Source organism: Electrona antarctica (genome assembly GCF_951216825.1).
Source record: "Electrona antarctica genome assembly, chromosome: 3".
NCBI lineage: Eukaryota > Metazoa > Chordata > Actinopteri > Myctophiformes > Myctophidae > Electrona > Electrona antarctica.
This window is the reverse complement of record NC_136808.1, coordinates 26031945-26176123: the sequence shown is the minus strand read 5'-3', so window position 1 is coordinate 26176123 and position 144179 is coordinate 26031945. Positions and strand designations below refer to the sequence as shown.

The 144179-nt window shown below is 44.5% G+C and overlaps 4 protein-coding genes across 4 annotated transcripts in view; 2 read left to right on the top strand and 2 right to left on the bottom strand.

Moving 5' to 3' along the window:
* Positions 1-26478, top strand: part of LOC306920810 (disintegrin and metalloproteinase domain-containing protein 10-like) — a 132498-nt gene extending 106020 nt beyond the window's left edge. Inside the window, 6 exon segments of the mRNA XM_079497722.1 lie at positions 595-745; positions 1213-1396; positions 5557-5668; positions 15997-16217; positions 17630-17756; positions 20843-26478. Of these exon segments, the coding sequence (XP_079353848.1) occupies positions 595-745; positions 1213-1396; positions 5557-5668; positions 15997-16217; positions 17630-17756; positions 20843-20967 (920 nt within the window). The 3' untranslated portion in view covers positions 20968-26478.
* Positions 26479-30051: 3573 nt separating this feature from the next.
* On the bottom strand, positions 30052-53547 carry lipca (lipase, hepatic a; the record flags this gene model as incomplete). The annotated part of the gene is made up of 10 exons (XM_079496273.1): positions 30052-30175; positions 30318-30491; positions 31505-31723; positions 39908-40022; positions 40964-41215; positions 45267-45503; positions 47332-47446; positions 48648-48827; positions 49719-49891; positions 53460-53547. 10 exons carry the CDS (start codon positions 53545-53547, stop codon positions 30052-30054), a joined length of 1677 nt encoding a protein of 558 aa, XP_079352399.1.
* Positions 53548-63540: 9993 nt separating this feature from the next.
* Positions 63541-92422, bottom strand: aqp9b (aquaporin 9b; the record flags this gene model as incomplete). Its single annotated transcript, XM_079497192.1, has 6 exons — positions 92273-92422; positions 85855-85981; positions 74066-74203; positions 73421-73539; positions 70034-70251; positions 63541-63712 (listed from the first exon to the last, which is right to left on the bottom strand). Exons 1-6 carry the CDS (start codon positions 92372-92374, stop codon positions 63541-63543), a joined length of 876 nt encoding a protein of 291 aa, XP_079353318.1. The 5' UTR covers positions 92375-92422.
* An 8410-nt stretch (positions 92423-100832) lies between these two features.
* Positions 100833-143761, top strand: aldh1a2 (aldehyde dehydrogenase 1 family, member A2). Its single transcript, XM_079497726.1, has 13 exons — positions 100833-101049; positions 118592-118696; positions 120669-120809; positions 121431-121560; positions 124126-124187; positions 126232-126360; positions 127579-127692; positions 133525-133627; positions 136901-137085; positions 137976-138140; positions 139107-139264; positions 139915-139989; positions 142961-143761. The coding sequence occupies exons 1-13, from the start codon at positions 100933-100935 to the stop codon at positions 143031-143033; spliced, it is 1557 nt and encodes a 518-aa protein (XP_079353852.1). The 5' UTR covers positions 100833-100932; the 3' UTR covers positions 143034-143761.
* Positions 143762-144179: the final 418 nt, after the last annotated feature.

The following is a 144179-nucleotide window of genomic DNA, read 5'->3' as shown; positions in this document are numbered from 1 at the left end:
ATAGACATATATAAAGGCTAGATGGCTCAAGGCGAAGTCTCTGATGTAGTTCACCCGGCGGCCATCTTGCTGAGGGGATGCAGTACAGTATGTTCTATGGCAGCTCAAAGAAAAATAGTCATAACTCGCTCAAATCTTGACGTATTTACAAACGGGTTGGTTTATTACAAACGTTGTCAACGTGGCTATGATTCAGGACACTTATTTGCTTAATTTTGTTTTTTATTTGAACGTCGTATAAAATCATATAAGTATGCGGACGTCTCTGACGTTTATAACAAACCAAACCGTTTGAAAATCGGATGACAATTGAGCAAGTTATGGTTATTTAAAAGTACATGCCCCATAGACACAATGTTATGCTGCCCCTCGGTAAGATGGCCGCCACGTAGCAACGTCGCTCTCCATTGGCCAGAGCGCGGGTGAGCCATCTAGCTTGACATGCACTCAAAGGAGCACAATGAAAATGAGCTCTTGGGATTTTGGGGGGTGTTTTAACCTTTTGACGGATAAGTACGTAAGTATGTTGTTGCTGTCGGGCAACAAGAAGCCTCTTTTCTCCATGTTTTGACCTTTTGTGTATTTATTATACAGAGTCTGGCCAGCCTATCTGTGGCAACGGGCTGGTGGAGGTGGGGGAACAGTGTGACTGTGGCTACAGCGACCAGTGCAAAGACCCCTGCTGCTACGACGCCAATGAGGTCGACGGCAGGAAGTGCAAACTGAAGCCCGACAAGATCTGCAGGTCAGTTTAAACCCATTTAGACCTGAGCTAGATTCTAACAAAATCATCTGAAAAACCCTCTGTTTCTATGTCAGTGGGTTCTCAACCATTTTCATGTCAAGGACCCCCAGAATTATCTGTATTTGGCCCGCCGACCCCCATCTGATTTGAGTTAAAAACGTTCGCTTTGAAAGAATATATATTCAAAGATTTGTGCCACGTTCTTACGATTTAAAAGAAAATTACTACAAGCTCGTAGCGTGGCACCGAGTGCCGCGCTACGAGCTTGTAGATCTGCTATTTTTCAATAGCTAAAGTATAACGTAATGCTTAAAACATCAAATGGAGTTCCCGCCCCCAAAATGGGTTAATGACCATGCATGTTAATGACCATGCATGTTAATGATGCAGCCAAACTACAAGATCTGCAGGTTAGTTAAACATGATGCATGTTGTATAATAACATGTGTTCATCCATCTCCCAACAGTCCCAGCCAGGGTCCCTGCTGCACACCGGAGTGCAACTACAAGGGCACCAACGAGAGGTGCCGAGTGGAGTCGGAGTGTGCTCACGAGGGCATGTGCAACGGCCTGACCCCCGGGTGTCCGTCGTCGGAACCCAAGGCCAACTTCACCGCCTGCCATGGGGAGACCCAAGTCTGCCTCAACGGGGTAACGCAGCACGCTGGGATTCACATCAGTGTTGATTCTGTCGACTAAAGCCCTAACCACACCAAAGGGTCAAGACTAAAGCCCTAACCACACCAAAGGGTCAAGACTAAAGCCCTAACCACACCAAAGGGTCAAGACTAAAGCCCAAACCACACCAAAGGCTCAAGACGGTTTTAGCGTTAACTCCTTGCAACCGTTTGAACCCAATGAGTTGCATGGTGACCCTTTGTGGTGGTTAGAGGCAGAGCTAAACTAAGCTAAACTATGACGGAAAATGTTGGCGACTACCTTTTTTTCACTGACGAAAACTACATAGAAACGAAATAAAAACTAAGCCATGATGACTAAAACGATGACTAAATATACTGACAATTTCATCAACGGATAAAAGCTGGACTAAAATGTTGATGAACTAGTGGAGAAACGATCGTTTTATGCTTGGTTGCGCTCTGAAAATAGCCGATCTCCAAGCACACATCGCGTCGCAGCACAACGCGATGTGTGCTTCCACATTTTGGTGGCATAGGAGCGAAATGAGTTTAGTCCCTTGTTTGTGCCGAATCTGGGTTGCACATGGTTTGTTGAATTCCCTCTGGTGTTGTGGATGTGGACTTTGTTGATTTGTATTAGACAGGTAGTATTAGTATTAGTATTTAGACAGGTATGGGTATCTTGGTGGTGTAGCCAATCTTGTGGACCAGACCTTTTGCAAGATGCTGTACTCTGTCGTCAACCCTGAGCCATTCCAGCCTGTCAAAATGGGCAGGGGACAGAGGTGAGGTAGGTTCGGGGAGTGAGGCCAAGTAGTCGCCTGACCAGTTTGTTTTGGGAAGTCTGGAGCCTTGTTTTAAGGGCCATTGAGATGCTGTGGTACCAAGAGGTGCATGCATAGTCGAAGAAACCTTGTACAAGGGCTCCTATTACGGTCTTCAAGGTGTTTTTGTTGACCAGTGAGGAGATCCTGTATAGAAATCGTGTTCTTTGGTTGAATTTTGATTACGTTGGTGGCCATTTTATCATCGGAAAGATTAGCCTCCAGGATGGAACCTAGGTAGGTAATTTCATCTTTTCGTGTGTATGTCACACACTCTAACCAAGAACCCATCTGTCTTGCTGAGATTATTTGATCCAAAGAGAATGGATTCAGTTTTTCCCAGGTGTAATGATAGTTTGTTATCAGCGAGCCAGATTCTACCGAGATCGGAACTGAGGGCCTTTTCAACCTGCAGTTTGTTCCTGTCCGAGACCAGCAGTGCTGAATCATCTGCGAACAGGAACAAGTTACAGTCACAAGCTGATGTCATGTCGTTTACATATTATTAGGAACAGGTCAAATAACCTATAGGTGTAACGGGTCTAAAAATGGGTTAAACCAAGGCAGATATTGATTGCATAAGCGTTTGGTTACCTTAAGTGCATTTTTCATAGCAACTTCCTTGTTTTTGCAGGCAATCGCAGCGTCTAGTTTCTTGTGTAAATTATTCTTGAAGTTGTTCGTTTTAATTGGTTATGTCTATGATTTTACCGTGATTTGAGAAGAGCTACGAGGGTTGTAGCTTTAATAATGCCCCTTTAGCTGCTCTATAATCACTGTAAAGCACAGCCTCTTGAGGCGTGTTGCTTTACTAAGTTCTGCGTGTAGTGTAAGAGTGTTTGAACAGCTGTAGGTGCACTTGGCACCACAGATCATTGAATAATGATAATCAGAGGCTGGTTGTGGGGAGTTAACAGCAGTGGTGTAAAGTACATTTACTTCTACTCCACTACATCTCTGAAGCAAATATTGTACTTTTACTCCACTATTTATTTTGAAGTTACTAGTTACTTTGTAGATTTCGCTTATTATGACAAAACATAGGCTACAGTAACCACTTCAGCCCTATATACATTTCGGCAATTTAAAAATAGCCGATCTGCAAGCTCACAATGCGTCACATTGTGATGCATTGTGAGCTTGTTGTGTATCTGCTATTTTCTTTTTTTGTGTCTCCACCAGGCCGAAGGCATGGGGAGAGAGTATGTTTTGCACTCCGTCCGTCCGTGTGTGTGTGTCCGTCCGTCCGTTACCAGCTAATCTCCGGCACCGTTAACCCGGTCGATGCCAAATTTTGCACACACACTCCCTGGATGCCAACGATGAACCTCTGCCCCAAATTCTCCAGAACGGCCTGTTATAGTGCCACCAGGAAGCCGACTTTTATAAAACACATTTTTTGCTATTACTCCTCCAGATTCTGTCCAAAAATCCCGCAAATCGTTACACAGTATCTCTATAGTCATGCGTTCAAGACGGATTTGTCCGATATTTAATATTCCGTCCTAATTGGCTAACATTGGCTTTCAAAGTTTGCAGGATTGGCCCATTTGGAAAAAAAGCCTCAAATCATGAATGTAGCATGCAATTTACGTGAAATCTTTCACGCGCTTTCCTTCTAGGCTGAGGAATATATCCCACCCTTTTCACATTGGCCTGTTATAGCGCCACCAACAGGTGGCCCATTTTTGGAACCCATTTTTGGAACAAAATGCCTCAAATCATCCAATTGCCATCCAAGGCGTAAGAACAAATGGCACCCTTTTCACATTGGCCTATTATAGCGCCACCAGGAGGCCACAACCTGACCTGCCCTGGTGGAGACCTGTGCCCAGAGGGGCACTTTTTCTAGTTTAACTTTGTTTTTATTATTTTTGGGAGAACAGACATGGGTCATGTTGGGCATCACAGTACAATACATAGTTGTTACACATCAATTGTTACATTTATAATGTGTACACTCATTATGTTACAGCTCGTACAGTCCCAAAAGAGGACCTCATATTAGGGTGGTTTCAGTCCTTCGTAGTCTGTTCACTCCTAATGGGAGAGTCCATGGTAGATCTGCAATTTTCAAAAGAAGTTTAAACATTTGAAAACTTGAAATGGGACTTAAATTCTGCACAATGAGTACTTTCTACTTTTGGTACAAGTATTGATTGATTGATTGAAATATTTATTAACAGTTTAAAGAATTACAGTACATTTCAAGCACAAACTCAATACAAAGACTGTTAACTGTGAGTGGAAGACCCAATAAAGCATTACACTTGTTTACAAGAGGGTCCACCTTGTTCAATTCATCAAAACATTTAAAGACGTACAAATAGACACTTCTATAGCCAAAAAGAACAAAACAGGAATTCATCATAAAGGAGGTAAAAAGGGAAAGGAAACATATACGTACAGTGATGGGAAAAGGGTGTGTGTGGGGGGGGGGGCAGATTTTACGTGGGCCAGTTTCGAATTGCAGCCGTCCGTAGGTGCCCTTTGAGAGCGGTTTTGAAGGAGTGAAGGGATTTGCATGTCTTAATGACTGTTGGTAGGGCATTCCACATTTTGGTGGCATAGGAGCGAAATTAATTTAGTCCCTTCTTTATGCCGAATCTGGGTTGCACATGGTTCGTTGCACTCCCTCTGGTGTTGTGGGTGTGGACTTCGTTAACATTAAGGAAGTATCTAGACAGGTACATGGGTATCTTGGTGGTGTAGCCAATCTTGTGGACCAGACCCATTGCAAGATGCTGTACTCTGTTATCAACCCTAAGCCATTCCAGCCTGTCAAAGTGGGCAGGGGTGAGGTGGGTTCGGGGGGTGAGGCCAAGTAGGAGCCTGACCAGTTTGTTTTGGGAAGTCTGGAGCCTAGTTTTACGGGCCTTTGAGGTGCTGTGGTACCAGGAGGTGCATGCATAGTCAAAGAAGCCTTGTACGAGGGCTCCTGTTAAGGTCTTCAAGGTGTTTTTGTTTACCAGTGAGGAGATCCTGTAAAGGAATCTTGTTCTTTGGTTGACTTTTTTGATTACGTTGGTGGCCATTTTATCACCGGAAAGATTAGCCTCCAGGATGGAATCTAGGTAGGTAATTTCATCTTTACGTGTGATAACCTTTGTCACCCACTCACATTTTGATGCCAATACTGTTGTACTTTTACTCAAGTAGCCTACATTTTGAATTCCGGGACATTTACTTGCAACAGAGTATATCTACATTGCAGCATTTTTACTTTTTTTTACTTAAGCAAAACATGTGAGTACTTTAGCCACGACTGGCACTAGGCGTCGCGGATGTTTGAATAATCCGAGGCTGGTTGTGACTTGCTGGTTGTTGTGGTTGTGTTTCTAAACAGGGTTGCTCGGGTTCCATCTGTGAGAAGTACGGCCTGGAGGTGTGCACCTGTGCCACCCAAGATGGCAAGGACGAGGCTGCCGAGCTCTGCCACGTCTGCTGCATGGAGAAAAGTGAGTGGCGGAGAACTCCAAAAACAAGGAAAACGCGCTGTGGACATCACACAGCCTTCAGTCGCTAGCCTGGCTCCAGCCCTGAATCGCTATAGCCACGCCAATTAAGAAAATATGTTCTGGCGATTCAGGTCTGGAGTCTCTGTCTACGGCGGCGTTAGTGTCGTTTGGAAATCCAATCACAGCAGCTGTTTGGCCATCAGCCCTGTCACTCAACAGCGTCAGACAACAAACATGGCTGCCCCCACTGCAGTGACTCACGACCGTATCAATCTGGTTATTAAATCGGCGTATGATAAATAGGTTCTTTACAGAAACTTTACAGAAACTTTTATAATCATCATCATCCAACATATTTTACCGCTTTTGTTCACATGCTAGTAGCGCTCGTTGGCTGTGTTTGTTTGGTTAGCAAATGGGTTTGCAATAGCCTCATGATTGACAACAACGTCATCTGCTTTCCTACTATTCTGATTGGTTGGTATGAACCAATCACCGAAGACTGCCGCTTTTACAACTCCCATCCCATAAACTGCTGCCGTGCATGGGGAGGGCTTTCAGTCTGAATAATGAAGTGAAACGAAATGAAAATTCAGACTGAGTGTCAGGCTATTCAGTCGCAGCTAGAGAGAGAGAGCTACAGGCTCTTTGGAACTGTATCTGAGAGCTGGGCACCATTCTAACTGTTGCCACAACCAGTGTTGATTTAGTTTTTGGAAAACTAAGCTATGATGACTAAAACTAAGACTAAATATACTGACAATTTCGTCAACAAATAAAAACTAGACTAAAATGTTAGGAAGGGACTATAGTGGACAAGAGATCCAGTATAAGTCATTTTAAGGCCCGCCAAAATACATTGTAGTCGACTAAATCACCTGCAGATGTAGTCGACTAAAATCTTATGATTTAGACTAGACTAAGACTAGACTAACACTAAAACATTCCAGGTGACAAAAATGTGACTAAAACTAAATGAAAACTATTCAAGAGATTGCTGTCAAAAACAACATCACACAGCCTTCAGTCACAGAGAGAGAGAGAGAGAGAGAGAGCTACAGGCTCTTTGGAACTGTGTCTGAGAGCTGGGCACGATCTAGCTCAACTGTTGCCACAACACAAGCTTTCCCGCATTGCAGTATATCAAACTTCCAGACTAAACAGGAAAGAAATTCATTTTGTATTTGTATTCATTTTGTATAATCGCCAAGTCAAGCAATGGGCTTCTCTATGCACACAGAATAACTCGTCCTACTTCCGGGGCTGCTTCCCAACTTCCTTCACAGGTGTTACCGATGATACTAATAGGCTCTGTTTCCATTTAGTGTCCAGTCAGTGTTCTCAATCCTTTTAAATTTCACGGACCCACATAACTCTTGAGAGTGTACAAATGGAACCATATGGACCCTTACGGGTCCAGAGTTATACAGACGTCTGCGGGGCCATTTGGAACCCACTCAAGAATACTTTTGAGACCCACTGGTGTTTCCAGTGAGACAGCATGCACAATTGCAGCACCCTGACTCAGAAATGGAACAGAGCCTTCTTTACGATCAGCGGTAACACCTGTGAAGGAAGTAGAGAAGGGGGTCCAAGTTATTTTCCAGAATGGCGTGTGCAGCAGTGCATAGAGCTCATTATACAAACAAACTACTAGCCGCTCCTGTTTTGCACTCTTGTGTGATTTTGAATGCCTCAGTCTAAAATGGACCAACAGAGGTGTGTCTCGGCCGTATAAGCCCATGAACCACCTGCCGTAATTCCAACACACTTTGCTAGTCTGGGGGATGGCTCAGGGTAGAACATGGGCTTAAGCAAATGAAAATGGGATTGGTATTTAAGATGGTCAAAGGGGGGCAGTGCCCTCAGTGCCCTCATGCCTGTCTAGCTACTTCGCCAGAGTGAGTGAACACCCACGGCCACAACACTAGAGGGAGTCAAGTGACAACAACGATCTGGTATCACCCAAATTTGGAACAAACAAGGGGGACATTCTACTTCTTTGTCACCAAAACGTGGAATGCCCTGACACCATGCATTAAAAAAGGATGTGTAAACTAATTACTGATTTATTTTCAAAATTGGCCTGAAAAAAACATCCCTCTCACTAGCTGGAGAGGTAGATGTAAAACCACCCCTCTCACTAGCTGGAGAGGTAGATGTAAAACCATCCCTCTCACTAGCCAGAGAGGTAGATGTAAAAACATCCCTCTCACTAGCTGGAGAGGTAGATGTAAAACCATCCCTCTCACTAGCCAGAGAGGTAGATGTAAAAACATCCCTTTCACTAGCCAGAGAGGTAGATGTAAAACCACCCCTCTCACTAGCTGGAGAGGTAGATGTAAAACCATCCCTCTCACTAGCCAGAGAGGTACTGTAGATGTAAAACCATCCCTCTCACTAGCCAGAGAGGTACTGTAGATGTAAAACCATCCCTCTCACTAGCCAGAGAGGTACTGTAGATGTAAAACCATCCCTCTCACTAGCCAGAGAGGTAGATGTAAAACCACCCCTCTCACTAGCCAGAGAGGTAGATGTAAAACCACCCCTCTCACTAGCCAGAGAGGTAGATGTAAAACCATCCCTCTCACTAGCCGGAGAGGTAGATGTAAAACCACCCCTCTCACTAGCCAGAGAGGTAGATGTAAAACCACCCCTCTCACTAGCTGGAGAGCTAGATGTAAAACCATCCCTCTCACTAGCTGGAGAGGTAGATGTAAAACCATCCCTCTCACTAGCCGGAGAGGTAGATGTAAAACCATCCCTCTCACTAGCTGGAGAGGTAGATGTAAAACCATCCCTCTCACTAGCCGGAGAGGTAGATGTAAAACCATCCCTCTCACTAGCCAGAGAGGTAGATGTAAAACCATCCCTCTCACTAGCCGGAGAGGTAGATGTAAAACCATCCCTCTCACTAGCCAGAGAGGTAGATGTAAAACCATCCCTCTCACTAGCCAGAGAGGTAGATGTAAAACCATCCCTCTCACTAGCCAGAGAGGTAGATGTAAAACCACCCCTCTCACTAGCCAGAGAGGTAGATGTAAAACCATCCCTCTCACTAACCAGAGAGGTAGATGTAAAACCATCCCTCTCACTAGCCAGAGAGGTAGATGTAAAACCACCCCTCTCACTAGCTGGAGAGGTAGATGTAAAACCATCCCTCTCACTAGCCGGAGAGGTAGATGTAAAACCATCCCTCTCACTAGCTGGAGAGGTAGATGTAAAACCATCCCTCTCACTAGCCGGAGAGGTAGATGTAAAACCATCCCTCTCACTAGCCAGAGAGGTAGATGTAAAACCATCCCTCTCACTAGCCGGAGAGGTAGATGTAAAACCATCCCTCTCACTAGCCAGAGAGGTAGATGTAAAACCATCCCTCTCACTAGCCAGAGAGGTAGATGTAAAACGTAAGTTACGTATGTAACTATGGTTCTATGAGTCCCGAATGACCGCCAGAGGCGGTGCTTAAGCACTGAATACGTCCCTTCGCGCATGCGCAGTCGAGTATTTTATACCAACAATGTCAATTTTGACCCCGTGATGACCCGGAGTCGTCTATATCTTCCGGCAGTCACCAGGGGCTCAGTCCCTACAGAATCTTCTCGCGAGCACACGAGGATTCTGAGTGACAAGAGTGCTCTGGCGGTCATTCGGGACTCATAGAACCATAGTTACATACGTAACTTACGTTCTATTTCGTCCCTGCTGACCGCCAGAGGCGGTGCTTAAGCACTGAATGACTTATACCAGCAAAGTCACGAGGAATCCTGATTACAAACCTCAAAGAGTAGAACCGGAGGATTCGGGGAAGAGGACCACGTCCAATGGGTGTGGAGTGGCAACATTCACCCTGTAGTACCTTGAGAAAGTGCCTGCCGAAGCCCATGAGGCGGCGGCACAAATGTCCTCCAAGGGCACCCCTCTCATGGCAGCCCATGATGTGGAAATGCTCCTTGTAGAGTGGCACCGTACACCCGATGGTACGGGGAGGTTACTTACCTCATAGGCGTGGCTGATTGTGTCCACAATCCAGTGGGACAGGCGCTGCTTGGAGAGAGCTCCGCCTTTGTTCACACCACTATGGCAAAGGAATAGCTGCTCTGTCCGCCTGATGCGTGCAGTAGCACCAATGTAGGCTCTCAGGGCCCGGACTGGGCACAGCAGCTCCAGTTTGTCTGTCACCTCCCCAGGTGGGGGGTTGAATCGGGCCAGCCTGATGGGCTGGTTTGGGTGAGGCTGCGACAGCACCTTTGGGAGGAATGCTATGTTTGGCCACAGCGTGACCCCTGAGCCGTCTGCGTTCCACCTCAGACATGTCTCACTCACTGACAGGGCGTGCAGCTCACTGACACGCTTTGCCGATGTAATGGCCAGGAGAAAAGATGTCTTGCACGACGCCCACTTCAACTCCGCCTGTGCCAAGGGTTCGAAGGGAGGCCCGCACAGGGCGTCCAATACCCGGTTAAGGTCCCATGACGGAGCTCTCGGAGTTCTCGGGGGGTGCAACCTCTGAGCACCTCTCAGGAAGAGGGACACCAGGTTGTGGCTCCCTACTGTGCGGTCATTGATTTTAACGTGGCGGCAGGATATTGCTGCCACGTAGACTTTCAAGGTAGAGGGAGATCGGCCCTTACCTAGTAGGTATTGCAGGAACTCCAGGATTGCGGGTACTGCGCAGTGTACTGGGTCTTCACCCAGATCCCTGCACCAGCTGGAAAACAGCTTCCACCTGTTGTCATACTGTAGCCTGGTGGACGGCGCTCTGGCGTTCAGTATTGTGTGCCTCACCGGGCTGCTCAGCGGTGGCTCCGGCCTCTGAGCAGCCAGACGCACAGCTGGAGGCGTTGTGGGCATGGGTGCCAGATCTGGCCTCCCAGCTGTGACAATAGGTCCCTCCTGTCGGGAAGGGGCCAAGGCGCTCCGTGGCAGAGGCTGTGGAGCAGGGGGAACCATGTCCTCCCTGGCCAAAAGGGGGCCACCAGCAGGATGGTGTGACCCTCCTGAACGACCCTCTGGAGGACGGCACGTACCAGAGGAAGTGGTGGAAATGCATATAGCAGCTCCTGTGGCCAAGGGTGCGCCAGTGCGTCCAGGCCCAGCGGACTGTCGGTTTCCACTAGGGAGAACCAGCGGGGGCAGTGGGTTGACTCCTCTGAGGCGAGGAGGTCCACCTGTGCTCTCCCGAAGCGGGCCCAGATGGTGTGCACCACATCCGGGTGGAGGCGCCATTCCCCTGACGGGGGCTTCTGGCGGGAGAGGAAGTCTGCAAGGTGGTTCCGTTCCCCTGGTATGTGCACCGCCCGTAGGCTGGTGAGACGGGGGGCCGCCCACGTCAGCAGGTCTGTGGACACCTCTAGCAGTCGTGCAGACTTGGTTCCGCCCTGATGGTTGATGTGGTATACGGCTGATGTGTTGTCTGACCGTATGAGGATGTGCCTGCCTCTCAGATATGGCAGGAAGTGTTGTAGGGCCAGGTGCACCGCCCGCAGCTCCAGCACGTTTATGTGGTCTAGGCGGTCTTCCGCAGACCACTGGTCGCGAGCTGTCCTGCTCTGCCACACCGCACCCCAGCCCAGGGGGCAGGCGTCGGTGGTGACGATCTCCCTGCGAGAGGGAATGGACCGCATAGGGACCCCCCTCGACAGGTACGCCCTGTCTCTCCATGGGGCTAGGGCGAGTAGACACTGTCGTGACACTGTTATTTTCCTGTGTCTGTGCCGCTCGGCATCCAAATGAAAGCTGTTCAGCCACCTCTGCAGGGGGCGCAACCGCAGCAAACCCAGGGGGACAACGGCCACCACGGACGTCAGTTTTCCCAAGAGGCAGAGGAATGTGACAAACGACAGCCGACTGCCTCTCCGAAACATGGGAAGAAACTTTAAAATGTCGTCCACCCGGCGGGAGGACGGACATGCTTTCATCGTTATGGTGTGTAAAGCCAGACCAATAAACGTTGTGGTTTGGGATGGGGTCAGGCAACTCTTTTCCACATTTACCTTGAGACCCAGCCGGGCTGCGTGGGACAGGAGACGTGCTGTGTCCTCGGCTACCTGCGCCTGGGATGGCGCGCAAATCAGCCAGTCGTCGAGATATGGGAGGATCTTGACGCCCTGCGACTGGAGAGGCGCCAGCGCCGCTGCCACAAACCTTGTGAATACTCTCGGGGAGAGGGAGAGCCCGAACGGCAGGACTCTGAACTGCCAGTGGCGGTCTCGATAGGCAAACCGCAGGAACTGGCGGTGTTGCCGAGCAATGGGGACATGAAAGTATGCGTCCTCTAGGTCCACTGATGTGAACCATTCCCCGTGGGCGATGGATTGCAGGACTTCTATTGTGGTCAGCATATGGAACGGAATGACCTTCATAAATGTGTTCAGTACCCTTAGGTCTTTTTTTCCACTAGAAAGTATGTCGAGTAGAACCCCCTGGGGTGCTCCCGGGGGTCTACTGCTTCGATGGCGCCCTTGGCCAGGAGGGTGGACAGCTCCTGGTCTAGGGCAAGGGCCTTTGCCGGGTCGGCTATGGTGGTCATTCTGACCCGGCCGGCTGTGGGGGGCCGGCGTCGGAACTGGAGCTTGTACCCGTGGGTTAAGGTGGCAACCACCCACGGGTCCGAAGCTTGAGCAGCCCAGTACCTGAGCTGCTGAGGTGTAAAGTATCCGACGGCCGGCCCCGTGGTCTCAGCGTCTGCCCCCCCGGCCCCTAGGGGCCCTGGAGGGGGGTCCGCCACGGCCCGGGGCTCGAAACTGCCTAACGGAGGACCGGCCAGGGTTATGGCCCTGCCTCTGTTCGGTACGCTGAGCCGTGCGCTGGCCCCAGGTGGGGGCCTGTGGCAGGCGAGCTCGGGTGGCGGCCGAGGGGCCTCTGCTCCTGTTAGGAGGCCCATTTGGGGGAGGCATGTGCTGTCGCCGTAGGCTTGACAGCTGCTCCTTGTCCTCCCTGGCCCGGATTGTGCGGTCTAGCGCTTCCCGCGCAGCTGGGCCAAATATCGTTCCCGGCACCACTGGGAGACCACGCAGGGTTGCCCTGGTTTTCTCGGTCAGGTTGGCCTGCGAGAGCCAGACTTGGCGCCGCGCCTGAACCAGGGTGGACATCATCCGTCCAAGCTCTCGTGACATGAGGCCGAATGCCTCCAGTGATGCGTCACAGAGGGTGTTGGAGTCTGCGAGCTCTGCGGGCTCTGCACTTTCGTTGTCCGCCTGCAGAGAAGCCGAGAGGGCAAGCATGAGGTGTGACAGGGAGTTAGAGATCCTCCCGGCACGGGCTCCTGCGTCATAAGCCCTTATGAGGAGGTCATCGGTGTTCCTGCACTGGGGTCGGGGGCACCTGGCATCCTGCTTTAGCACCTCGTCGGAGTCGATGACTAGGGATGCAATACAAGGCTCTACAGCCGGCATGCGATGCAGGCCGACTCCTTCCGCGTCGTCCATGGCCGCGAGAGTACGCCCATCAGTAGAGAGACGAGAGCAAGCCTTTGAGTCTCTCCAGCATGTATGTAGCTCCTTCAGAAAGTCCTCTGAGTGAGGAACGGCGAAGTTAGTGGGGGCTGGCTTGTGCTTGAAGAAGCGGCTTGACGGGGCTGACCCCGCCTGCTGCGGTCCAGCCAGGCCCTGACGTTCAAGAGCCAAGTACAGGACGGCTCTCATGGAGCTGTCCCCCGTCTCAGTCAGGCAGGTCTGGGCTGACGAGTATGAGCCATGCGCCGAGGCCTCGGAAGCCCCATCTGTCCCATCCACCTCACCTTCCTCATTGTCGTGGAAGTCAGTGGCTGAAGCCGCCAGGGACAGAGTGTCATGGTCCCGATCCTCAGGGACCAGGTGTGGCATCGGAGGAGTAGGTACTTCTGCGTCCTCCGGAGGAATCTCGGGCTGACGGGCCATGAGTATGGCCCTCATTCGGGCCAGGTCGGCAGACAGCTGGTCGACCTTAGATGATAACCTCTGGTCAGGCCCCGCCCTTCTCTTGGAAGCGAGGGTCGAGGTAGCAAGTGTGGTGGACTGACGCTTGGTAGCCCTGGTCTGGCGTCGAGACAGCCGGCCCGATGGGGGGAGCTCGCCTTCGGCCATTTCCACCTGTGCCAATCTGGCTGCCCTCACCTCCCGGGGCATGATGGTGCAGTTCATGCACGGGTTGTCACCGAGTGCCTCCCTCAGATGTTGGGGGCCAAGGCACCCAGGGCAGAGGTCATGCCCATCCTCTGGCCGCAGAGGAGCCTGGCAGGAGGTGCAGAGGTGGTGGTGGGATTCATCCATGGTAACCCGCACCAGTCGTATCTAGCCCAGGGCGCGGACGCTACTGGTCGCTAGGGGTGGAGCCGTATGCTGGAGGGAGGGAGCGCGGACGCTGCCTGTGCCAGCAGAGGCTTGTTGGCTGTGCTGTAGGCCGCTTAAGCTGGGGGAGGGGGCGCGCACGCCGCCTATGCCAGCTAAAACAGAGGCTAACAGAGGCTAGCACTGTAAATGCACTATGCAAAGCCCTTGCTAGAAGGTTGTATATATATATATAAGAAACAATAACCTATAAAGGGGCAACCAGTCCGGGTAAGCCGAAATTAAAGCACTATTGAAACCAATGCGGACTGAATCAGTCAGTTAAATTATAAGAACCTTGGTTACGGAAGTAACCTCGAGGTTACGCCGTGGCGAGAAACAAAAAACGGCTATGGTCCGATGATACCAGTCGGCGCTGCTATATAGCCGGACAGCATAGACTCATTAGAGAGGGGAAAAAGCTGCCCTATTATAGAGAGAATATAATATACAAAGGTATAATATAGAAAGTAAGTATTAAGTAAGTACACTACACAGAATGAGTGTCAAACTGAGTTGCACCGTGCTGGAGCGTGTCGCGTCGCAGACACGGGCTAATAAACAGAAAAATAAACAAATAGCGTCGACTGACGATTGTGTCACAGTGTTGGGAGCGGGCAGCGCTAACGCTAGCCGTCACTAACACTGCAGCATAGCATTCATGAGAATCAGAAGTTGAACATCGTAAGCAAGCAAAGAGGAACGACTATCCGTTCAGCTTTAACCTGTGCTGAACGGGACGCTCAGGTCACCGTTCATAGCACGCAACCGTGTGTATGGCAGGGAAGCGGCGCGCACGCAGCCTATGCTAAACAGAGGTTGTTTGCTTACCTTTGTTCCCACGGTGAAAAGAAGAAGTGTGAAGTCAAGCTCCACTCGAAAACGTAGTATTAGGTCACAGTTCCTGGAGGGCGAACACGCGTCGCTACTCCGACCAATCTAATGGTCACGAAACTACTAGCGACCTAGAAATAGTTCTGTAATAGTGCAGTTCAATTCTGCTGTAGAACTTTGTCGGACTTGCGCGAGCGAGAAGAAATTAGGGACTGAGCCCCTGGTGACTGCCGGAAGATATAGACGACTCCGGGTCATCACGGGGTCAAAATTGACATTGTTGGTATAAAATACTCGACTGCGCATGCGCGAAGGGACGTATTCAGTGCTTAAGCACCGCCTCTGGCGGTCAGCAGGGACGAAATAGAACCACCCCTCTCACTAGCCAGAGAGGTAGATGTAAAACCATCCCTCTCACTAACCAGAGAGGTAGATGTAAAACCATCCCTCTCACTAGCCAGAGAGGTAGATGTAAAACCACCCCTCTCACTAGCCAGAGGGGTAGATGTAAATTCACATCGAAACGCCAACGTTTATATCTTGCCTTTACCCATATCCCTAAACTTCTTTGCCATTTTTAACTTTAAAAAAAATAAAAATAACTTTTTTTAAATATTTCAAATAGCCGATCTACAAGCTCACAACGTGAGGGAGAGCGAGTGCATTAGCCGCGGAGTCTCCGCCAATTGCCGACAAAACACCCGCGGCAGTGTTTCTCGGCGCCATCAGTCCGACACCCAGCGCCGTTGCTACGTATACGTGCAGTATGCATGTAGGGCAACAACACGCCGAGGGGGGGGGGGGGGCAACAAAATGAGACAAAAAGTCCCAAGCCGACCCTCATAATAATTTTTCTCCGAGGCTCTGCCACGTAATAATAATAATAATAATAATGAAAGTAACTGATCTGCATGAGATCGTCGAGAGGAGCACAAATAATATGCGAGTAGGGCAACCAAATCGTCAGTGACGTCCCTGCCGAGTGTCTTTCCTGTGAATTTTAACCGCCAATGCATGTCTTGCTAGTTGCGGCGTCGGCCGCCGAACGGACCGACACTGCCGCAGAACAGAGCGGCAGTGTCATAATCCCACGTGCTGTTGTGACATTTCTGACTAAAGCATTCAATCAATCAATCAATCAATCAACCAATCAATGCCATGTCCCTCTGCTTCCTCCCTCTGCAGTGAAGCCCAACACCTGCTCCAGCACCGGCTCGGAGAAGTTGGCCAGTTTCTTCCAGAAGAAGATCACCACGCTGCAGCCCGGCTCGCCCTGCAACGACTTCAAGGGCTACTGCGACGTGTTCATGAAGTGTCGCCTGGTGGATGCTGACGGGCCGCTGGCCCGCCTGAAGAAGGCCATCTTCAACGCCGAGCTGTACGAGAACATTGCCGAGTGGATAGTGGTGAGTGTACGAGAACATCGCTGAGTGGATAGTGGTGAGTGTGAGAACATCGCTGAGTGGATAGTGGTGAGTGTGAGAACATCGCTGACTGGATAGTGGTGAATGTACGAGAACATGAACATCGCTGAGTGGATAGTGGTGAGTGTGAGAGAACATCGCTGAGTGGATAGTGGTGAGTGTGAGAGAACATCGCTGAGTGGATAGTGGTGAGTGTGAGAGAACATCGCTGAGTGGATAGTGGTGAGTGTGAGAGAACATCGCTGAGTGGATAGTGGTGAGTGTGAGAGAACATCGCTGAGTGGATAGTGGTGAGTGTGAGAGAACATCGCTGAGTGGATAGTGGTGAGTGTGAGAGAACATCGCTGAGTGGATAGTGGTGAGTGTGAGAGAACATCGCTGAGTGGATAGTGGTGAGTGTGAGAACATCGCTGAGTGGATAGTGGTGAGTGTGAGAACATCGCTGAGTGGACAGTGGTGAGTGTGCGCGCGCAGCACGGAAAATCTGCCAAGGAAAAGTATGTCAGGAGTGGCTTTTTGTCGGTATCAGCCGGTAACACGCGGGAGTCTGTTCCCGTTGCAATGCGCTAGACCCCTGGGAGATGGAGTCTGTCCCCGTTACAATGCCCTAGAGACCCCTGGGAGATGGAGTCTGTCCCTGTTACAATGCCCTAGAGACCCCTGGGAGATGGAGTCTGTCCCCGTTACAATGCCCTAGAGACCCCTGGGAGATGGAGTCTGTCCCCGTTACAATGCCCTAGAGACCCCTGGGAGATGGAGTCTGTCCCCGTTACAATGCCCTAGAGACCCCTGGGAGATGGAGTCTGTCCCCGTTGCAATGCGCTAGACCCCTGGGAGATGGAGTCTGTCCCCGTTACAATGCCCTAGAGACCCCTGGGAGATGGAGTCTGTCCCCGTTACAATGCCCTAGAGACCCCTGGGAGATGGAGTCTGTCTCCGTTACAATGCCCTAGAGACCCCTGGGAGATGGAGTCTGTCCCCGTTACAATGCCCTAGAGACCCCTGGGAGATGGAGTCTGTCCCCGTTACAATGCGCTATAGACCCCTGGGAGATGGAGTCTATCGCCGTTACAATGCACTAGAAGAAAAATAATAATGCTGTCATTGTCATGACCGGACAAAGATGCACAGTAATAGACATGGAAACATTGCGGTATTCAAATGTTTTTTTTGACACAGAATGGAATGTTTTATTGGTCATGATGATTCACCAGGAGCTACTGCTAACATTCTGTAAGCATGTTGGACCCGTGATCAGCGTTTTCCATCATTCGTCGAATCGCTCTGAAAGTGATGCCAGCGATATTGTTTGTCGTTGTCGTCACAGTTTTTACAGACGTTATGAAGAAGTTGGTTTAATGTGCGTGTGTGTGTCCGTCCGTGCGTGTGTGCAGGCTCACTGGTGGGCGGTGCTGTTGATGGGCATTGCTCTCATCATGTTGATGGCCGGCTTCATCAAGATCTGCAGCGTCCACACGCCCAGCTCCAACCCCAAGCTGCCTCCACCCAAACCACTGCCAGGTACCCTACACTACCACACACCCAGCTCCACCCAAACCACTGCCAGGTACCCTACACTACCACACACCCAGCTCCACCCAAACCACTGCCAGGTACCCTACACTACCACACACCCAGCTCCACCCAAACCACTGTCAGGTACCCTACACTACCACACACCCAGCTCCACCCAAACCACTGCCAGGTACCCTACACTACCACACACCCAGCTCCACCCAAACCACCGCCAGGTACCCTACACTATCACACACCCAGCTCCACCCAAACCACTGCCAGGTACCCTACACTATCACACACCCAGCTCCACCCAAACCACCGCCAGGTACCCTACACTACCACACACCCAGCTCCACCCAAACCACTGCCAGGTACAGTACACTATACGTACTGAGGTCGATTCTACAAATGTCTCCTAAATCATGACGTCCCCCCCCCCCCCCCAGAAGCAAAGATTGGAGTTAAAAACGTTCGCTCTGAAAGAATATATATTCAAAGATTTGCGCCACATTTTCACGATTTTTCAAAAATAGCAGACCTACAAGCTCGTAGATGCTACAAGCCTATGAGCTTGTAGATCTGCTATTTTTCAATAGCTAAAGTATAACAAAATGGCTAATGGCTCACATTGTTTGTATGATCTTCAGCAATTTATCTTATCTTCTATTAGAAGACCTGAGGCCAATTCTACAAATGCCTTCTAGTTCTCAAACTTTTTGTATTTGGCCAAGGATCCCCATCTAAAAACAAATGACAACCCCCAGAAGATTTATTTATTCATTGTTTTTCCCTGTCCAGAAATAGCAGATGACGTAGGCCTACTGTACAGTACAAGTTCATGACGCATTGCGAGCTTGGACCCCCACTTTGAGAAGCGCTGCCCTAGAGCAGGGGGTTTCTCAACGTTTTTTGGCTGCTGGGGACCCCCGGAAATGCTTTGGCCATGTCTTGCGAAGGAGTGTTTTTTGTGCAAAACTAATGCTTGCAATGGATTCAGAATCATGAGAACCCCCTAGTTTGACATGTCACATGCTACTTAAAGTATAATGACATTTGGAAAATGTTGCCTTATATTGGTTGTTCAATGGTACCCCAACTTTCAGCAGCTGTCACAAAGTTTCCCATGGGAGTTGGGTTGGAACAAATTTATATGTGATTGTAGACACCTTTATGAACACATCTGTGAAGAAAGCTAGTGGTAAGCATCTTTTTTGCAGATTTGCAACACATTTAGCTAATTCTCCCTTATTATGCTTACAAACATAGCAATATTAATTAACATCATAAAACTGCCTAATTCACAAAAGTACCGGTAGTTACACGTTGCGCCCCACCAGAGACAGCCACTTCCTTGTTTACTCAGCCGGTCCAGCCATACAAACGCATAGAGAAAAACAACTTATGTGTTAGGTCAGTCTCATGGTACCCAACATATTCGATAGAATAGCCACCCATATTCAGTCCTATGATGAGCGCGGACGGTGCTTTGACACCCCCGCAAGGGCAGGGTTTGTAAATAAATCAAGCGCTCCCCTTCCCTAGTTCAGCTACAGAGATCACTGTAACCCACCTGGGATTGATATGAACTGATTTAACCCATTCAGAACGGGAACCCCTTTTGGAACACCTTGTAGGTCTGCTATTTTTGAAAAACCGTGAAAATGTAAATATATTCTTACGTTTTTAACTCAAATCTTTGCTTCTGGGGGGTCCCTGGAACAACATGTTTTCAGATGGGGGTCGGTGGCCAATTACATATAGTTTTTGGGGTCCTTGACGTGAAATATTGAGCACCACTGATATAGAGACATTTTTTTAAATGTCAACGTCAGGCCTAAACGGGTTAAGGTGTGGATTATCGTGAGATTTATAGTACTAATCAGAAACCAGCCAATCAGAATCAAGTATTATTGGGACTAAGCGTTTTCGAAGTGCCCACGAGGCAGGCTAGATGTCAGCTCTCATTCCCGTGGCTCTGACCTTTACTTTGTGGACGGTGATTGAGGAAAGACAGTCATGACAGAGTCTCTGCACTCTACGACCGTCTGGGCTGGTAAAGGTCCCAGGCTAGTGATGTATGTGGTGAAGTTTTAATGGCCTTCAGCCGTGACTTGTGAGTGGTGCATCCTCCATAACAAGCAGTGAGCCATCATTGTCTCACCACCTTAAAAGACATGAACAATAAGTTGGTATTTTTTCTGCTAATTATTTTAGCACTACCAAAAAATGGTAGTGCACCATTTTATAGATAGTTCCATATATAGTCTAGGTGTAGCAGGGTTTTTTTAAGATTTGTTTTGGGCTTTTCTGCCTTTATTGATAGTATCAAGTGAAGACTGACAGGAAAGGGGGAGAGAGAGAGAAGGGGAGAGACATGCAGCTAAAGGTCGTCATGAACGGGACTCGAAGGAACACGCGACGCGCTGCCTATATGTGGCATGCGCCTGGACCGCTAGGCCAGCGGGCGCCATGGGTTAGGGTTAATTGCAATACATATAATTTTGGGGCCTCTTTGGCACAAAGAACTACTGGTTTAGAAGGCATTTTGTAGAATGTACATTCAGGTCTTAACAGTTCTACTGCGTAACCCGTGTTACCCGCTATTTAATCCAATATTCTACGCTGCCTAGATTGTCTTATTACCTTTGGAGCATACACCGAAGTATTTGCAGCTTTGATCGGCAGAAATCCGTCGGAAAATGGTCAGATGGTTTGTTGTTGAAGAAAAACATGCCGCCATTACGATGCGAAACGGCAACAGCCTCCACAGCATGTTGTAGTCCAAACAAACGGCCCGTCCACTTGCATTGACCTCATTTTCCCAGAAGCCCTAGCAGCCCAGAGGATGGCTTGATTTCCGGTTTCGTCATCATAAGGCGTCGGCCTCGTCACCAGGTCCGCGACAAATCCGCTCTTTCTTTTTAATTATTAAACGGCAAAGATTAAACAAATAGCGGGTTTAGCGTACTATTAAGCAGGGGGGAACGCTGGATAAAAAAATGTAAAGCCCTCAAAGTGTTAATGGGTTAGTTAGTAGGGGGAGAAAAAGAAGACATAGTGAGAGCTGTGGTTTCCCCCCCTCCCCACAGGTACACTGAAGAGGAGGAGAGCCCAGCAGGCCGCCAACGCCAACCCACAGCCCCACCAAGGCGGCCACCGCCAGCACCAGCGTCAGCCCAGAGAGAACTATCAGATGGGGCAGATGAGACGCTGAGGCATAGCCTGGGGTATGAGGGGGAGAGGTGTTCCCCTCTCTCTTTGCCTTGGTTGGTATGAGGGGGAGAGGTGTTCCCCTCTCTCTTTGCCTTGGTTGGTTCGTCCTCCTAGTGCCTAAAACGTATTGGGGGAGCACTTCACTCCAAAGAGTTACCTTTATTACCACTCCACAACCTATTGCAAAACTCTTAAAAAACAAAACACTGACTCTGTGGCAACAACAGAACTTTTGATCTCTCCACTGGACCCGGACAGCAGCACCTTTTCACTTTGTTCTCTTCTCTGGCCTCCCCTCCCTCCCGACGACAGAACATGACGACGCAGCAGCAGCTCCTCTTCTCTGCCTCCAGAGGCCAGGTTCAAGCGGAGGTTCACACACAGCTTTGACGGGATTATATATAAAGGAAAAAGAAAAAAGCATTACAACAGTCTTAAAAAGGAGGGACGGGAGGAGGAAATGACTTCTATTGTGTAGTCTTTATTTAAACAAATTGTTCTTTTTGTTTTTTTTTTTTTTACCAGAATGCAGGAGGACGGGAGCAGCTCCACCGAGGTATAGAAAACACTTTCACTTTATCCACTTATAACACCGTTTCCTTTTGTTTGTCTCCTCTCCTGTTTCTCTGAGGTGCTGCCACCATGAGCACGCTAACGGAACTGCTATTTTTTTGTTTTCCTGCCAATCAAACCCAGGAAAAGGAGATATTAACCGGAAAGACTCTTTTTTTGCCAATGTAATTAGATTGTTTTAAGACAAGATATATAAAACAAAAGCTTTTATTTCTAAAAAAGCATACATGTCCTTTCTGTGTGCAATTGTACAGGTTTTGCAATATAGTTTCTTTTTCTTTTTTCAGTTTCATATGGAATTGATTCTGCTGTCTGATAATATTATTGAGGACTATTTACCATTTTAATTCACTTTCTCAGGATTAATTAAGCAGTAAACAAGTGTACGGGGGGTGGAGCTGAACATGTGTGTGTGTGTGTGTGTGTGTGTGTGTGTGTGTGTGTGTGTGTGTGTCATTATAGGCCCAAAAGGTTTGCGGGAAAATAGCCAATCTACAAGCTCACGACGTGCCACGGTGCATGTGTGTGTGTGAACTTGTAGATTGGATATTTTTTGTTTTAGAAAGGCCCTAAGTAATTTACTGGTGGAAGGGGCATCATGCGGCTCCTTTTTTTCCGTAAAGTTCGGGGCTGCGATCGATGGTAAAAGATGAACCCCACGCACACACACACATAACACATGTTTGTGTTATGTTACAGCTATTTTCCCTGACTCATTGCTTTCATGGCACTGATTTGTGACACATATATACCGGTGTGTAAAACAAACAACCAACCACTACAATGCTCCAGATGTTAGTTTTAGTCTGTTCATTCCAAGTGAAAGATCGAAGAGACGAGACAAGACGAGAATCTTGTGTGTATGTTGTTGTATAGGAAAGGAGGCCGTGTGCAAAACACACCCAAGTGTTGTAGGTTGTTCCTGGCCAGGGGTCGGACTCGGGAGGGACAAACGCTGGCCAACGCCTTTTGAGAACAGGCTAATCGTTCAAAACAGAACACAGGCACAGACCGTCACAGTGTCATTCTTCATCAACATATCTTACTCTATCTAACGTCCCCCTGTTTTTATTATTACAACCATTTTACCGGATGATGATCTTACGAAACCACTCTTTGAGCCAGTTTGTGTCATCTTTCTATGCTCGGGCTGTGCATTACAATCTACTGTTCAAAAGAGACAGTGGGCTGGCTTTAATGTGATTGTGGATTTTACTGTTAATGATTTTTACTGCCTATTATTTTTTGTGTATGTATGTGTGGAGGAATTTGCGTCGACTGATTGAAAACTGTTAAATGTTAGTTGTGGCTTCATTGCGGTGAGTCCAGAGTTGAGTTGAGCTGGTGGGTGTTCTAGTTCGCTGAAACGTTCTCAGCGATCACGTGTTGGGTCAATCATTCCTGTCATTTCTCTCTTTTTGTTTCTTCCTATAAATGGTCGCTTTGCACACGCCAGCCGTGTGACGAATGAACCCATATTGCACGGAAATCGCCCGGCGAGTTTTTTTTTCTTTTTTTTTGATCCACGTATAGTCGGTGCCTCATTCATACATGGTTGATGCCTTTTTATTCAGCGTGAATAATCGACCACCTTATTCGGGAATAAAGATTGCGCCGCTTTATCACCGCCGTAATGTTTTGTCTGCCGGGTTAGGGAACCTCACATGTCTTAAACGGGAGAGCTGGAGACGCTTTGGATTTGCTCTAGTAGGACGATCAAGTTTCATATATGGAGATAAGAGGTGTCTGCCCGGCGGCAACCATTTGTTCTGTGTGGATGTACTCATGATACTAAAACTAGAAATAAAAAATATATATATTTCCGTGCAAAAATAACCACATAAAAGACAAACACACAAACCAATAAAATGCTCCCTTGGTGGTGGTATGTACAGTGAGGTTCATGCCGTGATTCTAATGTGGGGAACATTATTCCCCAACAGAGACCTATATAAGTTACTGCCCCATTAGTCTTATGTAAATACGTTAAAAAAATAAGAATATAATGTGCCTATTATGGAACATGCATCAGTGTGGCATCGGCGGGGACTGACCTTGACCGATCATCGGGGCAGTTTGAAAAAGGACAAAGACTCTTGTAGTGAGTGACGTGGCGAGTCGACTCTGGTGGCGACCTCTCTCTCCTATTTACTATTCAGCCACCCGCAACCGCCCCCCCGATCCCCCCCCCCCCTTCCAACCTGCATGAAATTAACCCGCTTTTAAAAACCCAGCGACCGACCAGACAGAACATGGGGAACTACAGTATATGCCAACTGCAGTGAAAGGCTATACGAGGTTACATGTAAAGGTATTGTTAATTAATGCTCCTCTGTCCACATGTGTGCAAGCATTCACAAAGTCATGTTCATATACTGACCGCTATATGTTGGGTGTTTTTACACACATGGAACTTGCAGGTCAACAATAAACAGGGGGGGGTCAGCGGTCGCCACACACATGTCACTATAGGCCAACCTGACATTTTCGGTTTTAAGGAGGAACCAAATGAACAGAAAATGCTTCAGCCTGATGTCCATTTTCAGTTACTGTACCTCCAACCAAAATGGTTTTCAGGTCAACTTTGGCCGCCGTTTGGGTGAGAACACGTGATGCTTTTTACATGGCTTCTTTTTTTCTTTTTCTTTAACGGGGAGAGACACTATAGGGCGAGCTGCGTACCCGCTTGGATCTGTGGCGCGTGGACTTGACGCTGCTATATATCCTCATGCGAATAGATGCATTTGTACGAGGAGTTGCGTATAGGAAAATAAAACTCTTGACGCGGGCGGGAGCGCGCAGGAGACGAGAGCGAACGCGTCCATTTCACGGGACAGGCCTAATTAACCCGCTACCGAGCTCACCGGTTCCCAAATGCTGGGTCGGGACCCATTTATGGGTCTCTTCTTGATTTCTTTTTTTTTGTTTCCTACATTTTGTTTTATATTTTTCAAAAAAAACATCCCCACAAAAAAAAGAATTAAAAACAAAATGCAATGTTTTTTTGTTTTTTTTCAGTGATTTCATGAAGAAATCAAAAAAAGAATCTGAGAAATTCCATAAATTAGAAAACAAATGTTTAGAAATACTGCTATTTTCAGTATGTGCCCCGGGGCGAATGTCTAATTTCTCTTTGGGGTTACGGGCTAAAGCGTTTGGGAACTGCCCTAGAGCTGAACTCTCTCATTGAAGATGAATTACTAGGCGCGTCATTCATGTGAAAAGCCATCAAGTCTGTATTTTTTATATAGTTGCACGCCGGTATCGCCCCAAAAGAAATTGCCGATCTGCGAACTTGTAGATCTGCAATTTGTTTTGGCCGCGACAACCGGTACACAACAAAATAAATCATTCCTTACTATTTCAGTTGCATTATTGGCAAAACAAACACACAAACAAACACATATTTAGTTTCATACTGATTTCTGAGAGTACATATAAAACTAATGAGCATAGCCAGAAGGAATGCAATATTTTTTCTACTCCTCGGAAACGACACGCGTAACCAGATTAGCTGCCATTTATTTATCTGCTGTATACATTGCTAGTTTATGAGGATGAGGAGAAAACCTCTCCATCAGGTAGATTCTATGCAGAGTCTCACAAACACCCTCACAGAGGACATGCCTTCATTGTTTCTGCCCGAATGGGTAACATGGGAAAAAAATGCTGTTTTCGTTATAACCCATTAAAGGGACACTTCACCCTTTTTGCAAAAACAATATATGTTGATGACGTTTAGAAGATTTAGAACACTTTCCTGCGGGTCTAATGTGTGTAATATCTAATGTGTGGTTTTAGATCTTTTTGATGTTGTCTCAATAAGACAGCCCTCCCCCTATCCACAAGGAGCAGTGCACCAAAGCATTATGGGAATTGTAGTCCAGGAAGTAAGTGAGCCCAGTGTCCATGACATCAGAGACACTGAGCTCACTGCTAAAAATCTAAAATATCTAAAACCACATATTACACACATAGAGACAGGAAAGTGTTCTAGATCTTCTAAACGTCATTAACATATATATTTTTTGTAAAAAGTGTGAAGTGTCATTTTAAGACCTGAGGCCGTTTAACATAACGCCTTCTAAGTTAGTAGTTCTCACACTTTTGAGATTTTCAAGAGCTTGTTGATTGATCTGCTATTTATGTTTTATTTTTTGAATGGCCCAACGTATGAAAATCGAAAATGACGCAAAATGCTTTTCAGGTTTCAATGTGTTAATGACAAAAATAGCTATCCATAAATCCATGTGAAACATAGACAACTTAAGCTTCTAAATAAAAAGAGAAAAATGGGATTTGTTTTACAACATTTTGTTTTTTGTTTTGTTTTGTTGCTCTGTCTGGTGCTAATGGTAACATTTATTTTTGTTTTGTTTTGTTTTGTTCCTAAATGGGAATATAAAGAATGTTTCTCATTATCTTTGACAGGCTGTTCAAGATTTGATTTTGGTGTGAATTCCTTGGCCACAGTTAAACTTTCTCTCTCTCTCTCTCTCTCTCTCTCTCTCTCTCTCTCTCTCTCGATATTTTATTATTTTTGTTTTCTTGTTATTATGGTATATTATGTTCGGGGTTATATAGATGGGTGTTTTGGGGACGGGATTTATTTTTCTTTCTGTCTTTCACACTTCTTGCGATGAGTCATTGAGAAAATGTGCACTGAGATCCAAGCGAGATGTGAACACACACAGAGAGAGAACTCTGAATGGAATAGGTTTAATATTACTGTCTGATTTTAATGTCTGCTGTGTTTTATACAGTCACTTCAGTGATGTTTTATTATTTTCGTTCATAATTTTCTTTTTTTTTCCTTTTTTTTCTTCATTCTGCTCACTTTGAAACTTTTTACTAAAAAAAAGAAATCGCAAAAAGTATTGTGCAAAGATGTAATTTCCTTTTTGAAGTACTTGAAATGCATTAATAAAAATAGACTTGATCAAAAGTGGCTGTTACCTATGCATTGGATTGCACAGAATGAGCTGGTTTGGTCAACAGTTACACAAGATGCACACATTTCGACGGCAGAGAAGATGTCTCGAATGCTTTTTCTTTTCAACATGATTTTTATCCCACGATTTTTGCAACTCATTTTTTTCACCCAGTGTCAATTATCTAATGTAATCCTGGACGCTACATTTCTTCTGCCAACCTGGGGGGGCAGCGGACTGACCTCATGCTTCCTTCTATGCATGAGGAGTCCAAGCTGCTTCTTTTCACCTGACGGAGGAGAGTTTCCCCAGCCGGACGTAGTGCGTGGAAGGAACACGTTATTCCGACCAGTTCCTTTCCCCTCCATCAGGCGCCCCGGCTGGCCAGGGGGAGGTAGTTTAGAGACCAGGATTACTACATGTTTTTTTGTGAGGGTACCTACCCTAGGGGACACAGGGAGAACATGCAAACTCCACACAGAAAGGCCCTTTCGCCAACCCCGCCTCAGGTATGGGCGCTGATGACGCGGAGGAGAGAACACACCCCCAGTGTCTCCAGCGGGAATCGAACCCAGGACCTTCAAGCTGTGAGGTGACAGCACTACCGACTGTGCCACCGTGCCCCTTGTCTCGAATGCTTAATATTAAAGCACGACAACAGAATTATGAAAATGCAGTTTATTCCAAGTCACTTAGAAAATAAATCACAATAATTGAAACTGAGGACTAGTGAAATATCTCTGAACTCAGTTAACAGTGTCATTTATCAAGGTCTCTTTTTTTTCTTCTTTTTTTTTTACACTAACGCCAACAAATGTCTGATCTACAAGCTGTAGATCAGCTATTTTCGGCGCACGACACTAATTATACAAGGATGACTGTAAGCTTTGCAATAGGATGCAGGATCACGCCACCTTCTCATGCTATTTCTTCACTCCCGAGGTTACCATCAGGGTTGTCCCGATCCCATCACGTGAATCGGAAATCGGGGGAAGATAACGTCATTTTCAAAATGATCGGAAATCGGATCGGGAGCAAAAAACAAAAGCGTCATTGGGACATCCTTGTATCAATAGTATATCCATACCATGATACCAGACTGTATATTGCCTGTGATTTTGGATATATTGTACTATTTGTGATATATGGTATAAATTGTGTTCTATAAAAAATATAAATATCGGATCTGGAAAAAAAACTCAGTCGGCAGATACTCAAAATCAAAATGATCGGAATCGGATCGGGAGCCAAATACCGTGATCGGGACATCCCTAGTTACCATAGTAACCTACTGTAGTATCATAGTAGGCAGTTCAAGGACAACCTATTCAAATCCACACCATGAGGCATGAAAGAGAGACGAATGAAAAAAGATGTGTCGCCAATTACTGTCCAGTGTCCACCCAGCATTCTGATGCTTTCTGTGAAATCTCCTTCTCAGTTTCAGCAAGGTTCTCCACCTGCGGTCCAGGGCCACACAGGGGGTACTTGAGGGACGTCTAAGGGGTCCCTCCAGGGCCACACAGGGGGTCCTTGAGGGACGTCGAAGGGGTCCAAGCCAGTGGTGAAAAGTAACTACCGTAAGTATATTTACTCAAGTAAATGTGCTTAATCCATTCAGGACGGGAACCCCTTTTGGTGTTTTGAACATTATGTTATAGCTATTGAAAAATAGCAGATCTGCAAGCTCGTAGCGCGGCACTCAGTGCCGCGCTACGAGCTTGCAGGTCTGCTATTTTCTTTTTTTTCATCATGAAAATGTGGTGCAAATCTTTGAATATATATATTCTTTCAACGTTTTTAACTCAAATCTTTGCTTCTGGGGGAGGTCCCTGGAACAACATGTTGTCAGATGGCGGTCGGCGGCCAATTACGTATCATTTTGGGGGTCCTTGACATGAAAATGTTAGAGAACCACTGATATAGAAACAGGTTTTTCAGAAAACTATCAGGATTTAGAAGACATTTGTAGAATCGTCCTCAGGTCTAAATGGGTTAAGGGTTTGAGGTTGTTTTGTTTTACTTTACTGGAGTATTTCCACATTTATTTTACTTCTGCTCCACTATCTCAGAGGAAAATATTGTACATTTACTCCACTGCAATTATGTGAATACTTAGTTAAAACTTTACTTTGCAGATTGTCATTATATATATATACACACACACACACACACACACATCGGCTATTTGAAAATCGCAGATAGCAGATTTTCAATACAATAAAAAAAGAAAAAACTTGAAATGGGATACGTTTCTGCATGATGAGTGTAGTATTACTTTTGGTACTTTTAAGTACCAATTGATGCCAATACATGTGTACTTTTTCCTCGAGTCAATTTTGGGTATCAAACTTTTACTTGTAAACAGAGTATTCTTTTACATTTTACATTGTGATATTGATATTATTACTTGAATACAAAATGTGAGTATAGGCTACTTCGATCTTCACTGTCCCCGCAGCTAAATAATGAACTATTATTTCACTGGGTAGAATGTGTAAGAACGATGTTCGGCTTCACTAGGTTTTCACTGCCTGATACAGTTGGAGGCCATCGATATTGTCCTTTTCTTTTTGCTGAGGTTTGCGTGATCTGCGCAAAAGGACAGTTAACCCATTTTGGGTGGGAACCCCTTTTGGTGTTTTAAACATTGTTATAATTTAGCTATTGAAAAATAGCAGATCTACAAGCTCATAGCGCGCCACCGAGTGGCGCGCTACGAGCTTGTAGGTCTGCTATTTTTGAAAAATCGTGAAAATATTTATTTCAGAAAACTGGAGGATTTAGAAGGATTTTTTTAAATTTTGAGGTCAGGCCTAAATGGGTCAAATGATAAGGGACAATATCGGTGGCACCCAACTGTATGTATATCAACGTCGGGATCCTTGTCATAAAAACAGTTTGAGAACCACTGCCTTAATCTATACCAGCAGATCTTTGACTCATGTATTATTTTGCAGTGATATCTATCTTTTAATGAGGTACAATGACGACTGTTTAACAGTCAGGTCTGCCCAGTAGTCCCACGGCCCGTTATCTCCACATCCTAGAATAGCCTGAACAATGTTTTAAAGGACAACTTTAGTTTTTTTCAACCAAGGTTCATGTTTTAGGTTGTTATTAGAGAAAGTAAAAGATGAGCATACATTTTGTTTAATTTGCTGCTTTCTTTCGTTTTAGCGATTTTAGTTATTTTTGACAGGTGGGCGGGGGCATTCAAGCATAGTAAATAATAAAAAAAAGAAATTGCCATAATATTTTGTAAAAAAAAAATACATATTTAGCCCCATGCTCGAAAACAGCTAAAATCAATCAGTCAAAAACAGCTAAAATCCCTAAAACGAAAGAAAGCAGCAAATGAAGAAAAATTAACACTCATCTTCTACTTTCTCTAATAACAACCTAAAACATGAACCTTGGTTGAAAAAACTAAAGTTGTCCTTTAAGTTTAGGCTTAGTTATATCCGTCGGAACAATATTTGGTACTTTGGAAAACAATGGGCCATCTGACTAATGACATGGCTTCTTTTTGGGTTGAATTGCGGGCTGTTGTGGGTGATTGTGATGATGATGATGATGATTTAGGGCCTGTGTTGGGGGCTGAGTTGGACCCTGAGTTGGGGGATTTGTTGGATGTTGAGTGGGGGTCTGTGCGGGGCCTTGAGTGGGGGTCTGTGCGGGGCCTTCAGTGGGGGTCTGTGCGGGCTGTTTTGGGTGATGGTGGTGATGATGGTTATGATGCTGATTTAGGGCCTGGGTTGTGGGCTGAGTTGGACCCTGAGTTGGGGGATTTGTAGGACGTTGAGTGGGGGTCTGTGTGGGGCCTTGAGTTGGGCCCTGTTTTGACCGTTGAGCCGGAGCTTGTTTTGATCGTTGAGGTGGGGGATTCTTTGGCTTTTGCGGTCTCCTGAGTAGCTGCTTCCGGCTGTCTTTTCTGCCGTCTTCTTGACAGCGCACAAACACTTTCTCTTGCGATGCCTCGATGTGCTGTCCTTCATCTGTCATGGCACAAAAGCTTGTTCTGAAATAGAGAAATCATCATGTCAGTTAGTTGTATGATCATGTTCTATGTATTGCAGCCTGAGTACTACCTGGCAGTGTGTTTTGTCAGTAGGCTACAGTTAGCCCCATGTATCATAGTTTTAAACACTGGGGTTGGAACAGGAGCCATTTTGTCCAGTAGATGGCGATAAAAGTCTTCCTTTGTTGTATAAGGCTTATCCTTGAAACAAGGTGTGATACTTGTGTGTGTGATACTTGTATTAGTTTGTATATCATGATATATTAAAACACTGTGCTTTATATGAATACCTTGTAATAACTGGATCTAGACACATGTAATATTTTTATTACGTTGCAAATAATGTTCAGTACAGCAGCTGCTTGAGATTTTCAAATTTCTAGCTATGCTACAGAAAAGGCAGCTCTCTGTTTTCCTGCGCCACCGTGCTCCCAGCTGAGTAGCACAAATGTAATAAAACAAATACAAATTACAACTTGTTTTGTTGGACATAGGAGGTTTCTGCCCAACAGAGACGTTGGTCAGAGCCAGTGTTGATTTTGACGACTAATACTATGACAAAAAATGTTCGTCGACTACCTACAACTAAATGAAAACTAAGCTATGATGACTAAAACTATAAGACTAAATATATTGACAATATATGAATATATTGAGGCACTAGTGGACACGAGATCCAGTATTTGTAAAAGACACAAGTCATTTTACACTTGGTTGCGACATGTTGTGAGCTTGTAGATCTGCTATTTTCAGCAAGTGTAAAATCAGTCATTACGACGGGCTCGAGGCCCGACAAAATACATTTTAGTCGACTAAAATCAACTGTAGATTTAGTCGACTAAAATCGTATGATATTTAGTCAATGAAAATGTAGACTAACACTAAAACATTCCAAGTGACTAAAATGTGACAAAATGAAAACTATTCAAGAGAATAAGATGACTAAAATCAAAATGTTTTGCTGACAAAAACAACACTCCTGGTCGGAGGAGGAGGCGTTTAACCCAACCCACCTCTCCTGCGTGTCGCCTGCCTTGACGCTGATCTTGCCCACGGTGAGCTGTGGCGTGGAGCGCGCCCCGCCCCAGGGGTTCATGGAGTTGACCCTGCTCCACACGCTCTTCAACATGCCCTGGCCCTCCCACTTGAACTTGAGCATCATCAGGTTCCCGATGTCCGTGTCCAGCGTGATCAGGAAGGTGTACGTCTTGTTACCCGAAATCTCCTCGATGCTGATTGACGACAAGAAGACACACACACACCGAGAGAGAATGAATGAACACACACAGTACAATTTAACCTCAGTGGTGGGAAAAGTACTCACATTTATTACTTAACCCATTTAGACCTGAGGACGATTCGACAAAAATGTCTTCTAAAATCCTGACAGTTTTCTGAAAAACCCATGTTTCTATGTCAGTGGTTCTCAAACTATTTCATGTCAAGGACCCCTAGAATTATATGTAGGGCTCGTGCTTTGTTACAAGTAAAAGCCTGATGTTCAAAATGTACTTGAGTGAAAGTAGCCTATACAAAAGTATTGGCCTCAAAATGTACTTAAAGTACCAACGGTAGAAAGCGCTCTTTATGCAGAATGTCTCGTTTCAAGTTTTCAAATGTATACAGTAATTAAAAAATAGCAGATCTCCAAGCTTGTGAGCTTGTAGATCGGCTAATACACTGTATGTCTCTCAGTTCTAAAACGTTATGCAGTGTAACGATGCAGAACTGGCAAAAGGACATTTTGAAAAGCCCCAAATTCAACCGGCCGGCTTATGAAGCATCTATGTCTAAAGTAATGACTAATGTCAAATGTACGCCAACAGCAAGCTTCTAAAGGTGTGAAGATCAGAAGATAATACCTCCATACCAGACCGTTTACAGCCTACTGGTAAAAAACACCCACATGCAACTCAGCCCAAAACTGACTGTTGAAACATCCTGTGGTTTACTAGTTTCCAGCAGTGTTGATGTCATTAATAGGCTACTATGACAAAAAGTGTTTTTCACTGACAAGAACTAAATGGAAACTAAGCTATGATGACTAAAAGTAAGACTGAATATATTGATAATTTCGTCAACAAATAAAAACTAGACTAAAATGTTAGGAAGGGACTAGTGGACAAGAGATCCAGTATAAGTCATTTTACACTTGGTTGCATGCTGAAAATAGCCGGTCTACAAGCTCACAACGCGTAGCAGCGCGACGTATAGCTTGCTATTTTGTGCGTGCGTGCATGCACCCCAAACGCGAGGTTCACATGTCCACGCCGCCCAACAGTGCCACCCCAGGTCAAGCACCTGTCTTGAGTAGTCCGACAGTACTTGATTTATTTATTTTTTTATTTAACCTTTATTTAACCAGTAAAAACCACATTGAGACTGAAGTCTCTTTTACAAGTGTAAACTGGCCAAGACAAGAGGCAAAATAAGTGACACAGCTCTGCCAGTAACAAAACAATACACAACAAAAAAACAGGACAGACATACAATGCTCATAAATACAGTACCCACTACTAAGAAGCTCAAAGGGAGAACAGGAACGTTTAGTAACGCGACCAATAAGGACTAATAAATAAAAACTAAGCATTGCTTAGTAGACTAAAAACAAGCAGACATTTGCTATACGTCAAAGCAGGAGCAGTGCATGGGAAGTGTGCCCATGGCAATCCTTTTAAAGCTCACTAGGGGAATCACAGCAGCCAGTTTGAGTCTGGTCTGTAGGTCATTCCAAGACCAGGGTCCAAAATAAGCAATGCTTTTTTTTCCAGCCTCAGATTTTGTTGGGGGCACGACATAGCGTAACCAAGCATTTGATCTGAGGTTGAGAGAGTTTTGGACAAGTTCAAATTTAGAACCAATGTAACGTGGGAGATTACCAAGAATGGCTTTATAAATGAGAATATACCAATGTAACAACCTGCGAGACGTTAAGGAATACCAACCCACTAGGGCGTACAGAGTACAGTGATGAGTCCTATAGGGGGAATTGGTTATATGAACCTCAATGCAGCATGAAACAGGGGGTCAAGTTTGCTCAGAGTTGAGGAACTAGCAAAGCGGTAGACACTATCGCCATAATCAAGCTGCGACAGGAAGAGGCCTGTAACCAGCTTTTTGCGAGAAGGATTCGAAAAGCAGGACTTCATTTTATAGAAGAAACTCAGCGTGAAGTTAAGCTTTTTTGCCAAGGCGTCAATGTGGTGTTTGAAGTTTAACTTGTTGTCCAACCAGATCCCAAGATAATTATACAACTCAACCCATTCGATGGATACTCCATCCAGAGTGGTGGGGGGGGATTCAGATTTTACGGGGGCCAGTTTCGTATTGCAGCCATCCGTAGGTGCCCTTTGAGAGCGGTTTTGAAGGAGTCAAGGGATTTGCATGTCTTAATGACTGTTGGTAGGGCGTTCCACATTTTGGTGGCATAGGAGCGAAAATAATTTAGTCCCTTGTTTGTGCCGAATCTGGGTTGAACATGGTTCGTTGCACTCCCTTTGGTGTTGTGGGTGTGGACTTCGTTAACATTAAGGAAGTATTTACACAGGTACATGGGTATCTTGGTGGAGTATCGAATCTTGTGGACCAGACCCATTGCAAGATGCTGTACTCTGTCGCCGACCCTAAGCCATGCCAGTCTGTGAAAGTGGGCAGGGGTGAGGTGGGTTCGGGGGGTGAGGCCAAGTAGGAGCCTGACCAGTTTGTTTTGGGAGGTCTGGAGCCTGGTTTTAAGGGCCTTTGAGGTGCTGTGGTACCAGGAGGTGCATGCAAATAAGTAGCTTTTGAACCAGCCTAGCACATTGTGGCGAAAACCAGTATTCGAGAGGACATTTAGCAAGACATGGTGGTCCACGGTGTCAAATTCCTTGCTAAGGTCAATGAATAAGGCTGCACAGAACGATTTGGAACCCAGGGCATCCCTGATGTCATCAATAACATTGAGGCATGCTGTCACAGTACTATGTTTTGCCCTGAAGCCAGACTGCATTGGGGTTAGAATCTTATGTGCATCAAGAAAGAGTTTAACCTGAGTCGATACTTGGCCCTCCAGAATCTTAGCCAAGGCTGAGAGATTAGAGATAGGCCTGTAATTATTGACGTCACAGGGGTCGCCAGCCATGAGAAGTGGTGAAACATGAGCCTGTTTCCACACTTCTGGTAAACTGAGTAGATAAAGAAAGATTTAAAATGTCAGTGATCGGTTGTGCAATCACCAAGGCCGAAATTCTTAGAAAATAAGGGTCGAGACCATCTGGACCAGAGGACTTTTTTGGGTCAAGTGTAGACAGGGCACGCAACACATCTGGTACTAGAATAGGAGAGAAGTCAAAATCAACAGGTGAGCCAGTATTCTCGTGGACGCCTTGCTGAGGGGCTCTGGCATTTTGCTCGTCAAAAAGATGACCAGCCCTTTTAAAATGAGCGTTAAATGCATTTGACATAGATTTTTTGTCAGAAATGAGTGAGTCTCCAACCCGAACTTTTGGCGGGGGGCCAGCAGCACCTTTCTGCTGAAGTGTTTTGACTACTCTCCAGAAGCTGGAGTGGTTACTCGCAGTATCTACGGTGAGAGATAGATAGTGTTCGGATTTGGATTTTCTAATAAGGGCCTTACATTTGTTTCTCAGCACCCGAAATAAAAGCCAGTCATTTGCAGACTTTGATTTTCTGGCAAGTGACCATTGTTTATTTCGAGTGTGCAACAAGTCAGCTAGTTCTCTAGAAAACCAGGGATTTGCTCTATTCTTGATTCTTATTTTTTTGAGAGGTGCATGCTTGTTAATCAGCCGGAGAAGATGGTCGTGAAAAAAACAAAAAGCCTCATCCACAGTGGGAATTGAGGAGATACGAAACCAATCGACTGATGCCAAGTCATGGAGGAAGGCTTGTTCCGAGTGTTTAAGGCACCGCCGGAGGATAGTTAAGCCATTACCTTTGGGTAGCTTAGTGCTCCTAACACAAGAAATTGCACAATGGTCACTTAGATCATTTGCAAATACACCGACAGCAACGTATTTATGTACAGCATTTGTTAAGATAATGTCGATTAAGGTGTCACCACCAGTAGCTGGATTGTACCTGGTGGGACAGCGAATGATCTGGACTAGGTTTAGGGTGTCACATTGCTGCTTAAAGCTAGTGTAACGTGTGACCTGCGTTGTGTTGTGGAATAATGTCCGGACGACTTCTCTCTTTGTTGACACTGCAGTTTAATCTGGTAAATACACAGACGTATCTGGTCAGTTTCTGTCTGTGTAACACACCCAATCCTCAGCACGTCATGGGCATGTCTCATGTTAGACTGACCAAATCAATAAACATACCGCACAGTTTTCAATGAAATAACAACACAATGTACCTGGTAAATACACAGACGTATCTGGTCAGTTTCTGTCTGTGTAACACACCCAATCCTCAGCACGTCTATAACAGAATTAACAGTGTGACCACGAGCATATTTTTAGAACAACTAGTATTCATCACAGTATCACAGTAAACATACAGACTCTTGTTGAAAATATAGTGTGCTGAGGAACACATCTTACCATGGGCATGTCTCATGTTAGACTGACACCACTCTAAACGTGGACACCAGTGTTATTCAATGAGGCGCCGCCCACTAACCAATAAGAAACGTCATTACTGATGGAGCAAGTGGAACCCACTAAACTCTGTTACACTAGCAGCTTTGTCGCTAGCCCAGTCCCAGTTCATATCGCCGAGACATAGAAGTTCGGTGCTAGCACACTTGGATAGCAGGTCTGTTAGATTACCCAAGGCTTCCGATAAAGCAGACGGAGGTCTGTAGCAGCAGATGATGGTCAAGGGTGAGTTTGCCACCATTATCTGAACTGCTAAGAACTCGAATTGTCTGGGAAGTGATACTGAGTAAAGTACGGACCCCTGAAACCTATCAGAAATGTACAGGGCAACCCCCCCACATCTGCCTTTCCGGTCAACTCTATAGAGATTGTAGCCAGGAATACGGACCACGTTATCTGTGGTGGATGGTTTTAGCCACGTTTCTGAGATGGCAACCACATCCGGTTTAGCCGTTTCAAACCAAGTACTCAAAATGGCAAGTTTAGGCACTAGGCTCCTGGCATTGAAATGGAGGAAGCCTAGGCCATTTCTACAGCTGAATTCTAGCGGAGTAGACAGAATGGGAAGAGGTTCAAAAAGAGGATCAGGACCAGGATTTTTGGAAACATTTCCTGAGATAAACAGCATCAACAAAATCAGCAGCCTAGTTGTTGTTTTCCTTAATACTGATTTAACTCTGGGAGTAAAACTGGAGCAGGACATGTGAGAGGACATTTTACCCCAGGGGCCTTGGGGAGATCCAGAAGACATCATATCCAATAGAATAAGAGCAATCGGGAGAACACGTTTAAGACAGTCAAGCTTACGTGGACATTGCAGAAAAGTACCTGGGAGCCCTGACGTAACACGCATAATGTTACTAGAAAGATTCATGTTCAAACGTAGCAGTGGAGTAGCAGTGCTTTGCTGGCCGTTGTCAGGGGACATGCAACCCATGAGAAGTAAAACAAAAAACACAGCCCTGGGCAACATGGCTAGCAGCGGGTTCAAAACAAAGCAGCCTAAGCAGCAAAACACACACACAAAAAAAACTGTTTATAATGTGTAATGTTTGAGTACTGTCCGTACTCAAATGGACATACAGGGACGGACGGACGGACACACACAGCTGTTAGTTGGAGTGGGTAGGCACTGCTCAAAAACCATAGACTACAGCACTAGTTTGTAGGTAAACGCTGCATGAGCGAACAGCCTTGCACTCCCAATGATTTTGTCGGAAGTTGCACCCTGGTCGAATGTCGAATGGACTGAAGTCAGTTGGAAAATCTAAAAGGCTAAAAGGTTTTTCGCCACTCTTTGGGGCTATATAGGCACTCTCTCTCTCTCTCTCTCTCTCTCTCTCTCTCTCTTGTGTGTCGTTCAATAACTAGGCCGGAAGCAGCACACGACAAAACGTGCAGTATGAATGTTGCGTTTTGAGGTTTAGCGTTGAGGCCGTTTTGTTTGGTTTGCTCTATTAGGGCCTTTGGAGAGCTATGAGAGGATATGAAGAATTCAGAGGATAATAATGCGACTGGCAGGGAAGAGTACGTGTCCTGTTCTGATGCACAACGTCCAAATCAATTATTGATCCCTGTTTTCATCTCCTTTCCACCATGCAGCCACTAGAGCTCCTTTCTCTCCAGCGGTGGGAAAAGTACTAGCATGTTTTACTCAAGTAAAGGTACCACAATGTAGAAGTACCTCGTTACAAGTAAATGTCGGCTGTTAAAAATGTACTTGAGTAAAAGTACAAAAGTGTTGGTTTCAAAATGTACTTAAAGTAGGCCTATCAAAAGCAGAAAGTACTCATTATGCAGAATGTCTCATTTTACAAGTTCAAAATATATAAAAACTAGAAAAAGTGCCCTTCCGGGCACAGGTCTCCACCAGGAGGATAGGAGTGTGTGTGATGTTTGGCAAAATGTTTAGGAGGATGTTTTTTTTCTTTTTTCTTTTGCAACAATTTTCTTAATTTTGTTGAGGAAATGCAGAGCCAGATCACTCATAGCATCTCTGAGGATAGAATTCTGGATGAGCAGGACAAAACGGGCCACTCCTGAAAACTTTGGAAGGCAATCTTAGCCAATCAGTGTACAATCTGAGAAATCCAACAGACTCGTCTTGATCACATGACTACAGAGATCATGTGTACCGATTGCCATTTCTTCATACGCCTTTGATGGCAATTGGATGATTTGAGGCATTTTGTTCCAAAAATGTGTTTTGCAAAAATCAACCTGTTGGTGGCGCTATAACAGGCCAATGTGAAAAGGGTGGGATATATTCCTCAGCCTAGTAAGAAAATGTGTGAAAGATTTCACGTAAATTGCATGCTGCGTTCATGATTTGAGGCTTTTGTTCAAAACGGGGCAATCTTGCAAACTGTGAAAGCCAATTATAGCCAATTAGGATGGAATATGAAATATCAGACAGATCCGACTTGAGCACATGACCATAGAGATACTGTGTAACGATTTGTGAGATTTTTGGACAGAATCTGGAGGAGTAATATAAAAAAATGTGTTTTACAAAAGTTGGCCTCCTGGTGGCGCTATAAAAGGCAGATGCGGAAAATGCAGGTCAAAGGTTTGTCCTTGGCCTCTAGGGAGTGTGCATGCAACGTTTCACGCAGATCGGTGCAGTTTTAGGTAAAAAATGTGAAAAGCTGCCTCATGGTGGCGCTATAACAGGCCGTTCTGGAAAATGTGGGGCAGAGGTTCATCGTTGGCATCCAGGGAGTGTGTGTGCAAAGTTTGGCATCGACCGGGTTAACGGTGCATAAGCTGTCATTATAAGTTCATAGGTTCATAGCGCGGCACCGAGTGCCGCGCTATGAACTTGTTTGGTCTGCTATTTTTGAAAAATCGTGAAAATGTGCCTCAAATCTTTGGATATATATTATTACAGAGTGAACATTTTAACTCAAATCTTTGCTTCTGGGGGAGGTCCCTGGAACAACATATTTTCAGATGGGGGTCGGTGGCCAATTACATATTGTTTTTGGGGTCCTTGACATGAAATATTGAGCACCACTGATATAGAAACATGAGGTATTTCAGAAAACTGGCAGGATTTAGAAGACATTTTTTAAATTTCGACGCCTCCTAAATGGGTTATAAGTAAGTTACTTTCCACCACTGTTTCTCTCCACGCGTCGGAGCTTTTTCTGAAGCATTTCTTTCTCACAGGAAGTGAGAGTATAAAGCTGTGAATATCACAGGAGTTGAGAGTATAAAGCTGTGAATATTGCATGTATGAATGAAAGGGCTCAGCACAAACTCACCACGGGAGCAACAACAACAACAAACGCTGCATTCTTATGTAATACCTGTGTTACAGTGCAATGTTGTATCGTTGCTCTCAGGCATAAATCTCGTATCTTTCATTTCTCATAAATTAACGCCCTATCATACTACAGCATCACACGACAGCATCAACAGTATAGCAGATCTACTTCATGCCGCATTTCAAGCTTATATTAAAGCGTAGGATCTGCTACGTTTGCTATTTTTTGAGTGGCCTATATGCACAGCTTTGTGTCTGTCTGTCTGTCTGGCTGGCTGGCTGGCTGGCTGGCTATTTTCAGCAAGTGTAAAAACAGTTATTACGACGGCATCAAGGCCCGCCAAAATACATTTTAGTCGACTAAATCAACTGTAGATTTAGTCGACTAAAATCCTATGATATTTAGTCGACTAAAACTATAACACAAAAACATTCCAGGTGACTAAAATGTGACTGAAACTAAATGCAAACTATTGAAGAGACTATATGACTAAAACATCAAATCAAAATGTGCTGCCATAAAACAGCACTGGTGCTAAACTCACAATGTGATGGGGAGGTCCTGGCTCTCCTCCGTGGTTCCAGTGAGAGAGATGGTGAGTGAAGGGTGCACCACTTGGATGGGGTTGACAAACTGGACCCTGAACTGGTAGTGGTACACTGTGTTGCACACAAAGGACACAAGAGAAGACCTTTTACTGTGCAGTGCTACATCAATAGAATCTCTCTGAGATTTCATCTGCCTAATGTAAAGTAAATAGCCTTGCCGAGCCATGAGGCCCATAGTGCAGGAGCCTATCTCCTGTTTCTGTAGCGTGAGGCAGCTTGATGTACAAGTACACCCTCTGGACATGACGCTAGTATGTTGCAGGGACTTACCCCCAATCCAACCCTTGACGCTGAGGAGGCAGGGAGGCACTGTGTCCCCTTTTTAGGGTCTTTGGTATGAACCCCAACCTCCCAGTCTCAGGGCGGACACTCTAACCACAAGGCCACTGAGCTGGTGCCTAATGTAAAGACACATAAAATACTACGTGAGTATTTCCACTCATCTTGACCTAAGAGATCAAAAACTTTTAATCCCTATCCAAGTGGATGAGATCTGGATTTTGAATGTTTAAGATATTACTTAATAATAATCAAACTTAAAAAAAGGACTAAAGATGGAGTGCCATGATTTTTTCCCACCCTAAAACATGATCATCAGGTCTTATTGTTATATAAGGAGGAAGATTTTTTTCAAAAAAGTGTACAGTATTTGTTAAAATGTTGTTTTTATGTGCGCACCCCCACCAGTTCATTAAGTATGCCTGGTTTGCCTGGTGGGTGGTGATGGGTGGTGATCCACCTGAACTGAAGCCGCACCCACAGCTGTAGTTGTATGAGGGGAGGGGCTGATAATCTGATGTCACTATATTACTGTTTTTTTCATTGGCATGTTTGACTGTCAAGGGTTCAGCCTCCGGGAAGAAACCCTAAATACAAAGGGAAGACATCATTGCACATACAAACGACTCCAGGGTGTCTAATGAGGTACTGTCACCTCATACTCATAGACACTGGAAAAATACAAAAATTGTGGCACTCCATCTTTAACATACGTTTGTAGGGCATCCGGGAGCGGGTCTTGAGGTAGAGCTTCTTGCTGCCCCCTGCGCGTCCGCTGCGGACCACCTTGATGTCGTAGCCTAGCGTGTTGCAGCGGTTCTTCCGGCAGTCCAGACAGCTGCCTCTCTCGAAGGCATTGTTGCTGCTGCACCTGTAGGCCGTGCTCTGCTTGTCCTTGTTCAGCAGGGAGTCGATGAACAGGTGCACCGACCTCTCGTGAGCACACTTCACCGTCTGTTCAAAACCTAGAGAGAGACGAGAAAACCAGCAAGAAACTCTTAGGAAACAGAACTGGAGATTAACAATGTGTGTCACGTAATGTTACTGCAGATGATTGTCAAAATGCTTTTCACCCCAAAGGGGACCCCTTTGCTGAGAGAGAGATGAAGCAGGGACTCCCCAATACATATTGTATGAAATTATGTTGCATATTAAACTTTGTTGTAGGTGTATGTTGGAATCATGTTAATGTGTATTTTCAGACATTTATTAACCACTTAAAGTCTTAAACTAATAGTAACTTTCACCACTTGGTCTTCTCTTTTTTTCCCTCTCTACACCAAACCTTTTTTTGCTGAAAATAGCCAATCAACAAGCTCACAACGCCTCAAGTGTTGTGAGCTTGTAGATCGGCTATTCTTTGGCTAAAGTTCTCCTCAGAATAGGGATGCTAGGGTTCATGTTCATTTATGTTTTTTTTTAACATACAAAGAAGTGTTGTTTTTGGCAGCAAATTTCTATTTTACTTTTAGGTCATAGTCTTTGGAATTAAACATCATTTAGTTTTAGTCACATTTTAGTCACCTGGAATGTTTAGTCTAGTTTTAGTCGACTAAATATCATAAGATTTTAGTCGACTATTTTATTCCTTTGGCGTAGAGACTAGTAGTACACTGATCATGCTGTGGGGTTGTATTTCTTTGGCGTAGAGACTAGTAGTACACTGATCATGCTGTGGGGTTTTATTTCTTTGGCGTAGAGACTAGTACACTGATCATGCTGTGAGGTTTTATTTCTTTGGCGTAGAGACTAGTACACTGATCATGCTGTGGGGTTGTATTTCTTTGGCGTAGAGACTAGTACACTGATCATGCTGTGGGGTTTTATTTCTTTGGCGTAGAGACTAGTACACTGATCATGCTGTGAGGTTTTATTTCTTTGGCGTAGAGACTAGTACACTGATCATGCTGTGGGGTTGTATTTCTTTGGCGTAGAGACTAGTACACTGATCATGCTGTGGGGTTGTATTTATTTGGCGTAGAGACTAGTACACTGATCATGCTGTGGGGTTGTATTTATTTGGCGTAGAGACTAGTACACTGATCATGCTGTGGGGTTGTATTTATTTGGCGTAGAGACTAGTACACTGATCATGCTGTGGGGTTGTATTTCTTTAGACATAGTATTGGTGGATTGACACCGTGACCCCTGTAATAAAGCTGATCAGTCAGCGTGTCCTGAAAGCATGTTATTATGATGTGTGATGGACGGTGGAGACTAGAGGAGTCTGGAGGGATCCTCTGTGCCTCCAGGCAGAGTCTTTGATGGACGGCCACGCTCTCTCTCTTCATTAATTAACTCCCACACCGTGACAGATGCTCTCATCTGCTTCAGCGCAGTTGGTTTTTAAATGAGATGCAGCGCTTTAGATGACCGAGGTATACTTATCTTTAAGACTTTGGGGAATTGAATTATAGCCGATGATGATGATGCCTCGATCTTCTTGCCGGCCGGGTTCATTATTGTAAATAAGAATCTGTTCTTAAAGTTTACATTAAAGTGATGTGATCTTGTTAAAAGAAAATTGTGTTTAGACTACCGGTATCTATCAATAACAGAAAATGCATCACCCCGCAAGGATAATTTACCTTTATCGGCTCCGATTTTGTCTGTCGTTTCATCACTTCCAATTTGACTTGTTTTAATATCTTGTATCGTGTACGAGTTATCTCTCATGTTGGTATCCCCACGCATTTTCTTATATGTGACCAGATTTGACTGAGAGCCTGCCATCGCGCAAATTCCAGCTTTTCACCAGAGGAGAAAAACTTTTTCTTTTTTTTTACTCCAAAATGAGTTAATATCACAGGCAGACTCTTCACATACTAGAACATGTCTGAAATAAGTGTCAGAGCTGACATGTAAATATGCTTAACACAATCATTCCCGAGATTCCTTCAAAATAAGAGCTCTGGGGTGCTGGGAAAACATGACCGCTTTTACTCTGAGACCACAGAAGTGAACCTTTCAAGCGTGTTTTCTCAACTCGCTGTTTTCTTCTTACTCTATAAGCCTGGTGGGTCAAACTGAACAACCAATATGTCAATTTGAAGCTATGATTCCCTGCTTTCATATGACATGAAAATTCAAAAATATCCAATGGCAGTCCCTCAGTCAAATTTGGTCACATATTATACTGTATGTAAATATAAGTTTTTCAGGAAATTAAGAAAACCTTATATTTTGAAAACAAAGCAATACTGCCTCATCAAAGTATAGGTGTTGTGACTTTATATTGTCAATTACTTGCATGAGAGTCGGAGAGGTGGTGGAGTTAAACTGCTGCTGCTTTTTTTTACTACTTTCCATTGGTTAAATATTTTCAAAACAACACACAGACGTAAAGGGTGTTCAATAGCACTGATTTATGCAAAAGTTAGGAATGATCAGAATACAGATCTACTTAAAATTTTAACAAAAGACATACACCCCTGAGTTGAATTTAATTGACATTCTGGATTTAATTCTACCCCCAGTGTTTCTCAATGTCAGGTCCAGGACCACCACCGTGCATAGACCGGGGTTCCCAAAGATACAACAAATGGTTCCATTTGTACCCTTTCAGAGTTATAGACCCTTGAAGGAATAGTTCACCCCAAGATGACTTGTTCTCTATCAATTAAGCCTTGAATGCATGGACATTGTTTGTTTTGTCTATAGCGACGCACCCATATGGAAATCCTTGGCCGATACCCATGTTTAAAATAACAATTTAGCCGATACTGACACCGAAATATGTCTATTTAGTTTTTGTTGTTTTTATTTCCCCCTTTTGTGCCAGGGAAACAAATACATCCTCTATACAAATAAATAAATGTTCAGAATCTACAGCCTGGTAGGCTGCAGATAACCAACATACAAACACATATAGCGAACGCAAAATGTGCCGGTATCGGTTAATGTCAGTTGTATTTGCCGATACCGATATTGACCGATAAGGGCACAATATTGGCCGATACGATATGTGGCCGGTATACAGTACATCGGTGCATCCTAGTTTTGTCGCATTCCTACCAGTGTTGTTATTGTCGACTAAAACTAAGACGAATCGACTACCTTTTTCCACTGACGGAAACTAAATGGAAACTAAATGAAAACTAAGCTATGGTGACTAAAACTAAGACAAAATATACTGACAATATCGTTGACCAATATAAACTAGACTAAGATGTTAGAAAGGGACTAGTCATTTTGCACTTGGTTGCATGCTGAAAATAGCAGATCTACAAGCTTATGCGTCGCACTGTAAAAACAGTCATTACGACGGCATCAAGGCCCGCCAAATTTCATTTTAGTCGAATTAAAACAACTGTGGATTTAGTAGACTAAAATCTTAGACTGAAACTAGACTAACACTAAAACATTCCAGGAGGACTAAAATATGACAAAAACTAAATAAACTATTCAAGAGGCTATGACTAAAACTAAAATAGAAATTTGCTGCCAAAAACAACAGGGTCATCTTTCAGTAAGAGACTCAATAGGAGTAAGCTTCAAGGCTTCACAGGGGTCTAATTGACAGACAATAAGTCATTCTTTGGGTGAACTGTATACTCCTTTAAAAGGGTCCATTTGGGACCCCCGGTGGGCCCCCCACTCAGACCTGACATTGAGACAGTCGGGTGTATATCTCTGCTGTTTGGAAGAAACCACCTAACTTCATATTTCAGGAAATGAAGAAAACCGTATATTTTGAAAACAAAGCAATACTGCCTCATCAAAGTTGGTGTCGTGACTTTATACATTGTCAATGACTTCCATGAGAGGGAGAGAGGTGGTGGAGTTAGTTGCTTTAGCAAACAATTTGAGGGTCCAATGGAGTTAAGGTTTTTCAAAGCTTTTTACCTACTTTGCATTGGTTAAATGTTTTTCTTAAACCAACACACAGACATAGAGTGCTCAATAGCACTGATTTATGCACAAAAAAAAGAAAATCTAAAATCTCAAAAATGGAGTTAGGTGGTTTTCCTTCCCGCGGCAGCAACGATATATTCTAACCTGTGTTTGTCACCATACCCAGGAGGCCATACTCGCTGATGTGGTCGTACAGGTTGATGCGGAGGTCGCAGCCCGGCTGGAAGTCTCCTCCGTTGGGGTAGAAGTCGTAGTGGCCCACGGGCTGCTTGATGCCCACGCTCAGGCCCATGCTCTCCTTGGTGAACGTGTGGATGGCGTCCACAAAGTGGGCGTCGTCCGGGGACAGCCTGTCCGCGGAGGACATGCCCTCGAACAGAGGCCCCGCCGGGTCCAAGCCTGGAAAGATAATATATATAGAAGACACGATATAAAAATCACACCCGTGTGAAGTGAGGGGAGGGGCGCTCTTGTCTTCGTACATCATCCAATATACTTCTTCATGAATTAATTTGTCAATTTATGTTATTATCTTTTAAATCATCTTTTGACAGTCTATGACAACTGAATTTATGTGATTTGTAGCCGATTTGCTCGTCTACATATGACGTACATTTTCCTTTCATTGTCGACGGCATTTAATGTTTGTGTTGCCACAAATTTACGTCATATTTCAGGCACATACTGTATGACGTAAAAACTGTCACATGTAGGCCTACATGATACAAACAAGTGGCAAATTCCTTGCACAAACACATACATACAAACAAACAAATAAAGGACTTCTGATTCTGATTATATTGACAAAGCTGACCAATTATATAAAATAACCAGATATGCCCAGATTTGTCCGTTTCTGTGAACACAAACACGATGATTTGATTGGCTGAGCAAAGTACATATTGCAGGATAAAAGTGAGGGCCAAAAAGTGAAGACGCCAAAAGTGATTGCCATTGGAATGATATTTGTGATGATTTGATTGGCACAGAATGTGACGCATGATATCTTGTTTCATCATACATCTTTGAATCACACATTTTGAACTTGTGAAATTGGACATTCTGCAATATGAGTACTTTAAGTACATTTTGATGCCGATACTTTTGTACTTATACTCAAGTACATTTTCAATTCCGTACTTTTACTTGTAACAAAGTAGTTCTAAATTGCAGTATTGGTACTTTTACTTATGTAAAACAATTGAGTACTTTTTCCACCACCGCTGAGAGCATCCTCACCAGTAATGTTTCTCTACTCAGGTTGAGAGCATCCTCACCAGTAATGTCTCTTTACTCAGGCTGAGAGCATCCTCACCAGTAATGTCTCTTTACTCAGGCTGAGAGCATCCTCACCAGTAATGTCTCTTTACTCAGGCTGAGAGCATCCTCACCAGTAATGTCTCTTTACTCAGGCTGAGAGCATCCTCACCAGTAATGTCTCTTTACTCAGGTTGAGAGCATCCTCACCAGTAATGTCTCTTTACTCAGGTTGAGAGCATCCTCACCAGTAATGTCTCTTTACTCAGGTTGAGAGCATCATCACCAGTAATGTTTCTCTACTCATGTTGAGAGCATCCTCACCAGTAATGTTTCTCTACTCAGGTTGAAAGCATCCTCACCAGTAATGTCTCTTTACTCAGGTTGAGAGCATCCTCACCAGTAATGTTTCTCTACTCAGGTTGAGAGCATCCTCACCAGTAATGTTTCTCTACTCAGGTTGAAAGCATCCTCACCAGTAATGTTTCTTTACTCAGGTTGAGAGCATCCTCACCAGTAATGTTTCTCTACTCAGGTTGAGAGCATCCTCACCAGTAATGTTTCTTTACTCAGGTTGAGAGCATCCTCACCAGTAATGTCTATTTACTCAGGCTGAGAGCATCCTCACCAGTAATGTCTGTCTACTCAGGTTGAGAGCATCCTCACCAGTAATGTCTCTCTACTCAGGTTGAGAGCATCCTCACCAGTAATGTTTCTCTACTCAGGCTGAGAGCATCCTCACCAGTAATGTCTCTCTACTCAGGTTGAGAGCATCCTCACCAGTAATGTTTCTCTACTCAGGTTGAGAGCATCCTCACCAGTAATGTCTCTCTACTCAGGTTGAGAACATCCTCACCAGTAATGTCTCTTTACTCAGGCTGAGAGCATCCTCACCAGTAATGTTTCTCTACTCAGGCTGAGAGCATCCTCACCAGTAATGTTTCTCTACTCAGGTTGAGAGCATCCTCACCAGTAATGCGTCCGATCTTCCGCGAGCCTCCCAGACTTCCAGCAAATCCAGATATGTGAGCTCCAAGGCTGTAGCCGATTAGATGAACCTTTTTAGCTGGGAACTGGTAGAGCTCCTGTGAGGAGCATACAATACAGGAGACATCTTTACTTTATTGTTTATTAGGATCCCCGTTAGCTTCTGCCACAAAAGCTATAGCTAATCTTCTTGGGGTCCGACACAGAGACACATTTTAACAAATACATTCATAATTCATATTCATCAACTTTATACTTATGACGACTATAATCTGAACAAAATATTAAATAAAGACGCAATTAAAGTAGCACAATTAAAACTGAACCAAAATCACGTATACGGTACAACACACGAACAGTTGTGCCTCTGTATTACATAAGGTGTATTTTGTGTTTATATTAAGTAGTGGTGGTGTTTCTTATACAGTACTGTTTCTATGAACAGAACTTCAGAACACGGTTGAAATAAAGCCTCAAAGTTGATTTTACTGAGGCTGAATGTATTCCACCAGACTATGGGACAGTTTCATGTTGATGTAGATCGGCTAGTTGAACTATTCAAAAACGTTTTTCAAAATAGTAAAATAAGGCAAAGTTTAGGGATAAGGGGTTTAGCATGGGACGAAAATAGAGCCCCCTCATTAGGTCCACTAGCTGTCGGAGCCTGACCAGAGCCTTTTGTGGCGGTTCTGGACAACCGTGTATCTGACCGACTCAAGGCTGGGCACTGCACTCCCTGTGGTGGTGTGGAACCTGTGGTGGAAGTCGGTGGGGCGAACGGTTCTTGAGTTACATGATTACAGACGTACGTATACACACGTGCACGCATGCGCCTGGGTGACGCTGGCGCTTTGGAATGGGGGGGGGGGGGGGTCAGATCAACATATGGAATGAATTCTGTACTAGCCATATATGGAGCGTGTCTTGTACAGGGTTTGATGAGGTCAGATCAACATATGGAATGTCAGAACAGGTCAGCTCCATATATGGAGGTTTGAGGTCTAATGTAATGAGTTGCATGGCCGCCATTGGCCGGTGATGATTGCTGGCTAGGTGATGATCCAGTCTTCTCCATGTATGGCTATCCAGGGTTTAGATGAGGTCAGTGTCGGGATCTTCACGAGGTGTGACCATATATGGAGGCGTGATGTCACGAGGCGTGACCGTATATGGAGGCGTGATGTCACGAGGCGTGACCATATATGGAGGTGTGGGGTGATTAACTAACTGACGGACGGGAGATGCAGGTTTTCACAGTATATGCGACCTGCGGTCGCAACAACAATACATCTCACAGACCTCGATGGTTCTTAGGAAGTGGGCGATGTCCTGTCCAACGACGCGGGTGTTCTTGGCGGCCACGGGGTAGTGGTGATGGGACAGCGTGAGCCAGTCGTTGATGACCACGTTCACGTCCCCCAGGGACGTCTTCAGGGCGGTGGCCAGGCGCATCACCCAGCTCTCCATCACGCCGTTCAACTTAGAGACGACAAGAAAAGATTATTATAGGGATTATTCCCTTTTCTTATGACTTGCGTTCAACTTCACACCAGTGTTGTTTCCGTCGACTAAAACTAACTAAATGTTCGTCGACTACCTTTTTTCACTGACGAAAATTACATGGAAACTAAATGAAAACTAAGCTATGATGACTAAAACTAAGACTAAATATACTGACAATTTCGTCAACAAATTAAAACTAGACTAAAATGCTAGGAAGGGACTAGTGGACAAGAGATCCAGTATTCATACATTTTACAATTATATAGCAGATCTGAAATAGCAGATCTACAAGCCCACAACACGTCGCTTGTATATCTGCTATTTTCAGCAAGTGTAAAATCAGTCATTACCACGGCATCAAGGCCCGCCAAAATACATTTTAGTCAACTAAATCAACTGTAGATTTTGTCCACTAAAACAGCATGACATGTAATCGACTAACAGGGGTAATAATAAATAATAATAATAAATAATAATAATAATAATAAAATAAATCGCTATAAAATGTTGTAAAAAAATACATATTTATCCCTATGCTCGAATGCCCCCGCCCCCTGTCAAAAACAGCTAAAATCCCTAAAATGAAAGAAAGCAGCAAATGGGGAAAAAAATAACACTCATCTTTTACTTTCTCTAATAACAACATGAACTTAACATTCAGGGTGTTATGATCAAAATAATAACATTATAATGGTGTGTAAAACAGAAAATCTAAAATTTGCCACACGGACAAGGCCAAGTCTTTTCCATTTGTGTACAGAACAGATAGACTTTGGTGAGCCCTGCAGGCTGTGAATGAGTATGGTCCATGTACAGTACACATGCTATAATGTGCCAGTCGTTGAAGACGAGTCAGGAGGTTCTTACCGACCACCCATGGGTGATGATGACCAGGGGGTTGCTGCTGTTGAAGCCGCAGGAGGCCAGAGTGTTGAGCCTTCTGAAGGCCTTCAGCTCGCAGGTGTCCTCCAAAAGATCTCCTTCCGAATACAGTCTGAAGAAGGAGTTGGCTACGTAATCCTCCCTGGGCTCCGTGTCCCCTATATACGTTGGTGATGTACAAACAGAAGGAGATTATACCAGTCTCTGTTCAGCCATTATTCAGGTGAAAGGGTGTATTTACTTTGAGCCTGGTGAATTATTAAAGCTACAAAAAAGCTAGTGTTCATTTTATTTATATCCCGTAGTGTCTGTCTGTCTGTCTGTCTGTCTGTCTGTCTGTCTGTCTGTCTGTCTGTCTGTCTGTCTGTCTGTCTGTCTGTCTGTGTCAGCAGCTAATCCCCAGCACCGTTGGAGCGATCAGCGTTTGTACTGTACTGTATAGGCATGCACAGTCCCTGGAGGCCAGAGCAGGAAACATCTGCCCCGCGCATACATTGGCCCGATGTACTAACAGTCCGACGACATGCAACAGTCCGTGGCCGGTTAAGACACATAAATTATGCCGTGGCCGGTTAAGAAGACTCACCCGTGGCTCCCGACATGTGTGGTTGGTTAAGACTCACCCGTGGCTCCCGACGTGTGAGGCTGGTTAAGACTCACCCGTGGCTCCCGACATGTGAGGCTGGTTAAGACTCACCCGTGGCTCCTGACATGTGTGGTTGGTTAAGACTCACCCGTGGCTCCCGACATGTGTGGTTGGTTAAGACTCACCCGTGGCTCCTGACATGTGTGGTTGGTTAAGACTCACCCGTGGCTCCCGACATGTGTGGTTGGTTAAGACTCACCCGTGGCTCCCGACATGTGTGGTTGGTTAAGACTCACCCGTGGCTCCCGACATGTGATGCTGGTTAAGACTCACCCGTGGCTCCTGACATGTGTGGTTGGTTAAGACTCACCCGTGGCTCCCGACATGTGTGGTTGGTTAAGACTCACCCGTGGCTCCTGACATGTGTGGTTGGTTAAGACTCACCCGTGGCTCCCGACATGTGTGGTTGGTTAAGACTCACCCGTGGCTCCCGACATGTGTGGTTGGTTAAGACTCACCCGTGGCTCCCGACATGTGTGGTTGGTTAAGACTCACCCGTGGCTCCTGACATGTGTGGTTGGTTAAGACTCACCTGTGGCTCCCGACATGTGTGGTTGGTTAAGACTCACCCGTGGTTTCCGCGTGCGGTTAAGGTTAGGTTAGGGTTTGGGGTATAGGGTGGAGGGTTTGGGGTATAGGGTGTCGGACTATTGCATGTCGGACTAGTTAGTACGTCGGAACAAAGATACGCACCCCATTTTCATACTTTTGTAATACATATTTGCTTCATAGCCCCTCCTATGTCCAGCTTTTAGTGTGTGCACTGCAAACACAAACTTTGTCCTAACACAAACATTAAATGCCATTGACAATGAATGGACAATTTTGAGTGTTTGTGGAAACAGAAACATTGCGTAACATGAACATGAAGGTGAGTGAGGACGCAAATTCTGATTGGCCAGAATGAGATGATGTATGATGATGATGTACGATGATAAATAAGAGCGCCCCTCACTTCACATGGGTGTGATTTTTTATATGAATCCTACAGATTTTATCCAAACATCACGCAAATCAGTGCACATTAGTATCTCTGTAGTCATGTGATCAAGAAGTATCTGTCCGATTTTTCATATTCCTTCCTGATTGGGTAAGATTGGCTTCCGAAACTGCAATTGCAGTGAAAATTTGCATGCACGTTAATCCCACTGAAATGAAAAACCTCCATGCACCCCCAATCTTTCAAATCACCTCATGGTGGCACTACAACAGCCCACTATAGTTTGAACTATAGCTCATTCAATCAACATATTTTCCCCCTGGATTCAGACCCAATTCCAATTAGCCCTTCACTAAATCCCACCCCAAAAAGTGATTGTCCAATGTCAATCCAACGGTTGCTATGCAGGTCAAGCTTTCTTCGCTGCTAACGTGCCTATTGGACAAGGATGGGTTGGGGAGGGACTTAGTGAAGGGCTAATTGGCTATGACTGCCTTCCAAAGTTTGCGGGCCCTGGGTAGGCAACCTGGCCTGGCGGAGACCTGTGCTCCGAGGAGCACACTTCTCTAGTGTCGTGTCCAGGGAAATGACAGGAAATGTACAGCCGGAATGAACTGGGATACTCAATATAGTCCGACACAAGGTCCAAGCTTAACATAGGTACATTTATTGTATAATTGAATAAATGTAGGAATAGGGAGAGGGTAAGAGGATATTAGGGTCAGGGTGTTACAGGAGAAAGGATCAGGGGAAAAAGGGTGCGGTTATTTCCTTTGTCTGTCACTTTATACTGGGTTAATACATTGCTGTAAATGTATGTGCACATATCCCCAGTGTGTGTATGTACCCCAGTGGTGTGTGCGTTCAAACAAGATACCCTCCAATCAACAGTCTGCATTGACCCAAAGTTGTACATATTAGGAAAGGTCTATAGTGGTATTCGCGTGCTTGTGACGTGCGTGTGAAATGTGTGTGAAATATGCGGATGAGTACATTGTATATGTTAAGTGAATAACTTTGTATATGTTCAGGGAAGGAAGATGAAGATCCCCTTCAACCTATGCATCTGGCTTAACTCTACTATCAGTGTATGGCTGGGAGTGTGTGGGTGCCGTGCGTGTGCGTGCACGTGACCCTATGAGCTGGTGCGCCTATGTGCTGTACTGTATGTCCTGTGTGTGTGTCAGTTGGGAGTGCTGCTGCCTAAGTATGTATGTGAATCCAACTGTGTGTGTGTGTGTGTGTGTGTGTGTGTGTGTGTGTGTGTGTGTGTGTGTGTGTGTGTGTGTGTGTGTGTGTGTGTGTGTGTGTGTGTGTGTGTGTGTGTGTGTGTGTGTGTGTGTGTGTGTGTGTACGTGTGTGTGTGTACGTGTGTGTGTGTGTCCTGTATGGTTCTGAGATGTGTGTGTGTGTGTACGTGTGGTTCTGAGATCCCACACTAGTTATATTATATTTTTCTGTTAACACAATTTATAAAGGTGTTTTTATTGCAACATTTGAGTTGTTTCGGTGAAAACATAAACTATAGGCCTACCTCTTTGTCACAGTGTAAATAATGAAATGAAATGAAATTGATTTGAAGTCTCTTCCAACTCCACTTTGTCACAACAACACCTTGTAAGGTACAGTCGGGAACTTATTGTAGTTAATAAATAAAATAAACCAATATGTATGGTATGTTAATACAATATTAGCACATTCAGTATAGTCATTCCAAACCCTTTATATGTTTTAGACAAGTCATAAACCAATACTATTAAATGTCTTTTATTAAAGCTGAATCCATGCGTGCTAATTAACTTCACTAACATGTTGGAATGTACCTGGCTTAAGTTAGCCAATATTTATTAAACAACGCAAAGTTTAATAATGATACAATGCAGGCTTTGAGTAGGCCTACATGTTTATATTCAGAATGACTAAATTCACATACTGTACATACTGTATGTCAAGTATAAGTTATCATGGGTTAGCCTTCAATATCCACATATTTAAATCTACCATCCTGTTTCTAAACTCCACCATTTCTAAAGTCCACCAAGCCTGTATGTGAATGTGTTTTGCCCACTTCCCCCTTATTAATTTGCTTTTTTGTGATGTTTTTTTTTTCTTCTTCTTTTTAATGTAACAAATAGCTCACCTGTTCCATTCTCCTTGATTTTCCTGGCCTGATTCAGGTGAGAAGTGAGCAGCAGGCAACACAACAGCAGGGTTTGGATCAGAGCCATCATGGTGTGTGAGTCTCGCAGCAGCACTAATCCCTTTGAACCATTCAAACACCTCGGAGGTGAAGCACAGGAGGACCAAGAAGCTGCTAAAAAGAGGCAGATCTACACCACAGGTTGGTGGACGCCCTTTGTCTGCAAATGTGGGACGTATTTAGAGATGTTTTTAGATGTCTTCTGAATGACGATCACTTTGTTTGGTGCTATGCTCCCGGTGGGTCTCAGACAGGGAATGAGCTCTATATGCTATACTGTACTTTACAGAGCAAAAGGGGGAGGACCAGGGCTGGACATTATTCAGGGGTATGCTTGCTCCACTTCCTGATTGGTTGTGGTCCTCTTCTGCTGTACATTTTGAACAGATTGTGAAATGGTAGAGGGATCGGGAAGTCATTATTGGTCACAGGCAGCAGGACTCTGTGAATGACCGATCAATCCTTCCAGTGATCCTCGACCGGATGATATGCATTAGGCCACAGACTTAAACCGGTTGATATGCATTAGGTCACAGACTTAAACCGGTTGATATGCATTAGGCCACAGACTTAAACCAGTTGATATGCATTAGGCCACAGACTTAAACCGGTTGATATGCATTAGGCCACAGACTTAAACCGGTTGATGTGCATTAGGCCACAGACTTAAACCAGTTGATATGCATTAGGCCACAGACTTAAACCGTTTGATATGCATTAGGCCACAGACTTAAACCGGTTGATGTGCATTAGGCCAAAGACATACTTTTTATAAAATGTTTTGGTATCTCTGGGACCTCAATCTACAAAAAAAACCTCAGTGACCGGCAGTCCAAATCCAGCCTAAATCTGATTTGTGGCCTATCGGAGTCGCATATAGTTTTTGCAGTCTGAACAGCATAATAATAATATAATAATAATAATAATAAAAATCTGATTTGAATCCTTTGAATTTGAATTCCTACGCTTGTTCAGATTGCATAAAAGCAATTTGATTTGGGCTGTTACAGAAGTGCCCACTTGGTCCCACTTGGTGAACGTTTTAAATAATGGCATTAACATCGAGGACGATGTTTTTGAAAGCCATATTGTATCACAGAAATGGTCAGAATTGAACGAGAACACGTGAAGATGTGTGAACATGTGAACATGCAGATAACATGTTTGTTGACCTAGACCTCTAAGGTACCCAGTGTTCCCTGTGTGTGTTTTGGTCCCGTGCCAGCTAGCACACATGACGTACAGTATATAGACCTGTATTGATCCGGTGGGGGGGGGGGGGGGGGGGGTTCACTTTCAGCTTCACTCAGCTGATGGCTACTCAGGTGGGCCAACCGGCAACCCATATGGTGGTCGACAGCAGTGTTGATTTCGTCGACTAAATCTAAGATGAAAAATGTTCGGCGACTTTTTCACTGACGCAAACTAAATGGAAACTAAATAAAAGCTAAGCTATGATGACTAAAACTATGACTAAATATAGGCCTACTGACAATTTTGTCAACAAATAAAAACTAGACTAAAATGTTAGGAAGGGACTAGTGGACAAGAGATCCAGTATAAGTAATTTTACACACGCAGATCTACAAGCTCTACACGCAGATCTACAAGCTCACAACGCGTTGCAGTGCGACGCATGGTGAGCTTGTAGATCGGCTATTTTCAGCAAGTGTAAAAACAGTCATTACGACGGCATCAAGGTCCGACAAAATACATTTTATTCGACTAAATCAACTGTAGATTTAGTCGACTAAAATCCTATGATAGTCGACTAAAACTAGACTAACACTAAGACATTCCAGGTGACTAAAATGTGACTAAATCTAAATTAAAACTATTCAAGAGACTATGACTAAAACTAAAATCAAAATTTGTATTTCGACCTTATCTCCTGCGGTGCTCCTGAATTGTCATTTCTCCTTACTTTCTCCTGGATTGGTAGCCTGGCGCGGCCAGACTCATAGCGAGGGTTCACTGATGTTTTCTCCCCGGGAAGAATCTTCAGTGAATCCCCGCTATGAGGCTGGCCAAGCCAGGCTACTGGATTGGGGGATATCCGTGGCTTTGCAAGGCAACCCGTGTCCGAATTAAACTGCGCATGTGCATTTAATTGATCATCCATAGAGATGCTAAAACAGCCACTTGAAATCTGACTAAGAATTGAGGCTCCTGAGTGAGCTACAAAAATAGAGGAAACTCAAATAACCAAAACATATATAGTTTTAAAAAGTCACACACGTGTGAAGTGAGGGGCACTCTTATCAATATACATCAGCTCATAAACAACTAAATGTATCTGATTGGTTGACATGGATGGATGGATGGATGAAATGTGACATGGATGGATGGATGAAATGTGACATGGATGGATGGATGAAATGTGACATGGATGGATGGATGAAATGTGACATGGATGGATGGATGAAATGTGACATGGATGGATGTATGTAACATGACTTGAATTAATGGATGAAATGTGACATGGATGGATGGATGAAATGTGACATGGATGGATGTATGTAACATGACTTGAATGAATGGATGAAATGTGACATGAATGAATGAGTGAATGAATGAATGGATGCATGAATGGATGGATGGATGGATGGATGGATGGATGAATGAATGAATGGATGAATGGATGAATGAGTGAATGAATGAATGAATGAATGGATGGATGGATGAAATGTGACATGGATGGATGGATGAAATGTGACATGGATGGATGTATGTAACATGACTTGAATGAATGGATGAAATGTGACATGGATGGATGGATGAAATGTGACATGGATGGATGTATGTAACATGACTTGAATTAATGGATGAAATGTGACATGGATGGATGGATGGATGAAATGTGACATGGATGGATGGATGGATGGATGGATGAAATGCGACATGGATGGATGGATGAAATGTGACATGGATGGATGGATGGATGAAATGTGACATGGATGGATGGATGAAATGTGACATGGATGAATGAATGAGTGAATGAATGAATGAATGAATGGATGGATGGATGGATGGATGAATGAATGAATGAATGAATGAATGAATGAATGAATGAATGAATGAATGAATGAATTAATGAATGGATGAATGAATGAGTGAATTAATGAGTGAATTAATGAATGAATGAATGAATGACTGCAACATCAGAGCCCTGAACTGAGCTCATGCTTCCTTCAATGCATGAGGAGTGAGCAGGCCGCTTCTTATCAGCTGGAGTGTCCCTGCTAGGACATATAGCACGTGGAAGGAACCCGTTATTCCAACCAGTTCCTTTACCCTCCATCAGGTGGGGAAATCTGATTCGCTGCTCAGAACGCATGATTAGATGGACGGAACTGACAGACACATACGAACATGTGACACAGACAGACAGACACACAGACAGACAGACAGCAAGACAGACAGACAGCCAGACAGACAGCAAGACAGACAGACAGACAGACAGACAGACAGACAGACAGACAGCAAGACAGACAGACAGACAGACAGACAGACAGACAGACAGACAGACACATAGCCATGGTGGAGACAATAATAAAACAATGTGTTAGTTTAAAGTGAATTGTGTGGGCTATATTTTAAATGAACTCACAGTGGGGTTTATTACATTATATGAGTATGGATGATACATATTTTGCACGAGTGAGCGAGTGAATATTAGTCATGAAACGTTTGAGTCAATTATTCATTAATTACTTTTTTATTGCATGGCCTGAGTAGACCGCTGTGCTATTTATAACATGATTATGATTTCCTTATTATCATAGGCTCCCTCCTACTCTTCTGTCCTTCTTTCTTTATTACCACACACACACAGACACGCACGCACGCACGCACGCACGCACCATGTATGAAGAGGCAGCAGTGTGCCACTGCATGTGTCCATAAAGTTGCTCCTCCATGTTGTTGACATCAATCATTTCGTATAGATAATATTGTGAATCACTCCTGCACAACTTCAACAGCTGCCAATTCAGTCCAGTACCAACAGAGTTAAGGTTCATAGTCTGTTTAATGTGGGATGTCAACTGTTATGTGCTGCTGACCGTTTTGGTGGAGTAAACACGATGAACCTTTGCTTTTCCAAACAGTGTCTGTGTGCATGTTTGTTCCGGCCTGCCCTATATGCAGCCAGACAGATCTGCGCATGCACGCACACACGCACGCACATACACACACACACGTGTACGTGCGGGAAGCGTGTCCTATGTTTCCCTCAGCCCTATTATGTTCCCCCAACCCTAAAACACCAACCCCAACAACAGACCACAGCCCCATATATACAAACAATAAAATGCAATCATAACAAACACAAAAAAAGGTATACCTAAAAATGAAATCCCAAACTGATGTATGTATAGTATAACGTATAGTGCAACAATTTGATTTAAACAACCACAATTATTCATTTATTTAGCTCTCATTAAAATCTATTAAAGGTATATATTCTGTGATTTCACTTAATTCAAATATCACTTATTTTATTGTTTTGTTGTGATAAGCCTCCCTACTATAGAGTGTACTGACCATATAAGGAGTTCCTCCCTGTCCCCAGTTAACACCTTCGTTTCGTTTTTGGCTAGGTGGCCCAGCTTTCATCCAATCAGGATAGAGAGGGGCCTTCCGCCAATCATGATCGAGCCGGGGCGGGCCTTGGTGTGCGTGCTGTTGGCCTGTTGCGTGTCCCCCCCACTGTAGTGCGTGCATGTGCACATCTTGTTACCGGGCGGATCGGGGGGTTTTCCAAATCACCCAAATCACTGAATGCTCCTTTAAGCCCTATATACCAGTGGTATTCAACCAGTGGTCCGGGGACCACCAGTGGTCCTTGAGGGGGTTCCAGCGGTCCCTAGCTAAATGATGGAGAGTTGGTAACCAAATAGACCCTTCTAGATCTTTAACTCTTGAGAGTGTAAAATTAAACCAAATGGACCCTTATGGGTCTATTTGGTTTCATTTTACACTCTCAAGAGTTAAATCATTGTTAAACATCTGCATTACTTAATTTACAAGAAGTCTATACATAATTAGAGAATGGGATTTTGGACAAAATCCTATCCAACGATAACAAAATTCTTTAGTTTTGGCAAGTCTAAATCTCATCAAACTGTGGTCCGTGGCTCAAATGCTGAAAAAATGATGGGCTGAAAAAGGTTGAAAATCACATAGGCTAATAATGACCAATATATGACAATTAGAAGAAAATAAACAAATGCCAGTCTACAAGCTCACAGATTGTTGTGAGCTTCTAGATTTTCACTATTTTAGGAAAAAATAGAAAAGAAGAAAATAAAAATGAAAATAGTGAACTCTGAGCAAAGAAATAGGGAATCAATCTTCTTTCCTTGTTGTTGTTATGAGAGATGGCAAAAAAAGTGCTATAGCTCTGACAGCTCCATTTTTATTCTGAGCAAAGAATTCACTGCGGTCCAGTAATTTGTAACATGGCGAGCTAACATGGAGTTATTCACGTGAAAAGAGAGGCAGATGCACTCGGGGGACGTGCCAGTTGAAACCACTGTGCCTGAACAATCATGCCTCATCTATTCTCTATGATCTTACGTAAGCTTTTTTCTCTCCAATTGGATTCCTTTAAAACTGTTCTGTTCCATCCACAGACTGCCAACGCTGCTCTTGGCAACGGTATGACTGTCCGAGCATTCCTTTGAAAATCCTTGTTAGTAAATGCTACAGCCTAGAGTGATAATTAAGTGTGTGTGTGTGTGTGTGTGTGTGTGTGTGTGTGTGTGTGTGTGTGTGTGTGTGTGTGTGTGTGTGTGTGTGTGTGTGTGTGTGTGTGTGTGTGTGTGTGTGTGTGTGTGTGTGTGTGTGTGTGTGTGTGTGTGCGCGAGATTTATACACATTTTATACAAATCCCCTTAGATTGCACAATTTGTGTAAATATAGGAGAAAATTCTTTAAGTGAATGAACATCACATTTATTTAGCAAAACGTTATACCTAACAGATAAAGATAATTTATAGAATTCACAAAAAGAGAAAGTGAAATAAAAAAGAAACCTGGAAAAAAAGAACAATTACAGAAAACGCAACATAAAAACAAGCAACAATCTGTAATTTAAAAAAAAATAATCTACTATTACAAGTAAGAAACTCAGTAATTCTAGCAAAGGACTGGGAATAGAAGGAGAAAAACACTGGATAGGTAGCAAAACATTGTTTACGGTGAACACAAAAATAATACATGCGGGTTCAGACTATAAGCCACATACAGGGTTTAGAATGCAGTAGATTTACTATGTGTAAAGGTGGTTCTAGAGTGGTACGTCCTGGTGTTGTAAACATACATTGAGTGTAGGACAGTGTAATTTCACAATTTATACATGTATAAGTGTCTATTATGTCAATTGACAACAGCAGTAAACAAATGGAACATGGTGAACAGTGGGATGTAATAATATACAGTTCAGTGGTACTGTATATATAGTAGCTTACAGAAACACACATACAAAAAAGGATATTTCATCTCTATACTTTAAAGTTCTATATTATGTTCAGTGTGCACACGTGGCATGAGGTTCAAACCACAGTTATTAACGGAAAAATATGACCATTAACCACAGCTCTAAATGTAATTTAATTTCATACACCATCCATTTCCGCTATGCCTGTGGTGGTGAGGCTGCTGTTATAGGTCATTCTATGTGGATGTTTTCACGAGTTGATACCAACCGGAGCGAAGCCAAATCAAATACAATAAAATGGGTATATTCCGTTTCAGCTTCACTCAGCTGATGGCTGCTCAGAAGGTCATGTTGTTGAGCACAAGGGCTTTGACACATGGGCGTACAAGCGGAAGGTGGACCGGTGACCAATGTGACTGACTGGCTGGCTGGCTGGCTGGCTGGCTGGCTGGCAGGCTGGCTGGCTGGCTGGCTGGCTGGCTGACTGACTGACTGACTGACTGACTGACTGACTGACTGGCTGGCTGGCTGGCTGGCTGACTGGCTGGCTGACTGACCATTGTTGAAACACACATGTGCTTCTATCAATTCTATCAAATCAGACCCATGGGGCTCTGCGGACATTTGACGCTAGTTCGGTTACGATTCGTTTTCCCGATGATGCCAGTAAAAGTCCTTTTAATGGTTATGATTATTAGAGCCCTTTTTCATTGTTGCATGAAAAGTAACCTTTTTGTGCAAAAAGGAGATTATTAATTTCCCTGATGAATTTACATTAAGTAAGTTAATTTCCATGTCACAGTGCTGTCCATGTACAGTATGTGTGCTGAACAGCAGATTGGTCTGAAATAATAAGCATAAGAAGCACCTATAGGGTCCTTTAAAAGGATCCCTGGCTAATAAGACAAATACGCCTTAAAACATTATACTACTATACGCTCTATATAAAACAAAAAAACACCTTCAACATTTTATTTCTTTCAGAAATCTTTTACTCAATAGGAACTGCTCCTGTCGCAAGTTGTGGTCCATTATGAAATATATGGAATGCACATGCTAATAAAAAGTATTTAAATATTGCTCATATTGTCCTTAGGAAGTATTACGTTTTTTTTAAATTATCATATGCATTCCATACATTCCATAGGGCTAGACCGTATGGGGATATATGACATCATCAACTTGCGACAGGAGCAGTTCCTATTGAGTGAAAGATACTTTATTTGTGAAATAAATAAAATATTTAAGGTGTTTTTATTTTAGTTGTAGAGGGCAAGTATAATGTTTTAAGGCATATATTATCATACACCTGACGAAGGCCACAGAGGCCGAAACGTCTTTTTTTCCCCGCTCTGATAAATAATGTTTTTAGGGAGCTGACTTCATCCTTCTTTTGCAGTTCATTCTATTGTTCGAGCACCGGCTGAATTGCTCATATCAATGCTTATTTCCTACATTCTCAAGATTGTCAGCAGCTGTTTTAATGTCAGTGATTTTGACACCCCCCTCTGTTAGCAAGAAGAAATAAAAAACAAACAATACAATTACAGCATTTAAACTTGGCAAATATAGTATGTCTAGCAACAACAACATACTCCACTCAGGAAATGAATACGGATACTGCGAAAATACTCTGTTTTTGATTTCATGGAATTATAGAAAGTGCCTGAGTTCTCTTGCACAGTGAAAAAAGTCTATAAACAGGCTTAATAATGTGATACGTCTGGTGCCCAAGTCCAACAAACAAAAAGTAAAAAAAAAAAAAAAAAACACGCACACTGTCCCTTTTTGACATTGTGTTACAAAAGCTATCACTTTTAGAAATGACTACTAAATTATTTACGTAAATACGTTTCACCATTAGAATACCTTTAGTGATATACCTCTTGTAATAAAGTTAATATCAAAATGTAGATTACGAAACCGTTTCATGTGAAATGTGTAAAACTTTTTTTTGCCTGTTGAAGGTAAAAAAAGAGAAAGCTGCCATGCGCTTATGCTTAATCTATACTCTGTTGTATACGACGGTGTCACGATTCATCCGTGGCTTTAAGATCGGGCTATTTTCAGTGAGCGACACCACCGTACGACCAAGTACGAAGCCTGATTAATACTCTATTCGTACCGTCTAATGCCGAGTATAGTCGACATTATGAGTTAATATAAGAAGTTAGGGTCAGTCCGCAGGGCCAGTCAGGTGCCGTTGACGCGCACGGGAGGCAAAAGTGGATCCGGATTCCGGACGCTCTGTGAAATACGGAGTCAAAGATAGCCGGCTGGGAGGGAGGGCGAAATCCTTTTCACCCGACCGTCACGTTGGTCGGTAGTCCGATGCGGCGGTCGCCGACCGACCGTCGGACTAACGACCGACCGTCGGACTTACCCCCCGCTGCATCGGACTAACGACCGACGTGGCGGTCGGGTCAAATGGATTTCGCCCTTGCTGGGGCCAGTTTGTGAACATACACTATTTCCGAACAATTGCGCCCTTGGTCAGTAAATCGTCTCAGGAATTTAAAATAAGACATAATCACAGGTCGTTTTCTATTAATCACTTGTTTTTTGATGTGCACGCTGTATCATTTTATTGAGGCATCTAAAGAGGCCCATGTATCGTTTCTGGCTGGATCGGCATCATGGCGAGATGTGGTTGTCAGGCTGTCGATGATACACAGTCTTGCAATATTTTTCGCACATTCAGAACAGGCGGAAAGGAATCTCCTCTGGATTTGAAGCCCACTTCCTGAATCTCCTATGAATGGCCCAGCAGATGATCTATTTCACCTCCGGCAGGCTCCAGGAGAATTTACTCTCAATACATTGAACAAGGTTCAAGGCCTTTTGACACGTGATACACGTGATTTTATGACCTTCGTAAACATTTTATGTTTTCAATCACTATAGTTTAATGTATTTTTAATTAAAAAAAAATCATTTTAAAATTAGGACGATAAAACAGGGTATGTTTCCAGGGTTTCTACTGGTTCCACCGAGTGAAGACCCGCCCTCGCTGTGGTTGCAGCCAATAGCAGTCGTTTCCGGTTTCATTTTGGGACCGGAAGTTCCAAGATGGCGGATTTGAATTCGCCGAAAAAGTGGCTTCAAAACAGGTCTGTAGAATCCAATGGGGTTCCCTTCATCCCTATTTTATTATTATTATATTTTTTTTACAGTCTTTGGTTCAGAAACATACTTTGTGCTCTAGATACCTCTTTAGAATAGATACCTCAATAAATGAATACAGTGTACACATCGAAAAGCAACACAGCAGAAAACGTATGATCTTTTTTTCCTCCTGGACTGAGTATTTACTATTTTCCAAAGGTCTCAGTCATTCAGAAACAGTGTTTGTTCATAAAGCTGGTCCACCTGGCTCTCGTTGACTCCAACATATTCCACGGCAGCAGTTTGCCTCTCAGTCAGTGCAACGAATCTGACGGCTGGAATTGCCGGACAACGAATATTACGTATAGTTTGACCCTACCTTCTTCTTATTTACCTTGGTTGTGAGCTTTGGTCTGCTGTTCTCAGTCTATACCATATGTCTTGGCGCTCAACACCACCGTCCGCACGCGTTCTTTAACTCATTGTGACCATTTCGTATTTATCCTTGACCATTTCGTTGTTCTCCTCCAGTTTCTCGGGCTCCTCGGCGTGGTGCAGCTCGATGAAGAGGTAGTAGATGGCGGCCCCCACCACTCCTCCCACCATGGGGCCTGCTACGGGGATCCACCACCAGCACCCTCCAGCCCTGGAGACACAACAACAACGTACAGTACAGTAGGTGTAAGTACAAACCCTCCAGCCCTGGAGACACAACAACAACGTACAGTAGGTGTAAGTACAATTTCGTACTTTAGTTTACTAAAATCTCAAAGCAGTGTTGTTTTTGGCAGCAAATTTAGATTTTTAGTTTTAGTCATATAGTCATTATATAGTCATTTTTCATTTAGTTTTAGTTACATTTTAGTCACCTGGAATGTTTTAGTGTTAGTCTAGTTTTAGTCGACTAAATATCATAAGATTTTAGTCGACTAAATCTACAGTTGATTTAGTCGAACAAAATGTATTTTTTGATGCCGTCGTAATGATGCCGTCGTAATGATGCCGTCGTCACTTGCTGAAAATAGCTCCAAGCCCACAACGTGTCGAGGCGCGACGCGTTGTGAGCTTGTAGATCGGCTATTTTCAGCATGCAACTAATTGTAAAATGACTTATACTGGATCTCTTGTCCAGTTTTATACTGGATCTCTTGTCTAGTTTTTATTTGTTGACATAATTGTCAGTATATTTAGTCTTAGTTTTAGTCATCATAGCTTAGTTTTTATTTAGTTTAGTTTTCGTCAGTGGAAAAAGGTAGTCGACGAAAACATTTCGTCTTAGTTTTAGTCGATGAAATCAACACCGTCTCAAAGCCAAATATTGTACATTTACTCCACTGTAATTATTTGAAGACTTTAGTTACTTTGGAGATTTAGATTTAGATTCGAAAACATACATTAAACACTTCAACTCTATAAATTTTGTCCATTTGAAAATAGCAGATGCACAAGCTCACAATGGGTCACGGTGCGACACATTGTAGATCGGCTATTTTCAAAAGATGTGTTACACGTGTGAAATGTGACATTCTGCAATATAAGTACTTTTAGTCCTACTTTTAAGTACATTTTGATGCCGCTACTTTTGTACTTTTACTCAAGTACATTTTTGAAAACATTTGAGTCGTTTTTTGTCTAAGCTGTACAGCAAAGTACCCGAATCACGTGACTCGGGTACTTTCTGCTTATCAAAGACTGCTGCCATGGAATAAAAGAACGGCCGTCCCCCCAAAAACACGCTCGCCCCGGGTCAAATCCGGCGACCTCGGAGCGGTCGGACCCATGTACGTCTGGCCACCAAAGTCAGAACGAAAGTAGTGAAAACTAGATAAAGTGCCCCTCGGGGCACAGGTCTCCACCAGGGCAGGTCAGGTTGTGGCCTACTGGTGGCACTATAATAGGCCAATGTGAAAAGGGTGCCATTTCTTCTTACGCCTTGGATGGCAATTGGATGATTTGAGGCATTGTGTTACAAAAATGTGTTTTGCAAAAATCCACCTGTTGGTGGCGCTATAAGTTATAACAGGCCAATGTGAAAAGGGTGACATATATTCCTCAGCCTAGTAGGAAAATGCGTGAAAGATTTTACGTAAATTGCATTCTCCGTTCATAATTTGTTTTGTTTTTGTTCAAAACGGGCCAATCCTGCAAACCTTGGAAGCCAATGTTGGCCAATTACGATGGAATATGAAATATCGGACAGATCCGTCTTGAACACATGACTAGAGATACTGTGTCGTGATTTGTGGGATTTTTGGACAGAATCTGGAGGAGTAATATCCAAAAATGTGTTTTTCAAAAGTCGGCCTCCTGGTGGCGCTATAACAGGCCGTTCAGTAAAATGTACAGAACAATGAATCACAGCTAATAGGCCTATCAATTAACTTTAATAGACCTTGCTTACTCCACTATACGTGCAGGTATTTGAGCCTCAATTCTTACTGGGAAAAAAAAACACCTTTTAGCCTGGCTCCAGACCATAATAACCCGTCCACTGAGTGGACTGAAGCTTCACGCTTTAGTCTCACAAGCAGGCTAAGTGGAAATATCAGATCTACAAGCGATGCGAGGTGTTGTGAGCTTTATAGATTGGCTGTTCTCAGGAATTCAAAATAAAAAGGAACCGTTTTGTACTGTACATACAATGTTTCAGCGATGCCACATATTTATATAACTTTCTATTTGCAGTGATATATGTATGAAGTTCCATCTATTTACATGTTCACGTATATAGTGAGTGGTCTGCCTCCTCTGTCATTTGACTAATACTAGGGCTAATGACGGGGTTATGTTCCTGTCGAGGAGTCTTTGCCATGAGCAGCTAGCAGGCAGGGATTAGAGGGAGGCCTCCTCCTCCTGGTCATTAATTGTGGCGGGTCGGGTGTGATCTTTTAACGGCTGGCGAAAGGGCCTGAGTGGACAGACAGGAGCTGACGCATGCACATGCAATGGGAAAGTAAAGCGAGTGACTCTGAGTAGGTCATGTTTATCTCCTTCTTAAGCACCCAGGAAGTGGATGTAGACCACAGGAGGGCTGGCGGATTAGACACTGTAATCTGCAGCCATAGCCACGGGAACAGTTCACACTGGCGCAGAGTCTCTCCAATGCTTCCACCCGGATGCTGTTGCCAGGTTTTGTGAGAGAAATAAGCAGCCATGGTCTATGAAAACAAGGCGAAAACCAGTGTTGGTGGGTCAGCTACATGTAGCTTAACTTGCCCAACGCTGGTTTTAATTATTTATTTGATGTTTGGTTTTTTTCAGTACGAATTGAGGCTTGAATACCTGTGCGTATAGTGGAGTAAGCAATAGGTCTATTAAAGTTAATTGACAGGCCTATTAACTATGATTCACTGCTAGTGAATCATAGCTAATAGGCCTATTAATTAACTTTATTACATGGCTTGATTGAATGCTTGATTCTGATTGGTCAATCGCAGAATTCAGCGGTGTGTTCTTTCTTGATAACAGACCGCTCGGCTTTATAACAGACCGCTTGCTAATCAAACCCTCGGAGCACCTGGCTGCAGCCGCTTGATTTACTGCTGTTTCCAACATGACAGCCATGTAAACACACACACAATGTCATTTACAGCTAAACATTGCTCTCAAAAATGTTTTTGAAAACATTTGAGCGAGAAATAGAAGTGCTGCAGCTGGACAGACGCCGGCCAGCGACACTAATGCAGTACTTTCATATTCGACACATGCGTTCCACACCACCATGGGGGGTGCAGTGCCCGTGGTGTCGGACCCACGGTTGTCCAGAACCGCCACAAAAAGGCCTCTCTCTGCCCAGGCTCTGGACACGGCCCCTGCCCCACTGCCCAGTGTCCATATGGAGCTGGCCTGTTCTGGCGACATTCTGACGTCTGCATAGACTCCATATTTGGGCATAAAAGGGACACAGACATAATATCTGGGTGGGGCATTCATTTCCAACTTGCGGTGTTCCAAGTAGGCCAGTGGCCACCATCACTCAGTACACCTTTATAATCCTGTTCAAATTCCAAACCATAATTCATTAGTTGTAGAGAGAACAAGGGCAGAGGATGCGACTTGCAACTAAGTACTGTACTGTACTGTACTGTACTGTACTGTACTGTACTGTACTGTACTGTACTGTACTGTACTGTACTGTACTGTACTGTACTGTACTGTACTGTACTGTACTGTACTGTCAGTCAACAGTCAACCTTCTGAATTTTCGCAGTTGGCTTGGATGTTGGCTTGGCAGTTGGAAGAAATATGAGCATTTGTGAATAATATGTTGACTAAATTGACTCATATTGTGGGAGCATATTATGTGTTGCAGGGTGGGGAGGAACAAAATAGGCCGCCTCAAGTGAGGGAATCCACACATGTGCCATTTCAGTTGGAAGCTATTGCATATTTAATACTTTTGTCATGTACGGTACATAGGATCCCACTCCATTCACTTCACGCATCCCAGAGCTCGTTTCTTTTTCCTCCCAGAATGCAGAAGGGAAAACACTTGGTTATTAAAAAATGGATTGAGTGAGGAGAGCAGCGAAGGAGCCTCCTCGGCTCCTCCTTCCTTCAGGGATATAGCACCTGATTTATCCCATTAACATCGTGAAAGAATCTGTGTCATATTAGATTTTAGCGTTGGCAAAACAAAAAAAAAGAAGAAATCTACAAGCTTGTACATCTGCTATATTAGATTATTATTATTTTTAATCTTGAAAGTGTTTGAAAATGTCTTCTCTTCTGGGGGTCCCTGCCACTAAACCTTTTCCAATGTGTGGTACGTGGCCAAATACTATATGTTTTTGGGGGTCCTTGGCCTGCTGATTTAACATGACTTAATGGGTTATTGCACCAAATAATAATAATAGTTGCACCAAAAATAGCGGCGTGTTACCAGCTTTTACATTTTCGGTGCACAATACTGGCATGCAACTAAGCATAAATCCCCCCCTTTAGAACGAGGCCACGCAGCCTCTGTGATGGAGTCCCTGGGCTCTCACGTTACTCGTCTAACTGTAAGTCTACTGGGGATAAGGCGTCTACTGGGAATGAGAACAGCAGGAGCAGCATGGAGTGTTTCTGGAGCCACCAGCCTCTTTGGCACGCTCATGGAAAAGCATTGCTTGTTCCACATTTCATCTCGTGTCTAATTTATATGTGGCGTGTCGTTTGCATGGAGATCATTTGTTGTTTGCACGGGACAGGGTCCGTCTTGCCCATGTTGTATATGAATTGAGTCTCACAGGCGCCATTTCATGAATAATTCAGACATTAATACTATAGTTTAGGATGCTAGTGATTACGGGGTCTCAAAACAAACAGTCACAAAGTACGAAAGGCAAAAATACATTCAAAATGTGTACAATGGCATGCTTCCTTTTAACCACTCGAGCCCTATATATTCTTCGCTGTAGAATGAAAGGAGGAGTATGGACGATGGATCTATACATCCTCCCGGTGGGGGCTCCTCAACGCCAGGTGAGTCAGTAGGATACAACAGCAGTAAACTCTGTACCCAGGCTTTTATTTTCGTTGGCATTCGGCTCAAAAAGAATGAAAGCCTGGGGGAACGATACACATCTTCTGGTGTAGGAGTGGGAAGTGAACTACAGTGCAGAGGGGCGTCGCTCGAAATATGGTGACGGCAGTGTTGTCCGTAGGGGTGTAACGATGTAGTAACTATATCGATTTGAATTTTTTTTAAAACGTATATCGATATGTAAACAACAAATATCGTATCGTATCGTTCTGACTTTGTATCGTATCGTTTTCCAATGGAAATAATCAATTTAATCAATACTAAGTACTTGTGCATTGTATTTAGCAATTTTCAGAAGAAAAAAGAAACAGATGTGTTTAATTTATTTTCCATTCCATATCGCTACAATTGGTCTTTCGAAAAATGTGTTTGTTCTCTGTGTTCATGTCAAGGTGTGGGTTTGTCCATATGTGTTCAAATACAATGTCCATATATTTGCCACAGAATCATTATTTTCACCAAAATAATACATCTTTCCCTTAAAAAACCTGCACTATCCACAAGTTTCACACATATTTAATGTATTTGCTAAATAGTTATTCTATCGACTTCAAATCATTGAATCTTATCGCCATAATGAACCAATATCGTCCATGTATCTTATGGTCAACCATGTATCGTATGGTCAACCATGTATCGTATGGTCAACCATGTATCATATGGTCAACCATGTATCGTATGGTCAACCATGTATCGTATAGTCACCCATGTATTGTATGGTCAACCATGTATCGTATGGTCAACCATGTATCGTATAGTCACCCATGTATTGTATGGTCAACCATGTATCGTATAGTCACCCATGTATTGTATGGTCAACCATGTATCGTATGGTCAACCATGTATCGTATAGTCACCCATGTATTGTATGGTCAACCATGTATCGTATGGTCAACCATGTATCGTATAGTCACCCATGTATCGTATGGTCAACCATGTATCGTATAGTCACCCATGTATCGTATAGTCACCCATGTATCGTATGGTCAACCATGTATTGTATGGTCAACCATGTATCGTATAGTCACCCATGTATCGTATGGTCAACCATGTATCGTATGGTCAACCATGTATCGTATGGTCAACCATGTATCGTATGGTCAACCATGTATCGTATGGTCAACCATCTATCGTATGGTCAACCATGTATCGTATGGTCAACCATGTATCGTATGGTCAACCATGTATCGTATGGTCAACCATGTATCGTATGGTCAACCATGTATCGTGTGGTCAACCATCTATCGTATGGTCAACCATCTATCGTACGGTCAACCATGTATTGTGATACGTATCGTATCGCTGTACAGAAAGCACGCTCGCTGGGCCAGGCCATACGACAGCAGTGACAACACACAAATGGTTGTGGGGAGGAATCAATTGTCATAACGACTAAATTGGGTGAGAAAAGAGGGTAAAAAAAAAAAATGTCACGGTTACCTGAATACTTCCATCCCCCAGCCGGCCATGGCGGTGAACAGCCGTGGCGCCAGGTCTCGTGCAGGGTTGATGGGATATCCACAGTTGTGGCCCATGGACACGCCGATGGCCATGATGATCAGGCCGATGCACAGAGGCTCCATGCCGCGCGGAGCTCCGATGTTCTTCCCGTCGGTGATGGCCAGGATGCACAGGACGAGGGCACCGGTCGCTACTACCTGCGTTGGGGGGAACAGAACGCATTAGTGAACGGATCGTAAAAGGGCAGTCCTGACTTACCAGTGTTGATTCCGTGGACTATGACGAAAAATGTTTGTCGACTACCTTTTTTCACTGATGAAAGCTAAGCTATGATGACTAAAACTAAGACTAAATATATTGACAATTTCGTCAACAAATAAAAACTAGACACAAATGTTAGGAAGTCATTTTACTCTTGGGGTTGCATGCTGAAAATTGTGAGCTTGTAGATCTGCTATTTTTAGCAAGTGTAAAATCTGCCATTACGACGGCATCAAGGCCCGCCAAAATACATTTTAGTTGCATTTACATTTACACATACATTTTATTTTGGTTTGCATAGAAGTCAGTCAATTGGGTTTGTGGTGAGGGGGGGCTTAGGGGGGGCTACGCCTCCACCAGAGGGGGCTAAAGCCCCCCCATCCCCCCTGGAGCCGTCCCTGCCTGTTTCCATGGTTATTATAGAGGGTATGCGCATGCTTAAAGTGAATGGCACATCGAGTGGTAAAGCAACATGCAAAGTGAGTTTACCATTGTTTAACGTTGTTTAATGCAATCAGATATGACTTGTCTGTGTGGATGTATGGGCTGTCGAGGCCAGAAAGTAGTTTTTGACACTGAGTAGGCATTCCTACATAACTTCCTGGTTTGATGATGATGTCACGTGCATACCCTCTATTGTCTCCACCAGGCCGAAGGCATGGGGAGAGAGTATGTTTTGCCATCCGTCCGTGTGTCCGCGCGTCCGTCCGTCTGTTACCAGCTAATCTCCGGCAACGTTAATAACCTGACCTGGCGTGGTGGAGACCTATGCCCAGAGGGGCACTTTTTCTAGTTGTTGTTTTGAGAGGATGTTGTTGTGGTGGTGGTGGACTGGTGGTGACCTCTCCTATACTCTTGTGCTTAAGCTCATTAAGGGGGCTTCCCCTTTCCCATGGTTGACGGCTACATTAGCAGCTTTAACGCATACCTCCCATATATGGTCATATGTTATGGAGACCCTAATGGCCTGTCTGTCATCAGTGCTGCAAAAGTAACTTAAGTACATTTAATCAAGTACTGTAACTATAAGTGCAATTTTGAGGTAATGTCTTTACCTGGGAATTGATGAGGAATTAAACAGCCACATGAATATTGTAATTACTTTGCAGATTTAGATTATTATTTATTACAAAACAAAACATATACATTAACCAATTAACCCCTATTTTATAACAGATTGGCTATTAAAAGTTTATTTTCATGCCATACTTTTGTCAAATGTTGAATACAGGACTTTTTTCTTATCATTTTTGTGGTAGCCTACTGTAGGCCTATACAGCTACCTTTACTTAAAGGGGAAAACCACTCATATTCAACATTTTACTATATCATTAATTCTTTCTCTGCTGCTAGCTATTAGCATTTATGAAGGATTCCCCAAAAACATATACATTTCAGGAAATGGAAGCATATAATTCAACTTTATATAAGTCAATTGCAAATAACAGCCATATTAAACAATACATTGCTGTATGGTTTGGTTAATAATTACATTGTAAGCTCTACTTTGACCCTTATGCATCCCCCCTCTACAAATACAGATACGCACGCACGCACGCACGCACGCACGCACGCACGCACGCACGCACGCACGCACGCACGCACGCACGCACGCACGCACGCACGCACGCACGCACGCACACTAACACGTGCATGCGTGGCTCCTGGGTATTCATCACAGATGGTTTGTTGTTGTCGTTCATATACGGTAGGCTACTTCAGCACCTAACACACTTTATGCTCCATTTATGCTCGCATTATACACACATGACAGCTTTAAGCTGCATGCTCACATTATTATGAATCTATTCACACACCAGTGGTTCTCCAACATGTTCATGTTTCATATCGTCACACACCAGTGGTTCTCCAACATGTTCATGTTTCATATCGTCACACACCAGTGGTTCTCCAACATGTTCATGTTTCATATCGTCACACACCAGTGGTTCTCCAACATGTTCATGTTTCATATCGTCACACACCAGTGGTTCTCCAACATGTTCATGTTTCATATCGTCACACACCAGTGGTTCTCCAACATGTTCATGTTTCATATCGTCGCTGTCGGTCAGAAACGTCATATGTCCATATTCTAACTTTTTGTGGTTTTTGTTGGGACCAAAGGTTGCAGTTAACTCACCGACTACCGACGACGCCTTTCAACACCTTTTTCCGTATGTACCCCGACGCCTTATCATGCCTTTTTAGCTGTGTCCAGTTTCCCCTCGTAACAGTCCCATTTCGATCCCGTGAAAAGATCCGTCACAAACCGGAAATGAAAATTCCGCTGGCTTGCTGGACACAGCCACTTAGAACGTAAATATCTCTTGGAATCACTTTTTAGACCAAAATGCAAGCTTGGTTTTCGTCTGATGTATCCAAACGATAGTATTTCGCTGATCAAAAGTATGTTTTTGGTATTAAATGACAATCGCGGATTTTACTTCCTGACTCAGAGAGTTAATGCCCTTTGAGCTGGTAGATCTGCTACTTTTGCTATTTTTTGCAAAAAATAGCAAAGCCCGGCGTCCGAAACTGTTGAGAAATGACAGAGTTACCGTGTGGGGGTCTCCAGGGGGTCCCTCTACCCCTGTACTGTACTGTCACTGTACTGTACTGTCACACCCAAAAGCATCATATATAGTGTGTGTGTGTGTGTGTGTGTGTGTGTGTGTGTGTGTGTGTGTGTGTGTGTGTGTGTGTGTGTGTGTGTGTGTGTGTGTGTGTGTGTGTGTGTGTGTGTGTGTGTGTGTGGGTGTGTGGGTGTGTGTGTGTGTGTGGGTGTGTGTGTGTGTGGGTGGGTGGGTGGGTGCTCCTAGCTAGCCAGCCAGCCAGGGACACACATAGCCCCTCATAGGAGTGGTTGCACCACTTAAAAATGAACACCAGGTTGAGGTCATGTCTGTCTGTGGGGTTTCATAAATATTAGACCATTGAAAAGTATTATAAACTAATTAACGACATTTCATCCATTGGAACACAGATTATTATTGTTTTCCTTTTACTGTGAAGTAAAAATGTTGGACGTTAAAGATTTCCACCTGACAGTGGCAATAATATAAATCACCAAAAAAACTTTTTTACAACATTCACCACATATACCTGGTCTACGAATCCGTTTATGACCGACAGATGTTTGGCGGGATACGAGGCGAATATGCCGGCCGTGGCGTTTGGACCCGTAACGTCCAACTTCCCGCCGGTGAAGTCCATCAAAGCATCTGTTGTGGGAAAAGACATAAAAAGCTTATAGGATTTATACCATGTTACATTACAGTGCATCGATATACAGCACGATTTATGATACAAAGGCTTTGTGTAATCCCGCCAGCTGCATATGTTCAGTGGTGGACAAAAGTTAAATACTCAAGTAAAATACTCGAGTATCAAATGTACAAATTACAAAGTACATTTGAAATCTATAGCAGATCTACAAGCCTCGACTATTTTCGCTATATTTGTTTTGCAAGTTCGCGTCCTAAAAGTTCCTTCCTAGAAAATGTAGAGAACTCAAATGTGCAAGAAATGCAGCAGAGAGGTTATATGTGCTTGCAAAAAAAAAAGAATAATACTCCAACAATATATTTAAGTACATTGCTCAATTAGATGATTATGTTTGTAGAAAAGAATGACACGATATCTTTCCAGAACGAGCTATACTCTTTTCCCATTTTTATCAAGCATAATATAATTCTGCCCACATATAGTGGTGAATACTTTTATGTGATATAATAAATATTTACCCACCGTAATACAATCCATAGACAACACATGACCCCAAGAAGGCGCCCAGGAACTGTGCCGCCACATAAACGGGGAACTTCTTTAGAGGTAGTTTGCCCAAGACTGCCATGGCCAGGGAGACGGCGGGATTCACATGTGCTCCTGGAACAATGGAGATATCAACATGATTATATATTCATTCATTTGATTCACATGGGCTCCTGGAACAATGGAGATATCAACATGATTCACATGGGCTCCTGGAACAATGGAGATATCAACATGATTCATATGGGCTCCTGGAACAATGGAGATATCAACATGATTCACATGGGCTCCTGGAACAATGGAGATATCAACATGATTCACATGGGCTCCTGGAACAATGGAGATATCAACATGATTCACATGGGCTCCTGGAACAATGGAGATATCAACATGATTCACATGGGTTCCTGGAACAATGGAGATATCAACATGATTCACATGGGCTCCTGGAACAATGGAGATATCAACATGATTCACATGGGCTCCTGGAACAATGGAGATATCAACATGATTATATATTAATTTATTTTAACCACTTTTAGACCTATTCAGGACGGGAACCCCTTTTGGTGTTTTACGCAGAGACACCTGAGGACGACGTAGAGAGAGAGAGAGCGAATGTTTTTAACTTAAACCTTTGCTTCCGGGGCCAGATTGCGGCAGTACTGAGTTCACAAGTTCCCTCCTCCTGCCTGCATCTGGGATCTCTCAGGCAGAAACGATGAACCCGGAAGCAGCGGGACAAAAATCTGATATCTCCATAATAATTTCGAGTTGTAGTCTTGTTGGGTTGTGTTTACATTTGCGCTGTGGCACAGCTTCAATATGTCATAAGTCTTGCGTTGATCCCGCCTCTAGCGGCCCCATACAGCCGCATATTGCTCCGGCCAGAATTTGACCGGAGTATATCGTCTCTGCCTGAGAGCCCAGACTCACCCTCTGGCAGAATGCAAATGTTGTCAGCAGGGGGAGTGGTTTCACCAGGCTACCACCACCCCGACTTAAGCCCTAAGCACACCAAAGGGTCACCATGCAACTCCTTGGGTCCAAACAGTTGCAAGGAGTTAACACTAAAACCGTCTCGACCCTTTGGTGTGTTTTGAATTCCATGCGTTGAATCACTATAGGGTCAACGTGGGCCAACGTGCAACAAGACATATCACACTGCAGGGACAATGCTATGAGCTTGTAGATCTGCTATTTTTCAATAGCTAAAGCATAACATAATGCTTTAAAACACCAAGAGGGGTGAATTCCCGTCCAGAAGGGTTAAGTGATTAAAGTTGCATTTAATGACAACAAAAAGACGAGATGCGATGAGATGAGATATAAATAGAAGTCCTCCAGAGGCCGGAAGCCAAATGGGTCACTGTAAGCATTCATTAAAACATGTGAAAGCTTTACGTTGTTCAGTGGATCATGCAAGATCCTGACATCTGGCCTTTTAATGCTAATATAGCCTGAGTTCACTGGCGACTGCAGTGTTGATTTTGACAGCAGATTTAAAGGGCTCCATCTTGCGCCACCCTTATCCCTTATCCCTAAACTTATTTGCCATTTTTTACTATTTTGAAAATCATTTTAAAATAGTTCAACTAGCCGATCTACATCTACACATTGTGAGCTTGTAGATAAGCTATTTGAACTATTTTAAAAGGTTTTTTTTAAATAGTAAAAAATGGTAAATAGGTTTAGGGATAAGGGTTAGGGGGTGGCGCAAGATATAGCCCTTAGATTTTAGTTTTAGTCATATATAGTCTCTTGAATAGTTTTCATTTGGTTTTAGTCACATTTTAGTCGCCTGGAATGTTTTAGTGTTAGTCTAGTTTTCGTCGACTAAATATACAAAAATACTGCCTTGATGTCGTCGACTGATTTTACACACAACACTCACAACGCGTTGCAAGCTTCTGTCTATACTTCTCTTTGTACAAAATGTTTGAGATATATCCTTTTTTTCCCACATGCTTTTTAGGACCCTTATGTTGTCCAGTTAAGATGTCTTCTGGTTGCCCAGGTCAAATAATGTCACAAGGGGTTCATTTGAACCCTTTCTTCTATCCCAAAACGAACCATAAGATGGAGATAATAGAAATAGCCTACCATAACTCTTGAAGTAAAAAGACAAATGACCATATTTTCTATATAATTTGGACCCAAGGAATTCATTAAAGTGGTTATTATTAAGATTCAAGCACATCTGGGCTCAATTTCAGGACAAACAGCAAAAAACAACCAGAAATTGAGAAATCTTTATGCTGAGTCATGTTATGACCTAAATGGAAGATAAGATCTTATCTCCCGTATATGGATTTGGGGTCATTTAGGTCATAACATGACTCAGCATAGAATAACCCAAGGACTCGAGGCTTGGTGGGCGCCAACAGCTAGGCCTAATTAGGACTTCTGGTATGGAGTCACTGTCTGTGTCACTGAGCGTTTCTGTTCCTGATATAACGTTTGTAGTAATTATACCATTTTCATAAGTTGGTAGCACAAACGGGCCCATGTAGTAATTAAAGGACATTTTTCTGCATTAAGTGCCAGAGCCTAGTATAGCATAACATTTATAGTGTACAGGGTGGGGCCACCCCACAGAACTGGCATGCCTGGTGGGGCGAGATAAGGAAAGTTCTGCATTCTTGCTTTGACCCACTGATCAGTTGACTGTGGGTATAAATTAAAGGCATTTCAGCAGCACATGTTGCACAGGGGGAGTGGCCAAAGAAAAAGTTGGTGTAGGACCCCCCTACACCAACATTTTTTTTACGCCCAAGGCCCCCTATTTATTTGTTTCTAGTTTGGAATTTTGTCATCCAATAATCCATAGGACCTCTAATAATAATTAGGTCTAGGTCTAAGTCCATAATTTATTCTGACCCCTCCCCGAAAAGGCCAAGCTGTTCTGACCCCTTATCCATAATTTATATAGATAATAAGTATGGACCTAGACTGTTAATTGTCTCAACTGCTCAGATTTTGATGATCCTAAGAAAATAAATTGTCAAAAGAGTGTTTTTTACGTTTTATTACCCCTATGAAACCTGCGGAATTGCTGGCTGGAACACCGGTGAGACTGTCTTTCGGAGACTGTGGTACGCTCAGATACCATTTGATTCTAGACAACCTATACTAATGCATCTATAGACCCCATACATTGGTCACTGTACTGTAGCCTGGAACTCACCTATGCTTTTTATGGCATAGGCAGCTCCCGGCAGGATCCGGGAGAAACTATGCGCAGCTGCGTGACATGAGACTAATTACTTAGAGCGACAAAGAGAGAGAGGAGTGTGTGTGTGTACATGTGTGCGTGTGTGTGTCAATTTAACAAAGGTGCAGACGATCAGAAATCAGCAGAGAGTGAGCGATGTTTGCGCTACTCTATGCCGAATTGAAGTGGACTCGGACCCAGACTTTTCTTTCCTCCCTGGAAATAAAAACGTCTGGGTTTCCGAGGCTACTGTACTGTGTCTATAGACCACTGTACTGTATTTCAACTCAACTCAACACAAAATGACCAGGTCACCCAAAGTGCTGTACAGGTTCAAATACAATTGAATTTAGCTGTCGCTAAAGACCACACAGTCTTAAGACAAAGGAATTTGTCTTTATTACAGATTGACAAATATCCATTGACTGGGCAGCTCTGATGTGTAGGGGGTAGGGGCAAGCTATTTCACAGCCTGGGGGACTGAGGCTCTGGAACAGCTTATAGTGCCTCTGTAACCACTGTACTGCATATGCAGACCACTGTAGTGCATCTGTAGACCGACAACCTACCTCAAACCCTAAACTAACCATTACCGCAAGCACGGAGCAGCGTATGTTCGCCAACCTTAACGCATGTTCTCCAACCTTAATCTGGTCGCCAACCTTAATGCATGTTCGCCAACTTTAATTCAGTCGTTTTCTGCATGTTGGACCAATGACTGGTCGGAAAAGTGTACGGACCCCCTGTACTGCATATGTAGACAACTATAGTGCATCTGTAGACCACTGTAGTGCATCTGTAACCACTGTACTGCATATGTATACCACTCTCCTGGACTGCCTCAACTGAACAGGAGAGCACTTGCCTGGAAAGCCTTGCACGGGATGAGGAGTGTGTGGAAATCAGACCTTAAGAGGCGGCTGTTCATAGCTACTGCTACTGCTAGCTACTCTTTTCTAATGGAGGTCCGCAGGGCTAATTAGTGTCAATTTGGGGGTCCTTGACATGAAAAAGTTTGGGAACCACAACCACTGTCTTATTGAACTGATAAGGGACACACTTTCTTGTTCCTTATTTTTGGGGGAATCAATCAATGACGCACAGTTCATATGTCGGATGGAGACCTCAAAATGTCCAAAACTGTTCACTTTTCACGATTTAAATTCAAAAGTAGCAGATCTACGTCTCTAAATGCACAGTGTTTCGATCTTGTGGATCTATACTTTTGATGCCTTTGATGCCCGATAGCAACGATATACAATATTACCCTTTCTAGACGTAGTAAACTGAGTTGTCTCTTTACTTGGACTGTTATTTTCTTTTGTTTATTTATTTTTTATCTCTTTGCCGAAAATAGCCTCAAATGTGTGAGGTTAGATCTGCAATTGTTGGCTATGTGATTAAGTTATCAGGTAAAAGGACAACAATTAAGCCCAAATTGATTCAATCAATTCATTACCAGCTGCATTAATATTATCTGCGCTGCTGGGGTCTGCTTTAACTGTCTCTGTGTCAGTTTCACGCACGCACGCACGCACGCACGCACGCACGCACGCACGCACGCACACACAGGAACAAAAACAGAGGGTCACACGCACGCACATGCACACACACACGTGCACAGCCCTTGGTGAAATAAAAGTTGGTGTGCAACGTTGCTTGGCATTACCACAACGATGATAGACTCACACGCACGCACACACTCTCACAGCCCTTAATAGGTTTTGAACTATTCATAATGAGTGACACAGCACTAATAATATAATGTTAAAAAAACCACATCATGCAGCCAAAGTTTGGTGGTTTGGAAATGACACACAGATAGATAGCCACGCTGGAGTAAGTAACAACATCACTGTTTTTTTGTTTGTTTTTTTAGGCTCAGCTTTTTTTTAGGTTTGCTAATCTCACCACCCTGTTCCAAAAAAAAGCCATGAGGTGAAGACCGCCTGTCTGAATTGTATCTGACATAATCTGCCTGGATCTGCCTAAACCACGCTACGTAGACTAACGGGTCGTTGAGTGTGACCGTGACGTGTCACACTTGCAGCTAGCTGTCAATTAAATCTTGAGATTGGTTCCGGGGGGGGTGAAAACAGACGTTCTCTCCTTCTTGAATGGGAGAGAGGGGGGTTTACCAATGAAAACCTTATAGAATGCAACGGGTTCCGACACCTGACCCCCCCCCCCCCCCCCCCTCCCCCCTTTCTTTCTCTCCCCGGGGAGACCCGCAGCATGGCCCAGTATAAAGCTCATTACTCCAATATGGATGATCATCTTCAGAGATGTCACTGAACATATAAGTAGACGTCCCACTGCTCCTCCTCCGTGCATGGACCCCCCAGGGCTGGGAGAAGAAGAGCCAGTCATGCAGCAGCAAAGGAAGTCTTGTTCATAATATACGGTTAACCTCATTCATTCCTCCACCACGTATAGATCTAGTTTTACATATACTGTAAACTCCCTCGCTGCACCATCATCACTAAACATATATAGTATAGGCAGGGATCTGGGAAAAGCATGCATGAGTCTGAATAAATATAGCTAGAAAATATGTTTCTTGAGGAATAATTATTTGAATGATGGTGATGTGTGTGTCCTGACTCTGAGATGGATCGTCGCTGTTGTAGGGTGGAAACCTGTGTATGTATGTACGAAACCGTAGCAAATCGAAGAAATAATAACCATTTGTTTTCCCGGTGGATCCAATAGTAGTTATTTAGTCTCTTGTTAATACTTTCCGTTGGTTCAATATTTACAAGAAATATGGTATATAAAAAAATCTGTAAGCTCAAAATGCATTGTGAATTTTTTTTGCGTCTTTTGCACATGATGAAATAGGCCAGACGGGGCCCATTTTTTTATGAAAAAATGGAGATACAGCTGGGTTTTCTGCCCGACAGAGACTATATACTGTAAAGAATGAGAAGCTTGTGTTTTAGACAGTCCGAGACACCGAGTCTGGGTACAGTACACCCTCTGCCAACATTGTAGATTTAAAGGTTGAAGGCACATTCAATTTGGCTCACGTTTTGGGTTTTTTAGCTCGTATGGCACAATGTTGACGCTATACTCTCCCAGGGGGGGCAGGTTTAAAAGCTCACCTCTGAAGATATGCTCTTTCACTTCCCAACAGACAGTGATGGGAATGACCAACTCATACCCTTCCTTTCTGCCCACTATAGTCCCGCAACTCCTGTATGTTGAAGTCCTTTGCATAATGAAAGCCCTGATTGCTCCTAAACAGGCACCATGGATCAGCAGTCCCATTCAAGACGTCCCTGACATTTAGACGTGATTCCTCCTATCCCTGTCATTGCTGGTAATTAAGACATTTGGGCCTGACGTCAACATTAAAAAGAAAAGTCTTCTAAATCATGACCGTTTTCTGAAATACCTATGTTTCTATATCAGTGGTGCTCAATATTTCATGTCAAGGATCCCAGAAAATATATGTAATTGGCCACCGCCCCGCATCTGAAAATATGGTGTGGTGTTCCCGGGGCCCTCTCAGAAGCAAAGATTTGAGTTAAAAACGCTCACTCTGAAAGAATATATATTCAAAGATTTGCGCCACATTTTCAGGATTTTTCAAAAATAGCTAAAGTATAACATAATGCAAGTTAAAACACCAACAGGTGTTCCCGCCCAGACTGGGTTAAGGCACAGAGTGGGGTCTTCTTGCAGTAATCCCCAAAGAATGCACCCAATAAAGTCCCCCTTTGGACATCTATAGGACAGCCTTGTAAACCTGAGCTCGCACACTTAAGCCTCTGACTCTGAAAAGCTGCCTGTCTTGTCTATAGGACAGCATCATTAAACAACAGCGTATATATATTGCAACGATGGATACAAGTTGGTTATTCAGAATTTACTTGAGTGAAGTATTGGCATCAAAATGTATGTATACTTCAAGTACCAAAAGTACTTATTATGCAGATAAGGTCCCATATTTCACACAATGGCGCGTTGCTCCGCGGCGTGCTGTGAGTTTGTATTATTTGGCTATTATATGGCTATTTTCAAAATGCCAAAGTATATCTATGTATACTGTCTGAAGTGGTTTTATAATGATAATCAAAATCTACAGTAACTTGTAAATATTGTAAACGTATAGTTAACGTACAATATTTGTCAATTTGCGCCCCTCAAAAGACATATATCTCAAAATTGTACAGTACTTGATCAAATGTTACTGTCCACCAGGCACGTGCAGTGAGTGTTAGAGAGGCAGGGGATGAAATCCCGTAAGAGGGCACTTTTGGACAAAAATTGCGAAAATAGCAGATCTACAAGCTCTCAACGTGTCGCGTTGAGAGCTTGTAGATCTGCTATTTTCGGGGCGCAACCCAGCACTCTTTCTCTACTGGAGATCCGGGCGTACGACATGGATTTTTAAACAAATTTTGTTCAGCGGAAAAAAAGCAATTCTCCTGAATGCTGCATGCCTTCCGGTATGGCATGGAAAGGGGAGGAAGGCATTTTGCATTTATTTCACCATGTAGTAAATGCTGCATTCATGGTCTGGAGAGGGCAGTTGTTTTACAGACGGGTAAAAGGGCAGGGGCTGAAGCCCCCCTTTGATGTCTATATGTGTGCACGTCCCTGCTGCCCATCACTGCTTCCCAGTGGCCCCCAGCCTCTAAATCAGTTTCATCCTCAGTCATTCTTTGATTGATTGATTGATTGATTGATTTATTAACAGTTTGCAGAATTACAGTACATTTCAAGTACAACTCGATACAAAAACTGTTAACTGTGAGTGGACGACACCCTCTTGTTTACAAGTGGGTCCACCTTGTTCAATTCATCAAAACAATTAGAGACGCACGAATATAACTATATAGTCAAAACAGGAAATCATCATAGAGGAGGTAAAAAGGGAAAACAAATATATACAGTGAGGGGGAACAGGGGGGGGGGGAGATTCAGATTTTACGGGGGCCAGTTTCGAATTGCAGCCATCCGTATAGTTGCCCTTTGAGAGCAGTTTTGAAGGATGACTGTTGGTAGGGCGTTCCACATTTTGGTGGCATAGGAGCGAAATGAATTTAGTCCCTTGTTTGTGCCAAATCTGGGTTGCACATGGTTTGTTGCTCTGGTGTTGTGGGTGTGGACTTCGTTAACATTTAGGAAGTATTTAGACATGGGTATCTTGGTGGTGTTCTCATCTCTAACACCAGTAGAGCAGCTGGTTTATGCAATATTGTACCAGTGTTGTTTTTGGCAGCAAATTTAGATTTTAGTTTCAGTCACATTTTAGTCACCTGGAATGTTTTAGTGTTATTGTAAATATCAAGATTTTAGTCGACTAAAATCTACAGTTGATTTAGTCGACTAAAATGTATTTTGGTGGGCCTTGATGCCATCGTATTGACTGTTTTACAGTCATTTCGGTGACTGTAAAATAGCCGATCTACAAGCTCACAACGTGTTGCAGTGCGACGCGTTGTGAGCTTATAGATCGGCTATTTCCAGCATGCAACCAAGTGTAAAATGACTTATACTGGATCTCTTGTCCACTAGTCCCTTCCTAACATTTTAGTCTAGTTTTTATTTGTTGAAGAAATTGTCAGTATATTTAGTCATAGTTTTAGTCATCATGGCTTAGTTTTTATTTCGTTTTTATGTCGTTTTTGTCAGTGAGAAAAGGTAGTCGACAGAACCTTTTTTCGTCATAGTATTAGTCGACGAAAACAACACTGCCGCTAACAAAGACCATGCATTTGGGGCGTCATGGGGTCCAGCTTTGGTGATTGAATCATGGATGGAGGTATAGCTTATTATATGAGAGCACAGCTGCTAAGTCAGTGTGTGGTGGTACCGTATGACTGCTCAATGATGCATGCACCTTCATTCTTGATACATGTGTGTGTTGCTTTTTAAGCCTGATTTATTCTGTGTGAGCTCATGGCTCTGCGGCCTGATACTATTGGAGCTATGAGCCACGATGATGATGAGCCACAGCTTGGCTCATACAGTTAGTATAAACTAGGCTTTAGAGTCAGTGATCCTTTAGCCTCGGTATACACCAGGCTTTTAGTGATCCTGTAACCACATGAACCGTACCGTCCCTATTTAGGGTTAGGGTTCATTCTGGGCATGTGATACTGTACTGGGCAAACGTCAGGGCGAAAATAGCAGAAGTGGTATTGTTTGCAGGGCTAGGCATCCATATAGCCATATTAGCGGTGTGCCAATATATTGATGTCGCGATATATCGCAACACTTCCTCCCGCGATATATATATATATAGTATCGTCCTGCCAATATGGTGATATTGATTAGTTACTAGTTGTATGGCGACAAACTTATTAAGCCACCGAGAGGCTAAAAGCGGGGAAATGTACTGCCAGACACGCTGCATGCCAAGGACTCACTTCTCCAGTGTACTGCGTTTATTCATTTATTAAAGGTATATTCAAACAATTGATTTGGCATCATAACAAAGTGCGTTGTGCAAGATAGTATACAGATAGCAGCATGGTGTTGTCTTAGCGTTTGCGTTTGTAAAGCGGTCAGCAAAGTTGGACTTCCCCCTCTCCTTCCATTCATGAAATGCCACCAGTGAACAGCTGACTTTACTACCTGTCTGACGTACCACCCAACACCACGTGACCATAGTAACCATAGCAACCCATCGAGCTGTCTAACCTGTCACCAACACTAGTAATAGTAGTAACTTTTTTACCCATTGTTGTGGACAGACTAGTTGTAGACAACTTGCACAGTTGGAGTCAGTGTTTTACTGTTTGGAGGAGGCATGATTCATTCACTTATTGACCAGTTTGTTACACAAAGAAATCTTGTAAGATTTTGGAATATATATACATCATTCCAGATTTGTTTAGTTTTTTTAGCCTTTTTATGGTTATTTTTTCATTTTCAGTTACAGATATCGTGGTGCCAGTGTGCAAGTATAGACAGTAGTCGACTGTAAACGGCCTCAGCCTCCGTTCACTTCCATTCTACGAGCCAGAGGCCTCAGCCTCCGTTCACTTCCATTCTACGAGCCAGAGGCCTCAGCCTCCGTTCACTTCCATTCTACGAGCCAGAGGCCTCAGCCTCCGTTCACTTCCATTCTACGAGCCAGAGGCCTCAGCCTCCGTTCACGTCCATTCTACGGCAGCGTGTCACTTTCTAAGCTTGGAGTTCAACATTGGTGAACTTTGAACTTGTGCGTCAACTAGGGCTTTGACTTCTAGTGATTTTTACTAGTTGAGTAGTTGCCTAGTTTACTAGTCGACTAGTTGTTTAACTAGGCCTACCTATTATGTATTTTTTAGTTTTTGTTTTAGTAGTCCGTTGTACATTTAAAAACTGTGCCTAATTCTAGCTGATCTTGAGGCTTACAAAAACTTGGTAAGTACAGTACTTAAGTAAAAGTACTTAGTTACTTTCCACCACTGCGGACCACTGGTTGAGAACCACTGAGTCCTAAACCATAAAACTAACTTCACAATCAGCCTCGCATGGCCCCTTTAAAGGATACCAGGGCAGAGGGAAATGTTATGGTTTATTGGATCACGTGAGCTGACAGACAGACGGACTCCACTGACCCGTGTTCAAAGGTCATGATAAAGTGAAAACATCCAGATCACAAACAGCCATTCGTGACCTTTGATAGTCGCTCACGTTCGTGAACCCAAACAAAGCAGTCACCCTGATGAAGGCATAGTTGCCACAACGCGTAGTTGTATATATATATTTTTTTATTCTTGCCATGCATTAGCCAGACTATTAAAAGCTATTCAAGGCAATTTTTCCACAAGTTGGTCTCTTCCCCCTTTTTTTTTTTTGCAAATCAAAGTTGTTTACAGGTTGAAAAGACAGGTACGAAATCTTCCTCATTTGACTAGTGAGGAGGAGGAGGAGGAGGAGGGGGAGGGGGAGGGGGAGGAGGAGGGGGGGGAGGAGGGGGAGGAGGAGGAGGAGGGGGAGGAGGAGGAGGAGGGAAACCCATTTAGACCTGAGACCAGATTCTACAAATGTCTTCTAAATCATGACAGTTTTCTGAAAAAACCTATGTTTCTATGTCAGTGGTGCTCAAATTATTTCATGTCAAGGACCCCAAAAAATATATGTAATTGGCCGCCGACCCCCATCTCAAAATATGTTGTTCCAGGGACCCCCTCAGAAGTAAAGATTTGAGTTCAAAACGTTCGCTCTGAAAGAAAATATATATTCAAAGATTTGCGACACATTTTCACGATTTTTCCAAAATAGCAGATCTACAAGCTTGTACAACAACACCCACAGCTGTTGTTGTATGATAAAGGGGGAGGGGTTAGGGGAGGAGATGATATTGTGATGTCACTATATTACTGTAATTTCGATTGGGCCTTTTGACCTGCTGGGCCTCGATTGGGTCATTTGAGAAAACAAAAATACACCCCCCCCCCTAGGGCTGTACAGTGCTTTGTTCAACAACACTTCAATCATTCACACTTCAATTGAAGAATCACAGTCCGTGCGTGCGTGCGTGCGTGCGTGCGTGCGTGCGTGCGTGCGTGCGTGCGTGCGTGCGTGCGTGCGTGCGTGCGTCTCTTACCTGACACGCCCCCTGCCATGTACACAGCCATCATGACCCCCAGAGTGAACCCAATGTGGATGGTCAGGGTCTCCCCGCTCTGACCCCCACTCAGCACCTTCTGGGCCACCGAGCCACACCCGAAGACCTAGAACACACACACACGCACACGCACACGCACACGCACACACATACGCACACACGCACACACACACGCGCGCGCGCACACGCACACACGCACGCACACACACAGTCCACAAATTATATTAGACCTGCAGGCAACCAAATATCGCCGCTGCATGCCGGGCAGAGACCTTTTATCTCTATATTCTAACTTTTTGTGGGGTTTTTTTCTTTTTTTCGTAATTTCGTGAAGGCCATACTGGCCTATACTTGATCATTGTTTACAAACACAGACCTCCGCCAGTCATCGTAGTACTAGTCAGCGCTAAGTCATTACTGTGCCCAGGGATCGAACCTGTGAACTTGTGGCCCACAGAGTAATATTTGGTTAGTACTTGTTGTTTGGCTTGGTTCTGATAGTCATGCCAGTGATGTTCAGACCACCACTTGTAGTAAATGTACACACATGGCCCAGGCTGGCAAATATGAGCATATAGGTGCCCAGAGTCTACTGCGGTACCCAAAGTTATAGTTATTATAAAGGAAGCCGCCCACTGCAAGGCAAGCACAAATTAATACTTACATTTGGTATATGTTTGAAAAAATCTTTCTCCCAGTCAAGTGGATCACTCACACACACCACAATCAACAGTTGTGAACAATATAATAATTATATATTCTAAATATAATCATAGTGCTTGGTGTGGATGGACACACGCGCACGCACACGTCGTGCCCGCACGCACGCACGCACGCCCGCACGCACGCACGCACGCACGCACGCACGCACGCAAAAACAAGAAGGCAGGACAGGGGGAACATATTGGCTTGCCGAAGAAGAGAAGCCTCATTGTTTAATTCCTTCCAATTAACGCCACCATGGAGGGCTGCCTCCTCGTTCCATTTCTCTGGCCTTCAGCTGCCACACACAATTTGTCCTGACAGAGAATTAATGAATCTCCATCTTCTGGTATTTGGTAAAAACGGGGGGGAAGTAATTGAAACAAAATAGAGCCGCGGGAAGGAAGGGCAGCCATCCAAGAATAACTGTCTGTCGACGGTGGAGACTGGCAGTGGTGGAAAGAATAACTGTCTGTCGACGGTGGAGACTGGCAGTGGTGGAAAGAATAACTGTCTGTCGACGGTGGAGACTGGCAGTGGTGGAAAGTCACTATAAGAATAACTGTCTGTCGACGGTGGAGACTGGCAGTGGTGGAAATAACTGTCTGTCGACGGTGGAGACTGGCAGTGGTGGAAATAACTGTCTGTCGACGGTGGAGACTGGCAGTGGTGGAAATAACTGTCTGTCGACGGTGGAGACTGGCAGTGGTGGAAAGTCACTATAAGAATAACTGTCTGTCGACGGTGGAGACTGGCAGTGGTGGAAATAACTGTCTGTCGACGGTGGAGACTGGCAGTGGTGGAAATAACTGTCTGTCGACGGTGGAGACTGGCAGTGGTGGAAATAACTGTCTGTCGACGGTGGAGACTGGCAGTGGTGGAAAGTCACTATAACTGTCTGTCGACGGTGGAGCCTGGCAGTGGTGGAAAGTCACTATAACTGTCTGTCGACGGTGGAGCCTGGCAGTGGTGGAAAGTCACTATAACTGTCTGTCGACGGTGGAGACTGGCAGTGGTGGAAAGTCACTATAACTGTCTGTCGACGGTGGAGACTGGCAGTGGTGGAAAGTCACTATAACTGTCTGTCGACGGTGGAGACTGGCAGTGGTGGAAAGTCACTATAACTGTCTGTCGACGGTGGAGACTGGCAGTGGTGGAAAGTCACTATAACTGTCTGTCGACGGTGGAGACTGGCAGTGGTGGAAAGTCACTATAACTGTCTGTCGACGGTGGAGACTGGCAGTGGTGGAAAGTCACTATAAGAATAACTGTCTGTCGACGGTGGAGACTGGCAGTGGTGGAAAGTCACTATAAGCTGCAGTGTTGTTTTCGTCGACTAAAACTATGACAAAAAATGGTAACACTTTACAATAACAACCTGTTATAAAGCATTTATAAACATTTATAAGCAGTTTGTAGATGAGTAATAATCATGAACAGACTGTTTGTTGACATCCGTATATGTTTACCTAAACATTTATAACTATGTTTAAACATAATTTATACGTTATTAGTAAGGTATTAGTAAGTAGTAAACTATTCACAGTTATAAATGTAAACATTTACGGATGATTATTACTCATCTACAAACTGCTTATAAATGTTTATAAATGTTTTATAACAGGTCGTTATTGTAAAGTGTTGTCATCGACTACCTTTTTTCACTGACAAAAACTAAATGGAAACTAAATGAAAACTAAGCTATGATGACTAAAACTAAGACTAAATATACTGACAATTTCGTCAACAAATAAAAACTAGCCTAAAATGTTAGGAAGGGACTAGTGGACAAGAGGGGTGACAGGTGGGGTACAGGGGTGACAGGTGGTGGTGGTGGGGGGGGGGGGGGGTATACAGGGGTGACAGGTGGGGTATACAGGGGTGACAGGTGGGGTACAGGGGTGACAGGTGGGTGGGGTACAGGGGTGACAGGTGGGTGGGGTACAGGGGTGACAGGTGGGTGGGGTACATGGGTGACAGGTGGGGTATACAGGGGTGACAGGTGGGTGGGGCACAGGGGTGACAGGTGGGGTATACAGGGGTGACAGGTGGGTGGGGTACATGGGTGACAGGTGGGGTATACAGGGGTGACAGGTGGGGTACAGGGGTGACAGGTGGGGTATACAGGGGTGACAGGTGGGTGGGGCACAGGGGTTACAGGTGGGGTACAGGGGTGACAGGTGGGGTACAGGGGTGACAGGTGGGGTATACAGGGGTGACAGGTGGGGTACAGGGGTGACAGGTGGGGTACAGGGGTGACAGGTGGGGTATACAGGGGTGACAGGTGGGGTACAGGGGTGACAGGTGGGGTATACAGGGGTGACAGGTGGGGTATACAGGGGTGACAGGTGGGTGGGGTACAGGGGTGACAGGTGGGGTATACAGGGGTGACAGGTGGGGTATACAGGGGTGACAGGTGGGTGGGGCACAGGGGTGACAGGTGGGTGGGGCACAGGGGTGACAGGTGGGGTATACAGGGGTGACAGGTGGGTGGGGCACAGGGGTGACAGGTGGGGTACAGGGGTGACAGGTGGGGTATACAGGGGTGACAGGTGGGTGGGGCACAGGGGTGACAGGTGGGGTACAGGGGTGACAGGTGGGGTATACAGGGGTGACAGGTGGGTGGGGCACAGGGGTGACAGGTGGGGTACAGGGGTGACAGGTTGGGTACAGGGGTGACAGGTGGGGTATACAGGGGTGACATGTGGGGTACAGGGGTGACAGGTGGGTGGGGCACAGGGGTGACAGGTGGGGTACAGGGGTGACAGGTGGGGTATACAGGGGTGACAGGTGGGGTACACAGGGGTGACAGGTAGGGTAAGGGGTGACAGGTGGGGTACAGGGGTGACAGGTGGGGTATACAGGGGTGACAGGTGGGGTACACAGGGGTGACAGGTAGGGTACGGGGTGACAGGTGGGGTACACAGGGGTGACAGGTAGGGTACGGGGTGACAGGTAGGGTACAGGGGTGACAGGTGGGGTATACAGGGGTGAAAGGTGGGGTACACAGGGGTGACAGGTGGGGTACAGGGGTGACAGGTAGGGTACGGGGTGACAGGTGGGGTACAGGGGTGACAGGTGGGGTACACAGGGGTGACAGGTAGGGTACAGGGGTGACAGGTAGGGTACAGGGGTGACAGGTGGGGTATACAGGGGTGACAGGTGGGTGGGGCACAGGGGTGACAGGTGGGGTACAGGGGTGACATGTGGGGTACAGGGGTGACAGGTGGGTGGGGCACAGGGGTGACAGGTGGGGTACAGGGGTGACAGGTGGGGTATACAGGGGTGACAGGTGGGGTACACAGGGGTGACAGGTAGGGTAAGGGGTGACAGGTGGGGTACAGGGGTGACAGGTGGGGTATACAGGGGTGACAGGTGGGGTACACAGGGGTGACAGGTAGGGTAAGGGGTGACAGGTGGGGTACACAGGGGTGACAGGTGGGGCACAGGGGTGACAGGTGGGGTACACAGGGGTGACAGGTGGGGCACAGGGGTGACAGGTGGGGTACAGGGGTGACAGGTGGGTGGGGTACAGGGGTGACAGGTGGGGTACAGGGGTGACAGGTGGGGCACAGGGGTGACAGGTGGGGTACAGGGGTGACAGGTGGGTGGGGTACAGGGGTGACAGGTGGGGTACAGGGGTGACAGCTGGGGTACAGGGGTGACAGGTGGGGTACACAGGGGTGACAGGTGGGGCACAGGGGTGACAGGTGGGGCACAGGGGTGACAGGTGGGGTACAGGGGTGACAGGTGGGTGGGGTACAGGGGTGACAGGTGGGGTACAGGGGTGACAGGTGGGGTACAGGGGTGACAGGTGGGGTATACAGGGGTGACAGGTGGGGTACACAGGGGTGACAGGTAGGGTACGGGGTGACAGGTGGGGTACACAGGGGTGACAGGTAGGGTACGGGGTGACAGGTAGGGTACAGGGGTGACAGGTGGGGTATACAGGGGTGAAAGGTGGGGTACACAGGGGTGACAGGTGGGGTACAGGGGTGACAGGTAGGGTACGGGGTGACAGGTGGGGTACACAGGGGTAACAGGTGGGGTACAGGGGTGACAGGTAGGGTACGGGGTGACAGGTGGGGTACACAGGGGTGACAGGTGGGGTACAGGGGTGACAGGTGGGGTATACAGGGGTGACAGGTGGGGTATACAGGGGTGACAGGTGGGGTACAGGGGTGACATGTGGGGTATACAGGGGTGACAGGTGGGGCACAGGGGTGACAGGTAGGGTACGGGGTGACAGGTGGGGTACAGGGGGGACTGGGGTACTTCAGTACAGTGCAAGGAATGAGTGCATTCGCCATGTATTTGAAGGAAGCCTGATCTATTTGTTATTTGAGCCTGATCTTTTGTTATTTGAGTTTTTACTGTTTCCATTTAAAAAGAAAAACACACAGGCTCTTCTAATTAACATTTATAATTCAATGTGTCCCTATCATGTGTTTCTCTTGTGTTTCCTGGGCCCGGTGTCTAATGGCCCATTTGGTGTCAGTGACACCTCTTGCTTCGTGTCCCAGGTTGGCTTGGTGTGGAATGTGATAATGTGTCCCCTATTCAAATTCTGATTTCCATTGAGTGTTGGCTTTGTTTAGCATCTACGTGGCTGTGGGTTTTTGGTACAAAATCAAAACAACTTGTCTAATATTTTGGCATAGTGACAGGTGACAGGTGTGGTATACAGGCGTGACAGGTGGGGTACAGGGGTGACAGGTGGGGTATACAGGGGTGACAGTATACAGGGGTGACAGGTGGGGTACAGGGGTGACAGGTGGGTGGGGCACAGGGGTGACAGTTTTCCAAATATTTAAAAAATAGCAGATGTACAAACAAATTGAGAGCTTGTACATCCACTATTTTTGAGGGGCACAAGCCCCTCCTATATATACAGGTTTCATTTTTGTTTTTAGTTCAATGTTTGTTTTAAAAACGCCATTGACAATGAAGGGAAAAGGTGCATGGTTAAAATTATGATGGTATGTTATTGTTAACTAGCAGCAGGCCTAATAACTTTTGCTGCATGGGGGGGGGGGACCCCACTTATTTGAGAACCTGTTTTAGAGTGTTGAATTATAGTTCAAAGTCCTTCATAGCTGCACATCTGATGTTTACACGGCAAGGAAAGGCAATTCAATGTGGTCTAAAACATTACAGCGAATTAAGGAAACAGCGCAAATTGAGAAGGAGATGTTAAAAACCCCCACCTATTTCCTTATAGGAAGCCCCTGCGTGCAGGCATATAGATGGTGTTAGGGATAATGATGGAAGGGAATCTATACTACACAAATATAGTTTAACCACTTTAGTCATATTATAAACAACAAGTTACTGAATTTGAAATCCATAGTGTAAATCTTGCAGCTCTATAGGTCTAGATACCAATCAATCACTGATCCTCATCATAATGACAACCATATGTCCACATCATGTCAAAGGTGCAACCCGCGTGTCTTCAAACGAGAGAGATGAAGAACATCAAAGAGAATGTGAATCATTGTCGGAATCTATTACTATTATTTATCGGACGTCTTCTTTGCCAAAGCACTTCTTCTATGTCTCTTGAGACTTTTTTTTTTTTTTTGACATCTTATTACCATCCAAGCAAGCAGCCATTCTAGGTTATAGGCTGGCTGGATGGCAGCAGGTGCGGCCGGGCGGGCGAGGGAGGGATATGATAGGCTGCTATACTCACAATTAAGACGAATATCCCCAGACATTCAGCCAAGAACTCTTTGATGATGTCCCGCCGCAGGCCACATTTTTCCTTTAATTTTCTCTTGCTATCATCATCCATGGTTGTGCAGATTGCTTGATATCTTTATAACACTCCGTCGTCTCCGGGTTCAACTGACAGACAGTTGGAGGTAAAGTGGAGTTGAGTCTCTCACAGAAGATTGTCTACAGGCGCTCAGAATATACTAACTAGGCTACACTGTGAAATCCTGCGTGGCTGATCACTTAACGCTGAGAGAGCAGTGTTGCCAGGTTTCGGCGAGAGGAATTATATAAGCAAACCAGGTCTATGTGTCTGAAAACTAGCCCAAAAAGAAGCAACGATGAATTGAGTATAGAATATATCAGTGGTTCCCAAAGTGGGGTCCGGGGACCCCCAGGGGTCCTTGAGAGAGTTCCAGGGGGTCCCCAGCTAAATGATAATTAGGAACCACATGGACCATTATGGGTCTGTAACTCTGAGAGTGTACAAATGGAACCAAATGGACCTGTCAGGCTGTCAGGGTCCATTTGGTTCCATTTGTACACTCACCAGAGTTAAATTAACTTTGATTTTACAATATACATTGGGGTCCCAGAGATAGAAATGCCATTAAATGGGGGTCCGTAGACTAATGCATGTTAAAACGTGGCGGTGCTTGAAATTAAACAGGTTGAGAATCACTGCTATAGAGCCGTAAAAACCTTCTCTTATGGGGGTCCCTGGCATATGTTTTTAAATGGGGGGTCCGCGTGCTAATTAGTGTCAATTTGGGGGTCCTTGACATGAAAAGGTTTGGGAACAATGCACTGGCCTATGGACCCCAATGGAAACAAGTTCCATATCTTTCTTGGGTTTAAAATAAATCCTCGTCTTTAATAGCAGAACTTCCATTTCTGCAAACTGCTAATAAAGTATTCAATCAATCAAAGAATGCGCTGTACACACTGTGAGCTTGTAGATCTAAAAAAAGACATTTCAACAACACAAATCTGGTACGGCGATCCCTGGCACTATATATTTTCAGAAGGGGGTCCGCTGTCCACATATAGTCTACATCAGTGGTTCCCATACTGTTTCATGTCAAGGACCCCCAAATTGACACTAATTAGCCCGCAGACCCCCATGTGAAAAGATATTCCAGGGACCCCATAAGAGAAGATTTTTTTTTTTTAATAATTTTTATCCCACGATTTTGTAACCCTTTTTTCACCCCTGTGTCAATTATCTAATGTGATCCTGGGCTCTACACACCCTCCGCCAACCTGGGGAGAGCAACGGACTTGAACTCATGCCTGAGTGTCCAAGTTGCTCCTTTACAACTGACAGGGGGGAGTTTCCCTGGTTGGACGTAGCACGTGGAAGGAACACGTTATTCCAACCAGTTCCTTTCCCCTCCATCAGGCGCCCTGACTGGCCAGGGGGAGGCAGTTTAGAGACCAGGATTACTGCATGTTTTTTGTGAGAGGGGACACGGGGAGAACATGCAAACTCCACCCAGAAAGTCCCTTTCGCCAACCCCGCCTCGGGTATGGGCACTGATGACGCGGAGGAGAGAACACGCCGCCAGCACCCACAGCGTCCCGAGCGGAAATCGAACACAAGACCTTCTACCTGTGACACCGTGCCCCTAAAGGCCCCATTTACACTGGCAGCCAAATCCAGCCTGAATCAGATCTGAGCCACATCCATGTTGGAATCTGATTTGTTTAAATGTGTCATGTGACATGTTGGACTCATTTAAACCAATCGGATTTCAATCTCGATGTGGCACAGATCTGATTCAGGCTAGATTTGTCTGCCAGTGTAAATAAGGCCTAAGAGAATTGATTCTCAGCCCGTTTAATTTCAAGGACCCCCAGTTTGACACGCATTCGCAGTCTACGCATTCGCAGTCTACGGAGCCCCATTCAATGGCAATTCTATCTCCGGAACCCCCAATTTATATTATAAAATCAATTTTAATTTAACTCTCACAAATGGACAATAATGGGTCCATTTTGTTCCATTTGTACACTCTCAGAGTTACAGACCCATAAGGGTCCATTTGCTTCCAAACTATAATTTAGCTGCATGTGGACCCCCTGGAACTCCCTCAAGGACCCCTGGGGGTCCCTGGACCCCACTTTTGGAACCGCTGGCCTACATTAATGATGTTGTCCTTGATGTGAACATGTATGAGAACCACTGGTTTAAACAACATTTTAGGAAGCAATTCCAAGTCCCTACATGGCCTGCTATGCCTCGAGAGTTACACACTCTCCCTACCTAACTGACAGCGGCCCAAAACGTGCTTATCTCGCTGTGAAAAGCACAAGGTTAAGTCCAAATAAAGCAACTACACTTTATAAACGACCCCCCCCCCCCCCAATAAATGACACCGACCACTCTCTCACCGACACTCTCCCTAACTAAACTGACAGCGGCGTCAAAACGTGCTTCACAAATAGGTTAAGTCCAAATTAAGCAACTACACTTTAGAAACGAGCCCCCCCCTCCCCCCCTAATAAATGACACCGACCGTCCACAACTACTAATATTTTCAAAAAACAAGAACAAAGTCGCTTACAATAAGCGGACATGGCCACCCTGCAAATGAGAGCAATGGACCAGGACGACGTGTCCATTTGTACTCTTCGGTTATTTTTTACAGTGTAGGCTGTAGTAGCCACCTCCCACTCGGCGCTAACGGTGCTGCTGCTGCTCCGCGTTACGTTCACACATGCATTGATTTGACGAAGATCTGTTATTATTTGTATGTACATTTATATGATAATAAATAAGCTATCATTCTCACAACACAACAGTTTAGGCATAGTCTGGTAACTTGTGTGGAGAAGAAAAAACAGTGGCCTACTAAAGACGCGCTTGGAAGCGCTCCAATCTTGTTGTGCATGTCTCGCAGCTGCAGGCGCAGCTCATACATGGCAGCGGCAGCCTAGATATATAGGCCTACGCACCCAAATCGGTGGAGTTGAAACTTAAGCGGTTTAGGCAATAATAATCAATGGAATTTGTCTATTTCAAAAGTATAAAAGAAAAAGCAGTTTACGACAGGATACCGTTTAATGTTACAGCAGGAGGCTAAAGTATCCACAGAAGCGTTGACTTCAGTCACAGTGGGGGTGTTTCAGCGCCCTCTCGAGGTAGGGTTGCTGTGTGCAGCTAGAAGAGTTGTCAAAGAAATGCAGAACAAATTAGTTTTTAGTATTAGCCTATATTGGGTTTGGTGACTGACTTAAGGGTCACTCAAACAAAATGTCCAGTCGGTACAAGTAGGCCTACGCAACTCTGACATGTGACATAATGTGCCACCCATGAGTTCCCAAACTTTTCAGGCCCCCGACAAGCACTATTATAGTCTACTTTCCAGCCCATAGAGCCCCATGTGAACCCGGACATGTTGAGTATAGGCTCCAGGGGTGGCCACACTTTTTTGACTTGAGAGCTACTTTCAAAATGACCAGCTCAACAAGATCTACTGACCAAACTAATTAGTATCCCTTTGCTTGAAATAGTTACATAAGACACACTTGGAACAGGAAATATAGGAGAAATGGAATTGGTAGGTTTTCTTATATAACTTAGTAATGAAATTAAATGAAATGAAATGAAATCTATATTTACCCAGGGTATCTGGGCTAAGCTCAAGAACTTGTTTCCAGCCAGGCCCTGCTCATAGAACACATTTCATCGTAGTGGTTGATGCCTTGTTCAAGGGCATTTCAGCGGTGGTAATTTTAACGTGTCGGACGGCTGATTCGAACTGGGAACCTTCCGGTATCTAGACCGCGCCGCTATCCGTTCGGCCACCGCTGCTACTGCATGATGTTGCATTGTGTGCAACACTCTTGAAAACATAGTATTGCATTGTGGGTTTGAGCTGACAGGCCCTATTTATGTCAATCAATCAAGTCACCTTAATTCAAGGGGCATGTCATGTGATCTACAGCCTTTGTGATCTACTGGTAGATCACGATCTACCTTTTGGGCACCCCTAATAAGGGTGCCCAAAAGGGTGACTTAACGATGATTTTACCATACGTAAAAATACTACTTTTTTTCCTTCATAAGCAAGGTACGTAGCAAATAGCTAAATCTAATAATTCAATATGTGAGACTAAGATTTGAAAGTTTATAGCGGTCTACAGCACTTGCACGCTCTGCTTGCGCACTAGTAGGCCATTTATGGCCTACTTGTGTGCAACAAGCAAGTAGGCACTCGACAGAGTGCAGTTCTAGTTTAAACTATTTTTGGCATCTGCCACGATTGATTGACATTCAAAAGGGCCTGTCAGCTCACACACAATGCAATACTTTATTTCCAAGAGTGTAGCATTATAATATTATATACAAAACAAACGAGCAATTCCATTTTCACCCTTCTATTATATTTACCCTCCAGGTACATTTTTAAGCAATGGGATAACACCTTTTATGGGTAGTTCTTGTTGAGCTGGTCATTTTGAAAGTAGCTCTCAGGTCAAAAAAGTGTGGGCACCCCATGGGCTACACCAAGGTTTTATGTTAGAAAGGTTGAGTATATGGGTCCACTCCCCAGCATAGGCCTATACTTAGTATACTTATATACATAGTATACTTAGTATAGTTAGTATACTGCCGGATACTAACTTGCATATGTTGAGCAATTTTCCTTCTTCTTCTTTCGTGTATCATATCATCCTCAAATATCCAACTCAGTATCGAGTAGCCACGCCCTTGTCTCTGGTCCCACATGGAAGAGGCCGGCTGGCCTCCGAAGGTGGTCTGTACAGGTGTTGGTACAGGGGGCAGGTGTTCATTATGTGTTCGGCCTCTGAAGGAGGTCTGTACAGGTGTTGGTACAGGGGGCAGGTGTTCATTATGTGTTCGGCCTCTGAAGGAGGTCTGTACAGGTGTTGGTACAGGGGGCAGGTGTTCATTATGTGTTCGGCCTCTGAAGGAGGTCTGTACAGGTGTTGGTACAGGGGGCAGGTGTTCATTATGTGTTCGGCCTCTGAAGGAGGTCTGTACAGGTGTTGGTACAGGGGGCAGGTGTTCATTATGTGTTCGGCAGACTGCTCAGGCTCGCCATGCACACTCGCATGCTGCACTGTCCGCCAAGCCCCACTTCTTCATTGCTGATTTGAAGCAGCCGACCATTGCTGGCGTGGTAGGTCCTCTCCTTCAACCCGGGTCACAGATGAGTTGACCATACCATTAACAACCTATAGAAGGCAAAACAAAATTCACCATGCTTTAAGTAGCATGTGACATGTCAAACCAGGGGGTTTTCATGATGCTGAATCCATTCCAAGCATTAGTTTTGCACCATTGGTCTTAAAATGTCCATAGCCACTTGCCCAAATGTGCTGACCCCATCACATTTGTGATGACGGCTATGGCCGTTGTTTAGCCCAAGGAGTGTTTTTTTATGGCTCCATCACATAATCGTGTTGGCCACAGGAATCATGTAGCAATTTCACAGGTTAACGATTAATCATATTATGATTTATCGTTAGCCTGTTAAATTGCTTATCCTGTTTATTCCAGTGGTTTTCAACCAGTGGTCCTTGAGGGGATTCCAGGTGGTCCCCATGCAGCTAAATGATGGAGAGTTCCAGCCAGGTCCTATTGTCTCCTTTGCAGTTACCTCTCTTCTATAGCCAGGGATGTTTTAACCCACACGTCCCAAACTCTTCTCCCTTCTGGCTCCAAAACTGTGGAATGCACTTCCCATTGCAATCAGAACTGCAGCATCACTCCCAATCTTCCGCCGCAGTCTGAAAACCCACCTTTTCAGACTCCATCATGGCCCGTAGCACTTACCCCTAGCCCCTTAGATAGCACTTTATGTAGACTTAAATAGCATTTGATTCAGACTTATAGCATGTGATGTAGACAGCACTAGAATTGCATTGTATAGGCATAGCACTTCATAGTACATATGTATAGCATAGTATAGTATGTAGGGCCCTTCTATAGATTGTTGCATTACTTAATTTACAAGAAGTCTACACAATTAGAGAATGTAAAATAATTGTTATTTTGATCAATGTTTGTCTGCTGTCTCTCCTAATGGTACCAACAACATCAAAATCTTATCCACAACGATAACAAAATATTCTTTATAGTTGCTAAATCTCATCAAATGGTGGTCCGTGGCTTAAATGCTGAATACATTGATAAAGAAACGGGTTGAAACCACAGCAGTGTTGATTTCGTTGACTAAAACTAAGACGAAAAATGTTCGTCGACTACCTTTTTTCACTGACGAAAACTAAACGGAAACTAAATGAAAACTAAGCTATGATGACTAAAACTAAGACTAAATATACTGACAATTTCGTCAACAAATAAAAACTAGACTAAAATGTTAGGAAGGTACTATTGGACAAGAGATCCAGTATAAGTCATTTTACACTTGGTTGCATGCTGAAAATAGCAGATCTACAAGCTCACAACGCGTCGCAGCGCAAGTGAGTGTAAAATCAGGCATTATGTGTAAAATCAGGGAATACAAAACAACTCGCCCCTTTACCAACTCGCCCCGTACAACTCGCGTACAGCCAGCGGAACAGCGCGGCCTGGTATTACTAAAATAACCTAAGAAACTTATGTTTAAACGGTTAAACCTATAACCTTATTCCTAACCTTAACCTCAGTAAAACTATGTCTAAACCTAACCCTATACCTAAACGTAACCCCAGTAAAACTATGCCTAACCCTAAACATATTTCTAACCTGTAAAACAACACTGTCTGTCTGTTCTATGTTAAACACAATGATGGTCATAGCCCCGCTCATCCAGCAGAGGTCGCCCTATGAATACATTTTGAGGCGCTGGGTCCAGTTTGTCGCTGTATTGTGTCTTATCTCGCTGCTCACTCGTTGCTTTGTGTGAAGAGAAGAGGTGAAGGTGACAAGCATGAGGATGACATGTTTTTGAATGCATTCATCAATGTCCTTTTTTCCTGGCATGTCGTGTCTTTGATGTGAAGCAGACACTTCTTCCTTCCAGAGTGTCGCCCATGCTGTGAAAAAAGGGAGATGTGATGATGGAGGAAAGACATATAGGCCTTATAGGCAGCCTCCTTCTCCTCCCGGGGATTTGCAAATGAGGCCTATAGGCCTGTGTGTGTGTGTGTGTGTGTGTGTGTGTGTGTGTGTGTGTGTGTGTGTGTGTGTGTGTGTGTGTGTGTGTGTGTGTGTGTGTGTGTGTGTGCGTGCGTGCGTGCGTGTGTGCGCGTGGGTGGGGGGCATGTGTTTCGCACGCACGCGCGCACACACACACACACACACACACACACACACACACACACCCAGGCCTACTGAAAATGGAATTCTGAAATGCTCATTTAAACATTTTAGTCTCTTTTCTGTCTTTTCCAAGAGATTCAGGTCGACTTGCTGTGCTTCAATGGACTGTTGGTGGGCGCCCCATATAGTCCATCCACACTTTCATGTCAATTTGACATGTTTAATTAGCCTATATATGCCTTGCCGTTTTATCAAAGTGTAGGCCTATATCTACCCGAAGAGAAAGAAAGCACTTACGGGCTGTTTAAGTGTTTGAGGATATGAGCGTGTTTTCAATGTGTTAGTACATGTGTTAGCGGCCTATGTTAATGTCCTCTTGTTGTCACGGACACCCTCGATCGTGTCACATTCATCCCCGGCCTCCACTTAATTAGCGGGATGTTTATTGAAATGTTCGAGGTAGACAGACGATCCCTAGTGGGAATTATCACCTGGCTGGGGAGAGATCAACACACCATTGAGAGATCAACACACCATAGGAAATAGTTTGGACTGCTAATCCACACACACTGAGGCGTGTCGATTATGCTAAATCATAGCAGTTAAGCAGTGGCAAGCCAACCAAAGACATTTAGCACAATCATGTCAAGCAATTAATGTTCATTTAAGATATCCTGCGAGTGCGATGATTATACACACCAATGCGAAGATCATAAATTAATCTGCTTCACCCACAAAAAATTGTTATTTTTTTGTCTCACCAAAACAACAAATAAAAACTATAATATCCTATAGGCCCTATATAGTCTAATTATCATGTTTCACGTTATAGACTGTCCCAAATTATTCTTCAAGCCATAGGACAAATTATTTTGATTGCTAAATTGATGTCGGCAACTATATGTTTAGATATAGGCCGGCTACATCTAAATAACTGTTGAGTTGTGGTTTCATTTATAGCATTTATACAATATTATATAGGCTATCTAAGATATGTCCCTTTTAGCGCTGTAAGTGAAAGTAAAATCCTCTCTCTATCGTCTGGAGGGGGTGGGGTGTAGACATGTATCTCTCCTCCTCAATACAAGAGAGAGAGAGAGAAGAGGAACTTTATGTAAATGCCGGATTTAATTTTCCAAGAGTAGGGACGGCCTACTTTTCTTTTTTCACCCAATAAAAATGCACCGCAGTTGACACCTGGTTATAAACGCCAGGAAGGGTTCCAACTTCCAAAGTCCTACATCGGAGAAATTGTTAAGGGTAAAAAAAACAGAAACAGAAAAGACGCCACACTACAAACACTACACTGACTGACTGGCTGCCACAGCAAAACAAGAAAGACGCACGGAACGGACGGACGGACTTGTAGTATAACAGAACATAGCATTATTATAATTATTATGACTTCCAGTAAAGTAGAGATCCCCGGCGGAGTGAAGAGTGACCCCGCTGCGCTCATGGCACAGCTCCACCTCATGCCCCAGCCGGTGCCCAACGCGGAGATCCAGTACACCAAGGTAAGTTTATTTAAAACATGTTTTAAGTTATTTCCAAAAGTAGGCTATCCCCATGGAGCTCGTGTAGCCTACAAGTGGAACCAAATGGACCCTCACGGGTCCATTAGGTTCCACTTGTAGGCTACACGAGCTCCGAGATATAGGCTAAGGACCTGCTATGATGATGGAAGCCTGAGGGTTTCCTGGCCCCACTTTTTGGGAACCGCACTGATCTTTTTTGCTTTGAATCTAATATATTATGTTCAAACAAACATGCATGTCCAATGACATGCATGTCCAATCTGTCGATCCGATCCCCAAAAAATGTGATCTGTGTCAGACAGTCAGTGCTGCTGAAATCGTATACAAAGCCCAGGTGCGGTGCAATGGGTGTATCATGCGCCTGTTACGCACAGCAGCACAGGTGATACACTTTGGTATGTTGTATTTTTTTAAATTAGCGTGTGTGTGTGTGTGTGTGTGTGTGTGTGTGTGTGTGTGTGTGTGTGTGTGTGTGTGTGTGTGTGTGTGTGTGTGTGTGTGTGTGTGTGTGTGTGTGTGTGTGTGTGTGTGTGTGTGTGTGTTAACACACTGTGTTAGTGTGTAGGCCTACCTGTAAGCATGATGAGCCTGTCGGGGTGTTTTCGCTTAGAATCTTATCTCAGATATAGGCTATTTTCCATCGGCGTAAAGCATGGTCTTTGAATGATTGAGAGGTTTTCTTCCATGACTTAGAAATAAGTGGAATTCAGTCTATCAAGTTGCAGTGCATATCAACTAAAGACGCATATTTTAATATATATATATATATATATATATATATATATATATATATATATATATATATATATATATATATATATCAATCATATCATATCATATCATATATATATTTTTTTAACTGTTGGAATGAATAGGCTATTCTCTCCATTTGGCAGTTAAAAAAGGCATTTTCAGAAAAGGGAAAAAAACAGCTTTGTTCACATGCACTCATTAGCCACATAAAAAAAATAGTGAAAATAGCAGATCTGTAAGCCTGTAAGTGTTGTGGAGTTTTGTAAGATTATTATTTATTTATTTTTAGCTTAATTTTCTATTCATAGGGTGTGTCGTACGTACGTAGCTTGATTGTGTGTCATGACTAAGAGAAATATGGTTTTAATCACAAAGCAATTTCTTGGTGATATAATGACTCGTGTCATTTTCACCAAGTTTTCCAGTCTGTTCACAATGAAAACATTGGCTCCATATTCCAGAGACATTATAAGAGGATCCAGGGTTAGTAATCGATATTCGCTGAACGCAAAAAAAGAAGAAGAAAAAAAGAAAATAGACTGTTTGTGGCAAATGAAAGAGGGTCGTTTTATCGAATTTGGACTGTGAATCATAATTCTTTACAAACAAAGTTATGTTATAGGTCAAACCATGCGTTGAGGTGAACATGCACTCTTGAAAATGCTCTTTCTCAGTTTCAATTTGATATTTACTTAGATATTTATTTAGAGTATAATATACATATTTTTTTACCCTTCCGGAAAAATGTTGGCTTTGTGGGCTAAACCTTTTTATTATTACCCCCCCCCCCCCTTTATTTTTTCTTTCTTTTTTGTACATCATCTCTAAAGTATACAACAGAATTTGTACTGATTTTTTCCTATAAAATATTCAATCAATGAATCAAACTATTTGGTCTTCCACACAGTCACATGCTCAGCATTGTGTTCCCTCTTTAAAAACCAAACCATGAACACAGTGTCTGCATTCAGGATGGTTTCCTAGTCTGTGTGGACTGCCCTGCATGGGGATTCATTCACCATGTCGCTCGTTATAACATTTGATAATCATAGCATGTTACAAAAATGTGATCAATTTTATTCTACCACAGTCTAGCCTCATAGAAACATGGTCCCATATCACAGACGTTAAGTAAGTTTAAACATTTGTGTTGTTGAAGGAAATCCACGATCAGAGTGATTTTTGGATCAGTCTACTTAACTCTATACCTCCTCGGAAGTGTGTGGGTGGGAGTCAGAGAGAGAGAGAGAGGGGGGGGGGGGGGGGGTGATTCAGAAACAGCTGGATGAGGGCTTGAGTAAAGTAAATATATTACACTGTCAATGGCTCGGTGCTAATTTAACTCTGAGCGCGCACAAACGTAACCAAAATGGTCTATGTGGTTTCTACCGTTTGTACGCGCTCAGAGTTACAAATGGACGTACATATGTTTTCTCCGTCGCAGATCATTTGTCTTTCTTATCTTACTTTCAAAGTTTAAAAGGCAAAAAATAATAGTTCTGGCTTGTTGTGGTGATGCAGACTATATGTTAGGGAGAAAAGTACCGAGGCACTCTGTCCTGCATGTGAAAAAAAAGAATACATTTATTGCAGAGCAAGGCAAACGGAATGACCAAACGCTTTTCAACACTTCCAACAAACGGGGTCAAGGAAATAACATGGGGTTTCCATATTGCAGACCAACATGTCCCAACAATATTACATTCCTCTCACCGTACTCTAGTGTAATTTAAAGCTCTAATGAACTTATCTCGTTAACAATTTACTGTAGAACCAAAAGAGCCTTTGTGCGTTTCATATGACCCCTAACTTATGAACCAGCCAACATATAGTATATACAGTACATGGAGACTTGTTGAAAGTACATTTTGTAGTCCTTTTATCACCCGTAAAAAAAAAACATCTCTGTGAAATCTCTTGATAGATTTGTTTCACGGTTTTTACAGACTCTTTGGGCCTTCGTGTACGTTAAGCCAACTCTGTAAATCACAGAACAGTTGGGGTATGACTTGAGAGCATGCTGATTAGCTGTTTGTGTATAAAATATCTTCTGATAGGCCCAGCATTGAAGGGATGTATATCGCTATTAGATGACTGTACTGCTCTGATTCTGGCAGTTGTTTTTACAGTTACTGAAGTGAAGTTTAGCTGGGAAGAGTTATAATCATCCTAAACAGTCAGTCATATACCGGGCATCCTGGTCCAACAGAGACTTGATCTCTCTCACTGCAGAACAAATGCTTTTATGATTGTGAAGAGTAAAGGGCAGCTTTAGAGGACAGCTAAATCACGATAGCGTAGCATAACTTCATTCACAAATCTCTCCATTTAAGTGCAAAGGGCAACATTGTTGGAGAGCGCTTCAGTGTAAAGCGTACCGGGCGGCGAATACAGTGGATCACGTTAAGGGTCATATATATGAATACTTTTAGATGTGTGCCTCGATCTCAAAGCTTTTCTGTGTTGCTTCCATATATAACGTTAAAAATGTTGTTTTAAAAAGACTCAAAAGGTGTATGGGGTGGGGGGGGGGGGGGAAATGTAGAGTGCGACTTGGTGAATTAACCTCCAGGAATTTGGATCATGCAGTCCCAGTAGGGTTGGTGGACGTAGGGGGCAGGAGGGCCCTGATTTATGGGGCACCCCTAGCGCGGCTCCCCTCACACCCTGTTCCTGTTCTCCCCACCCCGCTGCCTGCCAGGGAAACATGGAACAGCGGTTTGATCTGAGCTCCTCCACAACCCACTTGGCTTGTGGGGGGCTTGCTTATAGCTTTTTTTTAGCTCCATATATAACTATTTTGAGATTTATTTTATATAAATGAATGCTCTACTTGATCATACTACAGCGTCAAGCAAGCAAAAGTATAGCAGATCCACAAGCTGCCTTTCCGAGCTTCGCACCCGACAAGAGAGACGATATAAAACATTTTATCTAACGACTATTATCTATCGGTTATGCAAGTATAAGTCTTGCTTAAAGTGCAGCATTCAGTCACTATGTCCCTTTCTTTATTTTTTCTGCACAACACAAAGGTCATGACTCGAGTGTGGCCCTGAAAATATCTATGCCGATATATCTAAGATACGGAGCTGTGATCATTACAGATGTGGAGGGTGAGATAAAGTAGTGTTATTGCAGCAGTGTCAAAATGCCCCTTGTCCCTCTCACCGTGCGGTGAACTGTTCCCCCAGCCGTGAACTTGTCTTATCGAAAAAACAATTTGATGCGATTGTCAGTTAACAGTCATCTTCTTTTAGCCTGTGTGATCAGGGCATGGCACATGCAGTGCGGAATGGTGTTTGTGTGTGTGTGGGCCTTTTTTGGGTTGGTCGTGGGGCTTTGAACGGCCTTAACTACTAATTTAACTAGTGTAAAAAAAATAATAATAAAGGACCCGTGACCTGGATACACGGGGCAAATTTGTTGCACTCAACAAAAATTAAATGAACGCACAGGATTTGACCGTGTAATGTTATTCATTATCTTTGGGTGCCTTTGAATTGTTAAAAAGCCACACGCATCACATGTTCTAGTAGTCTGTATGTTATTATTGCTGGTAAGCTTGGTTTTGATTGGCTGTTATGTGTCGTGTGTACCGTTGTGAGCTGGTAAATCTGCTATTTTTGGTACACACGACACATAACAGCCAACCAAAACCAAGCCTGCCAGCAATAATAACACACAGGGATAGAAGACTACAGGCAGATTTACAAGCTCACAACGCCTCATGCCGTGATGCAATTGTGAGCTTGAAGATCTGCTATCCTTTGTGCGCATGCAGCACCCGCACCAGCAACTGCAGCACCCTGCATGTGTTTTGGTCCCGACGCACAACAGTCCTATACAGGCATTAGTCCGGACACTTGCCACGGGTTAGTTTTAAGTCAACCCAGTGTTGTTGTTTTTGGCAGCAAATTTCTATTTTAGTTTAGTCATAGTGTTTGGACTGAAACTTCATTTAGTTTTAGTCACAGTTGACGCGTTGTGAGCTTTTAGATTGGCTATTTTCAGCATGCAACCAAGTGTAAAATGACTTATACTGGATCTCTTGTCCACTAGTCCCTTCCTAACATTTTAGTCTAGTTTTTATTTGTTGACGAAATTGTCAATACATTTAGTCTTAGTTTTAGTCATCATAGCATCATAGTTTTCATTTAGTTTCCATTTAGCTTTCCTCAGTGGAAAAAGGTAGTCGACGAACATTTTTCGTCGACGGAATCAACACTGTTTTAACCTGCTACACATGTCGGGAGCCATGGGTGAGTTTTACCCTGCCACAGGTTAGTTGTAACCGGCCACAGGTTAGTTGTAACCGGCCACGGGTTAGTTGTAACCGGCCACAGGTTAGTTATTGTAACCGGCCACGGGTTAGTTGTAACCGGCCACAGGTTAGTTATTGTAACCGGCCACGGGTTAGTTGTAACCGGCCACGGGTTAGTTGTAACCGGCCACGGGTTAGTTATTGTAACCGGCCACGGGTTAGTTATTGTAACCGGCCACGGGTTAGTTGTAACCGGCCACAGGTTAGTTATTGTAACCGGCCACGGGTTAGTTATTGTAACCGGCCACGGGTTAGTTGTAACCGGCCACAGGTTAGTTATTGTAACCGGCCACGGGTTAGTTATTGTAACCGGCCACGCATGTCGGGAGCGACGGTGTTGTCGGACTAATGCCTGTCGGACTGTTAGTATGTCTAACCAACGTATAACGTTTACCCATTTAGACCTGAGGATATAATCTACAAATGTCTTCCAAATCCTAAGAGTTTTCTGAAAAACCTAATGTTTCTGCCAGTGGTTCTCAACCTTTTCATGTCAATAAGGACCCGCAGAATGAGCTTGTAGATCTACTATTTTCCAATAGCTATAAAGAATAACAAACATAATGCTTAAAACACCAAAAGGGGTTCCCGCGGTTAAACCAGCTAAACCTGGTTTTAACAACTTAAACCCTATAGCATCCGTATTGTGGGGAGAGCTTTCGCTGAAACTATAGCCGATCGCCAGGCTTGTCGCTCGGCTGTAGTTTCAGCGAAAATGTTCCCTATACAATAACAGATGAAAACAGAAAAAATGCACTAGTATGGACCGGAGCCCTGTGGGACTCCTCTCAGCCATATGGGGTTTAAGTGGTTAAACTGTTGTTTGAGTGGCTACAGGTGAAAGGAGTCAGCCTGTGTGAGCTATCTGTCCGCTGGGCTGATAGGACCACGAAGGAAGCCATAAATTAGACAACGCTGATGGCTATTTATTGATGTTTTTCACTTGTGATGAAGTGGAGGAAGGCTAAAGAGTAACTATGCTTTATGGGTAATTAACACAAACAGACAAAGCTTTCTCCAAGCCTTTTTTTTTGTTTTACGTTGGTCCGTGGTTGGTGGTTTTGTCACACCATTCAATGATGAGTTGTTAAACTTAACACCCAGAGGGATATAAATCTTACAGGATTGGAGAAAAGCACACCTCCGGATCGTTTACTTAAAGTGTTTTGAAAGACTGTCTGTAAAAGAAACAGTCTATAAAAGCCAGTTGTGTTGCAAATAAAGGTATGTGCCTATATCGGCTAGGTTTGTAACCAGCATATTTTATATAATACAGTAGCATTTATTTTGTTTTTTTGCTCAATCACTCACTAAAGCACTAGAACAGAAGGGACATTCTTGCAAGTTACAAGTTAATGTTAAACTGGACCCACTCACTGTGGCATGCTGGTAGTTTGGTTCACTGATAAGCACATGTTTGCTTGCTTGTGTAGAATTTAGTTTGTAATTTAATAATATTCAACCCAACACCTCCCCAATATGTAATTTGGAGGGGGGGTGGGGTCCCACCGTGGTCTAATACTAGGCCCCTAGCTTCCTTTTGTCCCTGTACACCAAATCGTTTTGCCAGAAAAATGTCCGATAGATCTGTAAGCTCACAACGCGCCTTGTCACAACGTTTGCATATATATATCTATATATGTTTTTAGCAGAATGTTAGCCCCAGAATTGGGCCGCTTATAGGCCAGGCTCATGTGCTATAATAAACGGTTAAGGTTGTAAATTGTCTTTGTTGGTTTTTTGGTTTTTTTGCAACGTGTTGGCAACAACATTAGTGCATTTTGCGCCACAGGGCGCCCTATGGGGAGACCTGTCCGTTTGGAGACAAGACGTTTTTGTAAAGTAATCTATGAAGAGAAGCCCCCAGTCAGTTGGGATGAATAAGAGGCCCCATCAATCTGTCACTGATTGAGATAGTACAGATGGGAAGGTTGGGGGGGGCGGGGAGGGAGGGCTGTCCGCCGGGCTGGGGGTGTAAATTATGGCCCCGTCTCACTGCGTGGGTCAGTGGCCCTGCCTCGCCAGAACATTGACCTGCAGTTCTGGAGTTTTTCACTTCAAAACCCACCGTCTTACTGCGATCAACATCAAACGGAGCTTCAGTTAGAGGATACTGAGCAACCACATGATTATCACAACAAGCACAGCTAGTGTTCCTCCTTCCTTTCTCACCCCTTCTCCCCCCCCTCCCTCATCCCCCCCCCCCTCGCTCATTCCCCCCCTCCCTCGCTCATTCCCCCCTCCCTCGCTCATTCCCCCCCTCCCTCGCTCATCCCCCCCCCTCGCTCATTCCCCCCCCTCCCTCGCTCATTCCCCCCCTCCCTCGCTCATTCCCCCCCCCTCCCTCGCTCATTCCCCCCCTCCCTCGCTCATTCCCCCCCTCCCTCGCTCATTCCCCCCCCTCCCTCGCTCATTCCCCCCCCTCCCTCGCTCATTCCCCCCCCCTCCCTCGCTCATTCCCCCCCTCCCTCGCTCATTCCCCCCCTTCCTCCTCCTGTCTCCCTCCCTCCATTCCTCCCTCCCTCCTTCTACCTTCTCTCCCTCTCTCTCTCTCTGTCCCTCTCTCCACCCCACCCCCCTCTCTCCCTCTCCCTCTCTCCCCCCCTCTCTCTCTCTCTGTCCCTCTCTCCACCCCCCCTCCTCTCTCTCTCTCCCTCCCCCCCCCCTCTCTCTCTCTCTCTCTCTCTCTCTCTCTCTCTCTCTTTCTCTCCACCCCGCCCCCTCCTCTCTCTCTCTCTCTCTCTCTCTCTCTCTCTCTCTCTCTCTCTCTCTCTCTCTCTCTCTCTCTCTCTCTCCCCCCCCCCCTCTCTCTCTCTTTCTCTCTCTCTCTCCCTGCTCTCACTGCATATCTTCTGTTAAAAACACACATCTTTGGACAGAGTGACAGAGTAAGAAGCTCAATTCGTACGCCCGATGGCAGCGGCGGCGGACGGTGTCGATTGCCCTTAAAGAACAACAGATCTTCAAGCTAAACGACCACGCCATTAAGCTTGAAGAACGGCTAATGGTCGGCAAGCGACGCCAGAGTGTAAATTTGAGGCCTAGATAAGTGTGCACCGGCCATGAATATGTCCGTCGGTGTGAAAAGGCTATGTTTTAGTGGGGGGGGGGGGGGGGGGGGGGTCAAGTGTAAATTATCGTCCTTGTGCGACGCGTCAGCATCGTTGTCCCCTGTCTCTTAATCACTGTGTGAGGAAGAGCGGTGACAGGGGGGTGACAGGGGAGGTTGCCCCTGTTAACTCTCCATATACCTTCGCTCTTCAGCCCCCCCACTTGACGTAAAACGTGTAAATCCTGATGGTGACATTATGAAAAACACTTGGACTCCATAAATCCATCTGAACCCCCACCCTCACCCACCCCCCCCAGCGAGACCCCGGACACACAGCGGTGCCACAGCATGCACGGCTCTTCTATATAGGTGTTTACTTATTATTTGCAACAAACTTTTGGGGCTATATCTTGCGCCACCCCTTAACCCTAATCCCTAAACTTATTTGCCATTTTTTACTATTTTAAAAAACCTTTTAAAATAGTTCAAATAGCTGATCTACAAGCTCACAACATGTAGATGTAGATTGGCTAGTTGAACTATTTTAAAATGATTTTCAAAATGGTAAAAAATGGCAAATAAGTTTAGGGATAAGGGGTAAGGGTGGCGCAAGATGGAGCCCTTGAGGCGCAAGTTTTGGGCCTTATTTAGGGAGTTATGTTTCTTTGTTTGCATATACATACAGGGCAATACACACTGCTATACAGTACATGAGCGCATGCATGCGGTTCCATTTGTATATACTCTCAGAGTCACACAAATGGATAAATGAAATGGTTTTTTGTCTGTGCCGATGATGCATGTATTTTGTAGATTCATTCCTTTGAGTTGAATAAAGTAAAATAAAAATGCCGGGAATGTCCTGCAAACACTAGTAGTAGTACCACAGTCTACACACATTAGATCCAACAATAGACAAAGGCAGTTTCACCTATTTGTGCATGCATGCATGTCAAGTTGTCTATAGCCTATAGCCTGTCTCGTGGCGATTGTTGATATATTTGTATAATTAGATTATTACTGTGGATTTAATTAATTTAACATTTAGAGGACCATGCAGCTCTTCATCCTCTTCCAATCTTTAATACATAATGTCTGGTATCATAAAATAATGACCGGAAAAAATATGATAAGAATAAGAACAATAAGGATAGTGGGACGTGGGTGGGAGTGAGAAGGGAGGGTGTTATGATGTTATGTCCACAGGACGATTCTACAAATGTCTTCTAAATCCTGATGTTTCTATGACAGTCGTTCTCAAACATTGTCATGGTAAGGACCCCCAGGATTATCTGTATTTGGCCACGGACCCCCATCTGAAAATATGATGTTCCAGTTGTTGTTCCAGTTGATGTTCCAGTTGATATGATGTTCCAGTTCGGTAGCACGGCACCGAGTGAGGGGGTCCCTGGAACAACATATTTTCAGATGGGGGTCCACGGCCAAATACAGATAATTCTGGGGGCCCTTGACATGAAAAATACTGGCCGCTCAGCTATGGGAAGAAAAAAAGAGAAATGAGAGCACAGCACAGTAATTGTTTGACTGAAATGCCATTGACACATTAGCATCACATAAGAACCGCTTTACTGTTTATATATATATTTTAAAAGTCATCTCTTCTCGACTGCCACTCTAATGACATGCACAGCCTGCCTTTTTTCGATCCACAGTGCATGGGGAGAGGTTATTTCTGATTGCCGTTTTTTGCATCAAAGTTTTGTCTGCACGTCACTCGGGAACAAGAGGGAACAGGAACAGCTCTCTCACCCTTCGCTCGCCCACAGACACGACAAAGACGTCTTCATCTCGCTGACAGGCGAGGTCAGCCCCGCTTGCCAAGCGCCATGAAAGGGCGCAGGGTGGCATTGTCTCTGGGTGAGGGGCGCAGGGTGGCATTGTCTCTGGGTGACGGACACAGGGTGGCATTGTCTGGGTGATGGGCACAGGGTGGCATTGTCTCTGGGTGGTGGGCGCAGGGTGGCATTGTCTCTGGGTGAGGGACACAGGGTGGCATTGTCTCTGGGTGAGGGGCGCAGGGTGGCATTGTCTCTGGGTGAGGGGCGCAGGGTGGCATTGTCTCTGGGTGAGGGGCGCAGGGTGGCATTGTCTCTGGGTGGTGGGCACAGGGTGGCATTGTCTCTGGGTGGTGGGCACAGGGTGGCATTGTCTCTGGGTGGTGGGCGCAGGGTGGCATTGTCTCTGGGTGATGGGCACAGGGTGGCATTGTCTCTGGGTGGTGGGCGCAAGGTGGCATTGTCTCTGGGTGAGGGACACAGGGTGGCATTGTCTCTGGGTGAGGGGCACAGGGTGGCATTGTCTCTGGGTGAGGGGCTCGATTTAAAACATTTTTTAAATCGTGAAAATGTGGCACAAATCTTTGAATATATATTATTACAGGGTGAACATTTTAACTCAAATCTTTGCTTCTGGGGAGGTCCCTGGAACAACATATTTTCAGATAGGGGGCGGAGGCATATTACATATAATTTCTGGGGTATTTGACATGAAATATTGATGTGATAGAGGAGGATATGAAACTTCCTGCTCAGACAGACAGACATGGTGAAGGTTGCAGGTGCAGCCGGTCACTTTTACAATTCTGTCTGACTTGTTGTGTGTTTGGAATCTTTTGGGTGTGTGTTGTGTAACATCCCACACAAATGCACACGCACATTCTCTCTCTCTCTCTCTCTCTCTCTCTCTCTCTCTCTCTCTCTCTCTCTCTCTCTCTCTCTCTCTCATAGACACGCATGCATGCACACATTTCTATGTATCTGTGTATGTCTCTGTCGGGTGGAAACCTCATATGTCCAAAACTGTGTTGATTTCGTCGACTAAAACTATGACGAAAAATGTTCGTCAACTATCTTTTTTCACTGACGAAAACTACATAAAAAATAAATAGAAACTAAGATGACTAATGACTAAAACTATGACTAAATATACTGTCAATTTTCTCAACAAATAAAAACTAGACTAAAATGTTAGGAAGGGACTAGTGGGCAAGAGGTCCAGTATAAGTCATTTTACACTCGCTGCGACGCGTTGTGAGCTTGTAGATCGGCTATTTTCAGCAAGTGTTAAATCAGTCATTAAGACAGCAACAAGGCCCGCTGAAATAGATTTTAGTCGACACAATCAACTGTAGATTCAGTCGGTTAAAATCGTATGATATTTAGTCGACTAAAACTAGACACTAGCCCGTTTGAATACCAAATATGAGGCCCCCATATACACCTGACATAATTATTTGGTTGATACAGTGGTATTGATAGTTTGATACACATAGTTTAGACCGTTCAATATCGCGCACAGCCATTACTCTCGACATTTACCCAGCAACAACACCACCTCTCCTCATCCTGTCGTCCCTTCACAATAAAGTGTCTCCCCTTTACCTCCCTATGCCGCACGTTTTACCCATGGTTAGTATTAACAGGAAATAGCTGTAACTTAACATCGTGGGAGAGAGCAATAAATGCAGCGAGAAAAATGAGAGGCCCCCTGAGGGTGGAGGCCCCCCCTTAGGGTGGTTGAGGCCCCCCCTGAGGGTGGAGGCCCCCCCTGAGGGTGGAGCACCCCTGAGGGTGGTGGAGGCCCCCCTGAGGTTGGAGGCCCCCCCCTGAGGGTGGTGGAGGCCCCCCCTGAGGGTGGAGGCCCCCCCTGAGGGTGGAGGCTCCCCCATGAGGGTGGAGGCCCCCCCCTGAGGGTGGAAAAAATGGACTCTTGGCGATAACACGTTTTCGCGCTACAGCAACAAAACTTCTAATATATATATATATATATATATATATATATATATATATATATATATATAGGCCTACCTCATTCCAAAGAAGCCAAGAGCTGAGGACCATTATATATTCCTGAAGCCTTTAGCATGTGAGCCGTGAGAAGATGTTAGCATGCCAAACAGATGTTTTGCTGCAGTCAGTATTTTTTGGCATGCCCCGTACCAGCCATCACTTCCATGTGCATTTTGCTGTGAGAAATCACTGAATAAACTTCAGTCAAAACTAATTCGCTTAAGATGGTAAATGTACTTAGTTTCATTTCTATGTTCATTTTTTGTTATGTGCCAAGGTCAATGTTTTTATTTTATTTATTTATTGTTATTATTATTATTGTTGTTGTTGTTGTTGTTATTATTGTTATTATTATAATTACAATACACCCTCTGAATGAACAGCAATATTGCTGACATCATCAGGGATCTCCATCCCTGATGATGTCACAGTCACGGGATGGTTGGTTGGTCGGTGAAGTACTCAAGTGAAAAGTATGAGTAGCCTCCTAGACTTCTTCCACCGCAGTCTAAACGTGACTAACCAGAATATATGTTTGTTTACCTTCACCACCACCTGTAAACATGTCCACGCACGCACGCACGCACGCACGCACGCACGCACGCACGCACGCACGCACGCACGCACGCACGCACGCGCACACACACACACACACGTCTCATCTGCCAAAACAGGCTCTCTCTCTCTCTGCCATGATGTGATTGACAGGTTTAAGCTTTAACAGAGAGAACAGGGGAGGGGGGGGGGGGTTGCTAAATATTTGCAGATGCTCTGTGCCACATACATAAAGTATTGAGCTGTTATTTACACATCAGGCATCCTCAATTTGTGTCACAGATCCCTTTAAATGGCTTTTTAAAAGACATTTGTGTTCATAATGTTTTTTTTAAGTGTCTCATGTGTACTTCGTGTGCATGTGCACTGCAGCATCTGAAAATATAACAATCAATGTGGTTGACAATAATGGATAATAATAGGCCTTTAAAACCTAGAGGAAACAGCATGTTTATTCATCAGATTATTATTGTCTATAGTACTCATGGGGTCTATATATACCCACATTTCTGGTTAGAAGTGTCACATTTGTGTCACAAACCCCAACATGTGAGGAGGAGGTGGTGGTGGTGGTGGTAGTAGTAGTAGTAGTATCGGCCCCGGGGCTGGGAACGGGCGAAGAGAGAGAGAGAAGAAAAAAAAGAAAGAAAAAAAACACCATTTATCATCTGAAAATGTTGCACTTTTGCACTTTGTTTTTTTTCATCCCTGTTCTCCTCCCCCCCCCTCTTCCCCCAAATGAACCTAAAAAAGCAATTTTAAGAAAAACCTTGAAAGTTGTGATTTATCCCGCGGCCGTGTCATTCTTAATCAAGTCCCTCAATGGAAGGAGACAAAAGTTCTCAACAGCGGTCCTTTTCTGGCCATGATTTAGGTGGCGCGGCCCTGCTCCTATAGTGTTCTCCGTTGCTGCTCCCCGACGACCTCCACTCTCCTTTTTTAGCAGAGCCGTGTGTGTGTGTGTGTGTGTGTGTGTGTGTGTGTGTGTGTGTGTGTGTGTGTGTGTGTGTGTGTGTGTGTGTGTGTGTGTGGATGGAGAGAGAGAGAGAGAGAGAGAGAGAGAGAGAGAGAGAGAGAGAGAGAGAGAGAGAGAGAGAGAGAGTCTAGCACACACGGTTCCTGCATTCTTGCTCGGCCCTGTTGAGCCTGTCAGAGGACACCCCTCTTGATTTAGGGGTGTTCCACTAACAGTGCGGCCTCTATAAATTAAAAAAGAAGAAGAAGAAGAAGAAAAAAACTAATTCTGTTGCTCTACAGGGCTTTCTTGTTTTGGTTAGCGGGGAGCCCTCTTCGCTCCTTATCGTTACTGACAATTTTATGAAGTGCCCTTAATGAGAGGCAGATTAAAGGTATAGGCAGCACGGCGCCTCACGGTGGACGCCCTGAGAACGCCGTGGCCTCGGGGGAGAGAAGGTGGAGAGAACCCACTGTGGTTCTGTGTCTATCTATTGTAAGTCCAGATAGGGGGGGGGGGGGGAGAGTGCATATGAATAGAGAGGGGAATGAGTCTGTATAATAAGTGTGTGTGAGCGTATGTGTGTGTGTGTGTGTGTGTGTGTGTGTGTGTGTGTGTGTGTGTGTGTGTGTGTGTGTGTGTGTGTGTGTGTGCGCGCGTGCAACGTGCATGTGTGTGCGTGTGTGTGTGTTTCTTCTTTTTTTGTGTGAGTGGTATGCGCAGATATACCAAACGCCCCGCTCTTCTTAAACCTCGGACAATTGACTTAAATCAGGCTTAAATATAACATGTAGTCCAGTCAACCCCCGTCCGCATAAACTGAACAACCAATGTCAATTTCAAGCTATACGATTCCCTGCTGAAAATTATTTAAAAATAACTTCAATGATTTAGCCTTGGTCAGAAATGGTTACATATTCATATACGGACTGTTTTGACCCCCAAGACTCTCTCCACATTGTCCACTAATTTTCCCCTCTACACCTCTCTCACGGAAATAGCCGATCACGTCGTAACATCGCTTGTAGATCATCTATTTTTGACGAATGCCCCCCCCAACACACACACACACCCACACACACTGACACTGGGGTTTCAAGTGGTTTCAAAATAAACACTCCCTAACAGTTTACAGCCAATTAAATAGTACTTAAGCCCTGTAAGTTTATGTCGGTAAACATTGCTGGCTGGAGTTTAGTGAGGCCTAATAGGAGCAAGTTGGAACACTTGAACCCCTTATTGCTGCCTCTCCAAGGTTTGTGTGGCCAGGCGGGGTGTTTGTATATGGGTGTATATTATAGCTCCTCTCTTCAAGTAGAAAAGGACGGTATAAAGAGCGTATGTATACACAGAAAAAGGATTTTGTGCCAGTGGATGTTCTCCTTGCACTCCATGCATCAACGCCGACTTGACAGCCATTAACAACAGTGTGTGAGTAGCCCCCCACCCCCCCCCCCCTACCACCCCACCCCCCACTAATGGATCTAAACATGTTTTATAACCAGCGCTGCTGGAAAGTAACCAAGTACCACTGGTGGAACGTAACTTCTTAAGTAGGCCTACTGTACTTAAGTACAGTTTGGAGGTATTTTTGTTTTACTTTACTGTGAGTATTTCCAATTATCAGTGCTTTTACGATATACTCTATACTAGTGTAGATTATTGCATCGCGACGCATTGTGAGCTTGTAGATCGGCTGTTTTCAAATGATGTTGATACATTTGAAAACATGAAATGGGACATTCTGCACAATGAGTAGTTTCTACTTTTGGTACTTTAAGTACATTTCGATGCCAATACTTTAGTAGTTTTACAAGTACATTTTGAATTCCGGACTTTTACTTGTAACGGATTACATCTATATTGCAGTATTATTAACACTTTAATTAAAACATTTGACATTTCTTCCACCACAAGTACATTTATTCAAACGCGATGTACTTCGGTACAATTTGGAGCTACGTTGACTTTATGTCCTTTTTACGAGCACAACACGATCTAAGAGGCAAATGTACAATTTTTTTTGTTTTTGTTTTGTTTAACGCCACCAGAGGTATTTTGGAAAGTTTTCTTACTTTGTACTAAATTAAACAATTAAGACACATTATGCCGATCTACAAGCACACAGCGCGTGGCTTTGTTGCAACACCAACACCGGCGCAGGGTCCATATTGGGCCATGCGGGCCATGGCCCAACAGGGTCCATATTGGGCCATGCGGGCCATGGCCCAACAGGGTCCATATTGGGCCATTCATTATATAGATATTCCACTGTTACGTTCGTAGCTTACGCATGTTTCAGGATAACTACTTTTATGGATGTGATGTATTGCCATGCTTTTTGTTCTTGTTTATTGTAAATCGCTCTGGATTAAGAACGTCTGCTAAATGCCTAAATTGTAAATTGTACTGACTAAGTTATCCTCTCAATTTCCAAAAGCCACACCTTATCTCCATGTTGATCTTCGTGGGTTTTTCTGCAGCAAAACGAAAAGAAAAAAAACCGTTGCGATGGACTCATTGTTGGAAAGCATCTCTCTGTAAACAGCCTCTCCACTCTTGCCACAGTTCCAAACCCGCAAGGTTTTTGTTATTTGTCTAAACATTTATTTTTCTTTCATTGCTTTATTACATCTTTTGAATAGGCCTATATGTTCCCTGTTTTTTATTATTTTTTATTTTTATCGTGGGCGGTTGTTTAACGGAAGGCCTGCTTTAACACATCACAGAGACCAAGTGCAGCACGTGTTTTACGATCTCGTAAACGAGCAGAGATGTTGTGAAACGTGTGTCTGCGCTTGAGGGGGAGAGGGAGAGGAGAGGGGGGGAGGGGAGGAGGGGAGGAGGGGGGGTTGTCTGGTGTCTGATAGGGATTTATCTGCCCCCCCCCCACCCCTTTTGTCTGGATGGTGGAGCACTCCCCAGAGAGTCATGCTGGACAGGCAGGAATCTCTGTGCAGATTTCCACAGATCCCCCCCCTCGCCCTCGCCCTCCCCCTCCCCTCATATCCCTCTCTTACACAAGGCTCCGAGGGGTACTGGGCAGGGAGGCCCAAAACAAGCCTGTTAGTGTTGGTTGGTTAGTTGTTCTTTTTTTAATCACCAAACCAAGCGCAATCACCTTACTTTAATCCATTAAGAACACCTGAGGCCGATTCTACAAAATGCCTCAGGTTCGAGATTGGTTCGAAACTAGAGGTTGGAACCTATCTTTCCGTGCCACGTGACGGGCAGATAGACCCCGACGAAGACCTTGTAGTTCGAAACGCGCTGGTCTCTTTTCTTTGTTTGCCTTGCCCACGAATAAATCATTAAAAGAAATGGAGTGCCTTGGAATTCTTCTTCTTTTACATGTTTTGGGAATTAAACTTTTTTCTTACACCTGTACCACCAAAGAGCAGCCATCTATAAGAGCCACTGACTGATCCCCCATTTAAAAATAAATTATGTATTTGGCCGTGGAACCCCCACCCTCCCCTCTCTCTGAAAATGAAAAATAGCTGATTTTTTATACCAACAATAACTTGGTATAAAAGCGTTTCTGGGATCAACTTACACGGGTCATATTATCCAATTGGAGGACATTATTGTTTACAAAGAGCACTATCTCTTCCAGGGACATGCAGAGAGTGTTAGAGGGGCAGGGGCTGAAATACCGTAAGAGGGCGGTTTTGGACAAAAATAGCGAAAATAGCAGATCTACAAGCTCACAACGCGTCATGCTGCGACGCGTTGAGAGCTTGTAGATCAGCTATTTTCGGGGCGCAACCCAGCACTCTTTAGCTATAGAGATGCAGTGTACAACATTGGATTTCTAAACAAATTGGTTCAACGCAAAATACTGTGTTACTGTGTTCAAGTTCAGGAGAAAAAAAGCAATTCTCCTGAATGCTGCCTTCTGGCATGGCATGGAAAGGAGAGGAGGGCATTTACATTTCTTTCACCATAGTAAATGCTGCATTCGTGGTCTGGAGAGGGCAGTTGTTTTACAGACGGGTAAAAGGGCAGGGGCTGAAGCCCCCCTTTGGTGTCTATGTGTGCACATCCCTGACCTCTTCTTCTCGTCTCTGCAGATCTTCATCAACAACGAGTGGCATGACTCGGCCAGTGGGAAGGTCTTCTCCGTGCAGAACCCCGCCACCGGAGAGCAGATCTGTGAAGTCCAGGAAGCCGACAAGGTATTCTTTTTTTTTGCATAAACTATTCAAATGAAAAACACAGTTATGTTTCCTCCCTATCGTCACTGTCGCTGCAGAAAAACCTCCTATCTCCATATTCTAAACTTTTGTTTTACAAAAGATCTACAAGCTCACGCCACGTTTCGAGCTCTAGCAATGATTCTCAAACCGTTTAATTCCAATGACCCCCCAGTTTGACATGCATTAGTCTACGGACCCCCATTTAATGGCAATTCTATTTCTGGGACCCCCGATTTATATCGTAAAATCAATGTTAATTTAACTCTGAGAGTGTACTCTCAGAGTTACAGACCCATGAGGGTCCATTTGGTTCCAAACTGTTATTTAGCTGCAGGGGACCCCCTGGAACTCCCTCAAGGACCACTGGGGGTCCCCACGTTATAGATCTGCTACTGTGATGCTTTTTGCATTTTGAAAAGTCCTGAAAAGTCCCAGTTTTTCGGACGGCATGAGGTTTCCACCCGACATATTATGAGAATCAGATACGGTCGTTCTCTCTAAGGTGAAAAACCGCTCCCTTGTTTTCCACATTCTCTAAGTAATCCACCGTATACCCTCTGGCACCCATTTCCCTTTTGGTTTTGGTGCGTTGTGAACACGTGTGAACTGTTTGTGTCCAAGAAATTAAGAAAAGCAAACGCGGCATGGATGAGTTTAGTCTAATGTGGTTTGGTTACCCTGGCAGTGTCTCTCTGGCCTTTCCCTAAATCAGCACCGATGGCTGGAATTAGGGTGGGTGGGGTGGGGTGGGGGGGGGCAGAAAGGGGAGGTGGGTATAGTGTGTATACTTGTCTTACTATTTGCTTGTGAGCAGTGTTGATTTCGCAGACGAAAAACATTCGTCGACGACACGTCACTGCACTAAATGGAAACGTGTGTGTGTGTGTGTGTGTGTGTGAGAGAGAGAGAGAGACAGAGAGAGAGAGAGAGAGAGAGTGAGAGTGCGTGCGTGCGGAAATCTACTCCCCTCTGAGTAGATTTAATTCTACTCAGAGGGGAGTGGAGAAACACCTGTTCATTAGCCCTCTTCACACGGCGGCCATTTTGGTCTTCTTTCACACTTGGGGTTGGGTTGGGTGCTTGGTCCCACCCACCGAGTATATGACACCCCCAGGTGTGAAAGAAGAGCAAAATGAGAGTGATTATTGGTCTATGGCACTGGTTCTCAAAGTGCAGTCCGGGGGGACCCCCCAAGAGTCCACGAGGAGGCCTCCAAGAGGCCCCCCAGAAAAAATGAGGAAAACACTTTTTTTCAATTTTTTCAATTTAATAGCCGAATGTTTTTCTAGCTATTCAAACATAGTCGATGTGTTGTGAGCTTGGCTATTGGCTATTTTGGAGGAAGAATGTTGGGAATTATTTTGGACCAAAGTCGGGTGGAATGTTTTGCAGGATTCCAATTCAGAAGCAAGTATAGCAGATCTACAAACTCGAAACAGCTTCTGCTACTTTTGAAACGTTTGTGTGACGCTGTAGTATGATCAAGTATAGGGTGTTAATTTACAATGAAAACACAACAAGGTTTCTGCCCCCGCGACAGCAATGATATCAATTCATTGACGTGAAAATGAAACGAGAGAGACTCGGAGTAGAACCGCTGCTTCTTCACCTGGAAAGGAGCAAGCTTAGGTGGTTCGGGCATCTGGTTAGGATGCCTCTCGGGCGTCTCCCTAGGGAGGTCCTCGAGGCACGTCCCACTGGGAGGAGACCCCGGGGCAGACCAAGGCGCAGTTGGAGGAAACACATCGACTCACTGGCCTTGGAACGTCTCGGGATCCCCCAGGAGGAAGTCACTAATGTTGCTCTGGAGAGGGAAGTCTGGAGCACTCTGGTGGAGCTGTTGCCCCCGCGACCCGACTACGGATAAGCGGTTGAAGATGGATGGATGGATGGAAAATGTTCATAAAAATAACAACGATTATGTAATTAATAAATGTCTCCTATCGTGTAGGCGGACGTTGACAAGGCGGTGCAGGCGGCTCGTCGGGCGTTCTCCCTGGGCTCGGTGTGGAGGAGGATGGATGCCTCGGAGCGGGGGAGGCTGCTGTCCAAGCTGGCCGACCTGGTGGAGAGAGACAGTGTCTATCTAGCAGTGAGTATACTACAGTACAGTGTTGATTTCGTCGACTAAAACTAAGACGAAAAATGTTTTTTCGAGCTTGCAGATCTGCTACTTTTGCCATTTTTTAAAACATTCGCGTGAGGTTTATGCACCCAAATTCAAACCACATCTAACTGTAGAGATGATGTGGTTCAAATCTGTTTGTGTGTGTGTTTTTAGCAGTTCAGACTTGATCAAAACCAGTCTGATTCCTATCTGGAATAGGCCAAACATTGTGGATATGGGGTTCTACCCAGTGTGAACACAGCCTAACTTCTAGCAGCACACTGACCACATCTGTGCTCTTAAGTAATGGACTATGAAAGAAAATATTGCCCCCCCCCCTTTTTTTGGGGGTGGTGGGGCCGTTTAAGATCTTTTTTCATGTGTTTATGATGGTATTAAATCATTTCAGCCACTTTATTGTGTTACTTAAAAGGAACGCAAGTGCCATAACTTAAGGGCTTTGTGCGTAGGTCGATGTTATCTTAGGATGATGTTTCACTCTGGAGACGAGGAAAACACTCGCGGCCCGAGTGAAATTATATTAGGATTTGTTCTATTACAATATTTCCCAACCATGTTCTCTCCCTTTCCTTCCACTCCCTTCAGACGATAGAGTCATTGGACAGTGGGAAACCTTTCCTGCCCACCCTGTTTGTGGACCTCCAGGGAACCATAAAGACTCTCAGATACTTTGCTGGATATGCGGACAAGATCCACGGCACGTCCATTCCAATGGGTAAGCTCACACTGCACGCACGCAGCTTTGTGACTACGTTTTTTTCTGCCCTCCCCTTCATGATGATTGTTAATAGAAACTCGTTAACGCTTAATTAATGGCTAATTAATTGTTAAACGATTAAAAAAAATGCAAGTGTACAATGAACAATGTACAACATGCTGTGACTGTGAGTGACGCATAAGAACACTTCCAGTACAATGCATGTTGTTCTCATCCAAGAAAGGAGGTTTATTTTGTGCGATAGCAGTATAAATGTATAACTTTCATAAGATTCAAGTAGAAGAGTAGAAGAGCTACTAGCTCAAAACGCTCAAGATAGCAGATCTACAAGCTCAATTGTGAGCTTGTAGATCTGCTATTTTCAAAAGATGTGAAAACATGTATTTAAAGTACATTTTGATACAGAGTATTTCTAAAACACCGTATAATTTATACTTTTAACTTAAGTAAAACATTTGAGTCTGTGAGGCAGACTATGGCTGCTGCTTCTTCTTTATGGGGGGGAGGGGGTGGGGGGCTTGTTGGAGATGAACGCGGCCTGAGGGGTTCAGAAGGTAAACAGCAGGGCCTGCTCCCAGGCCAGTTATAAATCTGACCACTAATGATGTCTGTCCTAAGGTAGACTGCCACCAGTGCAGCTATAGCAGAGCACTGTCTAAAAGCCTGCATGGCCATTCAGGTTATAGGGTGGGGGAAGGCATTTTTTATTTTTTGTCTTCTGTCTTGCATTTAAAGGGGAAAACCACTCACTGAACTATGTCGTTAATATACCTAAAATAAATAAATACATTGGAACGTTAATTATGAATTGAGTGGACAAAAAAAAAACATACCTATATTTGTTTACACGAAATGTGGAACTGCAGCACTTTCATGGAGGTGGATGGATGTTCATGACGTCATGTATGACGTTTGAGGTCCGGGCTTAACTTCCGCTCACTCGAGCCATTGAGTTATAATTATACTTCTGGCAGTCTTCCGGCCGTTCCGGGTGCTTCAAAACGCCACTGAGCAACTTCCATCGAAATGAATAGCGGGGGGGGGGGCGGGGCTAACGCTCCGGTTCGGTCTCTATCCTTTTATTACTCTATGGTGCACACACACTGTAGCGTCACAAAGATGCCAAATGCTGCTCGCGGCAGGAGTCTCTTCCTGGTTTTTAGACAGCTGGTGGATGGAAAATGAAGCTCGCTCGCGGCTTCCACTTTGCCGCGGGGGCAGGCGTTTTCTGCATGTTTCCTGGCCCGACGCGGCACGCGGCACTTTGCCGCATGGGTGGAGCTTCATTCCACCAGCTGTTTAAAATCCAGGAAGAGACGCCTGCCGCGAGCGGCTTTTTGCCCCGCCTTGACGCCCATATCTGCTTGTACCCTCTGCAAGCCAAAGAGTACATCTTGGTGGTCACTGATCATATGACCCCATATGACCCCCAAGGGGTGTTACTTCTACACAACAACTCTAAGGTATATTAATGACATAGTTAAATGTTGAAAACGAGTGGGTTTCCCCTTTAATGACTTGAGCCCTCAATAAACTTGACCTTTGGCTTGGTCTGCTATTTTTTACACCAAACACCAAACTCTCTTCGCCGAAAATAGCCGATCTATAAAGAATTGTAGAATAGGGATGTGAGGGGGTTAAAAATAAAGTCTACAATGATTTGCTGGATTTGGCTGCCAGTGTAAATGCAGGGGCCAATTCTTTCCCCCCAATCTACACCCCCGGACCCCCCCCCCCCCCCCTCACAAAAAAACAGCCAATCTACCAGCTCACATTGTGTGTGTCACCGTGTATCACCAAAATGCAGTTTTCCCCAGTGTTTTAGCACCACTGTAGACAATGAATAAGCGTGACACACCCTCTCTGTAGTAAGTTGCCACTTTTTTGTTGTTGTTGTTGTGTAATGCATGAGGAATGAGCCACTGACTGCAGGGTGACACCTCCTCCTTTCCCAGTCAGTCACACACTCATCACTTTCACTTGTTGGTTGGGTGTGTTCCTTCATGGGCTCTGGAGTAGTGTATGTGTGCAGTCGTGGAAAAAGCTGTAGATCTGCTTGTAGATCTGCTATTTTCAAATGGCCGAAATTTGTTATAGTGCTGAAGTGGATAGTGTATGTTTTTTAATTTGAAGTACAATATTTGCCTCTGAGAGTAGAAGTAAAAGTACTGGCAATTAGAAATACTCAAGTAAAGTAAAGTACAAATACCTCAAAATTGTACTTAAGTACAGTACTTACGTAATGTACTTACTAATGGTTACTTTCCACCACTCCTCCACTTTCCCAGTCACACACTCATCACTTTCACTTGTTTGTTGGGTGTGTGTGTGTGAGTTCATCTGTCCTCAGAGAACGCTGGGAGCTAAACACGTTTAATTTGAGACTAACATCCATTGGTACTGAAGAAATGATTGCACTCTCCAAGTAGCCGTTTCCAAACATTTATTATGCTTAAAACGATAACGACGTGTGTGTGTGTGTGTGTGTGTGTGTGTGTGTGTGTGTGTGTGTGTGTGTGTGTGTGTGTGTGTGTGTGTGTGTGTGTGTGTGTGTGTCCACAGATGGAGAGTACCTAACATTCACCAGACATGAGCCAATCGGAGTATGTGGGCAAATCATCCCCGTAAGTATGACCTCCCATTAGTCCGGACTTAATGCGGGTTACAAATCACCCGTGCTGCGGCGGGTTACAAATCATACAAACCACCCGTGCTGCGGGTTACAAATCACCCGTGCTGCGGGTTACAAATCACCCGTGCTGCGGGTTACAAATCACCCGTGCTGTGGGTTACAAACCACCCGTGCTGCGGGTTACAAATCACCCGTGGCTTCGTGTGAGGTTAGGGTTAGGTTAGGGTTTGGGACTAACAGATCTACAAGCTCCCAACGAGTCACAGTGAGCTGGTAGATCGGCCTTGTAGATCAGCTATCTTTGGCTGTTTTTGAAGATACAGGCGGGCTTCAGTTGGTTAAAGGAAGTGGTTGTTGGTGGTGAGGTAATAAGGGACAGAAGACATTGCCCGTTTGCTGAAAACATTGTTCTGTTTTCCTGGAATTCTGCACGTGACGTACTATAAATCAGTGTATATTTGGGTAAATCCGTTGGCACTCTCAACGAATAGAGGTGCCAGTTGAGATGGAGGGAGAGAGAGGGGGGGGGAAGAGAGAGAGAGAGAGAGAGAGAGAGAGAGAGAGAGAGAGGGAGATTATGAGATATAAACAGAATGAAAGACTAGGAGAGATAAAACAGAGTGAACCCAGCAACACTGCAGGGTTTTCAGTAAAGGGAGAACAGTGAGAAAGTATACAACACATACATTAACCACTTAAGCCCAATATACAGTATACTTTTTATGAATACATTTGAAAGCTTGTGGAATGCGAGAAATACTAATTCTGGCATAATGCATATACTTTTACTTTTAGTACTTTAAAGTACATTCTGGCACCAATACTTTTGTACTTTTACTCACTTTTACTCAAGTACATTTTGAATACTGGACTTTTACTTGTAACAGAGTAAGTAAGCAATTAAGAGTACTATTGGTCCACCACTGTACAGGAGTTCCATCGGTGCTGGATGTGTGCTGTTAACCCATTTGGGGCGGGAACCCCTTTTGGCGTTTTAAACATTATGTTATAATTCAGCTATTGAAAAATAGCAGATCAACAAGCTCATAGCGCGCCACCGAGTGGGTCCAGGGTCCCTGGAACAACATTTTTTCAGATGGGGGGGTCGGCGGCCAAATACATATATTTTTGGGGTCTTTGACATGAAATATATTGAGCACCACTGACTGATACAGAATTTTTTTAAATTTCGACGTCAGGCCTAACTGGGTTTAAGCGTGTGTTGATTGTGCAAGAGGAGTTTAGAGAGCATGTGGTTGTTCTGCGTACGGACGGAGCCCCATGGGTTCCCGTATAAGGCAGAAACAACACAGGCCCTGAGTGTAATACAGTGATACGGGTTCTCTAAGTATTGCACATGTGTTGCAATACACCCCCCCCACCTCCCCCCCCCCCCATGCTGCGGTGGTGGGAAGAAAAGAGAAATGCCGTAGAAGTGCCGAAAACCCCTTTTTTTTCCTCCTCCTCTCGACTCATGTTTAGACAGAGTTAAAAATGAGAGTAAAGTGACTAACAAGCAATGACTTATTGGGTTTGACTTGTGACCACCCAGTGTGTCAAGTCAGATGCATGCATGATGTCCTCTTCCTGTGTGTGTTGTGTGTGTGTCTGTGTGTGTGTGTGCGCGCGCTTGTGTGTGTGCGCGGCCGCGCACGCACGCATGTGTACTTGTTTGTTTTACTATACTTGCCAAATGTCCTCACAAGTGTGGTCAAATTTGAGAAACACACATTGCGAGGACAGATTTTCCTGCTCCTCACAAGAGAAATAATGAGTTGTTAGATAGTTGAATATAGATTCAAGGTTGGGGCTAGGATTAAGTGATTAAGGTTTTAGGTGTTGGTGTAATGGGGCACGGTGGCACAGTCTGTAGCCTGTCGCCTCACAGCTAGAAGGTCCTGGGTTCGATTCCCACGGGGAACGCTGTGGACGCTGGGGGCGTGTTCTCTTAGGGATAAAAAAACGACATTAAAAATGTTTTTGTCTCTAAAATGTTTATTTTACAAAGTAATACAACGTTATACATGTTGTTGCAGTGGAACTTCCCCCTGATGATGACGGCGTGGAAGCTGGGTCCCGCGCTGGCGTCCGGGAACACGGTGGTCATCAAACCCGCCGAGCAGACGCCACTCACGTGCCTCTACATGGGCGCGCTCATCAAAGAGGTACGGAAACACCCGCAGACAGCGTGCACTGCATGCACCTGCCACCAGTGTTGTTTTTGGCGGCAAATTTTGATTTTAGTTTTAGTCGTAGTCTCTTGAATAGTTTTCATTTAGTTTTAGTCACATTTTAGTCACCTGGAATGTTTTAGTGTTTAGTCTAGTTTTAGTCGACTCAATATCATATGATTTTAGTCGACTAAATCTACAAGGTCGTAGACACAATCAATGGCCAATGAAGGTGGGAGGGGTTAGGGTTATGAATGTCATTAAAGTGTTGTTATTTCGATTGGGCCTTTTGACTCAAAGGCTTTCAGCTTTCAGGAAGAAACAAAAAATACACAGGGAAGACATATTTGAATATTATAACCACTCCTGGGGGTCTATTAGAGTAATGTTAACTCCATAAACACATACAAAACACCTGGGGGTCTATTAGAGTAATGTTAACTCCATAGACACATACAAAACACCTGGGGGTCTATTAGAGTAATGTTAACTCCATAGATACATACAAAACACCTGGGGGTCTATTAGAGTAATGTTAACTCCATAAACACATGCAAAACACCTGGGGGTCTATTAGAGTAATGTTAACTCCATAAACACATGCAAAACACCTGGGGGTCTATTAGAGTAATGTTAACTCCATAAACACATACAAAACACCTGGTGGTCTATTAGAGTAATGTTAACTCCATAAACACATACAAAACACCTGGGGGTCTATTAGAGTAATGTTAACTCCATAAACACATACAAAACACCTGGGGGTCTATTAGAGTAATGTTAACTCCATAAACACATACAAAACAGAAAAAGTAGAAACAATCACGGCACTCCATCTTTAACACATAAGCTCACAATAGATACGCTATATTTTTCGTACCATTTGCCTATAATGACATCAATAATTTGGCAATGATTAAATCATGGATTGAATCTGTTCTAGATTATAGATGTTGCAGCCGTGCAACAACGGGCTCCCTCCGTTATCTCTCCCTTCGCAGGCCTCGCCCCAATCTTTTTTTCGGAGCCTCTGTGGCTGTTTGCTTTAATATGTTCTGTCCATGTGTGTGTGCGGGGCCTGCGTGGTGGGGAGGTTGGGTTGGGTCCGGATTCCCCCCCCTTCACATCACATCACACTGCCTGCTGTGGTTTTGCTTGGCTCTGGTCTGTCATCTCCTCTAAAGCTTGTTTCCTCCCATATTGTTTTGACAGGCCGGCTTTCCACCGGGAGTCATCAATATTTTGCCAGGATTCGGGCCAACAGCAGGAGCCGCGATCGCCTCGCACATGGGCATAGACAAAGTGGCGTTCACGGGATCAACCGAGGTAATTTAACACTAACGTCACGGATCAAATGAACGGTCGCGTATAACCAGTGGTTCAGGCTGGTATAGGCGACCCCCCCCCCCCCCCAAAAAAAAAAATCATATTTGAACTGAGGACCTCCCAAAATAATCATATTGTGACGTAAACCGCATGCCCTGTCATTACGCCTCGTGACAGGAGGGCTCTCCATTCATCTCGGAGCAGCACATGTGCATCATGCACGCATGCAGGCAAGCAGGCAGGCAGGCAGGCAGGCAGGCAGGCAGGCAGGCAGGCAGGCAGACAGACAGACAGACAGACAGACAGACAGACAGACAGACCACACAAAGTTAAAATATGAAAAATATGAGGTTTCTGCAACAATATTGTGTACCATTGTGATGATGAATATACTATACCTCTCTGCTGTCCCTTTCATGGAGCTCTCCACACACACACATGCTCGCGCCTGCACACGCGTACACATGCAAGCACGCACACACACGCACACACACGCACGGGTGGAACCCCAGATGGCTTTGCAGAGTTGGGAGGAAGTTAATGGAAAACTAAATGACCAAGGGCATACCATGTTAGGCATTGAGCTCTCGGAGGTGTTGCGTTCAGGAGGAACACGTACATTCCTCCTCAGGCCTGGTGACATGTTGCGTTCAGGAGGAACACGTACATTCCTCCTCAGGCCTGGTGACATGTTGCGTTCAGGAGGAACACGTACATTCCTCCTCAGGCCTGGTGACATGTTGCGTTCAGGAGGAACACGTACATTCCTCCTCAGGCCTGGTGACATGTTGCGTTCAGGAGGAACACGTACATTCCTCCTCAGGCCTGGTGACATGTTGCGTTCAGGAGGAACACGTACATTCCTCCTCAGGCCTGGTGACATGTTGCGTTCAGGAGGAACACGTACATTCCTCCTCAGGCTTTGAACACTTTAGTTACTAGTTACTTTGGAGATTTGGGTTATTATTACAACATTTTTTTACCACTTCAGCCCTATATATATACAATTCGGGCATTTGAAAATAGCGGATCGGGCTATTTTCAAAAGATGTTTCATACATTCATACAATAGTTGAAATGAGATATTCTGCACAATTCTTTTTTCATTTGTGTACTTTTTTTTCCACCACTGTATCTTTGGTTGAAATGAGCCAGGTTTATGTTGTGTTTGGAATAGCCTTGAGGTTTCTAGTATTATCCTCTTGTTTTGACTCTCTGGCAAGCGTGTCTGTTTAGGGAGAGAGAGAGAGAGAGAGAGAGAGAGAGAGGGACATGGCGATTACAATAAGCACACACATGTATGCCGTCGTTGTTAGAATGGTTTCAATTTGAACCACAAAAAAAACATTTCTTCTGGCCGATGACAGCTGGCTTCCGGTCAGTCTGTTATGCGAGAGCAGGAACGACTTGCTTACTTGTTGATCGTTTTGTTCGAGGGAACCGAGGCCAAGGAAGAAACAAAACAAATTTAAAATGATGGATCAATTCATCATGTGGAAGGAAGGGGCGATTTCAAAACTTAGCAGATAAAAGCAGGGACTTTACGTACAGTTTATGGTAGATTGAAGCCAAGAGTTCTGCTATGCACATGCGGCTGGGAAACTACAGACTATAAGTAATGAACAGTAAACGCTTTATCTCATTCTCTCTGTGATTCTGTCGTAGAGTTTGTATAATACACTAAAATAATGTGGCTGGATGCTGCAGATCTGTGAAGTATTGCTAACCCATTTAGGACTGAGGCCAGATCCTACAAAATGTCTTGTTAATCCTGACAGTTTTCTGGAAAAACCTTCATGTTTCTGTGTCAGTGGTGCTCAAACTATCTCATGTCAAGGACCCACAGAATGATCTGTATTTGGCTGCGACCCCCATCTGAACATATGTTGTTCCAGGGACCCCCCCAGAAACAAAGATTTGAGTTAAAAAACATTTGTTGTGAGACGATATATATTCGCCACATTTTCAGGATAAAAAAAGCAGATCTTGAGCTTGTAGATCTGCTATTCTTCAATGGCTAAAGTATAACATAATGCTTCCCCGTCCTGAATGGGTTAAGCCCTACTGGGACTAATAATAATAATATGGGAGACCTCATGGTTTTAATAATTCACTGAATGTAAGAACAAATCTCAACTGCGGTCACAGCTGTCTCCCGCGCCATATCAAACATTCCACTGAATCCATCTATAGACAATCATAGATTGCTATCGGCGATAAGAACGCAAACAGACACGGTAACCAAAGCAAAATGTCAAAACACGACGAGAAATATTTCTCCTAATTTTTTTTTTTTTTTTAAGGCCTGAATGAAATCCAGATTGAGGAGTTGTTGCAGATTTGCTTTTGGGATCCTAACGGTTGTGAATTCCAATAACTCACGTATTAAAATGTGAGAAGTATAACCCATTTTGGGCGGGAACCCCTTTTGGTGTTGTAAGCATTATGTTATACTTTAGCTGTTGGAAAATAGCAGATCTACAAGCCACCGAGTGGCGCGCTATGAACTTGTAGGTCTGCTATTTTTGAAAAATCGTGAAAATGTGGTGCAAATCTTTGAATAGTCCCTGGAACAACATATTTTCAGATGGGGGGCAGAGGCATATTACATATAGTTTTTGGGGTCCTTGACATGAAATATTGAGCACCACTGATACAGAAACATAGGTATGAATTTAGAATTTAGAAGACGTTTTTTAAATTTCGACGTCAGGCCTAAATGGGCTAAGCAAGTCGGTTTTAAGTGTTTATATAGATAACAAGACAAGCGAATTAATTGGGCCAATGAATCAACCAACATTTGTTTACATCATCCTACCTAACTAGTCATCCGACATTTACTCTCATTAAAATGCACTTCATAATGCGCTGTCTCTCACGCACGCACGCACGCACGCACGCACGCACACGCGTATGCTCGCATCTCCCTTGTTTTATCATCTGCGGTGAGTGAACATTTCCTATGAGTGGCCTAGTTTTCTTTAACTAGTTTTGCTGTTGTTTCCTGCTGATCTGGAGTCAATTAAGGCCCCGCACGAGCCCTTGTGCTCTCTAAGAGGCTGTCGATGCCCAGACAGTGAGTCACCATAGTAGCAAGCAGTCCCACTCTGAACCAGTGGTGGTGGTGGGTGACTGACCACAGTGAACACAGCATCCCCTCCGCGGGGCGCCAAAGGGTGGCCATGTTGTAGCTACAGGTGCAATTCAGGGACCACACAACTGCAGCCATGTTCTCACGCACGCACGCACGCACGCACGCACGCACGCACGCGCGGCTGTGACTACTCACACAGACATACACACACACACACACGTGGCTGTGACTGTACTCACGGAACAGCACGGCATGTCCTCCCCCCTCCCCCCCCGTCGCGGGAGTAAACACACTAGCCTAGCCCCCTACTACTCGAGACTCTTTGTGTTTGCGATTAAAAGTCACTGAAGCTGTGCCAAGTGTTATGATGAGGTCCAGTGCGTGCAACACCCCCGATGGCACCAGACAGACACAACAGAGCCCAGTGGCACTCTAACTATAGGCATGCACAATATAATCGGTATAGCATAATCGGAATCGGCCATAATCGGCCATAAAAATACCATATCGTTATCCTATCTCACAATGATCCAGATTATTTTCGCCGATATTGATGACGCAATAATAATGGCTAAATTCTACATTAAATTGGTGTACTCATCTCATGCATTAGTCATTCAGTAGTGAAAACAGACACTGGGGAAAATAGTATATTTATTGATTGATTGAATACTTTATTAACAGGCGTTTGCCCCTTGTTTCTCGAGTATTTCCAATGTCCAGTACTTTTACTTCACTACATCTCAGAGGCAAATATTGTACTTTTACTACACTACAACTTTAGTTACTAGTTACTTTGTAGACTTTGATTATTATTACAAAACAGTAAACAGGTCGGCGGCCAAATACATATCATTTTTGGGGTCCTTGACATTAAATATTGAAAACCACTGATATAGAAACATGGGTTTTTCAGAAAACTGTCAGGATTTAGAAGACATTTTTTAAATTTCGACGTCAGGCCTACTGTAAATGGGTTAAGTAAAACATTTGAGTAATTTTTCCACTCCGGCTTGGAGGGTCACATGGAACCGGTATCCCCCCCCCCCCCCCCCCCCCCCCTGTCCTCTCCTCTCTTCTCCAATGCTCATTTTTCTTGGCTCAGGGAAAACAAAACAGACTGTGTCAGTAACACGGAAACGAGCATGTTTGTTTAGAGGTATGAGGGCCTGGTTTGTTGGGGTTTCTATGACTCGCATGTTATCTATCGAAGGTATATACAATACCTCACGGCTCCGACAGATTACAGTCACATGAACATTGTGTTCCATGATTCCATCACACACACACAAAAAAATCATGTATCTGTCTCTGAGCTTACAACGAGACCAGCTGGTTAGCCTCAAATAATACTCGGGGATTTGTTATCTCAGAAATTGTATACACCATAAAAAAAATACCAAGGACTTCATGCTCCTGCATATCTTGAACTCTAAATCTGGAGCTTAAGGGAAAGAAACCTGGATTTCCAGTAATATTCTCGTTATGAGACATCGACACTTTTTCGATGAGAGACCGGGGGACGCAAAGTCGAATTTTTTAGACCACAAGCACCCCCCCTCTCACGGCATGTTAGCTAACCCATGTAGACCTGAGAGCAGATTCTACAAAAGTCTTCCAAATCATGACAGTTTACTGAAAAACTAAATGTTTCTATGTCAGTCGTTCTCAAAAATTTTCATGTCAAGGAGCCCCAAAAATGTATGCAATTGGCCACCGACCCCCGCCTGAAAATATGTCGTTCCAGGGACCCCCCCCCCCCCCCCCCCCAAGAAGCAAAGATTTGAGCTAAAAACGTTTGCTGTGAAAGAATATATATTAAAAGAGTTGCGCCACATTTTCACGATTCTTTTACAAAAAGTAGCAGACCTACAAGCTCGTATAGCGACGAGCTGCAGACATAATGCTTAAAACACCCCCCGTCCTGAATGGATTAACTAACTACCACAGTCACAGAACCCCCGTCCAGATCCCACCCACAGGACCCTGTCTGTGGTCGAGATCCTTTCCTTAGCCATAACACTGTAGTAGGATGCCGTTCAATGCTGAAACATCACTTTTCATTTTTCCGCTGTCGCCTCTCAAAAAACGAAACGTAACAGATATTGGGTCTATATATTTGCAGAACTCATGTTTTGCCGGGTCGACATTGGGCAGCGTCGCCTGTTTTTGGAGTGAACCAACCTGCGTTTCTTTTCTTTTTTCTTTTTTTTGTATGGTTGTATCCAGTTGATTTACAGCAAATTTTGATTTTAGTTTTAGTCATAGTCTCTTGAATAGTTTTCATTTTAGTTTTAGTAACATTTTAGTCACCTGGAATGTTTTAGTGTTAGTCTAGTTTTAGTCGACTAAATTTCATACGATACGACAAAAGAATGTGTTTTGGCGGGCCTTTGATGATAGCAGATCGGCTATTTACATCGGCTATGACAAAATTGTCCGAATATTTAGTCTCAGTTTTAGTCATCATTGCTTGGTTTTCATTTAGTTTCCATTCAGTTTTCGTCAGTGAAAAAAAGGTATAGTCGACGGACATTTTTCGTCATAGTATTAGTCGACGAAATCAACAGTGATTTACTGAGCTGGCCACTGAGCTTAACCTGACTCCGCCAGATGGGGCAGCAGAGAGTACACTGGGTTCCCACTGAGCTGTCCTCTTGTGTGAGTTAACCCGAGATCTGAGCTGGCCACTGAGCTGTCCTCTTGTGTGAGTTAACCCGAGATCTGATCCTCTCCAGGTCGGGAAGCTGATCCAAGAAGCAGCTGGGAAGAGCAATCTGAAGAGAGTAACACTGGAGCTAGGAGGGAAGAATCCCAACATCATTTTTGCAGATGCTGACAGTAAGTTTTCACCTCACTGTTTTATTAATTTATTGTGTCCATTTGCCTGTATTCGATGGCTTGAATCATGTACAGTATTAACATTTAGTAAAAGGCGTATTATAGCCCATACAGGACGGGAACCCCTTTTGGTGTTTTAAGCATTATGTTATACTTTAGCTATTGAAAAATAACATATCTACAAGCTCATAGCATGGCACCGAATGCCGCGCTATGAGCTTGTAGATCTGCTATTTTTGAAAAATCTTGAAAATGTGGGTGCAAATCTTTGAATATACATTCTTTCAGAGCGAATATGTGCAGTAATATGTGTTTTTAGATCTTTTAGTATTTCAAAGTGTCATGGACACTGGGCTCACTTCCTTCCTGGACTACACTTCCCATAATGCTTTGGTGCACTGCTCCTCCTTGTGGATACTGGATAGGGGGAGGGCTGTCATAGGCCTGACTCACACCTTCGTATCTAGCATACAACATTGATGAATGCTTGATGTATGAAAGGGTTTGTTTACATCTTGCCCCAGTGCATTTCCAATGGAAGTCACATGGTTTGACACAACATTTGTGTTGTATGGCTTTCGGCTGTGTTTCGACTGCCCCCCTCCCCCCTCATACAACACAAAAGCATTGTGAGCTTGCATCAGTCAATAGGTCTCATACAACAAGCATACATCAATCTGTTGTGCACGTGTGAGTCGGGCCTTACTGAGACAACATGTCCAGGAAGTAATGCACTTTGAAATACAAAAATATCTCAAAACACATATTATGCACATAAAAACCCCAAACATCATTAAAATAAGATCTGGTTGCAAAAGGGATGAAGTAAAATGTATCAATGCACTATTGTAGAAATAGTAGTACCAGTTCAGAATTCAAAATTGACCTGAGTAGTACAAAAGTATTGGCATCAAAATGTACTTAACATACCAAAAGTAAAAGTACTCGTCCACATTATTTTTACAAGTTTTTAAATGTATAAAATGGTGGAGTTAAAAGTACAATATTTGCCCGGGAGATGTATAAGTAACATTTGTGAAAACTGGAAGTACTCCAGTAAATACCTCAAAAAGTAAAGTGCCTGAGTAAATGTACTTAGTTACATTGCCACCACTGCATGTCCCATTATCATGAATTTAAAATCCACCAAGAAAGTGGACATAATTATTATTATAATTATGCACAACAGACAACATACATGGACTGAGAATCCTGCCAGTTGCTCTCAAAAGCTGGTGCTGTGATGATCGAAGGCCCAAGTGGTTGGATAGTTCTCTCTCTCTCTCTCTCTCTCTCTCTCTCTCTCTCTCTCTCTCTCTCTCTCTCTCTCTCTCTCTCTAACACATTTAGACCTGAGGACGCATCTGTGTCACTTCACTTCATTTTAACCATGATTTGTTTGTTTTATAAACTTTTAGCTGTTGAAAAATAGCAGATCTACAAGCTCATAGTGTGGCACCGAGTGCCACGCTACGAGCTTGTAGATCTGCTATTTTAGAAAAGGGGGCCGGCGGCCCAATTACAAGATCATTCCGGGGGTCCTTGACATGAAATGGTTGGAACACCGTCTGATAATAGAAACAGAAGTCATGGTTGGAACACCGTCTGATACTAGAAACAGAAGTCATGTTGTAGAGTCTGGTCTGGGCGGTCTGAATGGGCTAAGTGGCTCTACCAAACTGGGGGTGCCTGCCTGCCTGCCACGGCTCTCAAATGCTTTCAGCAGCCGTGACATGACACGGGGCTCCCCCATAAGGGCCTGTAAATCAGGGGGAATGGAACCCTGCCCCGGGTCGGGGCTGCTGCTTCTGCCGCGGGGCCCATAAATCACCGCCGCTCCGCTTAACCCCTCGTGCAGCACCGTGCAGCAGGGCCCTGTCTGTCTGTCTGTCTCTCAGCACCGTGCAGCAGGGCCCTGTCTGTCTGTCTGTCTCTCAGCACCGTGCAGCAGGGCCCTGTCTGTCTGTCTGTCTCTCAGCACCGTGCAGCAGGGCCCTGTCTGTCTGTCTGTCTCTCAGCACCGTGCAGCAGGGCCCTGTCTGTCTGTCTGTCTCTCAGCACCGTGCAGCAGGGCCCTGTCTGTCTGTCTGTCTCTCAGCACCGTGCAGCAGGGCCCTGTCTGTCTGTCTGTCTCTCAGCACCGTGCAGCAGGGCCCTGTCTGTCTGTCTGTCTCTCAGCACCGTGCAGCAGGGCCCTGTCTGTCTGTCTGTCTCTCAGCACCGTGCAGCAGGGCCCTGTCTGTCTGTCTGTCTCTCAGCACCGTGCAGCAGGGCCCTGTCTGTCTGTCTGTCTCTCAGCACCGTGCAGCAGGGCCCTGTCTGTCTGTCTGTCTCTCAGGAGTCAGCACCATGCAGCAGGGCCCTGTCTGTCTGTCTGTCTGTCTCTCAGGAGTCTTAACCCCTCTGCAGCACCGTGCAGCAGGGCCCTGTCTGTCTGTCTGTCTGTCTCTCAGGAGTCTTAACCCCTCTGCAGCACCGTGCAGCAGGGCCCTGTCTATCTGTCTGTCTCTCAGGAGTCCCGTATCACATTTTCACCGAGTGGGAGTTATATTGCAGCTCCATCGGAGACAATTCTTGTTTCTGTAACTGGCCAGAGATTTCATTTCATCCCCCCCCTGTCCTGTAGTATACGGCAGTGGTTCCCAAAGCGGGGTCCGGGGACCCCCAGGGGTCCTTAAGGGAGCTCCCAGCTAAATGATAGTTTGGAACCAAATGGACCTTTATGGGTCTGTAACTCTGAGAGTTTACAAATGGAACCAAATGGACCCTAACGGGTCCAATTGGTTCCATTTGTACACAAAGTTAAATTAACATTGATTTTACAATATAAATTGGGGATCCCAGAGATAGAAATGCCATTAAATGGGCGTCCGTAGACTAATGCATGTGAAACTGGCGGTCTTTGAAATTAAACGAGTTGTTAATCTCTGCTAGGGAGTTAATTAGTGCCAATTTGGGGGTCCTTGACATGAAAAGGTTTGAGAAGCATTGGTATACGGCTCACAACTCTATTTCCCTTTCTTTTTTTTGTTTGCATATAACAATGATAGTGGCAGTTGAACGGTTACATTTTAATTTGAATTAAATTCAAATAGTTAAATATAGCTACTATATTCTGATCGCAATCATTGATATTTAGTGTCATCATCATCGAAACAAAAACAAAGGGGACCCATAACAACAATGTGTCCGGGACAGGACACCCACAACTGGGTCCTGAGTCCACCCACAGTTTGGGGAAACAGTGGTTTAACCCCTTCCTTCCCCCCGCAGTGGAGCTGGCAGTGGAGCAGGCCCACCAGGGGGTGTTCTTCAACGCCGGACAGTGCTGCACGGCGGGCTCTCGCATCTTTGTAGAGGAGCCCATCTACGAGGAGTTTGTCCGCCGCAGCGTGGAGAGGGCCAAGCGGAGGATAGTGGGAAACCCCTTCGACCCCACCACGGAGCAGGGCCCACAGGTGAGACAACCATGGCCACGTGTATATATCCTTCATTAACCTTAAAGGACAACTTTAGTTTTTTTCTGTTTACCATCACCGACTTGACAGTGGTGTGGAAGTGTTAGTTAGACACACCAACACAGTCAGACACACCATGCGTGAGTCAGAAGGATGAGGATGAGTCAAAGCCAGGAGGGGAAAGAAGAGCACGGCTTACGTATAGATGCACTGCGAGCTCAAGAATCTGATGTTAGATAGGAAAGTGTGGAGGGCAGGGTTTTTTTTTTATACATAACTTTGTAATACTGACGTTTTGTGCCCTAAGATAAATTAACACAGGATTTGACTTATGTGTGCTCGATCTTCCATTCCTCTCTTTTCATTTTCCGTATGAATTCCCCTGTCTTCCTCTAAAACTCTCAATCCATGTTGATGTTTTCTCTCAGCCCCGTAGCTCACATTCACTTCTATTCCAACCCCACAGATCAGCCCCTCTCAGCCCCGTAGCTCACATTCACTTCTATTCCAACCCCACAGATCAGCCCCTCTCAGCCCCGTAGCTCACATTCACTTCTATTCCAACCCCACAGATCAGCCCCTCTCAGCCCCGTAGCTCACATTCACTTCTATTCCAACCCCACAGATCAGCCCCTCTCAGCCCCGTAGCTCACATTCACTTCTATTCCAACCCCACAGATCAGCCCCTCTCAGCCCCGTAGCTCACATTCACTTCTATTCCAACCCCACAGATCAGCCCCTCTCAGCCCCGTAGCTCACATTCACTTCTATTCCAACCCCAGAGATCAGCCCCTCTCAGCCCCGTAGCTCACATTCACTTCTATTCCAACCCCACAGATCAGCCCCTCTCAGCCCCGTAGCTCACGTTCACTTCTATTCCAACCCCACAGATCAGCCAGGAGCAGCAGAGCCGCATCCTGGAGTACGTCCAGAGTGGCATCAGTGAAGGAGCCAAGCTGGAGTGCGGAGGCAAGGCTCTGGGCCTGACCGGCTACTACATCCAACCCACCGTCTTCTCTGACGTCACGGACGACATGCGCATCGCTAAAGAGGAGGTACTGTACTACAACAACAACAACTCATGTACTCAAAAAGTACTCATGTTTTTTTTACTTACTTACTCTGTTACAAATACAAGTCAGGAATTCAAACTGTACTTGAGTAAAAGTATTGGCATCAAAATGTACTTAGAGTACGAAAAGTAAAAGTACTAATTATGCAGAATTTCTCATTTCAAGTTTAAAAGTGTCCAAAAATCTTCTGAAAATAGCAGATCTAGTAGATCGGTTATTTTCAAATGGCTGAACTGAAATGTATATAGAGCTGAAGTGGTTGGTTTACTCTATGTTTTGTAATAATAATCAAAATCTACAAAGTAACTAGTAACTAAAGTTGTGTTGTGGAGTAAAAGTACAATATTTGCCTCTGAGATGCAGTGGAGTAGATTTTACAGTACTTGAGTAAATGTACTTAGTTACTTTCCACCACTGACGACACTGCTATTATGATAGCATTATTCATTATTACTGCATGACCGCTGCAGATGACTTGTTTTCTTCTCTGTTACACACCCCATGAGTTCATGGAATTGTTTTAGTTTTAGTTGCATTCCTAAGCCAATTATTTGATGACAGGCAGAGTCTCCTGCTGAACAGTAGCATCGGTAACCCAGGCCTTTATATTCTTTCGCGTGCATGGGGGAACGTGACACATTTCCTGGTCTAGGAGAGTAGAGTAGAGAGCAGAGGGGGCGTCGCTTTCCTCCACTGATTTCTACCAGGGAGGGGAGGGGCGGAGGTGGGCAGGGGGTCTCCGATTGGTGAGCCAATATTCACTCCTCCAAGCGCTCCTGCCCCTCTAGACCAGAAAGCACGCTGGCTAGGCCAGGATAACTGAGCAGCAAACATAAGACTAATATGCTAAAAAAAAGGGTTTCTTGACTTTATGGGAAATCTGTATTTGCTAGTGTGCTGCAATGTGTTGTTTAGTATTCATCCTGTAATGTTCTTGAATATTTGCAGATTTTTGGACCAGTGCAGCAGATCATGAAGTTCAAAACTATTGAAGAGGTGATAGAAAGAGCCAATAACACAGAATATGGCCTAGCCGCTGCTGTATTCACAAATGACCTCAACAAAGCCATGACCATATCCACAGCCATGCAGGCTGGCACTGTGTGGTAAGACTGATTTTTATTGTATTTTTTATGGTACATTATTCATTCTGCAATCATAAAGTACTTAGTATCTTGGTGGCTACTCTGAGACCAAGATTTTGTCATTTATTTGAAGATAGCTAGGAAAATGGTATAGCTGTGTTGGTGCCCATTGGGATAGTCTTTTAATAATTTCCATGTTATTACGTCATTCACAAATACTGACATTTTCATAATTACAAGATTATCAAGCTAAATCGTACAATGTAAATTATGTGTTATTTTTATTTATTTTTTATTCACCGATTGTCACCGAGTGTCAATTATCTAATGTAATCCTGGGCGCTACACTTCCTCTGCCGATGTGGGGGGGCAGCGGACTGACCTCATGCTTCCTTCTATGCATGAGGAGTCCAAGCTGCTTCTTTTTACCTGACAGGGGAGAGTTTCCCCGGCCGGCCGTACGTAGCGCGTGGAAGGAACACGTTATTCCGACCAGTTCCTTTCCCCTCCATCAGGCGCCCCGGCTGGCCAGGGGGAGGCAGTTTAGAGACCAGGATTACTGCATGTTTTTTAACTCGACAGTGACTTCACCGTGTAACACGATACAATGACTAAACAAAACATGTGCCTGGAAATGCAGAAGAATGATGTATGTTTTGTATATGTCTTAGGATAAACTGCTTCAATGCCCTGAGCACGCAGTGTCCATTTGGAGGATATAAAATGTCTGGCAATGGACGTGAATTGTGAGTATTCATTTTGGTCGCTGGCCTATATACCTACTCTGTACTGTATACACCACTGTAAGCCAGGCTATAACTAATATTGACTGTGCTTTGAAATCCTACCATGGCAAAAATTGCATAACGTAATTCTTTATGTAAGATTATATTACACTATCTACCTGCAGCAGTGTAAGCACTGTGTCTACATCCATCTATGTATAAATGCACCACGTCTCGGTATGTCTGTACGTGTGTACGATTGTAATCCACATAACTCCAGAACCGTTCGCCCCACCGACTTCAAATTCGACACATACGTTCCACCCCACCACAGTGGGGTGCAGTGCAGTGCCTGGTGTCGAATCGGTTGGACCCACGGTTGTCCAGAACCGCCACAAAAGGCCTCTGCCCAAGCTCATGGACAGGGCCCCTGCATGCCCAGGCTCCATATATGGAGCTGGCCTGTTCTGAAATCACAACACTCCATATTTGGGCATGACTGACACAGCAGTCCATATAGGAATAAAGGGACACAGAGAGACAGATACAGAAATCTCCATATATGGGTATAAAACGGACACAGACAGATGGGTGGAACAGGTACTCTGACATGGGTACAACGGGTATTGCATAGCCGGGTGGGGCATGCATGGCTCTCCAAATTCCATCGTTACCGACTCTGTGCTCTACAGCCGAGCACCGGTCTAGTGATACTAAATTACTAACTAAATGACTTAAATTAAACGAACTCGCCATCAGCATGTGAGATTATTAACATTATCTCACATGCCGTGCACTCTAAATAAGTCATTATTATACTACCTACAACGTCACACAAAAGTATCAAAAGTAGCATATCTGCAAGCATGAGCTTGTAGATCTGCTACTTTTGATGCTTTTGAACTTAAATCCTGGAAAGTAACAGTTTTGGTTTCCACCCGTCAGAGACGATATTAAGACTTATGTATATGTGCGTGCGTGCGTGCGTGCGTGGTGGTGCGTGTGTGTCAAATATGTCTCAAAGATTTTCAAAACCTTTTCAAAAACTACAAGCTCGAAGTGCGTCACGATGCAAAATGTTGTAGTTGTTGTAGTTTTGTAGTTTTGAAATAATTGAGAATCTTTTTTGGACCATTTAAAGGGACACTTCACCCTTTTTGCCAACAAATATATATCAATGACGTTTATAAGATTTAGAACACTTTCCTGGCGTTATTTTTTGAGTAATCTCTGGGTTTAGATATTTTAGATTAACGGGTGGCTCTGACGTCAGAGACACTCTTCCGTATTGCTACCGGACTACATTGTCTCCTCACACTGCAGCTAGACCAGCCCCAAAACACAGCCGTCACGGACACTGCTATTTGTTCCACCTACAACCTTCGTTGACCGCACCTCCACATGCGCATTTGTTATTGTGTTTGTGTCATGTCGCCGTCGTCAGCAGAGCAGCACCAGAGAGACGCGCTATGTTGCCACGAATCCCCCCCCCCCCCCCCCAACTCTAGATTTATTATAATGATATGAAGTGACTTGCCATAAACCATCCATTAACTCCCCATTCATCCAATTTGCATCTGCTTGTATTAAACAACATTAAACTCACCAACATTGCAGCTGTAGGGAAAGCTTGAATATCCACTTTCAAACTGCAAAGCTTTTGTTTCATAAAAATCCACCGAATCTTTTTCCCACTCAACTCTGCACTTAGTTTTTCTTCTTTTTTAGTTCTATCTCACTACTAGAACTTTCTGACTCTGAGGTAGATAAGACTTTTGGCTGTCAACAGCATCCATTTGTTTTTTCAATGTTGTGGACCGGAGCGTGGTGAAATAGTTGCTAAGATACGATCGTACCGTATTTGGCAACTAAAAGACCTGTCCCGTAATGAACCGATACGGGACGCACTTAATCCCGTATTTTTGTCTCGTGGAAAAATGACAGCGCGTTATGGTGATTCTCAGTCACTCGCTCCCATGCAGTAATAAGAAGGGGCAGCCGACTGAGCTATAGGAACAGGAAAGCAAGACACTGGAACCTGGTGTCTGGAAGGGCGCTAGGCTCAGCTCATTGGTCAGTACTCTTCATAGGCATGCAGCAGAGCCAATCACTATGCAGTATCGTATCTTAGCAACTATTTCACCACGCTCCGGTCCACAACATTGAAAAAACAAATGGATGCTGTTGACAGCCAAAAATCTTATCTACCTCAGAGTCAGAAAGTTCTAGTAGTGAGATAGAACTAAAAAAGAAGAAAAACTAAGTGCAGAGCTGAGTGGGAAAAAGATTCGGTGGATTTTTATGAAACAAAAGCTTTGCAGTTTGAAAGTGGATATTCAAGCTTTCCCTACAGCTGCAATGTTGGTGAGTTTAATGTTGTTTAATACAAGCAGATGCAAATTGGATGAATGGGGAGTTAATGGATGGTTTATGGCAAGTCACTTCATATCATTATAATAAATCTAGAGTTGGGGGGGGGGGGGGGGGGGATTCGTGGCAACATAGCGCGTCTCTCTGGTGCTGCTCTGCTGACGACAGCGACATGACAAACACAATAACAAATGCGCATGTGGGGGTGCGGTCAACGAAGGTTGTAGGTGGAACAAATCGCAGTGTCCGTGACGGCTGTGTTTTGGGGCTGGTCTAGCTGCAGTGTGAGGAGACAATGTAGTCCGGTAGCAATACGGAAGAGTGTCTCTGACGTCAGAGCCACCCGTTAATCTAAAATATCTAAACCCAGAGATTACACAAAAAATAATGCCAGGAAAGTGTTCTAAATCTTATAAACGTCATTGATATATATTTTTTGGCAAAAAGGGTGAAGTGTCCCTTTAAGACTCCAGCATGATCTGTATTCTGGGTAAAAAACATCCACAGAAAAAAAATGAAGCAGATCGACAAAATCGACAAAGCGTCAGCAAAGACTGTCGGCTTTTGTTGAGTTTTTGTTAAGTCCGCATTTCCCTGATTTTCCCAACTTTCTGTGTCCCAGGGGCGAGAGCGGCCTGAGGGAGTACTCGGAGGTGAAGACCATCACGATGAAGGTGACCTGCAAGAACTCTTAGGAACGGAACAGCGTCCCTATTTCGCCACCTCCTCATCCACACTGACCTGCCTGTCAATGGCCCCAAAACCATCCACGTTGACCCGCCTGTCAATGGCCCCAAAACCATCCACGTTGACCCGCCTGTCAATGGCCCCAAAACCATCCACGTTGACCCGCTTGTCAATGGCCCCAAAACCATCCACGTTGACCCGCCTGTCAATGGCCCCAAAACCATCCACGTTGACCCGCCTGTCAATGGCCCCAAAACCATCCATGTTGACCCGCCTGTCAATGGCCCCAAAACCATCCACACTGACCCGCCTGTCAATGGCCCCAAAACCATCCACACTGACCCGCCTGTCAATGGCCTCAAAACCATCCACACTGACCCGCCTGTCAATGGCCCCAAAACCATCCACACTGACCCGCCTGTCAATGGCCCCAAAACCATCCACACTGACCCGCCTGTCAATGGCCCCAAAACCATCCACACTGACCCGCCTGTCAATGGCCCCAAAACCATCCACACTGACCCGCCTGTCAATGGCCCCAAAACCCATCGAAAAACAAAACATGCACACACTAACAATCCCAACCTTTGTCATCATCATCATCATCATCTCCATGGGTATAATAAATAAAGACTGTGACCCACCACCCAAACTAGCTGCCATATCCCCTCCATCCACCCACCCATCCATCCATCCATCCATCCATCCATCCACCCATCCATCCATCCATCCATCCACCCACCCACCCATCCATCCATCCATCCATCCATCCACCCATCCATCCATCCATCCATCCATCCATCCATCCATCCAACACCACCCTGCTCCACCACCACGGATCGTCAACTAATCTCCGTTCCAGCTGTCTCCACTCTACGTTCAGTGGCAGCCATCTTTTTTGTCTTCTTTTTTTCTCTCCGTCTAACCGACATCAACGACCCACCTGTGTATCCCCTTTACGCCTCCTCCTCCTAACTACCACTAAAGCACTCAAAGAAGAAGAAGAAGAAGAAGAAGGTGTGGGGGGGGGGTCTGGAGGGTCTGTATGGCCAGCCACATTCTACATACCCCCCCCCACCCCTCCGTAACCCCCCCCCCCCCCCCCCCCCCCCCCCCATCCAGGTGCATGCTGGGTGATATACACTCCGGAAACT

What these genes read in the sequence shown, in the direction of transcription:
- aldh1a2 (XM_079497726.1), top strand. Translation starts at nt 100,933, where the DNA reads ATGACTTCCAGTAAAGTAGAGATCCCCGGCGGAGTGAAGAGTGACCCC. An exon ending in CGTTCACGGGATCAACCGAG is followed by an intron (nt 127,693 to 133,524) that starts GTAATTTAACAC and finishes GATCCTCTCCAG; the next exon opens with GTCGGGAAGCTGATCCAAGA. An exon ending in TCTGGCAATGGACGTGAATT is followed by an intron (nt 139,990 to 142,960) that starts GTGAGTATTCAT and finishes TCTGTGTCCCAG; the next exon opens with GGGCGAGAGCGGCCTGAGGG.